Source organism: Columba livia, chromosome 5 (assembly GCF_036013475.1).
Source record: "Columba livia isolate bColLiv1 breed racing homer chromosome 5, bColLiv1.pat.W.v2, whole genome shotgun sequence".
Taxonomy (NCBI): Eukaryota; Metazoa; Chordata; class Aves; order Columbiformes; family Columbidae; genus Columba; species Columba livia.
In genome coordinates this window covers 45,147,499-45,291,677 of record NC_088606.1, presented here as the reverse complement: position 1 = coordinate 45,291,677, position 144,179 = coordinate 45,147,499, and the positions used below count along the sequence as shown (strand labels likewise).

The window sequence follows — 144,179 nt, the reverse complement described above, 5'->3', positions numbered from 1 at the left end:
TGAGTGAATCAAAATCCCCTTCCTTTGAAGCATCCAGTGGTGGATTTTGCCAGGCACAGGTTTACCTGAGAGGATAGACTATACAGAAGTTACTGTCCCATCTGTAAGCAGTGGTACAACAGATGCTCACATGTGTGATGCTGTCTCAGCTCTGTATCCCCCTAATGAAATCAGAGCCCATGTGTGTTAGCAAGAAAATGTGATGGATAGAAGCCTGAATGGATTAGATAAAGGCTGTCCTAGTTCAACCTCTTTTACTGCAGAATCTCTTGAAAAACTAATTAGCACCAATTTCCACCCTCGTTATGAATATCCTAATGAAGATTCTTCAGGAAAATATCTATGTACAAAGATGATATTAAAGCTTCAAATCAGTTGTTCTTGTGTGTAGGAACCCATGAGATCTCCCTTGCAATCCAAAGCATACTATGATTAGAAATCTCTGTAGTCTTATTTGGCTTGTGTATGACTGAGCCCCTTTAATCTTTTCCCCTAGATGAGTGCCCTGCAGCTGGAAGCTTATCTATCCCTCTGTTTCAGTAAACACAGAATTAACCTCATGGCCAGAAAGTGCCAAGCACTGCACATTTAGTGCAAAGGTCATGAAAGGCACACTAATGCTGTCTACAATGGATATTTAACTAACACTGTCAAAATTCATCTGTCTTTTGTCATGTTTTCTCCCACATACTTACAATTGTGATGTTGTTCCTACTTCCAGCACTGAACCTATGTTTAGCCATTGTGGCTACATCCAGAATTATATTGGTACCTTGGCTGACTCTTCATGTTGCTGTGTTGTAGCACTTTATAGTAGGCCACTTCTGAGTATTTGGGCAAACAGTCTGGCATGTCCCTGCATTCCAGCTGTTTCTACCACTGCTCTTCTCCATTGTATCTTCATCCTAATGGTTGCATTGGCATTTTAGAATAGGGTGCTATATGGTCCCTGTGTCCAGACAAAGGATCTTGTTGGAGTACATTGAAGACCCTTCCCAGTTTCCCTGCAAGGTGACAGGGTGAGCTGGAGTGAATCAAGGCTCATATGCAACTCCATGCATGCTTTGGAGGTAGCTCAGTCTCTCCTGGTACATGTATCTCCTGGGAGCCACTGCACATCTTTACAAAGCGTCTCTTCAAGACTTTTATGTCCTTTTTCTGTCACAGTCCTCTTGTCACATGTTCAGTCCTGCAAATGCACACCTAACTGAGATGTAAGGATGTGTGAGTTGCTCTGATCAGGTTTTCATCTTCATTTCTGTGAAGATTTGAACAGCTGAATTTTGTTTGTTCTGTTAGAAACTTACATTTTTCCAAATACAGATTTTTTTTAATAAAAAAAACTTGTCAAAAGCTGCAGATGCGTAAAAATGTGTTGTTCTGGACAACTTGTAGAAAACAGAAACCATAGTAAGTAACTCAGCCACCCAGTCAGGCAATGGCACTACAGTTCTCCGTAGTGATTACTCTAAGGAATGTTTGTTATGAACAACCTGAGTAGCTCACCAGCTGAATTATGTCTATTAAGACAACTCCTCCTCAAAAAATAATAGCTGGGGAAAAAAAAATAAAATAAAAAAGCTAATAAGTGAAGAAAAAACATCAGACAATCTGCATTAAAAAAAAAAAAAAAAAGAAAGAAAAATGAAGAACAAAACTAGTATCTCATTTCCCCACTTCCTTCCTAGACAGACTGATTCTCCCTGACTTTCACCTTCTGCCAGTGAAAGCCTGTTCAAAACATAGCTAATGGACTTCATTCCTTGAGGTTGTCTTGCTGATCTGGGCTGCAGCTAAGCAGAAAACATGTATACAATACATGCAAATAAACAAGCATTATCATTATTATTATCGTTAATGTTATTATTATCATCATCTTCATTATCATTACCACTATTAGCAGCAATATAATTATTATTAAACAAATTATTATTTATTTTTATCACCATAGCTTTTAGGAGTTGCAACCATGGATTAAGGACTACACTGTACTAGTTTTAACCAGTCAAGCAAAGTCCAAAGTTATCATCTCCCATGTTTGTGGTGGTATTTACACCTGTACCCACCTCTGCAGCAGTGGTATGTCAGTGGATGCCTGCCTTCCGCACCTGGTTCCCTGGAGAAACAATAATTTTGTATTTGATCAAAAAGTCAGAAGGCTTCTAAATATTGGTGAATGGACCTGGAATGATTTTCACATGAAAATCTCACTGTAAATCCTTCACAGTGATGAACAGATCAGTATTTTTAAATGTCCAGACTAATAGCAAGCCTTAATAAATTACAAAAACAGCTGAACCATCCAGAGCTGCCACTGCCAACCTGCACACTTACAGCAGAAAGTGTTTTATTGCCAGATAAATGTGATTGTATTTATGTGAGGAGACCACAGCACCCTGTGAGAAGTAAATCACCCATGTCTATACCACTCCCTTTTCCATCTTCTCTGAAAAGAAGTCTCATGGCACCAAGCACAGTGTCAGCCTCTGTCAAACTAAGAAGTGTTTGGGGTTACCCAGCACCAAAATTAAATAGAATAAGCCATGTTATATGAGAAAACTATGAAGATGAAGCCTCTTCCAAGAGGTCCTTCACCTCATGCTGTCAGTTGCAGTCTATATTCAAGCACAAGTCTTTTGCTGAGGTCTAAGGTTTCACTGTTACACAAGGGAGGAAGTTACTATTAGTCTCCTTAGCACTGCCCTTCACATATCTCTTGGTGGACTATATTTTCACTGCTGATGATTACCCAGCAAACAGAGACTGTTGAACCCAGGAACCCAGCAGTGAAACCACCTACATTCAATTTCTTTGTGATTACAGCGATGTTTCCTATTGCAAATACCAGATCCTTGGGATCAGCAAATTAAAATGTGAGCTTTCTGGCCCATGTTTCCTGAATTTGCCTCAGCCAGTCTGCTCAATTTTAAACCAAAGGACATGAGCAAATGAAGCAGTTAGCACACAACAGACTGTGGCATAGACCTACAGTTAGTAATACATTAAAGGGTAAGTAACTTCAAAGTACTGCATATCTACTTCAGACCTATGCAAACGTGGATAGTTTCTGGAGAAAAGCTTACAAGCTTCCATAAATTGTGAATCTGTGTCTATAAACTATAGACTGATAGGGTAGTTTAGGTTAGAAGGGACTTCTGGAGCTCTCTAGACCAGCCACCTGCTCAAAGGAGGGTTGGTCATGGGGCTAGGCACCACTGAAAAGAGCCTGGTCTCATCCTCTTGACACCCATGCTTGAGATTGTCTGATGCAGATTGTCTGATGTTTTTTCTTCAGCATAAGTAAGATCCCCTCTCAGACTTCTCCAGGCTGAACAGACCCAGCTCTCTCAGTCTTTTCTCAAAAGAAAGATGCTCCAGACCCCTAGTCATCTTTGTAGCCCACCGCTGGACTCTCCAGTAATTCCTTGTCCTTCTTAAATTGGGGAGCCCAGAACTGGACACAGTACTCCAGATGTGGCCTCACCAGGGCAGAGTAGAGTGGATAACCTCCCTTGACCTGCAGGTCACACTCTTCCTAATACACCCCATGATGCCATTGGCCTTCATGGCCAATGGCACTGATACACTCTAAGGCAAAGACTAATTTCATTATGAAATAAAAATACAGTCATAATACCAAGAAAAACCTGACAGAGAACAGAGACGGAAACAGACACATTTTTCTACCTTGGTGGCCTGTCCTGTCTTCATGCACAAGCCACATAACTTAGGTGTTTGAGTCCACTTACAGGATATGCACTAGCAATAAAATAGTTTTCTTTATTAAATGATGAAAATTTATGTTTCTACAAAATGCTTCAATAACATAAACCGTCAACTCAGGGAATATGTGAGCAGGATACCTATCCTCTTTCATCTTTATAATAACTTTAAGGCTCCCTCCTGCAGCTCTTAACAAAGTAAAAGAGGACCATATGCTTTCTCCTAATTTCTTTAACATTTCTCCGTGGATATTTATGAAGATTACGAATAGATCCCTGGGAGGCAGCTGGCATATTTGTAACATGCCACACTTTTCCAGCACAAGAGAGAAACAGGCAGGGTATACAGATAAAAAGCCTTTCTTTCTCTTCTTTCTGTGTTCAGACCATTAGGCATGTAGCCTGATATGTGTCAGTAAAAACAACTGGGCAGCAGTGAGTGTTTGCAACAGTCAACTAGTGATAAAGTGCGCCTACTTTACACAAGAAAGTCTACCTTGAGAATACATCTAATTCTTTTCTTTTCAGTGGTCCTCCTGCACATTTTCAAGTATCAGTGCTTTAGTTTTTATTATGTTGTTCATCAAAAAGATCTTCAAAGGCACATCCAGTTGCATGAATATCTTCATCTTTGCTTGGTATGAGGTTCTTCAACTATTAAATGATCTGTACAAATGATGTGACTGCTCAAGGCAGGAAATGGTATCCCGTAATAATTAGTACCAGAATTTGATCAGGCAGCTTAATTTTTCTTCAGAAGTTTAGATACTCTTTTTACAGTGTCTTCAAAGGAAGCTTTTGACTGTTGCCCTATTAGCAGAGTAACCTATCAAACTCCTTCTGATTTTGACTTTAACAGGTTTGAAACAGGTCCCAGGTGGACAGTGAACATGGATATGTCTTCTTACTAATGTAGATTTCTTTAACTGAGTCAAACAGCTTGTCAGACAAAAAGGCATCATGTTCTGTATTTATGAAACCATACAGGCTTATTTTGTGGAAGAACCCAGTTTCTGTCTGAATCTCTCTTCAGGGACCTCAATGACTTTCCGTTCAGGTGGATTAGACTGCTCAGAGTACAGAAATGGTAGTTAATAGACTTCTTCAGTATCTGTGAGATAAGTCACCTGGGCATCTCATATCCTATTATTTAAAGAGTTGATACCTTTATGATCAAGCTCTATACTACTGTTTGGGATGTAGCATTTTTCTTCTAGTAACTCAGTAATCAAACATTTTCTGATTGCATGCACATATGTGTTTTTTATGTGTCTGTTAAAATCGTTTTCATAAAATTGTGCTCTTTCTAAAAGTCCCAGCTAGCCCTCCTGTACATCTTTGGTTAACTAAAGATATTTAAACCAGCACACTGAGATACAAAAAAAAAAAAAAAAAAAAAAAAAAAAAAACAGGTAGAAATGATTTAAGTGTTCCTAAACCTTATTCAAAATTGCATTTTTTTCAAACTGATAATCAGAACTTTTGCTGTCATTATGTAAACAGTATAATGCATATACATTGACATGCAAATTATGGTAGACATCATTTGCATTAGAGTTCTACATTTTGCTGATTTTGCAAACTGAAACTGCTTGTTACATTTTATTCTTGGTAATCATGCAGGACTAAAAAGTTTGTGAGGAAGCTAGCGCATAGATCATCAATAATGGTGGTGTAGTTAGTAGCATGCAGGCAATCACCAGCCTATCAGATCCAAGACTTAGTTTTAAAGCAAAGCATTTTTCTGTATTTGTCAGAAGAGCAGATTTAATTTGAAAATACAGAAAAGCAATAAATATAGAACTCCAAGACATTTTATGATGTTTATTCATGAATGTATGCTGAAAGGGAATATTTTTCAAGCACCTAATATATCACAATATTTCTCATTTTACTGATTTACAGACAAATGGCAAATGTTTTACTGTTTAGAAAAGTACTAGTCCTGAGCACCTCTAGCAACTTTTTCTTAATTTGATTTAAGCAGAGTTCCTACACTCAATGTCACTCATAGGTTCTGAGTTGCAATTCCCAAAACAGTATACAAACCAGAGCCAGAAATACCAAATGTTACCCTGTGAACCCACAGGTCACTGGTTTTCACCCAAAGCACTCAAAAGTCTAGCTTTTCTGTTCTGTTCTGTTACAGAGTATGAAGTAAAGAAGTGAGTCGGCAACAAAGGCCAGAAGTCTTTGCAATAGAGTCCCCAAAACATGGGTGATTTTGTTAGGAACATAATTATTCTTTTAAAGATTATAAAGTAATTACATCTCTAATTTTGTTTGAACATAGATTAATTCACTCTGCTGAGATCCATGAGGAGAGATCCCTGGAGTTCCTTAAAGAACTGTTGGAAGAATTTTAATTGCAAAATATCATGTGGAGATGTTTATTCCTAGAGAATAAACAAAATAATGAAAAGTTACTAGAAATTTCCATGCTTATTTAGTAGGATATCAACTGTTTGCCCCAAAAGAGTCACTTCAGTTTCTATAAATGCAAAAAGATACAAGTTTTTCTAAGCAGGTTGTACTGGTTGCATGGAAATCCAAAAATACCATTCTCAAATATCCTAATAAACAAGAAGAGAAACTACAGGGGGAGGGGAGGGTGTGGACAGGGGATTGAAACCTGTTTTCATGAGCAGTACAAGACAAACATGCATGCTTGAGAAGTTAAAATAATAATCCAGGTGAGGCAGTCCCACCTTTAAATTGACTATGACCCATAATTACCAGTTCTCTCGGTATTTCAGTAAACTATAATAAATATTTAATCATAGATACATCTGTCTCTAGCCATGAAGTCATTAACTTTTGACCATGAAAAATCAGAATAAAGTTTAAAAAAAATAACAATTTCCAGTTACACAGTTAGCCTCCAGTGTACATTTTAAGGATTTTCACAGAGCCAGCAAATATTGTAAGGAAATAAAACTACTCAACAAATATTTAATTTCTTAAATTAAATGAATGGTTTTCATTCTTAAATAGATACAGGAAATCCTCTGAAAGAGAAATCAGACACTTTGACAGCACATTTTTAAAGACCTGAGTTATTTCGTCTGAAGACCAGTGTGTTGCAAATAGTCACATCTCCAGTGTATAGGGTGCAGGTTGAGCAGCAAAGGAATTTCCAGAGCTTCGTACAGAATGTTAACTTGTCGTGAGTTAAGTGAGAGAAATTTTGTCTTTTGATCAGTTTAGTTAGTTGCTTTCTCCTTGTGATTTTTTTTTTTATTATAGATGGCCTGGTAGGACAATGATCACACAAAGCTATTTCTGTCTTGGAAAGGGGTAGAATGACAGGTAGGTCTTTTCTGTTATGTAAGAAGAAAATGGCTTCCCTCTGTGGTGGCAAGTACATTACTTTCCCCTTAAAAAAAAAAAAAAAAAAAAAAAAAAAGGAGTTGGTTGGGTTTTCCCATGCATAAGAGTGTATAAAAAAGGGGTCACTCTTTCTAAAATAGTTCAAATAGTTCTTCAGACATTCAAGTAACAAAAAAAGATGTTCAGTCTTTTAATAATCTTGTTCTAACTGGATACTTGACTTGCAACACTGGAGTTGCACAAAACATGAATAAATGAAACAGCAATTAACCTTTAGTTCTGAGCATTTTTTTTCTTCTACCCAACATGGGTCAGTTACCATGGAGATTATACCTATGTGATCTGCAGATGTGACTCAAAAACAACTGGAGTCTCCATCTCAGCCACATCTCAGTATGGCACCAAGATAATTAAAAATCTGCTAAAAAATGAAAGAAAGTTCATCTGAAACTATAAGTTTAAAAAAAAAAAAAAAAAAAATTCTGTGGGGGAAAGGACTTTGAAGGTCTGGGAAAAAAGATTCCTTTCATCAAGACAAGATGTCCTGGCCAGACCCTGAGAGTCTCCTCTGGAGGTCAACAAGCTGCGAATGTTTGTTTGGTGTCTCACATGATTCAGAGCCCAGGACAGAGCAGGGTCAGGCCCGTTCACCAGCTGAACTCCAAAGTGTTCAGTGTTTTATAGCTGAACCATGCACCGATGCCATACACTTGTACCATATAGCAATTGATTCCAGCTGCCTCCGCATACAGCTCTCTGTAACTGTCCAGGAAGTACACTGAAACACCAAAATAACTGTCCTGGTCAATGCCTTATGAAGAATATATTAAAATTAGTTGGCAGGAGACATCATCCTTTTCTGATGAGATTTTCTCAAGGTCTTTCCACCAGTTTTCAGAAAAGCCTGAGAAAGAGCAAAAACATTTGTGGGAGTGTGCTGTATGGAACCAAAGAGAAAGGAGGCTTCATGGTTTTGATTAGTCTCCTAATTTTAGGTAGGATTGCATTTTGGTTACCCTTCCAAAATTATCTATATAAGCATTCATATGATACACTTGCCACAGAATTTGTACAACACCTTCTGAATGGAATAGCTTTCTGTGCAGTTTCTTGTAGGCATCATCTGAGAGACTTTGTTAAAAGATCTTTCTGCAATGTGTTCAAAAGGAAACTTGGCTGTACAGTGTTCGCCTTTATGGCATAAATATTTTATTGAGATAAGTAACCTGGGCTTCAGAGAGACTGAAGAGTGCATAGAGTGCTTGGAAAATACACATGGTCTTTTGTTCTGCAACAGAAAGGAAGTGAAAAGAAGTGTTTGTGTCCCACAGACTGGACCAGGCAGTGCATTGCCACATTTTTGTTGAAATCTTTGTCATAAACTTCATGCAGCAGCACTCACATTAATGTATCACAAAAAGCTTTACAGAAGAGATCTAGAGAACTAAACAAATCATGCTAACAGTAACAGAATCAAGTCAAATGAACATTCATGGAGCCCTGCAGAAGAGCTGTATGGGTGTATAATGATACTCTGTATGTACACAGTATCTTTTGCCTGACAACTGCAACTTTGTATGCACTGGAAAACGGAGGCAAGGGTGCCTTATTCCTTTCAATCCAAAATAACTCGGAAATACAATCTACATTACCTGATAAAGCCAGTGCTTCTAACCAATGCATCGCATCGCCTTGAAGTTAAACCAGAAGAGGGGAGGAAAAAGAGCTGAACAGATAAAAGTATAGAAAAAGCAGAAGATTTCAATCTGAAACATGAACAAAGATATTGAATATATTAGGTAGAGGGGTACAAAGCAGAATCTTGTAGAAAAAGCCTGATTCATTTGTCTTTCTTGGGAGATGATGAGAAAACTGTACCAGAATCCCGGAACTCCAGAAATGTTTATTGCTGTCTTGAGGAGCAGGAGCCAGTGGGACATCCCTGCAACAACCTGTAACTCCTTGGATTATTTCCTTTGAATCAATAGTTGCAGACACGCAGAAAGCAGTATGGGAAGGATTGATTACATGGACCCTAATACATCCTTCCTGGGTTGTATTTCTGAGATTATGATGATACAAATCATTATGAATTACTGTTAGTACAGTACTTCAGCGGTGTGATTCACTGTTTCTTTAGAAGTCCCACGCATTATTAATGGCATCTTCCTCATGAAACTAAACTTCTTTTTTATACTGGGCAATGTGTGTAGAAATTAATAACCAAAATAGAGTAGCATTTCTATTAACAGAACAACACAGCTCTTCTTCTTTTTGAAATGAGGCCAGGAAGTAATCCCAGATGGAGCTGAAGTACATGACATGGGAGGCTGAATATCGCTTACGCTACCATGCTACGCCTGTGTGCAAGAGAGACAGAAAGTGCCATTACCTCCGTTTGTGCATGAAATCCTATTCAGAATGTTTCAGTGATATGGAAGGGAAGTGTAAACCTGCCACCTGGGATTGTTTAATGATAATTGTAATTAGCAGCACCAATTAACTAACTGTAACCTGTCAGGAGATAGTGCAGAAGCAGTCAGCCTGCCTGCCTGTGTTGTCCTGAATGGTGCTTTTAAAGCTGCGGACTCTTGCTGCATATTAGACCTCTTTTAATTCATGGTTTGAAACTGATGGCTTGGTATTTTTCCTAATACATCTATCTTAAATGGAGTACCACCAGTGCCTTGAAAGACTCCCAATATAGCAACTGGAATCTACCAGTTTGCTAATCCTGACAACACTTCTGATCCAGGTAGAGCTTTTTTTTTCTTCCCCTCAGTGCCTCACTGGGACACACACACACACACACACACGCACACACAAAAACTTGAAGGAAATTGAGGTTCTCAGGGTCAAAGCTTTAGGTGAGGAGTGAATTTTAGAAGTAGTCCAGGTGGATGTTCAGAGAAACCCTCTACCATAAAAGTGATGATGGCTTTTAGAAGAACAGAATGAAAGACAGTTCCAAATCATGAAACCAGCTGTTACGAAATTTTAATCCTGCCCTAGGTGCACAGGAGGAAGCACTGATCCACAGGTCACCCATGAAACCTGTAGAAGAGGTTGCAGTCTCTGACTCCACTGGTCACAGACAAACTGCAGGATGAGACCAAGCACCCACTGCTGCCCCAACACGGAGCCCAGCCTGCTCCTGGGGACCTGCTGCAGCCCTTCACATCCTGGGAAATCTCCTACACCCTCTGATCTTTGTTGCTTCTTAGACCAAAGTCCAAATATTATAAATGCATTGCAAATGTTTGTCAGTATTCTTGGAACAGATGGGTTTACTTTAACTGTAGCTAAGCACAAGCAAATTTTGCAGTAGCAACTGCCATAATATGTAGTAATCTGGACCTTAGCCATAAAGGAATTAAAAGAAACAGCACTTTATGAGAAAATCATTGGGACTTCCACCTTATTGCCTTCAGATTTTTAGCAATACTCAGATTTATTTCTGAATGAATAAATCGTAATGCTAGTTGAAATAAGGAAACACAGTGATGCTAGCTAGAATCAAATACTTTCTCATTTTTATGTAGTCTCTAAACATTTCTTCCTTAAATTTTACTCAGGCACACACAAGTCAATCAATGAGTGGAACTGTGCTACTCAACTACTTGGCTTTTATTCCACAGCCACCCCCACTGCTCTACTAATCTGGTCACAGCAGCCTCTGGTACTCCAGACATCACATCCCTCCCAGAGTGCTGTCAGCTTTAACAGTCCGGATGGCTCTGTCTGAAAGTGTTGTTTTGTTTAAATGACAGTAGTCCCTCAGCACTTCCATGAGGTATTCCAATGGTTTTGGAATCCCTGTATTCATGTCACACAAAAAAATGCAACTTCTCTCCAAAAACACTTGCAAGCAGGAAGATATATAACATTGAGAAGAAAAGAAAAAGAAAGAAAATTTAAAATGCAGTCTATATGTTAATTACAGTCTCTCAACCAGCTTATTTAGATTATTTCTAGCTTACTAACACTATGCAATGCAACGGACTAACATTGTTTAAATTTGGCAGACATTCAGTGGTACAGAGGACTAAAATCACCATTCCAGAATGTTCAACATATTTTGATATGCTGAATCTAGTTCTAATTACAAGGCAGCGTTATTGTAGTCTGCAGAATTCAGTGGAGCATACAGAAACCTGAGCTGGCTTTAAAAAAACTACCTTACAGACCAAAAATAGCTTAGCTATGACAACACAGGTCTCCATTTAGCTTAATTTACACTTTATTCAGGCAATCCTTGCTGCAGTAGAATCACTTTAATGCAACAAACCTGAAATTTGCAGTCACAGAAACGAGGAACACAGGGCCAGAAAGAGCTAGAGTAAAATGCACGTGGGAGAGTCCTGACTAGGTAGGTTTTTGTCTCTAAAGGACAACAATGGGGAGTCACCCTTTATTTCCCTCAACAGCATGAGCCAACTGCTCCAGCCCAGCTCCGGCAGCGGCAGGCTGCCAGCTTCCCAGGGTGCTTTGCCAGACAATAACGGGACACGGCCAATGCCACTGCCCTTCTGGCTCACCTTACCCTCTGGTTCCTGATCCATCTCCTGCATCTATTTAAAACTATTCCGGGTTCTTTCTACTACAACATAGTCTGACCATCATGTAGTCTTATCCAAAGTTTGTCTTGGTGTTCTTCTGGTTCATTCAGCACCACACATTCCTGTTGTTACTGCCAACAAGCCTCACTCTGAACATATATGATGTTTGCACTGGGTCTGCAAAACAAGCTGACAATAGCCAGTTCCCTTGCTGTCAGTTACACTGGAGATTTCTACTTTTGAGGGGACCATATGGCACACGTAGCCCCCCTCCTTTGGCAAAGGCTCCCCTAGACACCTTGACAGGCTGCTTCCTCTGATTGCTTCAAGCTCCTCTGTACCTGCACTGATAAACTGAGAACCTGAGTCTTCAGGGATATCAAAAAAGCTAGCACCTTCAATTAGCATCAAATTTTATCAAAGCACTATATATAGATGCCTTTTGTTTGACTTGTTCTTAGGGGTAAGATGACATCAATGACTTTCACAGAGTTTAGAATTCTCTTATCTAACCTTCAGTATCGCTATATGTCCTATATTCAAAATTTCTACTAAGGAATGCACATCATGATGTTATCTGGTTTTTACCCCACAATAACAATAAAACAAAAATCCAGACCACCTGTGTGCCAAGAGCACATCATTACTTATCTTTTCTATTTTTCAGTGTACGACTGAGGTTCTTTCATTGCCTAAAGTACTTTTTGCAGCTTATCTAGCTTCAAATGTCCTTTGAAATACAAACCTACGGTTTCACAATAATGACTATTTCACATCTTCTGATCACTTTTGGGAAATCAAAACTGAAAAGCATATTTGAATGGCAATTTCAGCTCATGTGCCCTTGCAGTGGAATTCTTAGCTGAGGCTTCAGGAGGTATGAACAGCACAGGAAAGACAGAGAAGCTGTCCCATGTTGTAAGATGTATTTGGAGGACAAGGAAGTAGGAAATGGCATAACACAATTAGTCAAGGGTAAATGATTTTATGAGAAAAAGGCTGTAGGAAGGAGAAGCAGCAGAGTTTAATACAAAAGGTTGTGAAGGGACAGAATTTTTAAGAAGTTTTTCTTTGCATTTTGAGCATCTCAGATCAGCAGATCACAAACTATCTCAGACAAGAGAAATCTTAATTCTTCATTCATACTTAGAAAAGACAAGGAGACACATTTCATTTGTGTAGGATTGCACAACTAATCAAAGGCAGAAGAAGAAGCCATCAAAGAATCCATAGCAAAGTCAGCACATGTGAGGGAGCTAGGGGCAGAATTTCCTGTCTCCACATCTGCTGTTATATTCACAAGGTCTTTCTCCATTTCTTGCAAAACTTATTCCATTTCCTGAAAACATCAGCTGCTGGTTGGGAAGCAGCAAAAAGTAAACTTGAACTGATTGAGATGTGTTTCCCAGGACCATTTTGTAGGGTTCACACAATTAGAGTGGGATTCTTCTGAAAATATTTCCAGATATTCTAAGTGCATGTTGTCATAGCTCATGTAATAGATGATGAGTGTTGGTTAAATAAAATGGATATGTAAGTTCTGAACAACTTCAGGTATCCAGCCCTTAAACCTTCACTCATGGCTTGAATGCAAAAAAAATTTCTCATTTTTAAGTGGAAAAATGAATGGCACTTTTTGTAACTAACCTCCTCATTAAGTTTTTCTCTTTCTTCCTTTGGGCTTTCCAGTACACTAGATTTCACTAAGTTAAGCTTACAGTGCAGCATAGTTGAACAGTTTGTATTTTCATCTTCTTCCCTGGGAACTGTCAAGGTCAATCTACTAATCAGTTCATTTTTCTCAGAGATCCACAAGGGTTGATTACCCCAAGAGCATCACTAATTAATATTCAGGGTTGAAACAGAAGACATTTAAGCTTGATGCTAATTAAAGCTGGAGACTTTAATCCATAGAAGTCCACAATGAAGTCAGTCTTAGCGTTAGAATGTGTTTTACACCACCTATTTTTTCTCTTTTACCATTTCACAAGTTTCTTCTGGAATCAAATGTACCAGACTTTCTCTCTGTCCAGTTTAGTGGTCTGAAACCTTTAAATATTTCTGCTATTATTTCAAAGGTCATCAGACACCTTACACACCATTTTCTTAATACAATCAGGAGGGACATTTGTGAACATCCAGAAAACTGTACATCTTAAAGCATTCACAACACGCAGTCTGCTTCCTCTTGCACCTTCATCCCTCACAGGAGATCTTAGTGGGCATGAATGAGTTTGGAGGATCAGAAAACTTTTCTTTGGCCTCACCCAAGCAAAGCTGGTTATAATATCCCTGACACATATACAACATTCACAGAAGACCTCTTCTAAACCATGTAAAATCAACAGGAGGCTTGCCACCTATTTAAATGGACTTCAGATCTCACCTTAAAAATACATGAAAAATGGAAGTTTTGTATGTCCCTAATGTATATTCATATTTTCAGATATCTTTACCTTATGGAGTTCCTGTCATTCCTCATTTACCCCCAGATACGTAGAATAATTACTCTCTATACACTTCAGGAACTATCAATAGCCTATTAACTTGTCATTTCTGGATCTATACACAGGGCACTGCATCACCCTTTGTGTCACTGACATTTTATGTCCTGCTATTTGCTTTTTCTTGATAGGGCCAGGGTCTCTGAGGGACAAAGGATTGGAAGTAATGTGCTGCACCCATTAAAATTAATTGCATGCAAACATTAGAAACCAGCCACCCATTTCAGTCATGAAATATGGATAAGGATTTGCTGAAAGCCATTTATATTAAATTACTTCTATGATAATATTTAGCTTTTTGGTATTAAATATTTAGTGTCCTTTTGCTTCCCCACTATGACAAACCTTCCCGCTCCCATATTTTTGACAGAACTGCAAGAAGCGGCTTCTTAGTACCTTCAACACTTGTCTTTGAACCTACAAGGTGATAGTTAAGACCAAGGATAGACAACTAAGCCAGAGCAATGAGCACTTGCATGATGCATCATGATGCAGGTGCCAACCAGTTAGGATTAGGATAGGCCATACATTCTTTGTATGCACTGCATCCTTCCTCAGAAGATCCCAAAGGACATCACTAACTTGTACTAAGTTACCTCCACAGCCTACATAAAAGTGATTTATATCTCCCATATCTGTGATGGTAAGCCTTTGTCACCAGATGAACCCTTTCCTGATAGTGAGCCAGCAATAGACAGGCACAGTGCCCAGTGCTGCCCATCCCAGATCCACTCTCAGTCCCAGGACAAGGCTGCAGTCCATGACTGTACTTGTGTGTCTGTAGTGGTACATCCACAGTCACCCCCAGTCCAGGGGTCTTACAAGAGCTCACTGAGAGGATTTGCTGTCCCTTGGGCCATCAGAGAAATCTGTGACCAAATGCAAAACGTCAAACGTCAGAGACCAGCTCCAGTCCTACTTCCATACTACAGCCGAGATGAAGCCAAGAAAAATCTCGGTGCTACAGCAGCAGCAGCTCTTAGCTCAACTGGCAGCTCTTACTATAGCAGGGTCAAGATTGAGTCCCCCCACTTAGAAAAAAATCCTTTTTCCTCATTGCTTTTTTTTCCTTCATGTGTCACAATTACTCAAAGGGGAGGGGAAAAAAAAAAAAAAAGGGCAATTCTGTATCCAAATTTAAGCAAATTTGGTGTTGACTTAAACTTCCTGGTTAGTTAGCATGGGAGATCTGTGTGTACCAACTGCCTCTGCTGATATGATGATCAAAAGCAATAGCTCAGATTATGTTTTAGTAACAGCAAAAGAGATGCTTCATTTGCTCATAAGGGAAAGACTAGAGTGGGATCAGCATTTATGGTGTTGAAATATTTGCCTCTGTACAGCCTGGAGTGATAATATGATAAGCAGAAAGGCAGCCAGCTGCTGGTTGTGAACAGAATTTCAAGTGAAAGACCATTCAGATAAACCCCATCTTACCACTGACAGTGCCAAAGATTATAGAAGGCACATTCACTGTGCTACACAAAGCTGCTCAGTCATAGGGACAGAGAGGAATTAACCACAGGAATATTAACTGACTGGGGAAGCTGTTGAATCTTGCCCTCTTCGTAAAGAATTTTATTTGACTAGGTGGTTGAAAAGGTGGCCTGAGCAGTTTAATCATGCCTATGGCAAATATTTCATTCCATTCATAGATATCTATGTTTAGTTCACATTTAATTTCACTTACATGAGAAACTACTGTACAGTGGTGAAATACTAAATTAGTATTTATAGGTGTTTACTTAGCGTTAACAGCAACCAACTGTGTGGAGTAGATGTTTTGCAAGTATAATCTGAATAATTAGAAAATAATAATCTGTATAATTAGAAATTAAACTGGACTCAACCTGGGTAAAGCCAGCTCAGAGCAGGGTCCATCTATTTTATGTCTTTGAGTCAAATAAAGACACAACACCTCCAGCTATATAGCACAAGCAGGCTGAAAGCTCCCCTTCGGTCTCAAAGAGAAGCCAGCTCCATTGCTTGAATCAGAATAATTAGTTCCTTCCCAGCCACTCACACTAAAATGAACTGTCAGGTTTCTTCCTGTTCTCTCCAAAGATAAGGAAAAGCTGGATATAGCTCTAATGAGTGCTGCAGCACCTTGTTGGAAGTATCTAGCATGTTTCTTCATTTGCTCAAGTGCTTCAAGGAGAGTTTAGACTACACATAAAGATCAGTCACTGTCAGCAATAATCAGAGGAGCAACTCTGTTTCTCTTTGCCTTATTCAACCAAAGCTCATGGATGAAAAACAGGTGCCTGAAGTTTAATTCAAGCAAGTTGGGCCAACTGCCAGAGTGCGCTGCTCATGGAGTTCGCAATTACGGTGCAGGCACCTCAGGCTACTCATATAAAAGCCCGTTTGGTCAATGCTATGCATAGAGAGAGTTCCTCAGTCTCCGATGGCAAACTCTGACAGTGCTTTGTAGGAAAATCCAGCTAGTGAAGAAAGCTACAGTACATTAGCTCAGCTACAGGGGTTATTTACTATGCACCTACCAGTCTTCAGCTCTGTACACAAGCTTCCCAGAGGACATGGAATTAAGTTCTTAGGTTTGGTCTCTATCCTCAACATGTTCAATGGCTTGAGGCCAAAATACGCTAGGAGCTAGGCACCCAGAAAATGAGAAACACACACATGCTGTGTTTGAAAAAACTGGTTTAAATGACTTGCCAACTTCATAATAGAATCTCTTACAAATAATTTTTTCCCAATAGATGAAGAAATGGAGAAGCAAGCATAACAGCTACTTCTGTAATATGTCAGGCAGCTCTTAAGTCATAAGAACTTCCTTTTCTTCCTGACACTCCTTGTCTTATTGGTTGCACATCAACATCTCCAACTCACAGAAAGGTCACCTCACATGTAGTGATTTCATGCCCTAAGACTGATGCAGTCCACCAGCAGGGCCCATGCTGTGCTGTGAATGAGACTCAGTAAGAAAAGGTATGACATTGCATCATCAAAGAGTACACTGTGAAGTGTAAAAACGACAGCTAAGATTTCAAGGGCAAGTTTGGTCACATCTACCTTTCTTGCTGGAGCTAAGACTCCATTATCCAAGCTGTCCTACTTACATTGCTAGGTGGTGTAATGACTTAGAGTGAAAAGGTGAGCAAACACAACACAACACAGAAATCAACCAGTCTGGGCTCGAGTGCCATCTGGGCCCTGAGTTAACCTTTCTTAATACGTCATTTATTGTGCTTCGGCTAGTGGAATCCACAGGCTTGATGTTCTTCCTGTTTTGTGTAGTCTCAAGCTTTTCTTAAAAAATATTAGCCAAGAGTGTCAGCTGAAAAGCAAGTTCTCACTGATTTCTGTGGAGACAAGGCCAGATCCTATGTGAGAATGATAATCCATCAGGCCTGCCGATCTGCTCCTAAGGATCATGACCCAATCCATAAAATCATTACTCTCTTCTCCTGCTTGAAGAAGTACCTCTTCAAGTACTACTATGCACAAGAGCACACAAACTCTGCATGCTACTGGTGGACAAGATCTGAGGCTCCTATTGCTCCTGTCCTTTACCCCCTGTGTTTTCCTTTGTAACTTCTCTGGGGTATGTCAGTGCATTCATAGAACAGAGACCAGAAAATAGCATAGGACCTTAGAAGTGTACAAATTCTTATCACAGAAATAGCAGGTAATAATTATGCCTCTGCACCGACTGGGGCAACTGAGTCCAAGGGGATTTATCTGTAGAGGGAAAAGAAAGAACTTTGCCTGGCCATGTAACGAGCTTTGTATTATAGTGACAGCAAACTATAAATATTTAGGAGAGGCTGTTTGTACAAATTCAAAGTGTATCATGATCATTTTCTTTCCATCCAGTGGTGTGAGCCTGGCTGTTGACCTGCCTTTCAGTTTCCTGCTGGTAAGACATAGCAATCCTCATGCCCTAGACCTCATCCTCAGAACCTTTCATTTATAACCAGCTGTTCTGACCAGACTCTGCCAGATCCTGGCAGCTTCTTAACTCTGCTACTGTACATCATTTCCTCACTGTGTAAGTGCAAGGTTGCTGTAATTCCCCGGTCCTGGGCTACTAACATCCAGAGTCACAGTATCACAGTATCACAGTATGTTTGGAATTGGAAGGGACCTCAGAAGATCATCTAGTCCAATCCCCCTGCGAGAGCAGGAACGCCTAGATGAGGTCACACAGGAACATGTCCAGGTGGGTTTTGAATGTCTCCAGAGAAGGAGACTCCACAACCCCCCTGGGCAGCCTGTTCCAGTGCTCCGTCACCCTCACTGAGAAGTTTCTTCTCCAATTTAAGTGGAACCTCTTGTGTTCCAGCTTGATCCCATTACCCCTTGTCCTATCACTGTTTGCCACTGAGAAAAGCCTGGGTCCATCCTTATGGCACTCGCCTTTTATATACTTATAGACATTAATAAGGTCACCCCTTAGTCTCCTCTTCTCCAAACTAAAGAGACCAAGCTCCCTCAGCCTTTCTTCATAAGGGAGATGCTCCACTCCCTTAATCATCTTTGTTGCCCTACGCTGGACTCTCTCCAGCAGTTCCCTGTCCTTCTTGAACTGAGGGGCCCAGAACTGGACACAATATTCCAGATGTGGTCTCACCAGGGCAGAGTAGAGGGGAAGGAGAACCTCTCTCGATCTACTAACCACACCCCTTCTAATACACCTCAGGATGCCACTGGCCTTCCTGGCCACAAGGGCACAGTGCTGGCTCATGGTCATCCTGTTGTCCACCAGGACCCCCAGGTCCCTTTCCCCTATACTACTTTCTAATAGGTCATTCCCCAGCCTACACTGGAACCTGGGGTTATTCCTGCCCAGATGCAGGACTCTACACTTTCCCTTGTTAAATTTCATTAGGTTATTCCCCACCCAACTCTCCAGCCTGTCCAGGTCCCACTGGATGGCAGCACAGCCTTCTGGCGTGTCAGCCACTCCTCCCAGCTTAGTGTCATCAGCAAACCTGTTGATAGTACACTCAATTCCCTCGTCTAAATCATTAATGAATATATTGAATAATATTCACCCCAGTACTGACCCCTGAGGCACTCCACTAGATACTGGCCTCCAACTAGACTTCACACCATTGACTACCACTCTCTGACTTCTCTCCTTAAGCCAGTTTGCAATCCAGCTCACTACTCTATTGTCCAGACCACACCTCCTCAACTTAGCAACAAGGACACTATGGGACACTGTGTCAAATGCTTTGCTGAAGTCAAGGTAGACCACATCCACCACTCTGCCATCACCCATCCACTTTGTTACATTCTCATAAAAGAGAGCAAATGATGCAGTGTGTGCCCAGCACTCGCAAAAGCACACCTTTGGCTTGTAATGTAGCAAGTAACTTTTGCTGTAAGTGGCATGTCTTGGCAGAGTAAGCACCACTCATTGGAGGCTAGTGACATTTTGCCTGACACTATGTACAGATGCTCACTTGTTACAAGTACATGTTGCACTTGTCTTCGCTTTTTAGCAATCAGCCCTCTGCTTGGATTTAGGTGAAATGGTCTGAAAAGGCACAAAGGTTGATGGTGTGGGAGCAACAGCCCAAGAAGTGGTTTTGATGTCTGCCCAAACAGCCATCAGAGGCAAAAGAAATGCCAACTTGGAGCTGGCAGAGTGTTTTGAGTGCTTTGAGTGCACACAACCGCTTGATGGAAGTGACAATCAGGTGGTGCCCCAATCATCTTTTTTCTTTGGAAAAAGTTTAAATGCACAATCATTCTCTAGGAGATAAAACTATTCTAGGAAAGAAAGGTTTTGTTTGTGGGCCTGAGGGGGGTACTGAACAAGCCAAAACATATTTTAAAGAAATTGTTCATAACTAGTGCTTGTATTATAATTTTTTTTTTAAACACATTAGGAAAGTGGAAGTCATAAAAAGCATAGACATGAGTTTAAACTTCTACTGGGAGAATTAAACAAACATTTAAAGAGTTTTATACCTGATATAATTCCATCTTTTCATTAAATCCAACCCCTAGATCATTTTGGTTACCCAGGTCTCCAGAAACAGTTGTTAAAGAAAGAATTTTAATTCTCAAAATAAAACTATGCTTTCTAATTAGCTTACAAAACTTTCAGACTCTAATGTTCTCAATACTGCCATTTTAATTTTTCTAGAATTCATAATTGATAATTGATTATTCTGAAAGACTATTTCTTGAGATAAGCTCATCAAACCAGGGCCTTCTAAAACTATTTTAGTTCTTCTGTTCACTTTGGCAAGGTTCCTGGGACTGCTGCCATCTCCACAGCGCTTGTCCAGTTGTCACTGTGAGGCTCTCTCCAATGTATGGCAAAGGAATAGATACCCACGCACATCCTTTATCTGTCTGAGGGAAGAGCTATGCTGCTACTGGCACAGCTGTGGATAGTGCATACAGCAGGGATGGGCACATTCTGACTTTATTTAATACTGCATTTTGCTGGGCAGGGAAATATCCCAGTGTAAAAATGTCTTTGGCAGAACATCACCCTGTAATGTCAATTCTCCCTTCCATCCCCCTGCATCGCAAACAGCTGTGGTGCTCTCTCCAATGTTACCCTGGTGCCAAAATGTTTGCTCACATCAGAGATTTTAGGGATACAAACAAGTGTGTGTGTCTGTGCTGATTTTTGGAATATCTCCCCCACTGTCAGTGGAAGGGCACCAGGACAGAAAGGATCCAGAATGTCTGCAAGAACTGGTGAATTAGTCACCTTTAGAGGAAAAGTACCTGCCAGAAATTCTCTTCTTTAACGTTCCATGGATCTCTCCTTCCCATCCCATGTCAGCAAAATGTGCTTAATGGATCGTACTGAAACTTTGCACAATAGCAGATGCTCATTTTACAGATTTAATAAATTAAAGGCCAGATTTAATGGGCTATGGCTGTGCTAGTGCCAGACATGAATTGCTCCAAAAGCACATGCTAGATCTGGGCTGTTCCATGATCTTCATTTTGTGAGACCACAGGCCAAGAACTCAAGTTAAATGGCCAGCCGTGGATGTAGTGAAATAAGAGTTTGTCACAATCACTAGAGAAGGTGCTAGACTTGCAAGCTGAACTCAATAACATACATTTTATTGTCCCAAGCACTAGCCCAGTTTAAAAATAAAAAAATAAAAAAAATAAAAAAATAATAAAATAAAATAAAATAAAAATAAACTCTGGATTTATTTGACAAAGGACTTGTAGTTGTATTAATGTTAGTGGATTTTGAAAAAATAAACATATTGTCGAAGAATTGCCTGAAACTCTCCAGTTATCCACTGCTGAGCTGGGTTCTTAGCCATATAAGTCAAGGCAAAGTATTAATGATTGTCCAAAGAAGCACTCAATCACATCCTTATCTTTAGTATTATAACTAGTCCCACTGGAATCTACTGCACAGCTCTAACACTTAACAGGAGACGCGTCTGAGTTCTTTCCTGTCTAAATCCTTCAAATGAAGGGCTAGTATGTATAAACAGTAGACAAGCTGTGTAAAAACAGAAAGTGATCCAGACCAGGCAAAACTGGAGATGAGTAAATGCAATTGTTAAGTGTTTCAAATTGAGGGAAAAGGCAGAGAAAGACTAAAGGGGTGCAAGACAAAGCTCTAGATGTAGACGTTAGATGTTGTACATGAATTGCAGTACTGAGTAACAATGCAGCAAAAGGACAGCTTTCTCCAAATGCCTGGACACAGTATTGCTGCTGAGAAAATTAATTTAATTAGATTAATATGAATATGAAAATGTCCTTTACAATCACAACTGCTCACATACACACAAATGCAATTATTTTGTGTTTAACTGACAGGAGAAATTTGTGTGTGAAATTAGCAAGGAGGAGAACTATTGCAGAACAAACAAATAGCATGGGAAAGTGCTAACTGCACAGTCAATGCGGCAAAGATCCTGTGTTCTGCCTATGGCTCAAGGAATGAAATAGAAAAGTTAAGAGCTCACACCATGAGCTCCCAGAAGTGTGACTGTTTATGTGCAACAAAAGAACTAAATAAATACACGGAAATGGGGAGAAAAAAGTTCCATCAAAAATTTTTAACCATATGCTCTCCGAAGAAATAACCTCTCATGGAGCTTTAGCTCCACTTACTGGCTGTAAATTAAAGTCCTTATATATACTTAAAGGACAGCTCTCAAATAATTTTTACTGCCTTCAGTCTGATTTCCATCACTGTCCAGCTGAGCTTCCCTGACTGACCTTGGTGCAGCGTAAATCAGAGGCACAGCAGTCAGCAGAAGTTGATGAGGTCCACATGACCAGCCACACCAGTGTTCACCACATCCATGGTGCTCTGAGCTCCCCTAGGCTACCTGCTGCTACCAAGTGGGCCCATACCTGGCAAGGCAAAAGGGCTTACCTGGGTATGGAACATAGCAAAGGCAATGCAGGGTGAATGCAACTGTGATTCTTGAAGCAGAGAGATCATGTACCAGTCCTCATACAGCTGCAAGACATGAGTATTTATCTACTTCAGAGTGTCACTGCCACCTCTGTACAACCAACGTTTTTTTAAATGTACTATAAAGGGTGCATGCTTCACATCAAGGAGCGATGGAGACACTGCTGTGCTTAACTGGCTTGGCTCCTCTTCTGCATCACAGCCAGATTTGCAGTCTGAATTACCTTTATCCTCCTCAGTCTTACCATGGAGCACCTAGGTAGCACGTCAGCATAGACACTTAGGAAGAAACAGAAATGCCGGACATAAGATAAGCTACAGTGGCCAAAAGTGGGTAAGGAAACAGCTGGAAGCCAGAGTTACCCAGGCCAATGGCAGACCCTTAGTAGGAATAGGTGCAACAGTACCATAGCTGTAATGGCTGATCTGAGAAGAACAAGGTAGCCTGAACTTATGGAATGCCCTATGAAGAGTAGTTACGGAGTTTGTGCTTGTCTAATTTGGAGAGAGGGAGGCTGAGGGGTGGCCTCATTGCTCTCTACAGCTTCCTGAGGAGGGGAAATGGGGAGGGAGGTGCTGATTTCTTCCCCCTGATATTCATCCAGTCATAGGACACATGGGAATGATTCAAAGCTGCACCAGGGGAGCTTTAGACCGGACTTTAGGAAGGATTTATATACCAAAAGGGTGGTCAAACACTGGAACTTTTAGTCAGTCCTGAACTGGTCAGGCAGTTGTGGCAGATGATCACTGTACATCCCTTCCAACTAGAATTCTATTCCTATTCTATTCTATTCTATTCTATTCTATTCTATTCTATTCTATTCTATTCTATTCTATTCTATTCTATTCTATTCTATTCTATTCTATTCCAGCGATATTCAAGAGATCCCAGCAGTTACCCCTTCAGGCACAGGGAAGCACACATGATTCAAAGAGCTAGAGAGGAGCTCACCAGCGGAAAGAAGACAAATCCCTCCTAAACTAGGGAGAACAGCACATGCTTGTCAGTGGTCCATGTAAGGGCACTGCACTACCCTAATTAAGCCTGAACAGCAAATGGCAAAAATTCTCTTACAGAGCCAGAAAGCAATAAAAGATGGACTCGGAAAGCCATGAGACAACTGTCTGCCAAAAAAAACACACCCTCATGATAGCTGTAACTTCAGACCATCCTTGAGAATAGAAACAATGCGTTCAGTCAACCTCCTGTTCTTCAGTAATGTATATTCTGGACACGTGTGTAGCTTTACAGTTGCTAATTTTCACAAACTTTTCAGACATTCAGTGAGGTGAAACAGGTTGGGGATTTCCCTTCAGATTTCCCAGCCATGCCACAGTTCTTGAGGGAGGAATCTAGTGTGAATTAATCACTTACAGTTCCTGCTCACAGTCACATACTTCACCCAAGTACCTGATATTCATTGTGATCTGTCAGGCTGTGGTACGTGAAGGCAGTAAGGCAGAAGCACAGGTGGTATAAAATACTGTTGCTGTGATCACTGAGTTTTCAGGGGGTCAAGGCTACCTCTTGACCTGCTCATTTGAGGTAGAAAACGTTGCAGCACTAGACTAGCAAAGCAGTCATCTTTAGTTCAGCATTAACTGAACACAACATGACCTTGCTTCTGCTCATTTTTCTAGTGTAGAAAAGCCCAAAGGCATAATGCAAAGTCACATGTATTAAGAGGGACTACCTTAGAAAGGTTACCTCTTCATTTAATCATACCTTTCAGTTATTGCTCAATTAACATACCTCGTGCATTTTCATCCCTCTATTACAGCTGCAGTATCTTTAGACCTGGAGCTGTACGGCTCTGTGCCAGGCATTTACTGTTATCTGCTCAGACAGGTAAATCATTTTCTTTAGTGCAGACTGTCAGCATGTATTCTTTCAAAGCAGAGGATAATTTGTGTCGTCTTTCATGAGGAAGTATGCCAAGCGTTTCATACACTGAGAGCACCCTTGTTTCTCCTCACCTCCCTATCTGCACTGGGGTTGGAGGCATGCCAGAGTGTGTGCAGGTTCAGGACCCAAAATGACAGCACAGGACCCCCATCTCTAAAGTCCCCTGCTCATCAGTAGCTTTGACCTCTATACACCTAACTTCTCTGTCATGTTCATGAATGAGACATCCAGTAGAACACTTCAGAAGTTTGGACAGTGTCATCCATTCTCAAGGACACTGTCTCTATTAAAGATCAAATTATCTCTGAGCACAGAGTGAAAGATTTTATTAATTTATACAACTTGTCCTCATGACCGTATTGCACCATACATTAGAGCACACACATGCTTTGCTACTCTGCCCTTACATTCCAGCACAGGTCCAGAGAGAATTAGCTAAACTCATATGGAGCTTCTTGCTAAGCTGATCGTGCTGCTTTCAAGACAAAAGTAAATATTGCCAGGCAAATATATATGTACATACCTATATGTATAATACCAGCCCACATAGTGGTCATGCAGACCTCACTCCCATGTTTCACTGCAGTGTAGCTGAGCTTTCTGTTGCTCCTTATTTCAATGAAAAGCATTTGTAAGCATGGCAAGTGAGTCACAGTTTTTATCCAAAGTGAACTGTGGAAGCATACACTGTATTTACTGCATCTTTCTTTTGCTTCTCCATATGAAGCCCCTCCATCACTTCACATGCAAACTTTACTAGTTTATATACAAAGTACAGATACTGTCCTAGCTGCTTGTCTCTGTAAGTGTCTGAATCTTAAAAGTGGTGGTGCTATAGAAAAGATTAACTGGGTCAAAACAGGAATACTGTGTGTCCATCCTTTGGGACATGACCTTCCCAATCCATAGGGAAAAATCTGCATATTAAATAATGGATGCACTGTGGTGTAAAACTACTTTGCACAAGCAACTCCCACTTCGAGGCTTAAAAGGCTATTTGACTTGGTAAAGCTGAGATGTTGCTGTTCTGGTGAATGGCAGAGTTCATGCTCCCGTGGCTCCATATGCAGAGCTCAAGGTCTATGTCTTACTTCATTTTCCGGTATGGAGCACAGAGGTTTTACGCTAGCTGTCTCCACAGGGAAGAATCATTCCAAACAGAAACCAGGAGAAAAACACAGTCACAAAAGCCCTTCTAACAGAAATATATAGCCCTAAAGGACAGGGAGAAAAAAAACTTTTAAACTGAAAAAGGCTTTGCTTGCCCAGAAACGTATATCCATTTAATATAAAGCCTCAGGAAGGAAATGTAATAATCTACATAATTATCACTGAACTTCTACATTATCTAAAGTATACATTAAAAAGTCACCCCGCTGCAAGACAAAATATCATTAACTTCCTGATCTTCAGAGCATCCAAGTCCTTCAAGGGATACTTAATATCAAAGCATAGCATATCTCACTTCTTTCAGCTGAAATGACTCAGTGCAAAAAATAAAAGAAACACAGGCCTTCTATTAAGCATGAAAGCTGAAGACTACAATAGGAATTTTCAATCCTCCCACACTTCTGAAATGGAATAATTACACAGAAAGAGAACAACTTCATCGACAAATTGTCTATCAGTTTTCAGTTGAAATATTATTTTTATTTCTCCTTTTTCCACCTTTCTTCTCTAAACATTCCTTCTGGTGTTTCAGATAAAGCTAACAGTGATGAAAACACACCTACTAGCCAGAAAATCCTAAGCAATAACTGGATATGGGTTTCCCTAGGTGAAAATGAGTGGAATAGTTTGAGGAATACATAGTTCACAACTTGTGTGAAATTATTTAAAATAGAATTCTTGTTCAGAAACTGCGCTCAAAGTCCCTGTATTTCTTAAGTCCTACAAGGAGTATTAAAATGGCATAGAGGCCCTCAGCTAGCCAAGTGTACAGTTGTTCATACTAAGCAGTGACCCTTGTCTAAAATCAAATGATACTTATGGTAAGTTCAGATGAGACTGGTAAAGATTAAGAGATTAAAAATCAAGATAATATCTAAATGCAGGTTTGAAAGTAATTCTTGCTAGGTCCTGAGTGTGATATTCTTGAAAGACAGTGGTAGAATATTTGATACACTATCAGGAGTCACAATATGTTTCTACTTGCTGAACATAGAAACAAAGATGGCTACTGCAAAATAATGGCAGCACTATTGGACTGTCTCTTCGAGAACAGGTAGAGATCGAAAGACCACCTTCTCTCAAAAGACATATTTCCTTACAGTACATATGAATGAAGGGGACAGACTTCTGGGTCCAACTTCTCCTCACTGTGGAACTTACTACCTGCCTCCCCACCTGAGCATCGTGGGCGGTACCAGTGCTTTACCCACCAGACACACATCTCCCTTGAAAGAAGGTGCTGCACATAAATAGAAGGGAGGAAACAGAATTTAGTATGAATTTGGGGGTCACTGTTACACAGGAATTGCTCCAAAATGTCGTGATTTATGAAAGGATACTGGTTTTGTCTTGGTTATTATTACTAATGTGGAAAAGATAGTGGGATGTAGAGAAAATGGTGTGTAACAGGGAAAGGAGAAGTCTGGGCATGTAACTTCATTATTCCTTTAAAAAAAGGTTTTTAAAAACTCTAGTTGTGTAGATAATTCAGATTTTCAATAAATGAAATGCCAGTGTAAGCTGCTGTTGTACTTTGTCTCATTTTAAGCTCTAGGTAGCTGTATATGCCCCCTCATGTTTAAGGGAGCTTAACTAACACAATATTTAGACACCTGAGAGGTCCATAAATCGAAAGCACATAAGGTAATCCCCTAGCATGCATGTCAGGTGGTCTGTGTTATAAACTGAATGAAACCTTAGATCAAATTTGCAAACATATCACTGTTTTCACAGACTACCCCTTTCCAACATGATATTAAGCAATATTCATTAAAACCAGTTGTGCAGTTTGAGTAAAGGGAATAATACAGAAGTGGTTCAAAAGGAGGGCTCAGCTCAGAAGCTGGCATAAAGCATGAGTGGACGGTCTCTGTGTCCCACCTGACAATGCAGCTTGCGGCAGCCTTGTCACAGCCACACTGCAGCACCAGGAGTGGTGTCAGCTAAATGCGAAGGCTCTTTTCTTTCTCGATTCTTAGTCATGCTTACAGCTACTGTGGAGCTCTCACTCCTGCAGGCTGAGATCTGACAGCCAAAAAAGGGCTATTGGACAATTTTAACTTTTCTCTCTGCTTAAGTCTCAGCTAATTCTTCAACTGTGTCAATTGGGACCTGAGTGGTACATAAAGCTTGCAGTGGCTCTCTGCAAAAGAATAGATTTCATTTTTTGGTATTATATAGTTTACAGTGGCTGATTTTACCATTCAGCTGAGAAATCTTTAACAGAAATGTTAGTATCAGAAATAAAAATATTGATATGAATGAGATATGAATGGAAATGTGGGTACATGAAAGCACCAGGCAAAAATATCAGAAAAAGGGTCAAAGAGCTGGTGTGCATTAATTGCTATGGAACACCATATCTGTGATTTTATATAAATGACCAAAAAAAGTAAGAAAAAAATAGCTTAAATATGAGGTTAAGGTGGAGAGCAGTGCTGTAGCCAAAAAATACTCAGATAAGGAAAAAGAGAAATTCAGGAGGTTTACCTAAAACCTACATGGAGCAAGAAAAAATATGTGGCAATAGGTCCAAACATCATGAACTCCACATAAAGGCATGTCTACTTCTCACATACCTCCCTTTAACTACAATAACATACCACTGCAGAAAAACTGCAGAATGAGTCTGTATATATTTACTTCCTTCTTCATAAATAAGTCATTTTCTCTATCCCTTTATTGTCTGGTCTCATTCGAGTTTATCAGCATTCTCTCTTTCTGGGATGTCAAACAGTGAAAGAAATATTTCAAGTTCCTTCTGTGCACAGTTCCTTCAAAACTGTGCCTTCTGATTTACTTGAATAGTTGCTGGTTTTTGTGTGTGTCTCATAACGAGCATGTAAGCAGCTCACAGCACACAGGGCTGAGGGCTTTGTTTGCAGATCTGATGGTTTGGGGTTCTTTTTTTTTTTTAAAAAAAAAAAAGGTATTAAAAGAAGAGTCAATAGGTCCTTGCAGCTGCTTAAAGCACATTGCATAGCTTATGGAATGGTGGACAGTCTTCACTAGAAATATTTCAACACCAGAGACAGATCTAGAACCACTACTGCTCTTTGCAGCATTTGCTCCAATAGCAGGAGCAGGAGCAGGAGACCTTGGCTCCTCCTATGGGAGGATTTATGGGTGCTCTTCCTAGCCCTGCCACAACTCAGTGTAGGTTTTAGGTGAGCTGGTGACAGTGTCAAAGCACAGAGCAGACACCTGTCCTAAGGACAGACTCTGATAGCCAGACTGCACTCCCTGCGATAACACCCAGCTCAATCTTGTCAGAATAAAAGATGTGATGTACAACTTCTACCTGTGGCAAATTTGGAATAACCACTGTTGGTCCAAGATGACCGAGTCTTCCTTTCGTTCACACAGCAGTACATATGTTACAAGTTACAGCTGAGTGAGAGAGGAAGAATTACACATGATAGGTGGGTTATGCTGAGTAGCTGGCAGTGACAGTTTGTTATCGTGCCTCTTGTGACTCCAGTAACAGCAAACGGGTCATTCTCACTTCAGCCAGCTGACAGGAAGGTGGAAGCAGAAACGCTCTGTTTCCCAGTGTCATGCTTGCTAGAAGAAGAAACAGTTGAAGTATGCAGGAACAAACGCATACACATTGCACATGGGCAATCCTCAGCCCATCCCTTTGCTGCCTCTGTCTAGCTCTGGCGCAGTTAAAGAATTAGGTCCCCTTAAAACAATCAAGTAACAGAAGACGTTCTGTAAGTTCTGCTTAAAGTTGTAATAGGAAGATAGAATGGGTTTGGCTGCCACATGAAACAAGATTCATGTAGGAAAGGAACTACTTACCCCATGAAATGTCCCCTCATTCTGTCCCATGAAGGAGGCCACTTACCAACTTAACGAAAGAATGGGAGGAAAGCAATGGGCTAGGAGCAAGATGGAGCAGGAAAGGAGGAGCAAGAGAGACTAAATAAAATGAGACAGTACAACTGTGCTCTCTTAAGTCCACTCCAACATAACATACTCATACTGATCGCCTGAAGACAACGCCAAAATGCTAATTGCAGAAACAAGAGAGGCAACTTGACCATTTCACTATCTGCAGCTACTGCAGTTAATCAAGTTTTGACATTGTGATTTTTTTTCCTTTTTTTTCTGTCCCAGACTAAATCAATGCAGAGACATGATGTTCCTACAAGGCAGCAGGGGCCAAAGAAGCAGATGGGGACAGGCCTGTTCCTGACTAGTCCCAGTACGCTCTTCACAACATCATTGCCTATGCTTTGCCTTGTGCTGTTAAAATTCCTGCAGGCAAGGGAGAGCGGATGGCTTGTAACACAAGCACAGCATGTGAGCTGTGATTTTGTCTTTATTTCTAGTCCAGGCCCCTGAGTCACAGAATATGTGTTATTTCTCAAAGCAATAAGATGTTCCTCAACTGCTTCAACAGTCACATTTTTAAAAAATAAATCCTCTGCTTCTTCCATCACCTCACAACTTCATTCTGTCTTTAGATTTCTGTATTAGTCTTATTATTGTTCAAATCAAGACAGCAGATTTACTGGCACCATAAACTGGAAGACTGACAGAGACACTCGCACGGAGTATACATTTCATATGTTCCACCATGCCTGGGCTGGACTGACTGCATCCTCCCAGAAGTAACAGCTGTTTTCATTGCTTTTGTCAGACCTTTTTCAGTGCAAGGTTATACAAAGAAATACACACCATGCCATTGGAGCAGCTGTCTTGAGGAAAGCCCATACTGAATACCATGGCATGCTCTCTGCAGCAACTACCCAGCTGGTGCTGTTTCCCTAACTCAGCAGATTTTTTATGACATTTACAGAACGGTAAATCAAACAGAGCTACCTTCATTTCTGATGCATTAGAAACAGGGTCATTGTGCAGCCTAAGCTCACTCTTTTTGTACACTTGAAGACAGCTTCTCCTATTTTATTCTGGGATATGCAACAGAAAGGAGAACACCAGATGATTTGCCAAATGGATAAAAATAAAACGGTGCCAAGTGCTATCTGGAATTTACTCCCAGACACATACGCCCATATCAAAAACTGTCTCACTGCAATATTTTTCCACTAAAACTAAAAATGGTGCAAGATGCATTATTGTACATTTCTTCATGGATTCAAGCTTTCCATGTATGCCAACGCCTTTGTATTGGCAATATGTGCCCTGCTGGTTTTGAAATTCAGGTTGGTACATCAGAACCTGGCTGCTATCTGTCAGAAGTGAAAGTGTTAATGCATCAAATACAATAAAGCTTCATGAAAAATAGCACCCCCACCAAGTAAGGCTTATTCCTTGGGACCCAGATAATGGGTTTTTTTTATCATTTTGACTAAACTTCTCTGAGTTCTCTTAGAGTTCTAATTATGTTTTACACCACACCCCAGCACCAGCTGTTCACATGCAGTGGGTGCTCCTGTGTCCTGCAAATGAAGAGTATTTTCATGTCTTTAAGTATATTAGAGATGGCTGGGCTTTCAAAGCTGGGCTTGTTCAAATACATAGTCCATTTTGTAATTGACTGTCAGTTTGATTTACAATGGCAGTTGTGATGGGTTTGAAGATTTCAATCCAAAAGGCTCTCTGAAATAAATGAGGGGAAAAGTCAATCCAGTGAGGCAACTCGGTTTGTAAATATCATCAAAGAACGGGGAATAGTTTAGGCAACACATCAGCCCCAAACAAAATGCTTTCAGAACAGAAGCAGCCCAGACAGAGGCAGTTTACTAAACCAATCACAGAAGCTGTACAAATCATAGAAGCAGATGGAGGAATAAAGGTCAGAAAAAGGAAATTAAAAAATCAGTCTATTCAGAAGTAAAGCAAGGAATGAGCAGCAAGATTTAAGTTCTGAAGATTTTGACCTTTCAAATGCTTTATGCCATTTGTGAAAAAAAGCTTCATAAGAATACAAATCATATGTTATGGGCTTGAATTGGTGTCACTGTGAATCTTCAAGTCAAACACAATTTGCTCCAGAAACATCATGCCCAATCATTTAATTTTTGTAAAATCCTAAAACTGTGGTTAAATATTAGGAAAGGAGGTAAACAGAAAGAGAAGAAGATGCTGATGGAGACCTCCATGTTCCTTGGTTGGTCTCGGAAGCAACAGACCCTCGTCTTCACTCCCAAGGCTCTGAACACCTTGCATTTTGCAGCCATTGCCTTTCGATTTCTAAGGTGAATAGAGACACTTCAAAAGCAGTAAGTTTACCCAAAACTGAGAGGACTAAGACAAAACCTATTTTCACCTATTGTAAGAGTTTGTCAGCAGGTGGACAATGGCAACAGCTTGTTTTCCAGCCCCAAGTTTGTCGATTCTCACTCCTGTGTTTAAGCTAATTTTCTTTCTTTAGACTAACACACATGAGATTTTCTCTGAACTAGGATCATTCATGGACATTTTTGGCTCTGTTCAGATGTAATAAACAGCAATAAAAAGTAAAGCAAAGCTGACTTCAATATCTATCACATATTTTATACAGAAGCTTATAAATTAAAATACAACAGTTTTTGAAAGAGACCAAACAAACTAATACATTAATTAAAATCTTGATTCTTCATGTAGACCCAAATGACAGATTTGAGTAGTTTATTTCTTTGCCTCCCATCTCCTGCTTCTGATTACTGTGCTTTGCTGTTAGACCACAAGAACTCAATAAGCCAAACAATTATCCACATCAGCAAGCAACTGTTTGGAAATAATAATTTATGCATGTAAGTTTTGAATTTGACATTGCAAACTGAAACTGCTGTGGTCTGTCTTTAGGTGCACCAATATTCTTCGTCAGGTGGGTTAGCTCTATCGGTAACAAATGCATGCGCAGACAGACATTTGGTTCAAAATGAAAAGTTTATCCAAGTGAACTACAGAATAAGTTTATGTCTATTAGCACTGCAACAACGCCACCTTTGACCTCTTGCCACTGAAGAACAAGGACTTCAGAATTCCTAATCCAGTCAGCAAGGAGACCATATACATATGCTCAATATCCAGTCCAAAGTCCCATTCCTAGTGCTCCAATTTCTGTCTTCCCTTGTGCAGCTAAGGCTTCACTTCTTAACTTCTTGAGAAGGCTTAATTATCTCTGCAATTAAAACCCTTTTTCTCCCCCGGAAAAATATGTCCATATTGTTTGCAGTGACAATATTTACAAAAAAAGTTCTTTTTTTCAGCTAAAAGACTATATTTTTAAAATAGTATCATTCTGTTCCAATTTCTGTTGAAAAATATTTCACCTTAGAAAATGAGAGGAAAACATAAACCAAAAACTGTGTGAAAATATGTTTCAAATAAACTGATATATGAAAAAACAGATGGTGCTTTTCTTCCACCTTAATTCTTCTTCTTTACATCAACTTCACTCCTATTTTCCTCATCTTCAGAGCTTAGTACAAGTTCGTTCAAGATGCATCACCATTCTCCTTCCACGACTTCCTATCTTCTTGGTTTTGTGATTGAAAACTCTTACCTTTCCATTCACATGCATTTCCTAATGTCATATTGATAGTTCTTTCCCTTTTCCCTCTATTGCCAGAGTGCCTTTCAATTCAAACAAAAAGTGTTCTAACTTTAAGGCTCTAACATAGTTTCTCCAAATATATTCAGCTATAACTCTGCTCCCTGTTACATAAAACCAGATCCATTAACCGGACATTTTCTTATGATTCCCTTGACTTAATTCATCGAATTTTGGGTTTGGATATTATCACTTACCTGACAAAAACCTATGGGATCTCATTAAAATTGCTTTCTTCTGCCCTTCTCCCAGAAGAGAATGTAGGACAATCATATTAATTAAAATACAGGTAGATCCCAAAGTCTCAACAGCATTCCTCTTGAGGAACATGCTCATAAAATTCCATCCATTAACATTCTCCAGGATCTGGGTTTATTATTTTGGCTGTCTGTCAGCCTCTTGGGATTGTTGGCTGGGGACGCTGTCTGGGGGAAGGGAAGAACTGCTGCAGCTGCATAATGCTACTGAGATAAATCATTTAGCACATTTCCATATACGAATGGCTTTAATAAAGTCATTTAAATAGTGCCAGAGATGCTGAGGTTCAAAATTTCCAGAGAAGTTAAGAATAAAACCAAGATGAATATGCGATTTGACAAAAGCAGTCTTCAGGGCACTATTATAGAAAGGGACAACGCAAAGGAGATTCAAACATGGCATTTTGGAATGGTAGAGAAACAACAGAACTAAACGATAAATGAAAATAATAAAAAAGAAGATATGGCTAAAACATAAGTTTCTCAAAATATTAGAAGTCTTTGAAAACAATCCAAAACGAGCATACACCAAACATGGTATCATCAGTGTGTTGTGATCAAGGAGTTGACTTAAACTAGATCAAAATATGAAGTAGATGCTTCCTCCAAAGCACTTATTCTCGGGAAGGGAAGGGAAGGGAAGGGAAGGGAAGGGAAGGGAAGGGAAGGGAAGGGAAGGGAAGGGAAGGGAAGGGAAGGGAAGGGAAGGGAAGGGAAGGGAAGGGAAGGGAAGGGAAGGAAGGGAAGGGAAGGGAAGGGAAGGGAAGGAAGGGAAGGGAAGGGAAGGGAAGAGAAGAGAAGAGAAGGGAAGAGAAGAGAGAGAAGAGAAGAGAAGAGAAGAGAAGAGAAGAGAAGAGAAGAGAAGAGAAGAGAAGAGAAGAGAAGAGAAGAGAAGAGAAGAGAAGAGAAGAGAAGAGAAGAGAAGAGAAGAGAGAGAAGAGAAGAGAAGAGAAGAGAAGAGAAGAGAAGAGAAGAGAAGAGAAGAGAAGAGAAGAGAAGAGAAGAGAAGAGAAGAGAAGAGAAGAGAAGAGAAGAGAAGAGAAGAGAAGAGAAGAAAAGAAAAGAAAAGAAAAGAAAAGAAAAGAAAAGAAAAGAAAACAAAAGAAAAGAAAAGAAAAGAAAAGAAAAGAAAAGAAAAGAAAAGAAAAGAAAAGAAAAGAAAAGAAAAGAAAAGAAAAGAAAAGAAAAGAAAAGAAAAGAAAAGAAAAGAAAAGAAAAGAAAAGAAAAGAAAAGAAAAGAAAAGAAAAGAAAAGAAAAGAAAAGAAAAGAAAAGAAAAGAAAAGAGCTGGAGTTCCCTGAAAGATGAGATGCAGCAAGTGAAAGACTCTGGGAAAGCTTTCTTTCCAGGTTTCTGAAGAGTCAGTGCTTTTTAACACAGAACTTCGCTCCCCAGGAAACTCCACTCCTCGGGACTATCAAACCCTTATCCTGCCTGGCTAAGTGCAGTTGCTTGGAAAGTAAGTTTCACTCTGATTCTGAAAGATGAAGTGGCAATTGTTTCTGTCTTGTCTGTGCTCTGTTCAAAAATGCAAGGACGATGTCTTAGGCAGAGAAAAGCTCCTGTGAAACAGTGGAGGGTGTCAAAAGAGAAGACATGTAAAAACAGAGGCATGGCTAAAGCCAGCTTTCTGCGAAGTATCAGAAGCCTTTGAAATAAACTTGGAAAGGACATTCACCAAGTTTGGTAACATTTGTATGCTGAGCTCTATATAGATTAAATCAGCCTTTGAGTTCTATATGTCCTTTGAATCCATCTGCTTCTTGACTGCTACATCCGAGTTCTACTTCGAAGCTGGTATTTTACATGCTGAAAGAAAGATGATAAGAGAGATACAAACTAATGCATATGCTCAGTATAAGGTTCCTGTGCACATAAAGGAGGGAGAACTGAGGGCCAGAACTGCCTATTCCAGTTTTTGCTCCTGTAATTGAGAGCAGAATCCAGCTTTATTTAGCACTGGACAAAATTTCTTCATTGTAAATGTGTAGGATAATTCTTGGTGGTCCAAGGTCTTCAGAGAGTTTCTGCCTGCACCGTGGGATTCCTGTTCTTTGGACAGAAAAATAAAAATAATCTGAGGTTTCTGAAGCGACTATTTTCATACATTATCCCTAGCAGGATATTGCTCTCCAGATGAGGTCAGACTTCCTGTTTCACAAATACATATGAGCCAGCAACCTTTTTTCTTAGCTTTTGCTCAACCTTCCTTCTGCTAATCTGTGCAAGTACGGTAGGAAATGCAAAATGAGAAGGCAATGCTAGAAACAGACTAACAAAGCAAAGTTCTCCTGTGGAGGCTTTGAAAGTAAGCACCAGGAACTGAGCAAATAATAAATGCTACAAGGTTATGTTTCCAGCAAGGGAAGGAACATGGCCAGGATACACTGGACACCTCACTCCGCTCTAAAATATCTGAGAGAATTTGCAGTTGCACAGGATCTGCAATGCTCCCCAGCCAGATGTCCCATAGCACAGTCCCTACCTTGTCAGTGTGTGCGTCCTGCTCTGCCACCCTGTGGCGGATGCACTCGACCCCCCGCCCAGACAAACCAGCAGCAGTTTGGTCCAGGCTCCAGAGGAGGGAAGGGCCTGAGCTGCAGCCAGGCCAAGAACTCTTTCCAGACCCACAGGGAAGCAGAACGGCAACTGAACACCGGTGGCTTGGGGGCACAAGGAGCCTCATGCATACTTTTCATACTGTATGCAATTAGACTATGAGTCAACCACTTCATTCTATAAATATGGCAGCCTAGATGAGCCTACTTGAGCTCTCCCTGCTAAATAAGTGAGCTGTATGGCAATGGTTTTACTATTCAGAGGTCAGTGGATGAGCCCAATTCAAGTTCAATATCAGTCATTTAGCTTAAGTAGATGCATACTGAATGTAACAGATTATTTAGAAATATAAGGTTGTATGATTTTTAGTGTACTCTCTGATTCATGTTACTTGGCAGACTAGATTTGCTAAAATTTTACCAAGGGCAACTGCAGACTACACGAAACGCTTGCAAGATGATTCTAGCTTCCATTTTGCTGAGAAGAATGGAACTGACTGGGAAAACAATGATCCAAGGCTAACACAGAGACGTCACAGACATCTGCAAAGCGAGGCCTATTTTGCACTTTGCTGAGAAGAGAGGATTTATCCAGACAAAATGGCACCTTCAAGGTTATGGACCAAAAACAATGTCTACAACTGAACAAAACAAAGGCCCATGTGGAGTCAGGGAAAAAGGGTCCACTGGGGAGCAAAGGACCTGGTGGTGAAATATTGCTATTGGACCAACTCCTGGTGTGAATGGCCTGTAAATATATAAAACTTGGTAGTTTTCTACGGTTGGGTGGACCTCTGAGCAGGTACCCAGCTTGAGCCAGCCCTTCTGCTATTCTACTCCATTAAATTTTTTATTTTCTGATAATTTTGTTTCCTGAAAGTCTGCTTTGCATGCAATTAAGGGCCTCACATGAAAGTTTGCCACTGGAGCTTTAAAAATAAGCTCCATAGCAAACAGTTATCAGAGAGAGAAGACGCTTGAATGTTTGCACCACAATGGACATAGGCCTCACCTGAGAGTTTGCCTCCAGAGCTCCAAGACACAGCCTCTGGAGCAAACGGTTATGAGGGAGGGAAGACACCTGAAAGTTTGCTTCGTGAATGGATACAGGCACCTGGAGAGAAGGTAAGCAGCATTCAGCTTGGCTTATTTCCCCCATGCAGTAAATAATAGAGTGAACCTGACACCGAATTCTTTGATGTTGCACTTCTCTTTAAGAAATCTAAACATTGTTCTGCAGCAAGCAGAACCCAAAAATCACTTCCCCGATACACACTCCCTTGTCTACCATGAGAGGATTGCTGTGACATATGGTAGTTGCATACCTGGAGCATCCTCTGAGTAGGAAGCTGTTGGAGTTGGAGAAAACAGGGGAAAGACACTTGTATCTGCCACTCAGAAGCAATTACTGAGTGTTTGTTTGATTTCAGAGCTAGCATAAGATCCTTTTTTTTTTTTGCCTAGCTGCTAAAAACATTCTTATTCCTCTTATAAAAGAGAGTAGAGCTTATTCTGCTCTTGCGAAAATCCATTGACTCATGCTAGAGATAAACTTGCCCCTCAGGACTCAAATTAAGCAGTAAAAGCATTCTGGCATGCAAGGAATTAAGCCTGCTTCTCAAATCCTTCCTAGGGTAGAGCATATTCTCACCCACGCAACTACCAAGCTCTGCTAGCTGGTAGAGTAGGAAGCAGAACAATATCTCTGGATCTTCTCCCACTCACCTTGCTTTTTTCCAGTCTTTATGCCACCTGACTGTATGAGAGCTGCCTGCTGAGTGCTGAGCCCTTCCCAGACACGGAAAAAGGGAAGACCTTTTCCCCCCCAACGCTTACCCCAGCCCCAGTCACTTGCCTAAATACCACCAGACTGAAATTTACCTGTAGAATGTAAAACCTTAGAGGTCCTGCCAGCTGACAGGGGTTGTGGAAACATAAAGTGAATCCTAATGGCATCCTATTGGAAGTATCTGGAATGGTCTTTGCCTGACTGCAAGTGTTTATTCAGGTCAGTAAAACCACTCTGACATTTATGGGGTGTTTGCAGAGGAGGGGGGTGGGTAAAAGACTTACATTGGAGGCTGAGTTTCCATTGTTTCAGGAGCTATTTGAAGAGTCAGACTAGATTTGGCAAGGCGGTCCATGAGGGATCAGTGGAGCTTTGTTTCATATAGTCCCAACTAGAGGAGCAGGATTGCTTTACCTGAAATTGCTCTGAAGCTGTTTCTGAGTGGAATACATGTGGATTTTATGTAACTTGCCACCATCTTCTCTCCTTGAAACCCTTTAGCTGATGTCTTAAAATTTCAGCCTTTGAGGATTCATTATTTGATTTTTACAAGATGATCTCTTTGATGCATCGGGGCGCACAGAGAAACAGTATTAAGTAAGCACAAAAGCAAGAGTTGTATTTGATATATATAAATAAAAACTACAAAATTTCCAGGGAGAAGACCCCACCTTTATTTTTCTCCCAAGTAGTCTAGGCAATGGCAGCCTTGATCAAATCACCAATACTGGGGTTAATACTGCCATTTTGGACCATCACTGGAGAGTAGTTCTATCAGGTCAGCAGACAAGAGCACCTGCTTCAATCACGCCAGCAGCAGCTCTCCTGGGCTGCTCTGCAGCTCGCCAAGGCCTAAGTGCCTCGCAGAATAAGCCCCCTCCAGACTCTTCTGTTTGTCATTTCAAACATGTCAGAGGGGCTATGCCAAACCAGCCTGGCCTTCTCATCTCATTGGTGAGGTCCAGCAGCTTTCCTTAGCTCAAAACAAGAAAAAGGAGGCAAATAAGTTGGCTGCTGAGAAGTCACATTTGTTTCATTCCTCCTCCTCAAAGCCCCAGAGTGCAGGAACTGAGATCTAAGACCTAGGTCCTCTGCTCTGGTGCTCACAAGTTCTCTGAAAGTGACAGCTGGGTTTTTACCAACGACCTATAAAAATCTTTTAACTAACATGAGGCTTAGAAGATTAAGTCATTGCTGGGACGGCACTGTGATTCTCCTGATTCAGCAGTACTCACTCAAAATTTCATCACTCAGAGCCTACGTGGATGACAGATGGAGACAAAGTGGTGATAGCAGGAGTGGAGGGTGCAGTATTTCCTTTCCTTTTTTGTTTCTGAGGCAAACAAATGGCAGTCAGATAGCACCCTCCAAACACCTCCATCTCTGTAAATTAATGGCAACTACAAGATGTAACATTCATTGGTTCAATGGCTTGCATAGAACTCAAGGCTCAGCTGGGATTTTTCATGTGGAACAAGGCAAGAAAATATAATTGGAAGGCTTGGTGGCTGCATGATGCTTATTTCTTATTTCTCTGATTGCACCTGAGAGTTAAGTGTGAAATTTTGCATTAAAAAATCCTGTCACAGTAACAACCCAATAAACTTTGAATAAACTTCTTTAAAAGAAACAGAAAGCAATGAACTCTTAGTATTCACTTGTAGGAGTGTTTCAAGTAATCCTTTTAATTAGCTTTTATTCTTGACCGCTTTTTTCCAATAAATTAATTTTGTACTGGTAAAAAACAACAGAGCAAGACTCTTAGAACCTAAAGTCCGCTAACCAAAGAATAACTGTATCACATGCAGCAGCAATACAGTCTCTCCATCTTTCATTATTATTGCTGTCTTTCTTCTCTTGGTGCTAGAGAAGCAGCAAAGCAACCTGTACCCTTTCTTTGGGCCATATATATCTTCATCCAGGTCTTTAGGTGTGGAGCAAGAAATGCCAGGCTTGCTTCTCGGTTATCTCTCTTCAATGCACTAGTTTTAATCCATGGCTCAGCTCTGCTGGCCTGTTGTCTCCTTTTTATTCTCTGTGACAAAAACTCTTGCTGTAGGTGCCCAAAATAGCTCCATATGCCTCTTTTTCCTATTCTTCTTGGTTGTTACATTCTCCCAGCTTCTTCCTCTGGATCTACACATATATTATCATTGACCCAGTCATTTTCTACATTTCATTCACTGTGAACACATCCATCATACAGTTATGGCAATTGTGTCTCTTCATATCCAACAGCTGCATCTCACCCCAGCAATATCTGCATTTTGCAATCTGCATCTATGAAAAAAACAATAGTAATGGACTATAATAAAAATTCTGTTGCTACCCGTAGTGGTTCTCATTTTTTGTCCTTCAATGGGTTTTCTGCTTCTGAAAAAATTACTTTCTTTGCCAACTTGGCAGCTAAAACTTTGCTATTTTTTATTGTGGTTTTCTGCTTAGCTCAGTAATGGTCTGTTGTTATTGTCCAGAAGGGAGCCCCAGGTGGGATCTAGGCCTGAGACATCAACTGTTTAAACAAGTGGAACGGCTGTCATTAATCTTTGCTTCTGGAGCTCATAACAGGCAAATGGAGCAAGCAGGGAACTGGTTCTCAATAAAAGAAGAGTCCTTCAGCCTTGCACAGTTTCATGTCCAGCTACTAATCAATATATATTGTTCCCATAGATCACAGTAGTGGCAGGTGAGAAATTGCTTGGACTAGAAGCTTGTATAGAGTGGACATGTGAGGATTTCCCATGCACACTACAGACAAATCAATCTTCTAGAATAAGACTTGAAAGAAGTATCAGGAAAAAGCAAAGAGATTATGCCGAAGATGTTTGGGAACAGACCCTTTGGGGTGAATATTTAAGACAGGAAGATAGTCTGGTTGTTGTCATAAGGGTTTTCTTGTACTTCAAAGATCAATACAAATATGTCAGAAGATATGTCTTTGCAAAATACTGGTAGCTGAAAGCTAACTGAAAAGTGTAATCTGCCTTGACACCGGGCCCTCTTTGTCTTAATCCCTCATTCTTGCTGGTGTCTCAAACACTTGCATCCTCAGGTCCACACAGGTCAGATTCCTCTATAGTGCTTCTTTGATCTGACTTCCTCACCCTTGCCCCTTTCTCCTCTCTCCACTAAATCTCTCTTTGCCACACCAGGGCTGTATTCATCAGTAAGAAGTTATTCTTCTCATACAGGAAAATTCCTGAGTGCTATAAGCTGATCTCACCTCCCTTCTGCATTCTTGAACAGGCAAAGTAGTTGCTACAAGTATGATTTACAACAGGCCATGAGAGTAGCTCCAAGATGCAAGAGGCCCACACTGCTCAGATATTGGAATGTAAACTTCAGATTATTGCTCTCCGAGTCCGCAGAGCTGAGTTCAGTCTGGCGGAGACATCACACTGAAATTTAATGGCAAGCCAGAAGTTCCCATCCTGCTCCTGGTTCTTTTTTCACAGCAACCAAAACTCACAGTTTCAGAACTACAATTCTTACTAGGGACTTTGGCTATGAGTAAATCAGTTTTTCTGCAGGAACAAAGTAAAATATCAGCAACATTCAACTGGCTCTGGTGATCAAACTCTGTGCAAAGGCTGCTATTTTGTGGCTTGTCACAACCTTATCTCTTTCTGCTGCTAGACAGTGGGGCATGTTAGTTCTGGCATACAGTGGATTGAGCATGTCTGAAGGAATGATTTAATGGGCCTGACATCTGTCTTTTCTGTTAAGAACAGAGAGTACCTTAAAGTAGGCCATGGTGGAGAATAGAATTTGCTAAGAATTTGCCCAGTAGGTAATGCAGGCCCTGTGTTTTCAGCTGCTGTGCAGGAGGGGTTTACAGCAAGAGGCATTTCAATTCCCAGAAGGAAAAAAGCACTTCTGGTTATATTATCAAGACAAATAGTGCAGTGAAATCAGTTCTGAGAGACAAGAATTGGTCCCGAAAGATTGACTGAGTAAATTTTCAATACAATTCAATTCATATGCTCTTTCAGTACTTTCTATTTTTTCCTCATAAGCAGGTGGTAGGCAGAGAAGAATGTGGCAAGCTATTTTATATGATTGATGGTTTAGACTCTTCAATTAAAAGCATGTTTGCAGGTTGGTGATGAGGGAGAAGGAAGAGCTCTGAGTGTGCAAAGAACGAAGTATAATTTTGTGAGCCTATTAGCACCTCCACTCCTGTTTTAATTCTGTCATTATTTGACCAAGGGGATGAGGCACTCCAGCACGCTGCTGTTGGCTGAAAGTGCGATACCCAGCTCCTCTCCAGTGCAGTGTCCACAACACCCTGCCAAGGACATGGGGCAATCAAGCGTGAGCTGGGAGTTTTGCCATTGCTGATTGAGACTGGCTGCTGTAATCACACAAGGACTGAACACTCTGTTGTTCTTGATGCCTTCTGTCACCCATCTTATCATTCTCCAGCGACCTGGCTAGAGAGGGATAAACAGAGAAGCTGTGTATCACTACAGGTCTGAGCAATTTCAAAAAGTGGAGAAAAAAAAAAAATCTGCTCTGGGACATTATCATCCAGTTCCTTTTTTCTCCTTGAGAACACTGGAAATGCCCACTGCTGATGTATCTCCTCTTCCATGCTGAGGAATGCCCTGCTTTGGTTTGGCAGATCTGGGGTCCCAGTCCACGTCCCCATGTCCCTGCTGGCAGCCAGGGCTGCATGTGTGTGCTGCGCGGATGTTGCTGGGCTGCTTCTGAGCTCTGGGACTTCATGCACAGGCTGGGTCTCTTTTGCAGACTTTCTAGCAGGTACTGAGAACAGACGCCTTGGATTGCTGTGCTGCTAAAGAGAGCCTGGCTCCTGACGGTGGTTTTGGAAAAGACATTTCACCTTTTTTTGGCTGAATGAAAAAGACTCATTAAGGATAGCATGCAGTGAATACACAGATTCCACACAATTCGTAAGATATCCAAACTTGTTTATCCTATAAATGGCAGCCTGTAACATGTCCTTAGCACATGGGTTTTTACAGGATTCAGTTTCTTTGGTACTTGGATATGTATTTTACCCTCTCAGAAATGAGATTTTCATTTATTCATTTTATAAATGGCATTTAATTATGGTCATGATTGCTGAGAGTGATCATAAGCAAGTTTTTTCTTTTGTTTTCCCTAATTTATTCCAAATTACACAAAGGAGCATCCCATTGAATTGCTAATATCTCCACTGCCTAAACAGTCCTGGCATGAAAAACGCCTGTTGTCTGCTGTCTGTGAGAAAAGCAGACTTTTGTAACCATGTAGCTATTAGCTATTTTCTGGGCTGGGAATTCACTGACAGTTATTTGCAAGGTACCAAAACAACATTGTAAATTGGCCTGGCTCCAGCTGCATTTTGGAAGGAGTGCATAAACAATATATATCATTCAAACCCGCCACATTTAAGAGATGTGCTTTAGTTGTAAATTTGGGATACAAAGCCATGTTAATGCATCTGTATGGCTTCTGGACTACAGGTGTTACTTCAGTTAGCTGTCATGTTCTGTTAATCTAAAGGATGTTCCTACAAAACTGCATCTCACTAGCTAAATCTGAGTTATCCTCTGGAGGTGCCTCTCTTTCTTTCTCTTGATTATAGGTATCTTGGTATATCTTGATCCCCAGTAGAAGTACCTGACTTAAACTTTTCAGACTAGATGGAATGAAGCCAGCTGCGTTCAGCCCCACCGACAGCTCTGGGAATCAATACAATCCTGATGTGGTCAGAGAGATTAAGACTACGCAATTTTTAGCAAGAGTGCTAAAGTAGGAAGCACACATCAGGCTGGATCCACAGTTTGGGATGCCGAAAATGTTCCCATTGACACAAACATTATCTCTGGTTCAGAAGTGGTTTGGCCCTCCTGTATTAACTTTAAACATATTTAGAGAACAAATCAAGTGACCAGTCCTTTGTATGGACTTCTGTGGTAGTTGGGGCAGAAAGCTGTTTTAATCAACAGAGGCTATCATGAAATAAAAGCCGCATTGTTGTATCATCTCTACCACTCCTGGCCCCCTGCAGGTTGATAGATTCCTTCTCAGAAAGGTTTCTTGTGGCCACAGGCTGTGTTGTGGGGTGATAAGCCTGGCCTTGCCCTCTTCTGTTGTCTGCCCTGACTTAGGTCTGAAATGTACATGCCCAAGCCTTACCTGAGTTTCCTTTTATGACAGCAAAGACGAAACCTGAAACATGCAGCAAGGATGTAGCATTAAATTACTTTGACAGAGCTAAGATTACTTGCCCAAAGTGCCAATCAGGAGAAAGAAAGAAGACAGCATGAGAAAGTACACTGATAAGGCAGCCAAGACTGGAGTCCAGAGAAGCATCTTTTGAGGTGGAAATGCAGCAGCCTTGGCATAGAGCTTTTTAGAAAAGGCAGACCTGGTAGCATCTGTAGTACTATGCCTTGAATCCTGCAAGACTCTGAGAGCTCTGCCCTTTGAATGTCCATGGCTGTTGATGATAAGCAAGGACATCAGCAATGGTAATTAGTGTCTCCCTATCTCTTGTATACAGTTGCTCAGTTCCCAGTACTATGGTACATACATCCTAAAACATTACTGTTTGAGAGTGACTAAATCAGCTTTTATCTGTATTTCCATATGTTTGTGAGAAATATTCATGGATTCAGTTTCAAAACACAGCTATAAGGTACAGAAGTATTATTTCCTTGTTGTGAATGAGGAACAGTTCAGGAGATGCAATTTTATGCCTACAGTTTAGACCACATAGATGCCTAACTTCCTTATTGTTCCTTCAAATCAGGGATTTAAGCACCTAAATTACCTCAACTGCCAGCACAAAGTTTTACTCTTCTGAAAGGACATGCTAATGCTCCAAAATCTCACCTTGAGTGACCATCTACATCAACTCAGATGTGTAGCATGGAAAAGGGGGCTTGCATGATCTTAACTTCTTGTGCCATTTCTTAAGCAAAAGACCATATTTTCTGTGTGTTGTTCCAGTGTAAACTATGAGACAGTATCTTACTTTTTTTGACAGAAATAAGTCTTAAAGGAGAGCAGTGAAGTAGCAAGTGAAAAAGTTCTACTTAGTATGTATGGTTTAAGCTCTACCTTCATAATTTCATTACATCTTTTCCATAAAGGGGGATGTGGGACAGTTATTTTGGTTTTATACAAATAATCTCACCAAGTGGAGCGTTCTTACTGCAGCCTGTGAAATTATTAGCTGCTCACAACACTTATAACTCCAGGAATAGCACCATAGCGAGCTGTGGCTTCTGACTGTTCACTTGCAAAATCTTTGTCATGCCTTCAGTGCCTTGATGATCAGTAGTTTATTTGCCCTTCCCTGAATGGTCGAAGGTGTGGAACTAAGTGGCTATGAATGTTTTTCACCTGTTCATAAAGTTAAAATTCCCATTCATAGCATTGCCACTAGAATAATTACTTACTAGATTTGTCATTAATTCTAGTTCTTTTTAATGCATTAGCATAGAGTATGTAAGAACCAAGGGAACAGAAACATTGGAAGATACTTCTCACACACCAGTGAAATAATAAAACACTATAGACTAAGAGAGGAACATGAGCTTAAAAGAACAAATTGCATCTGGAAAATTTATTTATGTATCAAAACTAATTATTGTAAGTTCCACCTCAGTAGCACTTGAGGATTTCATTACAAGATCTAATTGGTCTTATATGTGCTGTAAAAGTTTTTTATCTTTTAATTGGTAGCAGAAATCAAAGCAAGGAGAATGTGAGACAAACTTGGTATTTTTTCCATAAGCTCATCTTCTGGCTTCATTTGCATTTACATGGTTCTTGGAGCCGCTCTGAGCACAGGCTTGCATAGCATGCCAAAAGAGAATCTGCTCCTGGTCCATCAGTTCAGTGCTTCAGAAATTCATCAGAGTTGTTCAGCCAGTCTGATCCTAATTACCAAAGGCTGCTACTTCAAGACAGCTGAGTATCCTGCCCCTCTTCAAGCCTTTCTGGAACACATTTTGAAAAAAACACAAGTAGCAGCTGTTGTATCATTTTACTGCACTGTCCATGTTGGAGGTACAAGCCTACTTTCCAAAGGGTGAGTGAGTCCTTGGAACACCTTAACTGAATTAGGTTTGTCGGTCTGAACCATAGCCCTTTTAAACATCACCCAATCTGGTAGCATGAACGTTTTTGACTGATTCTGCCTTAAATGTAGACAAGCTGAAACAGCTACTTGAGGGGTCATGTATGTTAGGAATGAGATTGAATGAGTTCTGTCTGAACTGCCCAGTGCTGTTTTGTGCATTGACCCTCACTAATGCCCACACAGCAGGCACCAAAACCAGAAGCACTACAGCTGTTATGTCTAATTAGCCTAATTTAGAAATGAAAGATATATACAAAAAAGAAAAGCCTGTAAGAATCTTGTCCCCACCACCACTTTTCACAGTACCATCCAACAGTCACGGGAGCTGAAGCTCCTATGAATGAGGGTAAAGGAAATATCTCTCAAACTGGTATGGAGACACTTCTAAAGTCAGTGATGAGGAAGTGGATCCCTCCAGTTCAGTGAATCAGTGATAGCTGAATTCATTAACACTGAGGTGGCAGTAACAGTAGCAGCAACGGGGGATATAACTTGTCACCACCTTAGGACTGTGATGTGCAAAAGCTGGCTAGATGTTAGTGCTACTGACACACAGCACAGCAAGACAGTGGGTAGGTATGGCCTACATGGTAACAGCTCCAAAACTAGAGGTAGTAATGAAATGGTGAGCACCTTTATGGCCCCAGTGGTGAGACCAGCAAGATATCACACATTGGTTATACCAAAATATCTCCTCATAAAAGTCAGGAAGCATTCTTCTTCTGAGCTCAAGGTGAACTAGCCCAGATGCATCCCTTGACCTTACGTTATAATATCTGATGTTAAGCTATAAGTGGACACAGCAGCAGGAAAGTGAAAAAAGGTATAAAAGGACCTCTTGAGAGGTGAGCGTTTATGCCGAAAAGTTGGGAGGCTGAATGGAAAACAGCTGCCAAAGAGACTGAAGAGTTTGTATTGTACTTATTCACGTGTTCTTAACCCATTTTGTTATATTTACCAAAGACTAGATGTGTTCTTTCTCCCTTTATGCTTCTATTTTATATGCAAACTCAATGATTACGAGGAGAGTATTGCCTGTTGAAGTTTCCGTTGGGAGGTATTTAATCTTCTCAATTTTCTCTGTGTTTGAGCCATGTGTGTTACATCTGCAAGACACCTGCACCAGTAACAGCCACCCAGCCTGGGAGAAAGGTTATATGTGTCAGAAGTGTAACACCTTCCAGCCTGTCCATTTGGAACTGTGAAAGTTGCCAGTCCAACTTTCAGGTTCTCCAGGAAAAATAGGGTACATTTTTTCTACAGTTCCAAATACAAATAACTGGCAAGCTGCATTCACATCACAGATGGAAGCAGAGAGGGTACAGGAACATTGTTTTCAGAGGCTGTTTACTTCCTTGCTATCACCTTGCTCTGTCACCTTGCAATGCTTCACTTTGCCAGGTATAAAAAGGAGACATAACATTTATGCATGGATTTCCAGAGCACAAAAGACCAAACTGTCATTGTTCAGTTGCTTTGGGAGCCTCCAGACAAAGTGATTGAGGAAAGACAAAAGGTGACGTTGACTCAAATGACACCATCATTGGTGTGGTGGCCCTGGGATGTGTCCTCCACCAAAAAAACCATCCTGCTTCCTGCAGTGTTTGGACATAAAATGAGTATGAAGGAGGAAGGCTTTCAGGAAACTGCTTTATTTATTTTTTCTCCAGCTCATTCTAACTCTCACCCTCTCCTTGAAATGGCACAAGGGCTTAAATAGTAGATCCTTCAATTTCTTTTTCAGATATTAACTAAAGACCTCAATCTTCAACGCATTTGTTACAATAAAATAGCCATGCAGTGTAAAGAAATCTAATTTTCCCTACTCCACAGAGGCCAACAAATTGCCCACTTCTTTGGGGCCTTAATACAATGAAAGACCTGAAGAGTTATTAAGAGACAGGGTGAAGATTCATGTGCTTGAGTGGGTCACGGGTGCTTTATTACACCTTCATCCAAAAAAAAAAAAAAAAAACAGATTATTCTGTGATGAGTTCCAGAGTAACAGAAAGCAGGCAGTGCTTTATAAAAGCACTTCTAAGAGCAGCCAGCATCTCATTAAAAGTACATGCAGTCCTGTCTCTAAATTATTAGCTTCTCCCAGCTAAACAGCTGCAGAAATATTATATTATAGTTGTGGCCCGTGATACAGATGGGCTACATAGCAGCACATTTTTTCCTGAATCAAATGTTCATGCACAGTACCAGGGCATATAAATGGAAAGATGGGAGGAAGGGTTACAGCTTCTTTCTCATGGTTAGCGTGCCCCAGTGACAATGCTGAAAAGTAAGTTTTGCTCTTACCTGGTATTTACCCTATCTGAGAAAATTAGAATTTCTGAGATAGAACCATCCTGACTCAACATTAGATAATACACATGAAGAAAGCTGTCAGAAATGCCTCATATGCAGTCTGTACGTTACCAGATAATAGACAATCCAACCACAATACACAAAGCCATAGGAAACCAGACTTCATTAGTTTGTTTGCTCTCAGAACTATATGTTTATTTACAATGGTAATTCTCTTGCAAAGAAGCTCTTCATTGCATGAAAGTTCTCCTGCATTCATAATCCTCTTCCTGTAACATCCTAATCCTCTGTTTACACAGGGGTGTCAATACTTTGAAGTGTTAAATCACTGAAAGAGGACACTTCACAGACCAATGGCCCAGAAATGTTTTTGGAGCTTTGGTGTATCAAAATATACATGGGGGACTGATCTCCCCCTGCCAGGTAATCGTTTTGCATCTGTACAAAATGAACTTTAAGCTTTTCCATCCTGATTCAGTTGAGTTCTGACACCCTTTACGGGTTAGTTTAAATGACAGGATAAGCAGCAAGACAACAGAAAATCAAGCGCTGTGATATGGATATGTCAGCTCAAAATGGATAAAGCAACAATAAAACAGATTAGTATTGTGGTTTTCATGCTAGCAATCCTAATATAATTTACATTCTCTACAGGAATCACAAGGAAATAGGGACATAGGATTGGCAGGGACTGCCTAGGTCATTGAGTCCAGTCCTCTGCTATCGCAGGCAACAATGTCATATAATCCCTTTCATAAACCATTTGACTTGCCAATGAAATGCAGCAAACACAGGGGAGAACACTGCAGCTGTTCAGAAAAGCACAGAAAAACCCACAGCCTGTTTACAATTAAAAATGCAATTGAAGTTATACAGGCTTTTAATAGGGATGAACTAAAAAGTTTGGTTTAGTTCATTTCTGACTCCAAACTTTTCTGGCATCCAGGTGGGAAAGGGTTGCATGCCTGTATGTAATTCAAGGGATTTGCATTCCTCTCACATGCATAGGGGGACTATGAGAACTGAGATCTGATTTGAGCACCAGCATGGTCAAAAAGGGCTCCTGGCTCTTGAATAACCAAGGCTGCTTGAAAATTCACTTTTATATATATCTTAAGGTATATTTGAAATTACACTTGAGTAGGTTGCTGGTTGGCTCCAGGAAAGGCTAAACAAATCCAGAAGAGAGAAGACAGCAGCTTAATTCTCATTTTGCACGGGATATCAGAGGTATTAATCTACGACACAGAGAGTTCTGAGAAAACCACAGGTGTTTCCCAGAAATGTGGAAGTCTCTGTTCAATTTGTGATTCCAACATTAAATTTTGTCTTTCTCCTTTGCAAGCTACATATAAATAACCCCTTGCTAGATGAGTTGGCTGATGGAAGGACCAAATTCAATGGCAAGATAAAGGGATTAGCTGGAACGGTTCACTGGCACCAGTAAGACTCATGAGAAAACAGTCTGTATTGTAAACTTCTCTAGAGTGCATGTTAAGCCATTTAACCTTTTGCTATTTCCTTGCCAATGGCTACTATTTCTGTCTGTATCTTAATAAGGGATGCACAGGTATCTGTTTCAGAGTAGTTCATGCTCCAGACTGTATTATTAGCCAAACTATAAGCAGTAAATAATCAAGACATTTGAACCCGTACCGGAAGAAGAAGACTGTTTCCTAAGATAACAAGGGATGCTCTATGCTTGTTTACCTACAATATGTGATTCTCAGTGCCACATCAAATAATCAAGGAAGAGATCCACAGCTGCAGAGGATCTTCTCATCAAGCTTGTTTAGCCTGGACTAGGAAATGGCTATTTTGGTCAGCAGGCGGCAAAAGCTGATAAGATGTTTCAGCGGCTCCCTGTTGTCACAAACTCAGAGTGGAAAGAGGAGTGAGCTGTTGGGGGGAAAAGTTTAGCCAGTCCACAAATGTTGCCACAAACTTTGCTCACCCTCAGATATCTTCACTAGTCATTGGTTCACACCTTTTGAAAAAGACGAAGTGGCAACTGAGGCCAAGCCACTGTGCCTCTCCCAAACTGTTGTGAGATAACACAATGTGTGTACCATTGCTCTGAAGTGAATACTGCACTTTTACTGTGCATTATAATCAGTTTTCCATAGTATATGTAAGATTGTATCATAATTACAGATTTCCATTATGAAAGGATATGATTATACTAGGAAACCAGTTACTTGGGATTTTCTAAAGGATGCTGAAGCGAAAGAGGCAGTACGTTCAGGAGTTGGTGCTTGTTCGGAATATGTTACAGAGGAGATGTTGAGGAAGAGAGGAAAATGGCCAGTTTATGGAGCTGAGGTATCATTCTGTCAGAGATGTAAAAGATAACAAGAAGGTGTACCTAATGAGCTCCTCTGGCCTCTGAGCTTTGGAAAAGAGATGAGAGAAACGAAGAAGGCATGTAAGAAGCAAATTAAGAGGTAAAGCATTGGGGGGAAATGGTAAGTGAACAACTTCTAGCCTGGTTTCAGCAGCTTTAACAGGGCAGATATGCCAAGGAAAATGATGGAACTGAAAATCTAGGGGAATAAAAGAGGTAAGAAAAGTGAAGTTTAACGCTAAATTTATCTGGAATGTTCCAGTAACAGTCTGACTTACCAGGAAATTCCTCTTATACTTTGCTCAAATGCTGATATTTCTATATGTGTATGGCAACAATTTCTCAATATTTATACTCAAGTAGATTAACCTTTCTGCAACATTCCTGTCTACTTCTGAAAGTTAAATTTTAGTGTATTTTCTCATATGAAGGAACTGGACAGGTAGGCAACAGTCCCCTTGTTTGTTTCCACGGCCCACACAAACTTGACCCGAATTAGTTCTGCAGAGAAAGTGTATGCTTTTAAGGGAGGTCAAGAAATTTAGAGGTGAAAAGCACACAGGGAAGTATTTCTAAAGCAAAATAACCTGGTTTTTGTCAAACTGGCTGCAGAAAGAATACCCAAATGCAAATGCACACAGCAAACTTAGGAAAGGCTTTGTCAGCAGGCAAGCCTATTAAATACACACATTTCTTTAAGAAATCCTTGAAACATACCTTCTCTCCTTCTTAAAAAGTTTTTTAAAGTTTTAGAAAGTACTTTCTTTAAAACTTTTCATTGTAAGGTTCTTTTATTCTCTCTTCCACTATTAAAAATTAAGGCATCCCCTTTTCTTCACCGAAGTGTTTTCAGCACATATCCCAAAAAAGTCCTTTCACTTCCTGATAAGCTTTATATGTATATTCCCTGCATTTCCCTGTCATTTGCTTATGTCCATATTTTAATTAGGTTTTTTTTCCCTTTGAAAAAGCAGGGAAACTCAACCACGTACAGTGTTCATAACAGTGTCACGAAATCTTCACACTTTCAGCACAGCGGGTGTAACTAGTAAATAAGTGTCCTATAACTTCCATGTCTTGACAGAAAAACCTTGGAAATACCGGATGCTAGCTGGCCTTCACTTTACTAAAGGAATTTTTAGACAACTTATTCCAATAAGTGCTGTGATGATTGTCCTAATCATTACAAATGCCATCAATGTCTCACTCTCTGATGCCAGAACAGAAGATTAAGGTGAAGAAATAAGTGCTATGGACCTGAGGCAGCTGCCTCACCTCAGGGGCAGGCTATGGTGAGGTAAGCAAGGACTGAGCAGCTGGCCCGGTGAGTTTCTGTGGTCCCAGGGATACACAGACAGATGTGAAAGAGCATCTCAAGCATAGTGCCTTAAAATGCAACAGAGAGGGCAGACAATTTACACAACATGTACAAATGGATACAGGGATGGGCTGCTCCATATCATGGCACATCCCTGCCAAGAGGTGGCAAGGCTGGTATTTCTTGAGATTAAAGGCAGGGAAGACATAATTTTGAACATGAGGAACAACAAGTAACAAAACAAAATATGTGAGAAGGGAAAGAAAAAATGAAATAAGGCAAGGAGGTCTTCTGAAAGAGGTTCAAGCTAAAGTAACGTAAGTAAGAAAACCAAAGGGGAGAGAGAAAGACTCTTATTCATAAAACCAGGAAAAACACTCAATGCTGCCATATCTTGGAGTGCAGAAAGAATAAAAGAATAAGGGGTAAAAGAAACAGTAGCTAATTATTATGTACTTCATGCCACTCCTTCTAGTAGTTATAGCTGCAGCAGCAACTAACTTGCTCCTCTTCCTCTGTTAGGAGAAAAGAATACTGACCAAATGCATTCAGGCAGTGAAGGATCTCCAGTGCCTTTCCTGCAGACTTAGCCCTGTCTGCCCATGGGAAAACCACGTCCCACATCAGTCATACCAAAGACACACTCTGCTGTTCTGGAGGAAATATCACTTCGGTCTCTGACCATTCAGTCATCAGTTTCCCTGTTCAGTGTTCTCAGAAAGGTGCTGGTTGATATTAACAGGGATGGGCTGAGGAGTGAAATTACTTATTTCTTTCCCAGCCTTCAGCCTGTGCAGCAATGCTCACCTGTGTACATGACACATAAATGCAGTCTGCTGATGGTTGTCTCAAGTCTACCTCCTGCTGAGCAGTTCATTGGTATCTGAAGTATAAGGGCAGAGCAGATTGCAACTGTGGAAAAGTCACCAAATTACAGCAAGGTGAACATTTGCAAGGGAAAAAAGGCATGCTAGCCAAAAAGCATTTTTAAAGCATGTTAACAAATCCAGCTTATCTCACATGCCAGCTCTCCCCCTCCCCATTCCCATTCCTACTGAATAGACACTAATTGAAAATTATGTTTTCAATGTGAAGCCTTTTTCTAATTTGGTCTTGTTTAGAAGCACTTAGGGATCCTATGGTTTGTTGTATTTCAAAGTGATTTGCATGAACTCCCTGAGGAAGCCAACAAAGGGCACTGTCAACATTTTGCTGGCAGACAGCAAGGGTTTCTACTCAGCACAGAATATTCATGTGCTCCAAGGCACAGAGATTCTTGGGGTAGAGGAAACAGCTGCAGAGCTCCAGTGCAAAACAACTAGGAAAATGCTGTAATATCTGTTCCTCTCCAGGGCTTTTTGCAGTCTTTTACCAATCCTAACTTTCCTGGTAGGTGTAGAAGAAGCCTATTTTGTATTTAAATAATTTTAAAATATTTTTAATGAGAAAGGTAGAATTGCTAGTGCAATATAGTTAGATGTGCTCACAAAGATGTTTTCTTGGCTTTAAGTTGCATGTAAGCATCACATCAAATACTCTAAAATATTTTCATGGATTTCTACAGCCTTCCACACATTTGTGAGAAATGCGTATACAAAGTACGAAACATTTTGTATTTACCTGACAAAATACGTAATCATGTACTCACACATGCACTACACACATGCCTATATATTTGGCATACACAAGATGTCAGACACTTTGTATATGCACATATGGGTGCATTATGTTATACCTGAGTGTCTTTGCAAATCATACAAAGCACAGGAACAACCTGCACCTTACAACACACACCTGCAGGATCTGCAAACAGTCAGCTATGCCAATAAAGTTCAGATTGCTCATACCCGTGTGCATTAACAAAGTCCACGTGGTTTACTACATCTTCTAATTTGTATGCATGAGATACAAGCCTGTACATTCATTTACTTAATACAGTATGGTACGGAGGAGAAAAACATTAAGGAGTACAATGGGGTCTTCAGAAGACAAATGATTAAACAGAAAGCCAAGTTTGTATTTTTATGAGTTTTCAGATTAGTAAGACCAGGTCCACATGGAAAAGTTTAGCTGTCACAGCTAGGTTAAGAACGTAACAAACTGCCCCATTAATTGACATCCCCAGAGCAACAAAAGTCTTAGAGCTATGCTAGAAAAAAACCCTCTTTGGCTGTCTGATTTCTCTAGTTCAAGAAATTGGAGAAAGAAAAACAGTATTTTGCTTCTTTTTTAGGATAATTGGAGATAGAAATTACCATCAAACTTTTTCCAATGTAATAAAGACCTGAATCTACTTTGGATTCTTTTTCTCCTTAGAGTGGCTCAGAGGTATACTATTCAATTTAAATCTATTCAAGTTCCAAGCAGAAAGGGATCAACTACTCAGAGATCCCATTTCAAACTATGATTTGGGGCACAGTGAGTGCTGCAGACCGTGGTTTCCATAGCCATGTTTACACAGGCTGCTACAGCCCACAGTATTTAATCCAGCTGGCAGGGACCTTTTATTGTTAAGTGCTACTTTGAACTTATATTCCAAGTATTCCAGGCATTCCACCCCCATTGCTAGGATTTTTCTGAAGTACCTCTGGAGAACAATGCCAAAACCAACAGAAACAAACGTCAGAACTTCATGATTCTTCTCCCTTTTGTCACTGTCTAGCTCCTTCTGCCTAGCCAGTGTCATTTTCACACTCATCAGCCAGCATAGATGAAAACAGTGCTCCATGCCATTGCAAATGCCACTGCAAATACACAAAAGCTGTGGAGTTTTCACAGCTTGCTGCCATGTGGCTTTAGCACTGCCAATCTGCCACTGTGCTGCAGAGCAGCTCTCACATGGTTTTGGAAGCAGTGGCAACAGCTGTCTCACCAGCAGCAGCCTCAGGATCCCTGGAAGGCACAGGATGTCAGGCTGCTCAGCATGGGAGCTGGGTCAGCATCTGTGGCTGAAATGATGGTTCTGAATTTATCAACCAAGAGGCAAGTGGTGGGGACAGTCCTGGGACAACCATCAGCGTCTACTGAGTTTCCGGGTAAGACAGACAAAATCTTTGGATGTCTGTGCAGGGTTCAGCTCAGAGTCACTGCTGCCTGCCCAAGCACCAGAGCTCCTGCGGATACGTGTGTCATCCTTGTTTGCTCCAGCTCAGTGTGGTACAGACAGATGGGACTTCTGTGCTGGAGGTGGGCAGTGGCATTGAAAGGGTAGTGTCAGCAGACGTTACAAGGTTGGCCAATATTCAGAGCTTGTTGAGGGCTTTGTACACACATAGTTGGGAGTCTGAAAAAATAAATGTTGGATGTCTATTCCCTCTTTCTCCCGCACAAGGCGGCAGAGGATGTTAGTGGAAACAGGTGTCATTGCCCAGGGCTGCAATACCTGGATGAGCACGATGGCAGACTTGCTAATATGAATGCAGATGGTCTAGGAACAGTCCTGACTCTGATAATGCCAGGGACTCTCAAACTCATATTCAACAAAACTGCTGATTTATTCCTATCAACATAACAGACATTAATGTTCTTGGTATTCTCCCTGTAATTCTGGAAAGACTGCTCATCCTTTATGTGTGATTAAATCTTTTACTTGATAACATGCATGCTAGAAAGAAGTTGTTTAATTATTTGTAGCTAAAGAATAATATTAGAAAGCATAGGAGTGTCAAAAGGGGAAATGTTGCTGCCTTTTAGTAAGTGGAAATGCCATGGCACTACCTGCTGTTGTTGGAAGCATCAAGTTTTGTCTAATGCTTGTGAGAACAACGTGTAAGGTGGAGGTTCTCTGTGAATGCTGGGAGGTAGCAGTGCACAATTCCTTCTCCAAAGTGACAGTTGCTTGGGATGTGTACTGAAGGGTGCCTTATGTTTCTGCTTTTGGTGATTTTATACTTATATTTGATTAAACTTGTGGCTGTGATGCTTTTTTTGGGAAACATTCTATGAATATCCCCAAGAATTTCAAGACTTTAACAAGGTGTTCAGAGTGCATACTTCACGGATGGTAGCACAAATATTTTATGTTATCTGAAATATTTCACAAAATATTAGACAATTATTTTATATGGTCTGATTTGTGTGATTCCAGAGTTATTTCTTATTCAAGTTGTGGAAATACTTGATCAGAATGGCAGGGAATATTTCTTGAAATATGCCACAAACGCCACAAATATTCATACGAAATCATGTTAGAAGTTTCACATCTAGCCACATTCAAATGCTTGGAAAATATTTTTCATTGAACTTTGCTTTAGAAAGTTTCTTAAAAATACTACTACCACTTTCCAATTATGTTCATGTTTGAAACATGTTTGAAAACAGTAACTTTATATTTTAATGATTGTGTAGAAGTGAAAGTGTTTTTCAACAGCTATGAAAAGCCAACGCAGTCATACCTTTAGTGACATACAAGCTAGAACGGCATGACATAAAATCCCATAGTGAATCACAGTAGTTAATGGCACTGATTTATAATCACATGAACGGCAACAATTAAAAGAAAGATGTACAGAAAGGGGTTTCCTCCCTGGCACTTGTAAGGGAGCACTTCAGCATTGCAAGCAAACTCCCGCTTACATCTCTAGCTCTTGTGCCTGGATGACCAAGACCTCTTCTAGGACTGTAGGTCCTAGAGCTGCTGGTGTTTCATTGCCCTTTCAGGTGGTTTCCTATAAATTGTTTCAGTTTCCATATCCTTACTCTGCAACCTCACCTTGCCCATTTCATTGCAACTTTCTAAACATCCTTCTCCCTGTCTGTCTTCTCAAGGGCTTCTGAAGCTCCTCCTTGCCACAAGTCTAGAAACTGGCCAAAAGTAAACACCAGGCACAGCTGTGCTCCTGCTGTCCTGCTCCCGTACACTGACCCTAAACTGGCAGCATGGTAATGCAGATGCTTGGAAAGAATTCAGGGAGAAAACCTGCCCTGAGTGAGCCCAGAGAAGCAGCTGGCTCATGTTTCAGCGTCCCAGGAGGTAGAAGGGATCGTGGCATTGCAAGTCAATGATGACCATGCTAGTAGCATCTGAACTTCAGGCTGAAGAAAATTAACATCCCAATCATTTTGTGTCTTTCCAAGAGGAAGATGGAGTACTCAGTAGCTGTACCATTGATTTGCATTTTAAACTCGTGGAACTTTTTCACAAAAGCAGAATAAACTCAGTATAAACCAGTCATCTGTCCCCCTTCCCTAGATGCTCTTTTAGCCGAACAATTTGTAGACGCTACTCCCATTTTAAGTCTTCTTGCCAAATATTATATTTCACAGTCACATTTTTCTACCATTCAAGATGTTTCTTCTCTATTGCTGTGTGAATGTTCCAGACATACAAGAGAATCAAATTGACTCTGGCAAGGGCTGAGTTTTCAGTCTTTACACAACTTTGCCTGTGTGGAAAGGCACACAGCATGCTGGGCTCCCAATAATAGTGCCAATTAACTATAGTTAACATGCAAGGCACAAATGCTTTGTCAGGGCTGTAGTAGCCTTCTGAGCTATAGAACAGAGAATTACTCACAGGTTCAAAAATCATTTCAAAGGGTACTCTAAAATTCCTATGCATAGTCACAGGGTAAACAGTAAGATGGGTACAATCAGACTGCTGTTATATGCTCAAAGGCAGCAACCTAAAAAAAAAAAGCTTTATTTCTCTAATATAATTTCTAATTTTCCGGCTGAATTTGGAGATGTCATGTGGAACAGCCTAGGTGTAACGTTCTTTCCGACAGCAGTGCAGCGCGGTTCTCAGTACTGCACGGAAATCGTTTGATAAGGGCTGGGCATTGTTCCGTTTACAGGAACAGATATCGCTGTGTCAGACACCGGCTCGGCAGGGCGGGAACCTGCCGGCGCCGGCGCGAGCCGCCCGGGGGGCGACGCTCTGCTTCTGCGGGCGCACAGCGCCGCCTGCTGTCGCGGGGGAAGCGAGGGCTGCGGGGCCCGGGCTGCGGGGTTCAGGGAAAAAGCAGCAGACAGCCTTGCCAGGGAGACTTTCTGCAAGAAAGTCAGATTGCACTCGAAGGAGGACAGGGAACTGCTTGAGAGAGTCCAGCGCAGAGCCACAAAGATGATTAAGGGAGTGGAGCGCCTCTCTTATGAGGAAAGGCTGAGGGAGCTGGGTCTCTTTAGCCTGGAGAAGAGGAGACCGAGGGGTGACCTCATTAATGCTTACAAATACATAAAGGGTGAATGTCACGAGGATGGAGCCAGGCTCCTCTTGATGACAACCAATGATAGGACAAGGCATAATGGGTACAAACTTGGGCACAGGAGGTTCCACTTAAATATGAGAACAAACTTCTTCACAGTGAGGGTGACAGAACACTGGAACAGGCTGCCCAGGGAGGTTGTGGAATATCCTTGTCTGGAGACATTCAAAACGCTCCTGGACACATTCCTGTGTAACCTTATCTGGGTGTTCCTGCCCCGGCAGGGGGATTGGGCTAGATGATTTTTCAAGGTCGCTTCCAATCCCTAACATTTTGTGAGTCTGGGGGAAATCTCTGCGTGGCTGAAGGCAGCAGTTAGATGCTTATAACTTGTACAAGATACCTTTAATGTCTGCCAATAAAAGGCTTTACATCTCTGAGCATTTTTATGCTTTCACTGGATTCCTCCATGATATCTGGACACCTTTCTTTGAAAAACAGCAAGAAATTTGGGGGTGGGGGGGAGAGGGGTAATTGCTATATCACTTCATTTGTTAAACTGAGCTCTACTATTGACTCAAGCCCAGTTCTACAGAGTGAGAAAAAGAAAATAAGAATAATTCAGAATCAATTGGTCATCTGGTATAAACCAACAAATGGACTTGATTTCAGATCCTTTATTATCCACTGGGTATCTGGCCTACAGAAACCTCCCAGTGTTAGCAATCAGGACGCATAACCACAGACGTAGTTATATGCGGTGCTTTTATTTCAGCGCTGGGAAACCAGGGGTTCGCACCCAAAGCTGGCTTCGACCACTGATTCGAACTCCACTACATTTATACAATTTGGTTACATACATATTCATTAGGGTTACAACGTATGTATTGCATATTCATCAGATTACATCATTATTTCACAATATCAGTTGCAACCCCTTGGAACTACTCTAAGCATGCGCAGTGTCCTCTGGTGGTCGTTCAGGGGGTCATCAGGATGAAGTAAGGAGTCTTCTTCACTTGTGAACTTTTCGCCTTTTGTCACTGCACATGCGCACTATTCCTATACTCATTATAAAATCATGTAAAATACTCAGGTTTCTTAGATGCACATCCTCAGCACATTCTATCCGTTCAAGATAAGATAAGGATTTACTGAGAACTAACAGAACTAATTTTCAGTTCTCTACTCTCAAACTAAGAGATAAAAAACTTGTATACCACCTATGAAATTTCAAGATAAGGTGAGAATCTTGGATACAGTTTACAAAAGCAAAATACAGCTAACTATAACACCAGGGTTGGTACCTGAGGATTCCTGTTGCAGTGTGAAATTTTCATTAAGCGTGTCTTCCCCTGTCATGGTCATAGTAGAAGTCCATTATTGCCCTTGTTTGTGGCTTTGTCTGAAATCTGTCCTCCACAAAAGAACAGAGCAGTTGTGGGACAAGCATAATGACATTTTTCGTCTGAGGAGAGGAAAAAAAAAAGAGGAAAATTTCATTGATTTCACAAGTAAAGTATTTTTGCTCTGGAGAACCTGCTGAAAACTGCAGAGATCTGCACTGGTTCCAGTGTACAAGGATTAGTGGGCAGAGTGCAGGAATGGAAGTCTAATGAGTCTGTAACTTACCACAGGGTGATGAGTAACTTGCGATAGGGTTATCTCCACATGCATTGATGTGAGGAGCTTGAGAAGAAAGAAGAGAGGAAAATCCTGACTGATGGCCAGACTAATCATATTTCACGAAACCAGGAGGCTTGCACTTCAGAGTCTGAAAAAGCTATGTGTCATTCTCAAATGTGCATTTCGAGTTTTTGAATTTCTGAAGGTACATTTCCAAAAATATCTCAACTTAAACCAAGAGATCCCTAACTTTGAAAACTCATTTCAGACCATGTCTCCTAAACTTCTAACACCAACAGCTCTTCATTCATGTTCTTTCTGTACTAATGTTAAAGGCTAAAGTGGATTAATTTTAAACAGGCTCATTATAAAAAATATTTCATACACTTTCATATATATTTCATGTATAAGTGAAAACTAGAGACTGGAAAATGGAAATTGTTGTAACAAGAGCAAAAATGAAGTGAAGAGTGATGTAAAGCAGCAAGGAAGTAGGTGAAGGAAAAGAAAAAAAAAAAGTCAATCTATGGAAGATCAAAGGATGGAAATAGAAGAACCTAGGAGAAAACATTTCCTTAATGTGACTCTGGATACCCCTTTTCATTTTGCATGTTCTCTCTTAGAAAGGTGATCAGCACAGCCAAATGTATCATTGCCAGAGAAAGTAAAAAAGTACGACTCCAAGGCAAATCACGTGTGTTATGATACAATGTATATAAATGTGATTAATACATATATACTTAGGTATAACAACATATATAATATTATAGTATTTGGGAATTGCTTCCCATCCCACCCCACCCATTAATCTCCCTGTAGTGCAGCCAAAGTCCAACAGTGGAGTTCCCCTCCCCTGCCCAGCACACTCCAGTATCTCAAGCGCCTGTCCTGCTCCACCACAGAGCACCAGCCTTTCCCAGAAGGCACACAACCCCTCTCACATCCTTTTTCCTTTGTGCCTATTTCTTCTCTTTTTTTCTCCACAGCTCTAATACATAGAGTAATGTCTAAATGCCACATATTTATCTGATTATCAATGTTTGCTACAGAATGTAATCACACTTTAATAGTGTGCTGTTGAGGAAACAAGCAAGAAAGGGAGATAATGGAGTCCTCCATCTATGTAAACATTTCAAGTGGGCTAAAAAGTAATTAAATGGGAGGTTCATCTTTCCTCCTTTCTGACAAGTTGTAGAAGCTTGCCATGACAGTGCTGATAAAGATGATTACAGAGCGTTTTAAAATCTGCATTCAGATGCAATGCTGCCTGGATGATGCCGGAGGGCAAGAGATTGACATCTCTTAATATCCGCCAGGCTACCAGAGGAAGCTTACCCTTCCTGGAAAATGAAAGGTTCAGGTAAGCTAGTCATGGACATAGCCCTTTTGATGCATTAAAAATATTTTTTGTCTTGTGTTACGTTTTATTAACCAATATATTCTTTTAAGAAGATTACTTTAGGTAAATGCAATGGTCACAAGCACACCAAGGGTCAGGCCATGGTTAGTGCTCTCCTGGATCTGAGAGCAGCCACAAACTCGCACCATCAGACCCTGTCAATTGTGCAGGAACCACATCATTCCATCTGCAGACAGGTAAAGGCACTGGGCCTCAGTTCAAACAGAGGGCGAAAGGTGACTGATGTGGTCACTGCAGCCACCTGCTGAAACACTGACAGCAGAGGAAAAATGAAAGGAAGGTAAACGATTGATGCCCCTGTATGACCCTGCTGTGTGCATTCTGCCTGTGCCGGCTCTGGAGAGAGACCGGGGCTTTGAATGCCTCCGAAATCACCCTTCATCCTACTGGAGAGGATATGGAGAAAAGGTCAAGTGTTTTGCTTAGCTTGGCCTCAGGCTGACGTGAGGGGAATCCTCTTTCATTTTAAGTGCCTGTGAAATCAGCAGGATGCTAAAGCATCTTGAGAATAGGGGAAGACACTGCTGCAGCCTTTTAACTTTTGCCACAATTTAGGTCATTTGAATCTACTGCATTAGTTGCAGATATTTCAGCTCCTATATGCTGGAATTAGAGGGTATTTTCCTCTTCAGGAAAATGCGAAAGTCACCAAATCACATGAAACCAGCTGCTTTCTTGCACCAGGAGCTCAATGCACCACAGGCACTTCTGTGTATCTTTCACATTTTTTGTATATGAGACACAAAATGGGATACAGAAACGAGTAACTGGGGGAAGAGAGCAATCAGGGAAAGGAGGAGTGCGAAAGAAAGCCCAGGAGAAGGAAAAAAAAAAAAAAAAAAGGCCTCAAAAGCGCATCCCTGAGCAACCGCGTCCCGCTGCCCCAGCAGCAGGAGGCGCCGCTGCCAAGCGCCAGGTGCACAAATCCCGGCTCATGGTGAAACCCTTGTAACAGCAGCACTTGTGAAAGTGCCTTGTGCTTTGTGCTACGATGACTAAAATCCAGACACGAGGAGCCACGCAGAAGCCGGAGCACTCCCGTTTACACTGAATACCTGTTTAATATCACTTCAGCTCCGCTGGCGTACAACACGTACAGCACATTGCGGGGAACTCCCCCCTGCCCCGCCCCTTTAACCCGGCCCTCAGTTCCACCGCCAGCCGCCTGGGGGCGCTGCGCAGGGGCCGGCAAACAGCTGCTCTGGGACTTCCGCCTCGTTGGTGCTGACGGCGGCGGCCTGAGCGGTAGCGGCGGCCTGAGCGGCGGCGGCGGCGTCAGTGGCGGCCTCGGTTCCAGCGGCGGTTTCTGGCCCTTCCCCGCCGCACCATGCCCACCGTGGAGGAGCTCTACCGGAACTACGGGATCCTGGCGGACGCCACTGAGACGGCGGGCCAGGTGCGGCGTGGCTGCGGCCTGCAAGGCCTCGCGAGGCCTCGGGCTTGAGTAGCGCAGTGGCGTCGCCGCCGGGGGGAGTTACGGCCTGGGCCGGCTGAGACGGGGCGAGCGGGAGGGGGTGCCGCCGGAAGGGCTGTTCGCCCTGCCGGACAAGCAGCTAGCCCCCGGGGCTGTTCTCGGTGTAGGTTTTTTCACGACCCGGGCAGGGGGAGGGAAGAGGCGGGTAGAGATGAATTCGCGGCTGCGGTTCTGCAAGGACGGAAGTAGCTCTGGCCGCTTTTGCAGCATCCCCGTCCTGTCGGCTGCTCTCTTTTAAAATGTGGTGTCGCAGCTATTAACTAGTTATTAGCTAGAGTCAGACTGTTTTTTGCATTGGGCGCCGGGAGTTTCATCTGGCGAATTCAGGCCTTAAAGATTACACCACTAGTCATCCAGATGTGATCCACTGCACTGCAGTTCTAGAGAGCTTCTGGCAGGCTGTCTTGCTAAAAAGCTTGTTGGGGGAAGGTGAAATCTGTTATGGTTCGATAATTGCCCGTAGCCCGCACCCCGCACCCCCTTTTTTTTTTTTTTTTCCTTAGGGTAAAAATGGAAATTCGATCCTCATGGCTAAAGGAGATTTTTACTTGTAGAATCCTGGCAAGATGTGCCATTTGTTTATACCGTTACTGATTATTCGAAAGGAGAGGATGACGTAGTATATTGCCAGTATAAAATATTATGGTTAATTAAAACCATAGTTTTTGAATTGTATTAGGCTCTCATTTTACTGAACAGCTACCTGAAAAAGCAACGGACTTTTTTTTTTTGGTCATTACACACATGAGTAGGAAAGTAGCTTTGCATATACCTAGCAGTGGATTTTAAACTAGGTACTACTATACAAGGTCATTTGGAAAGTTCTTTAAGAGAACAAATAATATGGTGTGTGTTGTTTTTGAATTTTTTTTTTTCTTTCTAATTCAAGTCTATTCACTTTGTTTGTGTAATTATGCTCTAGTGAAACAAAGCATCCCTGTAGACAGTTCAACAAAAACATAATCTCAGAGCCAAGCAAAAAATGCAGCTAAAGTCTTGGGAACTATATGGAGAGATACAGAATAAACCAGACTCTGTTACTGTGTTAGTTTCCAAATTAGTGGTCCATCATAATTTTTACTGTTGTTGGTAGCTTTTGCAAAACAGGAATGACCATCTTTGGTAGAACAGATTCCAGCATAGTTCAGAAATGAAGCCTGGGACAGGAATCAATAGCAGATGTCTAAGAACCTCCAAGGGTAACTACAGAATTATGATTCCTGATACGCTTTTCCAGCTTTGCTTCTCTATAGCTTGTGGGCTTCCAGAGCCAGAGATAGTGTCTTTGTAATTAGTATATCTCACTAGATTGTTCTTCAGTGTACTTTCGTGATACTTTTTTTAACTGATTATATTTCTGGCATACAAACGTTTCGTGACAAAATGTTCCGTTACTTCATTAACCTTTGTGAAGGAGTGATCTCTTCTGAACTTGACATTTCATAATCTTACTTGATGTCTCCAATTTCTGCATTCCGAGAAGCTATGAGTAATTGTTCCTTATTCATCAGTTTTATCCTACTTATTACTTTATTATCTCTTACCAACCTTATGAACATGATCTCTCACTTACAAAAAGTCACCCTGTCTCAAAAGAAGAAACTTTGAACATGAGGAGAACCGTAAGGGAACAACCAGAAGTATGACATGAAGAGGGGTAATTTAAAAGCCTGGAAGTATTGAACTTGTAAAAGAGTGTTTCAGTTGATAAAGAGGCTCAGATATTATGAGTCTACCTTGTGAGTGAATTTAAGGTGAGAACTTGAAAAAAGCTATTAGGAAGTAGGCTTAAAATGAAGAGGAAGACAAGATTTTCTTCATAACACATTGCAGAACTTGTCATAGGACATAACAGAGTATGTACTGGTTCAAGAATTAATCTAGATAAATCAATGAATAATTGGTCACTCAACAGTTATTAAAAATAACTGTCTGGACAATGCCTCTGGCTTAGGACGTTCTTGTGTTACAGACTGGGAGGAAATGTGCAAAACTGAAGGCTCACACTGCTGCCGCAGTTGCCTGCTTTTTTTTTTTGAGCTTTTGGTGATGCCAGGTACAGGGTAAAATAAACTCCTGCCTGAACTGTATTTTGTGTAAATGAGGAAGTAGTTAGTATGCAGTAATACAAATCCATGGAATACAAGCTACTCTCTTTCATTGCTGTATGAATGCTTTTTTAATATGTATTAAGTTTAAGTAATTTGTTCCACAAAAAAAGTTGTCCTTAATGTGCAGTCTGAAAACCTGTGACTATAATAATGTTTATTTCACTATTAGTTTTTGTTGGCTCACTCTTGCCTTTGCTGTTGAGTGGACTGTGTTGGCACAGCTGCAGACCAAACCGGATGGGGATATGAAGTGGCTGAAAAACAACCATTTTTTTCCCTTGGTTATTCTTCTTCCAGACCGGTGTCCCAATCCAGTTCAGAATCCGGGAGCACGGAGTTGTCAACAAGGTGTAGGGAGCGTTTAAGGAGCATTGGTAGTTAATGTTAAAATACAGCTTATGTTAGAGGAAATTAGTGCAGTGTACTGTTTTGTGAATTAGTATCTCTGTTTGTTATGGGTGAACTTCTGTGTAGAGTTGGGCTCTGGGAAATTTAATGTAAATAAAGCAAAGTGTCCTTTGCTGTTCAAAGTAGGATAAGTTGTCTAAAACACTCTTTTCACAACCATGAGGAAAATTAATCATATATGGTTCTGATTTCTGCTAGCATACTAACAATGCTGACTTTTACTTTGCACACACGTAGCTAACCACAACAAAGACTTCATTTTATTCTAAAGTTTGACTTCTGCGGGCACACAGAAACACCTGTGTGATTCTAGTTGGAGCAGCTAGAGAATATTCAGCAACTCTGTTGCTGAAGTGTTTATTTCTATATTTCACCTGGAGATTTCTTTTTTTAGACCTAGTTTCTGTGAACAGATCTTTGAAGAACTATGCTTTATCTCAGATTAAGTTAACTGCTTGAGTAGGTGCCAAAGATGCTTTAGCACAATATACATTAAAAATCATTTATGATCCATTCCAGTGGCACAGTTGTTGGGACAGGTAACCTCTACTTGAGAGACAATAAACAAGCAGACAGAAGGCCTTGAAAAACTGCCCAAGTTCAGTAAAGGAGATCATGTCATTCCTTGAGTCTGCACTAATCTAATCTCAAGTGGTATGCAAGAGCTGTTAGCCTTCAGGCTGCCAGTTTGAACAATGAGCACTTGAACAGACAGAGGAAACTGAATAACAGTAAAAACCAGTCAATAGAGGCAAATTTTACTGAAGTGGGATGGTTATATTGGTCTACGAGCTAAATTTATTTCTTTGTATGAAGCTCATGTATAGTTAAGTAGCTGAAGTGAGTGGGACAGAAAAAAAATCCTTTCCTTGTCTTGAGAATACTCCAAGATTTTTCTGTTTATGTATGCTGGTTTTCCTCTTTCAGCATAAGGATGCATACCAGGCGATCTTGGATGGCGTGAAAGGAGGTGCCAAGGAGAAGAGACTTGCAGCCCAGTTTATTCCTAAATTCTTCAAGCATTTTCCTGAGCTAGCTGACTCAGCTATCAATGCCCAGTTGGACCTCTGTGAGGATGAAGATGTTTCAGTAAGAATAAGAATGTTGTAGCAAGTTGATATGTTTGGGTTTTTTAATTCTGTTTCTAATAGACTGTGTCTTTCGGGTGGGGAGGGTTGGTCTTTGGAAAACTTAAGAATACTTAGATGTATTCCTGCGATAGAACTGTTGTGACAGTATGGGAAGATATATCAGTTCACATTTGTCTTCTTTACTACCATCATTTATCAAAGGAATAGCTCTGTGTAAAGAAACTTACATATGGTTTATTTTAATATCTGTTACATTTTTTTGCCTTTCAAAAAATACAGTGTGGTATTTGATTCTAATGAAGCCTTTTGGGAGGCAAGAAAATTTTGTTTGCACCTGAGAACCATGAGAATGTGATTCACAATGTAGTATTCTTTCAGAAGTCTTGAGATGCTTTGTGCTGCTTCTGTGGTATTGATAGAAGCTGTACCTTTGAAGCATCTTTGATTATCAGATCTTAAATGATTTGGGCAGATCATTCAAGGATTTTTGTGAGTGCTGGGACCAAAACCTAGAGTTTATCTCTGCAATATGTCCAACTATAAAATTATCCTTCCTGTTAGCAAATAAGACTCCATAATACAGATTCCAGCCCTTTATTTTGTTGATCAAAATAGTGATTTTGTGAACAGAGGTGCTGTTCAAATTTGTTTTTTCTTCAGAGCTGCTTAAATCAAAGAAAAATATATTATTTTCTTCATAGATATTTCATAATAGTTTTATAGTAAAAATGATGTTTGGACTGCCATTGAAGTCTGAGACTTGAATATCGCTTTCTGAATACAGTACTCATGTTAAAAGGATATGTGGTCACTTACTCGATTTTGGCTGATATTTCTGCCAGACTTTCATAGTTTAATTGCCTGATTATTTTTTTTTTTTTAATTTCTTTAATTTTTGAAATTTTTTGTTTCCAAAATACTGACAATTTTGACAGATCCGGCGACAAGCAATCAAGGAATTGCCTCAGTTTGCCACTGGAGATAATCTTCCTCGGGTAGCAGACATCCTGACTCAGCTTCTACAGTCAGGTAGGAGACGTTGGTAGTTTCCTGGCTGCTTTCCCGTGGCATGCTTAAAAATGTATTATAGTTTTGTTCTGTAAAATGTTTTCTGCTGATCCATAATTGGTTACAAAGCAGTCTGTCCTGGTGCCATTCGTGTCCTGTTTCTGCTCTTCCCCCCATTCCCTTTATATTTGCTGTAAAGTTATGTTGCTACTTCTCATGAAAGGTTGCTAATTACCCTAATCTAAACTGAAAATCTGTCTTTTTAATATAACATTTCTTTCAAGTTCTCTGAAAACACCTGTAGAAAAAAGGGCGGGGAGGTGGAACAAAAAAACCCCACCCTCCAGTTATGGACTGCAGCAAATTACCCTCTGAAAGAGTTATTGGATTTCTAATACAAGTACTTAGGAACTCAAAAAATCCTGAAGGCATTTTCTTCCATACAATGCATTTTTGATACAAAATATTTGATTAATAATTTAATATACAGTATGTATTTTTTTAATTTCAGTAAGTTATGTAGTGCTAAATATTAGATATTCAAATTTGTATTAAAAATGCATGATTAAGTCTCTAGGCTTCTCATAAGATACTTTTTTTTTGAGACTTACACGTTTCTCCATTTCGTTCAAGAGGAAAATTGTTTCTGCTTGCTAGAAATACCATAGATTACTGGAGAGTTTAAGAAGAAATAACTGTTTATTTTACCTTAATTTAGTAAACATCAGCTTGTTTATTCAACTGTTCCTTAAAATTACTAAATATATTGATTAATACATTCCCTTCAATTTTTTGGTCCTATTGAGTTTATAATGTTATACTTTGGCAGGGAGGCTGAAGTGGCAAATAGCTTTTTTTTTTACTTCCAGCTTTCATAATTGTGGCTTTCTACTTCCTCAGTCTAGTAGTCGTCAAAAATACAAGTTATGTTGTTTATAATTAAATGCTGAGGATAGTATACTTTTTGTGTGGTGTGAGAAATCCTTCTTTGTTTTTCTGCTTTTATGTTTGCATTTCAAGGATATGCATATCAGGGTTTTTTTCTCTCTTCAGATGATTCTGCAGAATTCAATTTGGTGAACAATGCTTTGCTCAGTATATTTAAGATGGATGCTAAAGGTAAAGGACATATTTTTCTATAAATGTCTTTTATTGTTTCCCAGTTTCTAGTAAGATGAGAACAGGACTCAATTTTGTATCTTCCTGTTACAATGCAAAAGTTAGAGGCACACTCTTTGTTTGGTTTTACAAACAATACTGAACTTTTCAATAATTGTGTATCTGAATTATACAGACCAATAAAAGAAAGTGGATTCTTATGTCAAGCTATGTGAAAAATGTGGTTTTTCTTAAAAGTTAGCATAGCAGTTATTTTAAAATGTGTCATGGATTCTTACATGAGGAAACTTCTTTCTTCTGCATAGACAGTTCAGCTCTTAACTTCTAAAATAATCTGCTTTATCTGATTTATTGTCCGTTCAGGGACTTTGGGAGGGTTATTCAGTCAAATTCTTCAGGGAGAGGATATTGTGAGAGAGAGAGCCATCAAGTTCCTGTCTACAAAACTGAAAACCCTGCCTGAAGAAGTGATGACAAAGGAGGTAGAAGAGTTCATATTGACTGAATCAAAGAAGGTGAGTGTCTTATTTCAGTACAAACTTACGTATAATTAAACCATCCCTTATCACTGGCTTTGCTTTGGAGGTCTGTTTGTTTAAACCACATGTGGAGTTAAAACATTGTACAAATGTGGTCTTGTAGTTATCCTGTTCTGTTATAATCCAAACTTTGCAGCACTTTTTTTGTGCTAAAATAATGCTAGGTTCTTCTCGTCTTGTTAGAGTGCATTTTACTAGAATCATAGAATTATTCACATTGGAAAGGGACTTTGGGAGATTGATCACCTTAGTGAATCATGGTCAGCTGAATTCAGATCAGGTTTATGATTTTTCTCCTTAAGGCTGAAAAAATCCCAGTTATTTTAGGTTCTCCTCACAGGTCATGTGCTGTAAACACTGATCACCTTGTTGACTGGGCTTTCTAAAGCTTCTCACAACTTCCTCATACAGGAGGGCCTGACACTAGGTGCAGTATTCCAGGTTTGATCTAGTGAGGGCATAGCAAAGGAGAAACCTCGATACCTTTTCTTCCCTCAGTCTACTGGCTATACTCGTCATAGCCTGGGACACTACATCACCCAGGGAATGCTGCAGTTACTTAGGTTTAGCCTGCTGTTCCCCAAAACCCTCAGGGTCTTTGCCGCAGAGCAGTTCCCCAGACGGTCAGTCCCCAACATGTGCTGATGCAGGGAAGTTAAGTTAGTTCATCCCAGGTGCAGGACTTTCTATTTGTCTTTGTTGAATTTTATGGGATTCCTGTGCATTCCCCAAGCTGAGAAAGGTATAAAAAGTATTAATCAATAATGAATAGCTTTTCATTTAATATTTATTCTGCCTCTCAATAATGAGTAAATATTGATTTAAGATTTATTCTACCTGAAGCATACCATTTTGTTAAATAAGAAATTTCTTCGTAAGGTTAGAGTTCAATAAAAATAAAGTTTCCTACGCACAACTTGATGGCAGCTACTTTAAATTGGAGGTGCACACAATGCATGTTTTCATGTGTTCATTTAAACTGGTGTTTTTAAACAACTAGTGGCTAAATTTAAATGCTAAATATTTGCATATTTTACCTTTTCAAATCAGGTAGGTTTGACTTGGAGGTTTGCTAACTACCACCATAGAAATATGTTTTCTGGTGTTCTATTAAGGTGCTGGAAGATGTGACAGGCGAGGAATTTGTTCTGTTCATGAAAATATTGTCAGGATTAAAAAGCTTACAGACAGTAAGTGGGAGGCAACAACTGGTGGAACTGGTAGCCGAACAAGCTGACCTGGAACAAACGTTCAATCCATCTGATCCAGACTGTGTGGACAGACTTCTACAGTGTACTCGACAGGCAGTGCCGCTTTTCTCGGTATGTATTTATTTGCTTTGCATGAGGAATATTGTGACAAGTTAATGGCTGTAGCTTCTCTTTGGTGTTCTTAGTGGTTGAGTTAGAATGACAGCATATAAGTACTTCTCCACCTTCAGCTTCTAATGTATTAAAATGTTGGAAAACATCCTTAAAGCCTCTGAATACAAAGAGCTTTTTTGTTATTCTCTGCTTTTCAACATATTCTTTCAAATTGAAGATGTCACAGTGAATTATGACAAGATTCTCACAGTAGGTTCATACATGTATGAGTTTGATTATTTCAAGTCTAATGCCAGGCAACTGCAGTGCTTGCTTTTCAGCCTCTGTTGCAGACAACCTCTGAGTTTAAGTTACCTGAAAGGTTCTCTGTATTTTAGGAATTAGAGGGAAGTTCAATAAAGCTTTAAGGTCTAGCTTTATGGTAGGCATTTATAAGGGTGTCAGAGTGATAGGGGGATAACACTTATCTTCTTCAGACTTGTAGCCTGAATGATTTGTGGTGATTTTTTGCAGAAAAATGTTCATTCCACAAAATTTGTTACGTACTTCTGTGAACATGTGCTGCCAAACCTCAGTTCTTTGACTACCCCCGTGGAGGGTCTTGATATCCAGTTAGAGGTAAGCCCAAGCTAAAATGTCTTTCAAGTCATAAAACATCAGCATCTTAGATGAAGACAGCTATTTTTAAAATCACAAACTTTTAAGTGGTTTTCTTGTTCTTGGCTTGTAGGAAAACTAGCTACACTAGGAAAAAACAAGTTTGCTGTGTTGACGCATGACTGAGCATTGCTTTTTAAAGTATGTGTCATTTGTCCTGAGCTTTCAGGGCAAGGCTAGAATAAGTAGATCAGTGTAATCATTTTTATATTACTTTGAATTTTTTTTAAGCACATAGCATTTACTGAAATGATTGCTGCATGGTTTGTGCTGATTTAGCCTCCTAAGGGAGTGGCTTAATGTCTATAATTTTATTTATGTTAAGCAGTGCTGCAGCTTCAGTTAGATCTCTATGAATCTCACTTTGAAGGTGAGCTGTGCTGCAGACATCCTCCATATATTCTTTGCTGATGTTTGGGAGGGGTTTTATTGTAATAGCTGATCTCTAGTGTCCCAGCCATAGTGATATGCTTCTAGGTTGAAAGTTAAGCCTTTGTACTTTTCAGGTAACACACAAAAACTTGGCTATTGTTGTAGGTTTTGAAGCTTCTTGCTGAAATGAGTTCATTTTGTGGCGATATGGAAAAACTTGAATCAAATTTGAAGAAGCTGTTTGATAAATTACTGGTAAGACTAATTCAGTTTTTACTCATGTAAAATTCTTAGTTTGTTTCGACGATTTAAAAAAAAAATTATTTCTCCTTTTTGTTAAGTGGCTTTTTCAAAGATAGGTTTGTCCATGATATAAGGTCAAACATAATTTTGCAATTCAAAGGCTTTATAGATTTGTTAACCTGCACAATGCTTTTAATCCAGTAAAATTATGTGCTTTTGTTCTTTTTAAATTTTATAGTCATGAGAGGCTTATGTTGATGTCAGGAAAGGCTGTATCTGCACTGATAATTTTAGCCAAATTTAGCACTGTTTCAGAAGCATTGGTGCTTGCTGTGGTAGCAGTGCTACTGTATTATTTCCTTAGAGGTGATACGTCACGTAAGTCTAGGCAAACCACCTGTACCAGGACTTCGTGCAGCAGTTCATCATGTTAGTATGGGAATGGGGGGATATTTCTTAAATGGTTGGCATAAATAAACCCTCCAGTTCAAACACTGCAAAAGAATGGTCATTCTCTGTAAATGTGTCTCACACGTTGGTTTTACCTTTCTGTTCATTAGGAATATATGCCACTTCCTCCAGAGGAAGCAGAGAATGGAGAAAATGCTGGCAATGAAGAGCCCAAGTTGCAGTTCAGTTATGTGGAGTGTTTATTGTATAGCTTCCATCAGCTGGGCCGTAAACTTCCAGACTTCCTCACAGCCAAGCTGAATGCAGAGAAATTGAAAGACTTTAAAATCAGGTAATCATTTAGAGGCAGGTGTTACAGTTGTCTTAGAAAATGTGAATTATTATTATCTGGATGCTAAAGAAGCACAGTTCAGATTGGCAGAAGACTTACTTTGAGCATTTTACCTAGAGGGGAAAATTGAGATTACTACTTGCCTTTGCTTATGCTTTTATTTTATGGGACTATGTGAAATTTATTAACGGATTGCTTTTAAATTTTTCAGGTTACAGTATTTTGCTCGAGGGTTGCAGGTGTATATTCGACAGCTTCGTCTAGCACTTCAAGGAAAAACAGGAGATGCCTTGAAAACAGAGGAGGTGAGTATTGTTCAGGAATTCTAATTTTTCTAATTGAGCCTACCGAAATAGCCATTGGCCCATGTTAGTGGGCTGCAGTCTGTTGTAAGTGTGCAGATAGCTTAAGGGACTAGTACTGCTAACATCTGTTGCAACTGCATCTTACCTGATGCTGCATTTTGCAAGCTAAGATGATCTTTTAGTTCTACTGTTAGCTACTCTCTGCATCTATGTGTATTTAGCTTAAGTGTGCTCTGCGTTTTTGAAAGGGAAAATGTTCATATATTGGGGCAAAATTTTAGTGGGAAGTACACTGGAACGTTAAAAGCAGCTAGATAGTGCAAAACAGCAAAAAGCCTAAAAATAGTTATAACAAAAACTCAGAAGTGTACACACCTTTCACTGTTATTACGGCTATAGCAATTCACTAGGAAGAGCAGTGATTTTAATGTTCACGACTTCATAAAATGCAGTTGGCATAATTTAAAGCTAGTAGAATAGGTGTTCAGTGGTGTTTCTTTTTTTACAGAACAAGATTAAAGTGGTTGCCTTGAAAATAACCAATAACATTAATGTTTTAATCAAGGTAAGTCCTGACATGAAGGAGTAAATTCATACAGTAGAGTAACCTATACAGAAAAAAGAAATCGATCTGAACTAAGTTATATTGTGTTATAAGTGTTAGCCAGCTCAGGGTTGCTGTCCACATTACTGTTTCTGAAGAGACATGGATCTGCCATTTATGCCTTTGCTGCTGCTGCTGTTGGGGTAGGGTGTTAAGGCCCTTTTTTGCAGCCCCTAGTTGCCTGCAGGAGCAGAAGAACTTGCTTTAGAGGTCTCTGGATTATGTCCAAGCCTCTGTCCTTATCATTTCCCTTTCTTATGGTAGCAGGGAAGAGTAAGGAATAGTTGGAAGAGGTGCAAGAAATTGAAAGGAGGGAGGAGGCAAAGCAAGCTGCTATACATAATCTTTTTCTCCAAAGAGTCTAGAAGAGATGGGCTGCAGAAAGACACTGCCATCCAAAGTGCTTGAAACCATTCTGATTCCTTCTAACCACGTTTTCCTCTCTTCCCTCACTTCCAGTCTCTCTCCTTCAATCGCTAAGAAACTTTTTTCAAATGAGAACCTTTGGCTACAGTATTGAGAAGCCTTTTACCATCATAGCAGGGATGTCAGATGTCTCCCTGCAGGAGCCATTGTAATCCATTGTAAGATGCTTGATTTACATAGGGAGAGAAAGAAAGAAAGAAAGCAAGCAAGCATATCATGTCAGTATAAGACACTATTTTGTTAATACAAATCTCATTTAGAATCATAGAATAGAATTGTAGAACAGTTTGGGTTGGAAAGGACCTTCAAAGGTCACCTAGTCCAACCCCTCTGCAATGAGCATGGACATCTTCAACTAGATTAGATTGCTCAGAGTCTCATCCAGCCTGGACTTGAATGTCTGCAGGGATGGGGCATCTACCACTTCTCTTGGCAACCTGTGCCAGTTTTTCACCACCCTCATTGTAAAAAGTTTCTTTCTTATTCAAATTCCTATTCTTATTCAAATTTCCTTGTAAAGTGTATGAGCTGAGGCAGCCAGATAAGGTGGTTAGCGACTGACACCTTATCCCTCTGCCATGTGACTTCAAAAACAGTTTAAAATTGTTGGAAAGTAACTGTTATTCTGGAGTCTGAGTAGGTAGCTAAAATTCTGAAGTGCAATCGACATGAATTTAACTGTCTAGTAAACTGTCTGATTTTGTCTCCATAGGATCTCTTCCACATTCCTCCGTCTTATAAAAGTACAGTTACACTGTCCTGGAAACCTGTACAGAAGGCAGATGCAAGGTAAGAGTTTTTCATTTAAAAGAAAACTATGTTAGTTTCTGCCGATTACAAAATAAAGATCCCAAGCTCTGTATGTATTATATACAAGGCACGTGAGCTAAAAGTTTCATAATAAAAAATAATGCCCATCATGGAATAAATTAAGGCTGTGGAGTGATCATCTTAGTCTTGCTTTAGGGATACAGTAGACCACATCAACTGGAGACTAGTTTATTTCCTCTTTTGAAGTGTTTTTCAGGGCATCTTCATTAGTTGCTACTGGCTTCCAGTGGTTGATCTTGGAGGCTGAACTGCTGTTCTGTACTTGTCACTACAGGGGTGTGATAATCTCATTTTGTTTTCTTCTGTCAGTCAAAAAAGAGCAAGTGAAGATACAACCTCAAGTTCACCCCCAAAGAAAGCTTCGGCAGGACCAAAAAGGGATGCCAGGCAAATATATAATCCTCCCAGTGGAAAATACAGCAGTAACCTGGGCAGTTTTTCTTATGGTAAGTTAGGCAGCTTGGAAAAACTTTGTCTATTTACGGTTGTGCTTTAGGGCGGGGAGAACAAACAAATTAAGCAAATTTACTGTCACATTCTATGAAGATCCAATTGTACTGTCACCAATTTTTTTTGTTATGGTCTCTTTCTAGCTGTTGATCTGTCACAGTGTTTTAGTGTTACTAGCCTATAACTATATGTCATTTGCAAGGTAGTTTTAGTAGTGTTTTAACACATATGGTAATTGTATTATTGTGTTCTCTGTTATGGAATACAGACTCACACCCCAAATTTACCATTGGACAAGCCAGTTTTTGCAAGTGGCAGAGCTGGGCCACCATCTGTCACACAACTGGACCTGTGCTGAATTGCTGTTACAGCCACTGCTGATGTTGCAGATCTGATCCAGAACAACTGGGAATTGCCAGGTTCACTGTGCATACACAGTTGTGTCTCCATGCTCCCAGTCACAGTGATTCTGTCCCTCTGCAAATCACATTTTTGGGCAGAACATGAGAGCAGTTGCAGACTGGATTAATAGGCCCAATAATGGCAGCAACCTAAGATCCAACTGGGATCCATCTAAGATTTTTCATTTGGTATAGTTAAGATACCAGCCCAGCAAAAAAGAAATATAAGTTGCAGGTGATAATGTTAAGGATAGAAAAGGACAGGCAGACTGACAAAGTTGTGGTTTTCCATCAATTTGTAAAATCACTAGGAGCAGTCAAACAAACACCTCAAGATTGACACAGTGTTACTGGACAGAAGGATGAGCTAGGTAGCCTGATAAAGTTCTTTACAAACCAATTTTCAATTCTGTGATAATGGATTGGCCCAAATATAGTTCTAAAATAATGGGATAGTTATGTATCATATTATTAAGCCTAGAGAGGCTAGTTCTCCTGACCTTCTTTTACAATCTGTTGTCATCAAAGCGTAACTTGGAGTTCTTATGGTATGTAAGCAGAATTAACCTCAGAGACTTGAGTCAGCCTTCAGTCTCTCTAGTTACTCCTGTTTAATTTTAATCTGTGTACAGTGTAAAGCCCTTATGAAAAGTTTTGACTTTTATTTCAGAGCAAAGAGGTGGTTTCCGGGGTGGACGAGGAAGAGGCTGGGGAGGACGTGGCAATCGTAGCCGAGGAAGAATCTACTGAGTAGACCACCATTTTCATGGCCCTGAAGGGCTAAAGTGAAAGCAAGCTCAGCAAGTTTGGAGTATTGTTTCCTTCAAGGACTGCCTTCCGCTAAGACTGACTTAAATGTTCTTTATACCTTTGTATGTATGATCTACTTTTCTAACGGACTACAACTTGCCCATAGTGAAACTACAGCTGTATTTTTGGATGCTTACAGTCAGCAGGTTTGGGTTCTTATTTTTGAAGTGTCTTCAGGATTTATTCAAGATTGGAAAAGAGCATAAATGTTTTACCAAAAGCTACACTTGACAGTTTGTATATTAACCTAAAAATCAGCTACTGCATAACTGAAACTATATAGTTGAGTTTATGTATTAAGTATTGGACAGGAAAGGCATGATGACAGAGATACATGTCAGATAAGCTTAGCAGCTGAAGTAATCCTTTCCTCATCTGTAACCATATTTTGCAATATGTGGAGAAGAGTACCATTGTTAAATTAGCTTTGATTTACTATTTTAATGGAATTGAATGAGACACGTGGTGGTTTTTTTAAGTTTGCAACATGAGAATTTATTTTGCTTGTAGCATGAAGCAGTCCTTTTACTTAGATGTGGAGAATGTGATGTTTTTTTGGTTTGCACATCTTACTCTTCTCTGTGCATTGTAATGCAAAAGTGCTGTTTTGCAAATGAATTTTTAATGTTTAATATTAATATGTGCATATAGTTATGCCGTGAAATTTCAGTAAATGAACAGGAAAAACAAACCAATAAATGACTAGAATTATTCCAGGAGTGGGTAAAGACTGATTCAGTGATTAAGCTTCATAGGCTTGAGCTGGACCATAGTAGCACCTGGCTCTTTTCTATGTTTTGCAGATTTCTGGATTAGTTAGCACTTGAAGGTTGGTTATTTTCTGGTTTGTGGTTTTTGGGGGGCTTGAGGGTGGGTGGTCAGTTTTGGGTTTTTTTACCAATACAGTTGCATTTAAAAATATATAAATAAGATTGTATTTTGGGTAACATTGAGAAATTCCAGCTACATAGTTCAATTCAGGTGGAAAATTAATAATTCCATGCTATTTTTTTTCTGTAGCAACTTGGGATTCATATTTACTGGTGTACACCCAGAAAAGACAGTGTAAGAGCACAATACGTTTTTTTTTTTTTTTAATTTTTATTCTCACCACTCAAAATTTTTACTTCTCAGGTCATTCAACATTGTAAAGGAAGGAGCAGGTAGTAGAAGGAAGTTGGGAAAGAGGAAAAGTTCAAGGGCATGTTGATGTAAGATAGCTTAGCCTTTAGCAGAATGAAGACTATTTCTTATCTTCCTTTTTTTTGTCCAGCCATTTGATACCCACAGACATATGCCTGAAAGTGTTGTTTCCCTAGCTAGTTCCATTTGTATTTACTTGTGAATCTGACTCAGGTGTCTTCATTAACACTCTTTGACATTTATCACTACAATCAGAAGGCTGGAATACTGATTTGTCGATGCTAAATTAGAAGTCTGGTTTTGCTTAACTCTGGAGCAGTAGGCAGCAAACTTTGGGCATTCCAGGACATGTGAGCTGACTTTGCATTTCTGATTACATGCCAGCTGCTAAACTCAGATTTGTCACTAAAACCAACAACCTTGGCAAAGAGCCTCCAAGGACAAATTTGTGAGATCAAAATGTCACTGTGGAAGTAGGCACTAGATGGGTAATAAGCTTCCACCGGGGGGAAAAAAAATAGATATTTTGCACTTCTGGCTATAATTTGTGTTTTGGGAGGATTTAAAAATGTGATCTCAAAGCCTAAATAGAGTTTCTATTTAGACTAATAACTAGGTACTAGCAGCTCCTTTTCTCACTGAATTTTGAGTGAGCTTTCTTTACAGGAGTCCTGATTTTCAGAGGTGATGCGCAAAGTTCTCGTGGCCTCAGAAGTAGTTAGATTTCACCCCCCTTCCACCCCAGTTTCATATTTAATTTTAATGCAGTGAGTTCTTGTGGAGACAGCTGTTCACCATCTTGTTGAATTGTAAATGTTCCCTTACACTTTTGGAATAAATTCATTTTGTAATTTTGTTTGGCTCATTGTTTCACAGTTACTCTGCAACATTTTGTGTTGACTTAGTAAAAAGGTGCTGCGGTATTTTTTTGGTTTAGTGACTTACTCCTTAGATTGCTATAGATGTATTGAGCTGTTTGCCAATAAGGAGTAGATTTTAGTAAGACTGCACTAGCTGTTTTGACTTGTAATTCAATTTTTAAATGCAAAATTTTGGCTAGGAATTTAAATTTTCAGCAAAAGCTGTATGTCATACATCTTTGGGAATTATCATACAAAGAGGAATCATTCATTGTCTTCTTCCACCTCCTAAATGTTGAAAGCACAATAAAATTTTAGTATCTTACATCAGAGTGGCTTGGACTAGCATCCTGGTTTTTATGGTGTAATCTGTAATATGGCTGATGTGAAAGCTCTGGCAGCAGTGGGAATATGTTCTCTCTCCTGCGAGAAACTGAATCCCTGGCATTAGTTTAACCACTGTGACAACATTTTAAAACATTTTGTCTTGTTACTTACTACTTCCTGGGTTTGAGTTACCAGAAAATTTTCGTATTTAACAGGCTCTGTGAAGGCTGGTGTCCCACCAGACCTGTCTGCAGCTTGCTCACAAGTGTAGGTCAAAAAGACCCAAGTTTGGCTTCGGCAGCTTTTGGATCTCACCGAGGACTGGGGACCGAGGCGGCGGGGTTGGAATTTACCCTTAACTGGGAAAGGACAGGTTTAGATTTTTCCCTGTCACTGCAAAGCATTAGAAGGAAAAACGAGTTACTTGTTTCTCAGAGCTACCTTCGAGCAGCTCCTCAGTGAACTTCGCAAACGTTTCAGGGTGCACTACACAGACTTTTTTCTTCTTTTTTTTTACTGAAAGCGTTCCGCTCCGCGCCGCGTGTTGCTTGTTGCGTTTGAAGCCAGCCCCGAGCTCCGAAGAGCGGCTCTGCCGCTACGGGTGGCTGCTGGAAGTCCAAAAAGCTCCGTTAACCGGCCCCGCCTCCTCAGCGGGGTCGGTGCAGCAACACAGCCCCGCCGCGGCTCCCGGGGCGGGCAGTGCCGCCGCGATCCTTCGCCTTGGGGCTGCCCTGGCTGCTGCCGCAGGGCGGGGCGGGCGCGCAACTCCGGCTGGCAGACTCCCGGCGCCGCCTGAGGTAGCGACTTGGGGCCACCCGGTTTGCCGGCACGAAAGGCGGCGCTGCCCCAGGGCCTGTCCCTGCCCCATCTCCCGAACAGGCCGCACCGCCCCGCAGCGGAAGCCACCACCCGCTCGGTCCTCCCCTCCCAAAATGGCGGCGGTGGCGATTCCGGTTCCGGGTTGTGCGGGCAGGCCGGGATTGGGGAAGATGGCGGCGGCAGGAGCGTCCGGGCGGGGCGGGCTGTGTCGGGCGTGGGTCTTGTCTGGCTGGGCCCTGGGCCTATGCTCGCTGCTGGCCTCGGGGACGCGGCCCGCTTCTGCCACCACCCACTGGGTGGTCACCGAGGATGGGAAGATCCAGCAGCAGGTGAGGGGCCCGGCAGGCGCCGGGAACTGCCCACCGCCGCCTGTCCCGGCGGGTGCGGCCCGCTGCGGCGGCAGGGAGAGCCCGCCTCGCCGTTCGCCCGCAGCCCCTGCCCGCCCCGAGCTGTGCGGCGTGGAGGCGGTTGGCGCGGTGCGAAGCCCCGCCCGGCCGAAAGCCGCCACAGCCGGGCGGCGGGCGTTGCTGAGGGTCTCCTGCGCCTAGCTGGCGTCGCTCGCGAAACGGGGCTTGAAGTCGCCCGAAGCCGGGAGTGAGGCGGGGAGGAGCGGTCTGTGGGTCTTAGCGAGCCGAACATCAACTTGAACTGGAACCGCGTTCCGAGCAGCGGCGGCTCGAGCTCACCTGCAGCCTCGCCGAAAGCTGCTGAGTCAGCACGGGCCGGGGTCCTGCTGCGGCTGCCTGAGCAGTGGGACCGCGACCCCGGCCCGCAGCGGTTCTGGCCTCCCCGCGGAGCACGGAGCCCGCCCAGCGCCGGCGGTGCCTTTGCCGTGCGGCCGGGCCGCCCCGGAGCGCCCGCGGCTGGCGCAGCCGGAGGGTGCGGGAGTTTGCGGTACTGCCCGGCCCCGCTGCACTCGCCCCGGCTGCTTTTCGTTCCTTCGGGAAGTACGAAGGAAACGGTGGCATGTTTTCTTGGTGCAGAAGCGTACGCGCGTCCTGTTGTGCAGGAATTTTGTGGGTTTAGTCAGAGCGTTGTGTATTGATACCGGTCTACACTTCATGTTCACTGAGCGTCTGAAAGAGTCGATAACTTATTTCATGCTTGAGCCTTTTCTTACTTGCTTTGCTTCCTCTTTGTTGGAAGGAGAGCAGCACCATAAATCCACTTTCATGTCGGATCTGCTTTGGTCTTAAGCAGAACTGCCAGATAAGTTTCCCTCTGGAGTGGAAGAGTTAATCACTGTAGGAAGCAGGAGTGTGGAGAGATGAGTGTACTGTCGCCTTCCTTTTGTGAGAATTTTCAGTCAGATCTCCTGTCAGAAAGCACCTCTGAGAGGTGGAACTGGCTTTCTCGAGGGTTAGCCCCTGCTTGCTTTATGGTTCCCAGGCACTTCAGCTGTCTGCGTGGATCCAGGCACTCTCTCACCCTAGTTAATTGTAAATTAATGAATGACAACACTTCAGTGCTAGCTCACCTCCTTTTCCCACTTTACGTTGTGAGGAAGTGATGCAAGTATATGATAATGGTCTGGAAGCATCTGTGTGTGTATATTAATTGTATATTATCAAATTTGGTTCAAGTGTTGATTTTGATTATTGCATGAAAAGCAGCTGTGGCTTGAAAGAATGTAATTAGGTGAAATGACTTGAAAATCTGATTAGCTGAATTCAACACTGATTTTAAGAAATGGCTTTTTATGGTGCCAGTTAACTGATGGTATAGGTGGAAGCTTCCGTTGTACCGTTGCTATGCAGTAAGCTATTCTATTAGAGTTACCAATGCTTTCAAAGGAGGGACATTCCCGTGTTCCATGTATTAAGTTCTAATGGTCTATAAATGGGATGACAAAATATTATTTTACCTGCACAGTCAAAATTAATTCGTCAATTTCCAGCAAGGAAACTGAAATTATAAATACGGTATTACTTGCAATATGAGGAGCTCGATTCTTCAGTAGCAGGGAGGTAGTGCTGCTAATTATCAAGTGAGGTTTTTTTGTAATAATATGTAATTCAGCATCTGTTACTGTCATCTCCCTGGCTCTTGTGAAAATGGTACATAAATTTGTGGTTATTGCCATTGCCATCCCTGCAAAGCACCTCTGAATTTCATTTTTTCCACTTATTTATAGTTTGGGAAATGAGAAAAGTGGGCATTTTCTAGAGTGAACTTGAATGTTTTAAATGCCAAAATGTAATTGCGGTTCAATAGTTAGCGGGAAAACCAGCAGATCATCTCCCTTGTTCAGCAGTAGGAAGGAATTGTCGTTTTCCCCACTCTGCACTACACTGGTGTGTCAGGTACTGTGTGCAGTTTTGGGTGCCCCAGTATAAGAAGGACACCAAGCTGTCGGAGTGTGTCCAGAGGAAGGTGACCAATATGGTGAAAGGTCTTGAGGGCAAGACTTATGAGGAGCAGAGGTCACTTGGTTTGTTCAGCTAGGAGAAGAAAAGGCTGAGGGGTGACTTCATTGCAGTCTACAGCTTTATCAAGGGGGGCAGTGGAGAGGGAGGTGCTGATCTGTGGTCACCAGTGGCAGGGCATAAGGAAATGGTATGAAGCTGTGTCAGGGGAAGTTCACATTAAACATTAGGAAAAGGTTCTTCACTGAGAGCATGGTCAGTCACTGGAACAGGCTCCCCAGGGTAGCACTAAGCTTGTCAGAGTTCAAGGAGCATCTGGACAATGTCCTTAGCCATAGGATTTAGTTTTAGGTAGTCCTGCAAGGAGCAGGGAGTTGCACTTATTGATCCTTATAGGTCCCTTCTAACTTGAGGTATTCTGTGATTCATTGACAATGGGATGCTTCGTAATTGATTTATCAATTCATTGGTAGAACCACAATGTTTCAAAATATTTGAGCTATACTCCTAATACCAAGACCTTACTTATAATACTTATTAACAGGACATAGGCCTAAAATTTCCGTGAAGAGCATCCCTTTGCTCTTTCTTGAATATCCTTTGTTAAGTTGATATTTATCCTGAGAACTTGTATTTTACCAGTACATTTAGCCATTCCATCCTTCTCTGCAGCTATTTTTACTTTGGGCATTTTCAGTGGGCTTTTGTTCACATTCATCTCAAACTCTTAGGCTGTGCAGCTTCTTAGGCTCTGCAGTGTGGTGTTTCAGCTTCTCAGTGTATGAGTGTGCTGTGGATGAGGAGCTGAAAGCAGAAGTTATAGATCACAGTCCATATACAAAATATAATAGCTGGAATCTGTTTGAGGGAAGAAGGGTGAGAATATTTTATATTATTGCCCTAAAATCTGTACTAGCTATTTCTCATTATAGTGCAGAAAGGGTGTAGGCCTTTAATATGAGACTGCATTCAAGTGAGGTTGATTTTCCTGTGATGTAAGACAGCTAGTAGTACCCTGACTGAGACTTGAGCTAGAGTTCTTAGTGGTATAACAACTTGGCAGGGGTGGCAAAATTAAGGCATACTGAACAATTTTCTGTATATCAGCAAGATTTCATCCAGTAAATGGGAGTGCTTGCTAAGTAGGCCCTGCTGTTCCAGTTTCTAGTGAGCATTTTTGAATGATGAAACAAATTAATTCCCAGCAGTGCATGTAACATTTTGTTGTCCAGTAAGCCATCAAGAGAAAAGCCATCAAGCTATATCTGTTGCTCTGGTAGCCTGTTTTCAGGTCAAATACATCATTCTCTAGATCAGTTCATGTTCTTCTTTTGGTCTGAGTCCACCTTCAGATGTCTGTTCCTGCAAAGCCAGGGACTGAGTAATTGTCTCTCTTTTAATGAGATTGTATCTGCTCAGCGCACATGTTTATAAGCCGTCTCATTTCACAACTCACAGTATAAAGTTCAGGCTAATATATAACTGATTTTAGACAGTCTTGTCTGCCGCTAGGGAAGCTAGTCACTCTACAGAAATACTAGTGTACTTCAGGAGAAGATAGAAACTTGGCCTAAAGAGAGTTCAAACAAATGTCAGAGCAAATGCAATGCAGGAAGCAGTTTCAGTACTCATGCATGGCTTTACTGGTGGGGCAACCAGTTGCTGTCATCTCAGAGACCTGACATATCTGAGCTGAGGTAGAGTCTTTCTAAAGATCCCTTGATGGAGGCAATTAAATCTGAGCAAGCTGGTAGGGCCTCAACATTGAAAAAACTAGTTCTGAGTAACTAAACTAAAAGTAGCTAAAAAAAACTTCCCAGGCAGATGGTCCAGAGCAGGACTGGGGAAGTGTTGCCGGGAGCAGAGAACTTCTGGCAAGGGATCCAAGTTGGCAAAAAGTTGTTTTGTTTTTGATGTGCTGTTGTGTGTTTTGAAGTTTGTTAGAGGTGACCTGGAGAAGAGACTGCACAGGCAACACTGATCAGCCTGTTTGGGGCTAAGAAGACTAGCTGCTCAATAAACATGACATCTGAACTTCATGCAGTGCAGGACTGTACTTAATTATGGCTTAGTACAAGTAAAGAGGGGAGACTTTACCTAACAGTGCTCGTTTGGTTGTGGATTTGAATGCGAGTGTGCCTCAAATTGCAGCAAGGCAAAATGATTCATGGGTGGCATTAGAGTTGGTTAACGCGTTACTGATGTCTGCCATCTGACTGCACGCGATGCTGGCACGTTGAGATGAGAACAGTGGTCCGTAGACTCAAGACTAGAGGAAATGGAGCCATCCAGAATCAAGGAAAGCTGACAGTCTAGTGCAGCCAAATAAAAAGCTACTTGCTGCTTACCAAAGCATCTTCTGCAGAACATTAAGCAGTCACTCAGTCCTGTCTGGAAAATGACAGGTAGATACTTGCTTTGCTCTTTCTCTAAAGGTTAGTTTGCTTGGCTGTATGACCTCTTTCTTGAGGGAATTTGTTATCCTTCCAAGTCTGTTGTATGCTAAAAAAAAAAAATTAAGTTTGTTCTTACTGATGTGTCTAACGTAGCATACCTTCCCCAAAACAGTTGCCAGTAAATGTGCCTTTTGTGAGTGTGTGCAAAGAGCAAAGAGGACTAGGTTGCAGGTTGATGTGAGTCTACCACAGTTCATTAGACGTCCTAGATGTCCTCCAACCCCAGGGTGACAAGCTGAAGCATGATGATTTTGAAGCATGTCAGCTTATCCTTGGGAAAAGGGAAACTTGCTCTGTTTTAAAACTTCTTTCCTCATCACCAAAAGACTGTTGGATTTAGGCCTTCCTCTGGTGTGAAAAATAACAATTTTTAAAAATAACAACTTTATTTGAAATGTTCTGCCTTATCATAAGTATATTTGAGAAGTTTGAACCTGAACACTTCAGTGTAGTGAATGGCTGAGATGCTTAATATCCTTGTCAACAATGGGGTACTGCTGACCTAGAATCACAGTTTTCCAGCACTGCTTGCTTGCAGAGGAGTGCAGTGTTGTCTTTCTGCATCACTGTGAAGGTCACAGCTAGATCCAAATTTGATAAAAATAGGCCTTGGGGCAGCCTGAGTGTAGAGTGCAGTCAGAAATGCAAATGTTGTGTTCTTTAGGGTAGTGGTAGAGAAGTGGTTTTAACTATTCTCAGCTCAGCAGTTAAAGATTTGCATCTGAGGTGGAGGAGCTGAGAGGCTGGTACAAAGGGCTGTCAGTGCCCATGCCCCTCGTGCCTCCTGAAGTGTAGCAGGTAACCTTTTGCCAGGTTTTGACTGCTGACAGTAAAGTTTTAATATAAAAATGTGTATATTAAGCCCAGCCTGGTAATATAGGCCAAGGTGGTTCAGTTTGTAAGTCTAGAAAGGTCCAGAGATGGCTCCAACCGTGCATAGGTAGCATATCCTGCTTGTTCCTTCACCCATAGTGTTTCTGTACAGCCTTTGTCATCTGAGCACAGGGCAGCTCCCAGGTCCCAGTTCTCTCAGCATCCTCACACTTGGATTTCCTGGCCTGTCATCCTGTTTGCTGTCACTTTTAAAACAAGGGTAGGACAAACTGACAAGATGACATGAAAAAACTATTCAAAACCGATTATTCTGTGGTGAAAGCTGTACTTGTTGTCTGGCATGCCTTCTCTATATCGTGAGCTTCCCAGCAAAAGGGTAGCCTGGAAGTGGCCCAAGCACGTTTGCATGAGGGCCCCAACAAAACCCAAGTGAGCAAAGCCATCAAGACTCTGAAGTCTACTGTAATTTCATGTAGCTGAACTCTTTTTTTGTGTTGTTTTATTGGGGGTTTTTTGCATTTAAAACTGAATTCCTACCTGTCACTAACCAGTTAGGAAATAAGAACCGTGTTATAAAGTGCCGTCCTAAAAATACATCTCCAAATAAAGTAATTTCCCTTCAAATTTATCCAGAAAAAACTAATTACTTATCTGCTGTTCATTTGCTGAAGACATTACTGCTCAGGGTTAGCATTTCTCACGTATCTTGTGAGCCTAATTAGTATTTTTCCTGTTTTGTAGTTTTAGTATTACAACATGTAATATTTTTAGGAGTTGGCAGTGAGCAGGCAGCAGGAACCCCTCTGCTTTAATGAAAACAAATACTTGTTCATTGCAGATGTGTGAGTGATCTCTCCACCTCTTGTTTTGATTCAGCTGAGTGTATGGCTGGCATCTGGTTTGCTACTGTAGAAAATAAACCTTAGCTAGAATGCACACATTAGAAATTTGGTTTTTTACCATTAAGTATGACTAACAACACATTACAGACAAGTGGTATTACAAATAGTTTTGTTTTTGTGTTTAGATCTGTTATCTAAAATATTAATAGCTGGTGTGCTCTCTGGAAGTAATCTCAGTTGAGCAAACCTATTTAGTAATACCGAAACTTCGTTAGATCTTATGTTTGAAGTGCCACAGATGTTTATAATTTCTGTTTTCTCTATAGCACAACTAATCTTAATAATGTCCAAACACCTAATGCTGTTTGTTAACAGATTCTGCAGCTGTAAGCTTTTAAGTGCCTCAATACTCATTATAAAAACTCGATTTAGTGTTGTTTTTCTGTGTGAATTCTTCAGTGACATTCCTTGGAACAACTGTCTTCTGACACTCCCTGCTTGTCATTTGGATAAGACAAAGCATATATTTTCCAGTTTTGTAGCTTGTCCTGCATTGAAACCTATACAGAATTTTTGTGGCTTTTTCAGAAATGCCATGGTAGCATCATGTTGGAGTATCTGAAGACAGCAAGAATATACCAAAAGATGAGCACCAGTTTTAAGATTCTTCACTCCCACTTGGGACCGCGATGAGTTCTGACCTGTTTGAGTAGAAATTGCGTTCATTTTGCAAGTACAGTTAGAAAAGATCCACAATCTGTAGAACAATTCTATAAGACAAGTACAAGGAGCTCATTTTGCTCTATGCTATCATTTGATGGAGTATCGTTTCCAGCTTCTTTCTGTCAAAATCTGCCTTCCACATGTAGTAGAAAGCTTTCAGGACATGTAGAGGCACTAACAGCTGTTCTGATTTTGGTGTTCCTGTCCCTCAGTTAACACTGTTAGTGGGATTTCCACATTACTTTAAAAGAAGCCTTACCTAAAAGTAGTTGACTGAGGCATTTGTTGACCCTCATCTTAAAAATCTGCTTCCTGGTGCACTGTAACTGCATTGTAGGGAAAAAATACACCAGAACATTTGGCAAAACTTACACATCTCGTTATTCAGAGACTTTGATATATGCAGGCAACACAGGAGACTCACTAAAACTTCAGGGTTTGATTTAACTCTGATGGTGCTTTTGTTGTTGTTATACAAATTCTGTGTGTTTCTTGCTCAGTCAGGTTCTTGGCATGCTTTGTGACAGTGAATAAATTTGAACTGTGCTTTATAAAGAAACTTTCACCTTTGGGCAAAGTTGAACAGAGAACACTTACTCTAAAAGTGGTTTACTGGCAGACTTTCTGTAGTGTAGCTAGAGTAGCCATCAGAGTTTCAAGGAAAGCTTTTCAGCACTATTTTTTTCTTATTTACTGTGTTTGAATTGAAGTCAGATTCTTCCATTTCAAGTACTTCATCTTGAGTGTCACAGTTTCAGCACTTTGGGGGGAAAAGTAAATGAATGTGGTGCTCTGCTATCAGGCTAAATGCTTTGAGTTTAAAATTAGTAAGTTGCAACAAGCATCTGTTCTGTGCAGGAGTCTCCACTCTCCTCACCAGCAGGCTGTAGGTGCTCTGCAGGTTAGCATCTGTTCTGTTTCATCCTGGCAGAGTTGCTTACATTTTGCAAAAGATGAACTAAATCACAATATCCATCTGTTTTTCACCCTTCTGAGTCACCTAATCAGATGATGAGGCACAACAGGCTTTGCATGCAAGAGTGAAGGATCACCCAGTATAGCATCCCACTGTCCTATATTGCATAAAAGTTAAGCTACCATTTGTATTGCAATTTGAATTTATGGTAATATTCTCAGCTTCTGTCTTAAATGTGACAGGAAGCGTCACATCTGAAGTGGTTTTTAGTGCTGGGTATGGGGATATCAGCAATTTTCTGTGTAATGCACTAAAGTGAGACCATGTACTGCCTGGCAGTAGATTCAATCCTAAGGTGAAAAGAAGCACCTGAGAACACCTGACTATTTCATTACAGCTTTTACAGAGTTGTAATAAAACATGATAGTTTTTGGAATAACACCTGCCCTCTGATAAGGTTTTAACTCTTGAAGTCAGACCTATGCCAGTTTGCAGAACAAAGTTGTATTCTGTTTTCACTACTAGTTAATTGTTTAAAAACCTGACATTAAATACACTGTACCACATGCATTTTCATTAGTGGCCAGAAAAAAATACACAGTGGTCCCAGGGCTGTATCATCAGCAGGTCTGGTAAAGCTTAGTAAGATGGAGCCCTTTGTTTCAGAGCAGGAGGCTTTCAATATACAATCATTTGCAAATATGTGAGCTGTTATAAAACGGGGGGCTATGACTAGTAAATACATACCATATGCAGTTGTGTATATAATGTGCTCTTTCCTCAAAATGATCCAGTACCGTTCATGTTGCCTACTCTTTTCTGTCTAAAGAAACATTTTCTCTAATGCTGTGAAGATTTAGTTCAACTGTGCAAAGGCAACAGACATAGATAAAAGAAAAATAAGTTGATATTTTATGCAGAACTTCTCTGTTGGAACCAGCCTCTTCTTGTTTAGTTTTAGATACTTTCTTAAAACTGCATATGTTTCCACAACTGAATCAGTCTCTGGGTGACTCTAAAATAGACATGGCGAGCGTCTGTAAGAGCACAAGCATGATGTGAGACTGAATGAAACCAGTATCTTCTAGTACTTGAGAGTATTTTTCTTGTGGCAAGAAAGGGGTTTAATCCAGAACAGTCTTCAGGTATCTGTAAAATACATTTCATTTTAACTATTGTATTCTGACTAAAGAATTATTTGACAGGTGAGTGAAGCTCTGAGGGCTTTTCAAAATCTTTGAGGTGTGTTGTTCTCTTCGAATTTTTCTAGGCAGCAGCACACAGGAAGGTTCTGGCATGTCTGATGTTTTTATTCAGGTTATAATTTCCTGGGTTTGGGGATGTGCTTGCACTGGAAAGCTGGAAGATGCTCAGTGGCAGTCAGGCATGGGCAGCATCTGCAGCAAGGATGGGGCAAAGCCTGAGCACCCAGATGGCGAGCCCTGCAGGACTCCAAGTGTGCATTCTCGATTTCAGCATGTGCTCCTGCTACCATTACCTCTGCTGTGTAGATTATGCAGAATTTATATCTGTCTTTGCTACCTTCTCACTGTGCTAAATTCTTCATGGGGTGGCATTACTGCCCTTGATGGCAAATGCAGTATTGGTGCTCTTCACAGCTGAAGAGGTCAGCTTTGTCTTTCTCCAGCTGTAGAAACCTCTGGCACTGTAAAAGAGAATGTGTTTGATATCGGGAGTAATGTTGTAAAAAGGTGGATAATGAACCAGAAGTCTTGACAGTATTGGTGGCTGGATCTGAAAGGAACAGGTTGTAGTTCAAGAGACACGTGGCTGTTGCTATGGAGAGGGGAAAGATGAAGTGCTCACCTGAGGCCAATTCAGACTAGCCCACTGATATGGCTGAAAACTAATTGTTTAATCTCTTGTGTTATTTTTCAGCTGAATTGGCTGGCCTGTTTCTCAGTGGAACTATAAGATTACAGGTAGCAAGTAAATGAAGGATTCTTCTACTCGGTAGCAGGGTGATTTTTAGGATCAGTCTAAGCAGATCAGGAAATTGCACTTCAAATTCTATGAAATTCTTAAGTTTGAGCACCATCATCCTCCAAACTGGTGCCTGTTGAATGCCAGGTTGGCATTATTTTCCTCATTTGCAAACATGATATCACACAATCTCCTGTGGTTTTCAATTAAGAGTCTGTTTTACTTTGTGGCAGATTTTTGTAGATCTGAATGCTTTTTATTTCCTCATAATGCCTTTATGCTATAAATGTATAAACTGAAGAGTGTAAGAACTGATATGGTATATTCAGCTCACTTTTACAAGCTGCCAAAAGTGCTCTGAACACATTGGATGTGCTGTTTCAAGTTTCCTCTGCAAACTTGCATGATTGCCCAGTGTGGCTGCTTAATTTTTCCATTCAAATTCTTTTTCAGAAGTTAATTCACCTAAATTGGATTTTTATTTTTGAGAGCTAATAATAGTTGTTACTCTCACAATTTCTTGTAACAGAAGTCTTGAACTTTCAGAGTCAGAAATTATCAAATGTAAATAAATATAAGGTTGGACTTACTACTAAAGTTTGGGTTTTAGAGCTTTTTCTTTTAATGCGCTGCATTGGTCTTAAAGATATAATGACTGCTAAGGTTATTAAATAATACTCACTTTCTACGAGGTTGAAGGGTTTTGCTATTATTGAAAGGTTTTTGTTTGCTGGTGACGAACTGAGGTCAGATCTAGAAGTGAAAATCTGAAGACTAAAGAAAAATATCATGCATGCTACTTAACTTGAGATTATTTTCTGATGGATTGACATAACTTTATTAATTAATTCAGCAACACTACTGTTGGATTGTTGTTGTCATTTTGATTTCTGCTGCTGGATAATAGTTGATAGGAATTTGGTGCTTGTTGCATTGCTTTTCAGTCAGCCCATGCACTGCATTGGTAACATACCATTCCACATTCCCGAACACTAAATTCAGGCCTAACTCTCATGAGTCTGTTTTATCAAAAATTAAAACCAGAAGCTGTCCCTGAACATCATTCTGTTTCTGAATGAATTATAAGACAGGATCCTTCATCTTTCAGAATAAGGGTTTCTAAATGGTGGTGCCTCCATAACTTTCTGCAAAAAATCACTCCCCAGATGCAGTTTGTCATTTAAAGTGGAGCTGATAGTTGACTTTGCTCTCAGGAACAGTGTAGTATCATGCAAGCAACCTTTAGTTGTCAGAGGAACAGTGCTATTTTGGAACGGGCTTTAAACACAGTAAAACTTTCCCTTATTTTCTTTGCAAATAATTCTCTCATTCGCACATACCACAGTAGTTTCTTTACCAAGTGAGTCATGAAACAAGTGCTACCTTCGCTACATAACTCATTTTGTGTGCAACTATGATAGTTCAAAGTGAGGTGGGGCCCATAGGAGGCAATAAGAAATATGACTGTAAGTAAAGTGCTGTAGAGTTTTAATACTTCAACTAACATTGTGGGGGGTTTTTGATACAGTATTTCTTGTGGTTCTCTGGATCATTGTGGATACTTGGTCATCATTTATTGGCAACAGTTACATCCATCGTCTCCAAATTCATAGTGTAAAAATTAACAGGTGTAAGCACCTATTTTCTGTTCATCTGGTGATGTAAGAGAATTAATTTGGGAAGGCAGAAAATGAGTTATGTGTTAAGTATTTGGACTGTGTAGGTACCCTTCTGCCAAAGTGGCTCCATTCTAAAAGAAGCAGTTCAGCTTTTGACTTTGAAAAGAATACTTAGCCAAATTTAGCCCAAAACACTGTTAGTTTGTTTTGATTTGTGTTTTGGTTTGGTTTTTTTGAGGGGAATAAAAGGAACAAATGTTTTCATCTTAGAGGATAGGATTCTTACTCAGTAAGGAGGCTTGCCAGGATTCTAGACTTCACAGTCAGTAGTCCAAAGAAAGTAGATTTGAGCTTCTTATGTGACTCACAGCCAGGCTAACATGGCCCATGGCTTAAACTGTTGACAGGACACATTAAAATGACCAGGAAAGTTGCTTTTGTCCTACTGGAGATGCAGTTCTATGCACTAAGAGAGAGTTCCAGAAACATGTCCAGGTTGTTTGGCAAGTTGACTAAAAATTAAGAGCTGGAGTTCAGGAGATTCTCCTGCACTTGTATATATTGCAGACTTTTCCAGTAAATGATAGTCACACAGTTTGGACAGATGTCATGGGTGTACACGGTCCATGTAGAAGTATCAGAGCTAACACGCAGGTACTGCTTACATCCGTATGCAGTAGCTAGTTCCATACCCTGAAAGTTTCAATGCAAACTGAGCAGATCCAGAAATATCTTGGTGTAGATTGTCTACCATAACAGTCGTTACATTAAAAATGGGAGATCTTGCTGTCTTTGTCACTCCTCTTCCTCTTGTCCTGTCATCACATACTCCTGTCTATTTCTTTGCTTCTTTTCTCACACTCATTGAATCCTCCGTGACCTAATTTAATTTACTATTTCAGATAAAGCAGCTGATAGGGATTGATGTCCTGTTCAAGTATTGAGTTTGGGCCAGCTCACAAGAGAGCCTGGTGTGCACCAGAGCTGGCACGCAGGACCAACTAGTATTGCGCTGACAGAGTGGAGGCAATAGGGCTCGAATCCTGCAGGTGAGCCTTGGGGTCAGCTCAGCTGCTCGTATGCCACCTTTTTGACTGTAGTGACTTTCTGCCACCCAGTCAGACAGCAGAATTGATTTGGCATGAGGACAAGACTGGGGTACTTCAGCTGTGGACTGAAGTGCCATAGTTTACTGGGCCCAGTTAGCAACCAGTAAAGGCCTGGTGTCTAACTGCTCTTGCCTGTGACTTAGCCATAATGACATTCTTCACTGAGCTGCTAGCTCCTGTGCATAGGCTGTGGAAGCTGTAGCACAGTCTTCTGTAACAGTTTTCAGTCTTTGTCTGCTTACCTCTTGATTTTGTTCATTTACTTAATCTAGAAAGCAATAGATCTTAATGCTAGGCTGTTGTGTTAAATTGATTGCATGGAGAAGTCAAGTTGAAGCTGAGGTGCTTTATGCCTATTGAGGGACATGATGGGGGAATTATAAAGCTATAAAAGAAAATAGGTTTTTGCTATTGCAATTTAAGGTATCTTGTATTTCGGCAGTAGGTACTCTTAGTAGATTTTTTTTTGAGAAATTTACTTGCCTCTTGTGCTTAGAATTTGTGTGCCTGAATAAACTAAAATAGGTTTAAAATTAAAGCAAGGTTTGAATTGGATTCTCAAATCACAATGTTGTTGGAAGTAGATTTAAAATGTGGACATATTATGAATGCTAAGTGGACAGAAAACCTCTGAACAAACAAACTGTAGTTGAATAAACGTAACTTCTTACCTGTTAAAATTGCTTTAATTAGGATAATGTCTTACCTTATGGACTGTTGAAATGTCTTGCAGGTGGATTCACCAATGAACTTGAGGAACCCACATGATTTGGTAGTACTAATGAGACAAGAAACAACAGTTAACTACCTCAAAGAACTGGAGGTAAAGCATAGCATTAAGTACTAATTTCTGAAAACAAAGACTTTTTTTTTTTTTTTTTAATAAGCTTTTTAGTGATAGATTTAGCTTGGGAACAAAAGTCATTATTGTCATATTTATGCTTCACTGAAAGGATGAAGGACCTCAAGAATTTTGTCTCCAGCTGCCTTATTCCATTTTTATCCATAAATCCTAACATTTTTAAGGAAAGTCATTTAGGTACTGGATTCTGTAGCTGGCTACTACAGGGTGTTTCAAAAAGATGGACCAAACATGCTACAATTAGGCAAAAATTTACTAACTGTTTAATGAGTTATCAAGTTTTAGTAAGCTCTTTATAAATGCTCTTTGTTCCTTCCACCTGCTGTATGGATTGTAGGAGTTTTATTCATGAGCAGTTCATGGTTGCAGAGATACAGTGATTTCAAATTGGGTCCATCTTTTTGAAACACCCTGTATATTCAAGAACACTTTGTGGAAGTGTTGTCTTAGATTTGTTATAGCTATTTAGAGTACAGCCTGTAGGCAATGACTTTGCCTGTGCTCCTCTCTGTGTTTGTCAGACCGTTCTTTCCATTGCTCTTTCTAGGACACATCAGGGAGCAGGTCACCTCTGTTTTAGTTCAGTCCCGTTTATTATTGAATATGGGTCTGAAAACACCCTTATGAAAAGGGCTTTAATGTATTTTGAATGGATAACTTAAGCTAAAGTTTAAATATGATGTGGGCTGGTCAAGCTAACAGTTCACAGCCTTTCTTCTCGCCAGGCACTTCTTTCTCTTGTGCCAGCTTTGGTTTTGTCAGATTTGCATAACTAGTTAACTGAGAAGTTAGGTGAGCACCAGAGGTAGCTTTAGGTGAATGGGAGAAGTGGTAGGGACAGACCCTTATGTGACTGTTTTCAGCCAGCCTTTCTCATCAAGATATACTCATTTTTATGGTAATGGACATTTTAGCTACGGATGGAACAACAGTTGTAAGCTTTTCAGAACACAGGTTCTGGGTTTGGAAATGACTAATGTACAATTTGTGGCATGCAAATGGCTTCAAGCAGAAGTTACCTATTGTAAGATCTTGTACAAGTTGCTACCACTGTATGTATCTCTAGTATTACATAGTAGTGTGTTATCAAATGTGTATGGTTTTAATTAAAATTCACATTTTCTTCTCAATTCACATATACAAATCCTTATGACATTTAATGGGTTTTCAATTGCAGATCTAGATGAAAATTAACTACAGTTTTCTTTGCTGGGACAGATCATTAGTAGTCAATACCTATGAGCTTTATAGTATGAAAGGTAGCCTCTAAAGCACATTGTAAGCTGATCTATAGAAATTAGTCTCTATTCTTGCATTAGCCTGCCAGCTCAGTTGTACTTAGTACTCTGTATGGATCAGGAGGTCATTTTATTTGCAATCTCTGATATTATTTCTATGACGTCTTGAAGTGGAAGAAAAGGGTCCAAATATAGAAAAGCTGACATACTGTTCACAACTATTTCTTCTTTTTCTGTATGACCTACCGTGAATTTGAAATGCTATTAGCACTCTTTTTAGGTACAGCAGGAGAAATAAGGGCCTGTTCAAGTCATACTATCTCTAATGAAAGTATTTGTATTCCATGTAAGTTAAAAATGACCTACAAACATTATATAGGGAAGTGTTCCCAAATTTGAAGAAAGTGGTTTAGATTTTCTTGAAATTGACTTTGTTTTAAAGGGAAGGTTGGACTATTCAACTCTTAGCAACCATAGAATTTGCTTTCATCAGTGTACCTTCTGTTTCCTTTTTTTTTATTCCTACAGAAACAGTTAGTTGCTCAAAAGATTCATATAGAGGAAAACGAGGACAGAGACACAGGGCTGGAACAAAGGCATAATAAAGAGGATCCGGACTGCATTAAAGCAAAGGTGCCCTTGGGGGACCTAGATCTATACGATGGCACATACATCACCTTAGAGAGCAAAGATATCCGGTAATAAGATGTTTTATATTTTAAGATTTTTACAGAATGGAAAAAGTCAACAAAACCTCTAAATGAAATTGAAAAGAAAAATACTATCACTAACTGCTCTTTATGTGACAGTTGTTTTATTTTGTGTTAGTGTGAAAGAAAATTGAAACAACTTCTGCCACTAATTACGAAAGGGCACAGCACAGAAATACCGCCTTCCCCAAACTGTCTGTGTTAGCCCCACCCTGAAACTTCTCCATTCTGTTCCCAGCCTCCCAGTCAGTTCTACCATTGTAAATCAGTTCTGATATGAACAGACGTGAATTAAACTGAAGTGCATCGTGTAGAAGGGGGTCAAATTTACTTGAGTGTGCTTTGGGTATTTTGAGCTAGATACACTTCTTGTAGTAGGAACTGTCTTAAATTTAAATGAAATTCTGTTGATTACCAAGCTGTTGAACCTTCTGGTCATACTCATATTGCTGTGTTTAGCAAATAAAGGATGTGTGGACAGTCTGCTTTACATTCAGCTTCATTGGTAATTCATCTTCAGGGCTGACTGTTTTGTTTTTCCAGTTTTGTTTTGTTTTTTTTTAACATAATCAGATGAGTATTTGAAGTGGGAAAAGATTAATTTTATCCTCAGGTACCTTCATTTGGTCTTCTTCCTACTATTTGGGATTTGTTTGTTTGTTTCAGTTGAAGAGACTTCTAATCTGCATGCGTTGCCATTTGCCTGGCAGATAGATCATTAATCATTGTAGGGGTACACTAGGCTGACACTGATACATTTTGGAGGCTATCCAGATATTAATGTTTTCTCTAAAGCAGACAGAAAGCTATTTACTTTATCCTACAGTGTATCCTTCTACAGCTGATATCTGGTAAGATGTCAGAAATGGTCTAATGTGCTCGAACAGAGGATTTTTCTAACAGTCAAATCAGAATACTGTTTCTATTAACTACAATACTACTTCCCCTCTACTCTGCCCTGGTGAGACCCCATCTAGAATATTGTGTCCAGTTCTGGGCCGCTCAGTTCAAGAAGGACAGGGAACTGCTGGAGCAGGTCCCGCGTAGGGCAACAAAGATGGTTAAGGGAGTGGAGCACCTCCCTTATGAAGAAAGGCTGAGGGAGCTGGGTCTCTTTAGTTTGGAGAAGAGGAGACTGAAGGGTGACCTTATTAATGTTTATAAATATATAAAGGGTGAGTGCCACGAGGATGGAGCCAGGCTCTTCTCGGTGGCAAACAGTGATAGGACAAGGGGTAATGGGATCAAGCTGGAATATAAGAGGTTCCACTTAAATTTGAGAAGAAACTTCTTCTCAGTGAGGGTGACAGAACACTGGAACAGGCTGCCCAGGGAGGTTGTGGAGTCTCCTTCCCTGGAGACATTCAAAACCCGCCTGGACATGTTCCTGTGTGACCTCGCCTAGGCGTTCCTGCTCCAGCAGGGGGATTGGACTAGATGATCTCTTGAGGTCCCTTCCAATCCCAAACATACTGTGATACTGTTAAAGTTCATAAGAGACAGTATTTTAATCTGATGTCTGCTGTATTATGCTGTTATATCCTCAGCCCTGAAGACTATATAGACACAAAGTCGCCAGTGCCTCCAGATCTGCAGCAGCCAGACTGTACAAAAGTTCTAGATCTTCCGTACAGCATTCATGCTTTTCAGCACTTACGGGTGAGTGAGCAAATGCATGTATGTTTTTTTCCCATCAGGAGGAGAAATAGAAAACTTTTACTGGCAGTTCTCAATCAAGGATGAAAGGTGTTTTAATCTTTCAAGACTGTTTCAGACTTATTTTTTTAAACCACAGTTGTGCCTTGATTAAAGTACATGCTTATTGGAGGATGGTTTCATGAGTTACACAAATCCTGTTTCTCTTTTCTTATTGTTTGCCTTGTTTTAGGAAAATAGTGTGTTTTGTTTTCATAACATGCTTTTCATTGGTAAAATTGTAGCTTTCATTGGAAATGCTTATAATTTGTGAATTGTTGCGGTTGAAAATTAGAGAGTGCTGAACAGGATCATTAAACTGTGTGAAGATTCATGTTCAGAAAATTGTTTGCAGGCTTGTCAGTAGCTCCTAACATACTTGACTGTCTCATTGGTATCTGAATGCCGTGCCCCAACCCAGAGGATGAGATAACCATTCTTTACTAGTACAAAATTCATCTGCTTTAGAAAGGTTACAGTGGAAGTGTGGTGCAAAAATTGGTTTTGCCAACAGTATTATATGACCAAATTTTCTAAAGCTGATGCAGCTTTAGTGCTTGTATCTTGACATTTATTTTATTACAAGTCTTTAAAATAACTTTTCATTTACAAATAAGGATTTTCTTACAAACAAAACAAAAACTCAAGTTTTCTAACTTTGTTCATGGATCTGGAGGTACTTTTGAAACTAGTACATTTGTTGTTGGGGAAGGAAGGCAGAGAAGAAGAGATGTAAGGATACTTTCATAGTGTGCATGTAGCCTGACAAACATGAGGTAAGCGCTTCAGTGGTCATTAGTGAAATCAATATCTGCCAGATATACAGTGCTACCAGAAAAGAACATTTCTCCTGTAGCTTTCACAAGCAGAAGCAGCTTTTGGCTGCTTCTAGTGTTTGCCTGTCTGTAATAATATATATATTATTCATGTGCCAAAGGTGAAATTATGCTGTCAAGTCCCTAAGATCTTGATACAAAAGGATGGTAGGAATGTAGAGTAACCAAGCTCTAAATTTTCCCAGGAGTCATGCTCTTGTGTATATTTCTCTGCTTTTAGTTAAAAGTGTCAGCAAATACTATATTCACTTTTCATTTTAGGGTGTCCAAGAAAGAGTTAATCTTTCCGCTCCCTTGTTACCTAAAGAAGATCCAATCTTCACATACTTATCACGGAGGCTGGGAAGAAGTATAGAGGAAATAGGTCATCGTATTTATGAAGGGCTAATGAAGGTATGAAACTGTAATCTTACTGCACACAGAAAAAAGAGTGCTAGAAAGGCCTCACAAGACTGGATACACCTGCTACATGCAATCAGATCCAGTACTAGTTTTGCACATACAATTTGGTTTACATTTCATTTACAAAAGACAGACTAAAGACATTTTCTGCTAGGCAAGCAGAGGTAGGAGAAAGCATCAGCAAAGCCAGTAAATAGATACTGTCGTCTTTAATGACTCATATTTGTGTGGTCTGGCAAGCCACATTCATTGCTCTGTCAAGGTAATAAGAACTTTTAAACAAAAATGCAGGTACTTCAAGAACAAAGAAGAAACAGTAAGACTGAAATGTGTATGCTTTTGTTAAATGCCTTCCTGCAAAATATAGGAAATCTCATTGAACTCCAGCTATGCTGCTGATGTTTAAACTGCTATCATTTTTCATTTCATCTAATTTTGAATTTTTACCTGTCTGAAAGGCAGAAGTTCTGTGTCTTTAATACATGTATATGCTAGTTCATTCTTCCTGAACATTCACAGCTATTGCCAAATGGCAGCCTTCCAGAGAAAGAGGATAACTTAGAGCAGCTTTGGTGCTCAGCTTTCCATCCTATAGTAATTAAAACCTAATTAACCTTTTAGAACATGTCTTAGTAGTTAGTACAGTTCATTTGTTTCCACTGCAGAACTCTTCTTCCTGGGTACTCTATAATATGGCTTCTTTTTACTGGCGAATAAAGAATGAGCCATACCAAGTAGTAGAATGTGCCATGCGTGCCCTTCATTTCTCTTCAAGGTAAGAATTGCGAATAAAGATTTCTTTTCAGATTGCTTTTCTAGTTATCCTAATTAGTAAACAGGTTTTAGTTTTTAAGATTGTATAATAAGGAATAATCCACTTGTTCTTTACATGCTCTACTAGGCATATATATCATTTAGACATTTTCCTATTGAATTGCATATTCAATATGTGACTGAAGGATGGATGTATGCTTACATATTGTTACATAGTCTGACCTCCTTTTTACTCTCTAGAACTACCTGAAAGGAGGTTGTAGCATGGAAGGTGTTGGTCTCTTCTCCCAAGTAGCACATGGTAGGACAAGAGGAAACAGCCTCAAGTTGCATCTGGGAAGGTTCGCATTGGATATTAGGAAAAATTTCTTCACAGAAGGGGTTGTGAAACAGTGGAACAGTCTGCCCAGGGAAGTGGTTGAGTCACCATCCCTGGAGGTGTTTAAAAGACTTATAGATGAGGTTCTTAGGGACATGATTTAGTGCCAGAGTTACGTTAATGGTTGGACTCGACGATCTTAAGGGTCTTTTCCGAAATAATTCTATTATTCTAATGTCTGTTTTTTCTTTTATTTTATTTTCTTTTTTTTTTTATTTAATTTTCATTTTTGTCTTTCAGGCAAAATAAAGATATTGCACTGGTGAATTTGGCAAATATTCTGCACCGGGCACACTTCTCCGCAGATGCAGCTATTGTAGTCCATGCAGCTCTGGATTACAGTGACTTCTTTACCAGCTATTACACTTTGGGAAATATATACGCAGTAAATACTGTCTTTATTTTTGAAGGCTTGTAGAAAACCAAGTATTTAATCTTTCTGGCTTGACCTGTAATGCTTTTTTACAATGTATCTGTGTTACATGTGCATTTCACACTTGGATGAGAGTATCTTGACAATCTTAAACATTAAAAGTCTGTCTTTCAGAAAATATTTTTATCTGTGCTTTGGAAATAAATCCTAGGGAAATTCTCCTGCAGCCTCTCTTTAGCAGATATAGTGGCTTGAGTTTCAGAAACAGCAGGCTGCTTGTTACCACAAATTAAAATCTGGGTTAATGACTTATTTTAAAATAGTATAATTTTAATATTAAATATTACTAAACAATGGCTAATTCTCTATCTCGGTCATTCTTCAGATGCTTGGAGAGTACAACCACTCAGTTCTGTGTTATGATCATGCTCTACAGGCCAAACCAGGGTTTGAGCAAGCTGTAAAAAGGAAGCATGCTGTCCTGTGTCAGCAAAAACTTGAGCAAAAATTGGAAGCCCAGCACAGGTAACTAAAGAAGCATTCTAGTGGCAATTCATACAATCTGATGTCTATTGTTCTGTTTCAGCAATTATTTACGTTTCAAATAGAATAATGATTTTCAACTTTCTATACTTATTATACTTAACTTTATTCATAAGAATGCCTTGAGAAACTCGAAGTTGAAAATGTGCATCACTGTAGGAAAAGTTGATTTGAAGTCAATCTTTTCTACTGTTGAATTTTTAAGATCACTTCAGCGAACATTAAATGAGTTGAAGGAATATCAGAAGCAGCATGACCATTACCTTAGGCAACAAGATGTCTTAGACAAGTACAAGCTCATCCAGGAGGAACAAATCTTGAGGAACATCATTCACGAGACACAGATGGCAAAAGAAGCTCAACTAGGTACAGCTTTTTAGAGTTCATGTTCATTATAGCCATTACATATATTCAGATTAAAGTCAGTACATAACTTCTTTATATATTAAAATGGCCCTGAGTGGCTATTGTGTTTTGCTTATTAAAACAAGGGTTTGCAATATATTCTTGAAGAGGGGTGGGTTTTTTGAGTCTTTCAAGGACAGAGTTTCCTCTGATCTGATGAAATAAATAAATAGGAAGGATTGACCAGATTGGGGGTGGAGGTGTTGAGTGTATGCTGTCATTGTTTCCTCAGAAACCTCGCTTATGTAGTAGAAAAAAATGGTTTGTGCTCTGCAGGGAACCATCAGATTTGTAGACTGGCCAACCAGCAGCATAGCTTGCACTGCCAGTGGGACCAGCCTGTTCGTTATCACCGTGGAGACATTTTTGAAAATGTGGAATATGTTCAGGTTTGTCTGTGAATTCATATTAATGCTTTAAGTTGCATCCCATTTGCCTTATTAGCAAAACAGTTCAATTTTTTTGAGTCTTGACAAAGGGGATACATTTTAGGTATGGCAGTTTTAGTGAGAAATCATTTGGTCTGTTTTCCAGAGTGTGAAGTGGAATCATAAAATCACAGAGTAGTTTGGATTGGAAGAGACATTTTAAAGTCATCTAGTCCAACCCCCAGCAATGAGCAGGGACATCTTCAACTAGATCAGATTTCTCAGAGCGCCATCCAGCCTGGCCTTGAACACCTCCAGGGATGAGGCATCTACCACATCACTGGGCAATCTGTGCCAGTGTTCTGCCACCCTCATTGTAAAAATTTTTTTCCTCATGTTTAGCCTGAATCTCCCTTCCTTTAGTTTCAAGTCTGTTGTACGACACCCTTCTAAAAAGTCTGTCCCTGTCCTTCTTAAAGGCTCATTTTAAGTGCTGAAAGGCCGCAATAAGGTCTCCCCGAGCTTTTTCTTCTCCAAGCTGAATAACCCCAACTCTCTCAGCCTGTCCTCATAGGAGAGATGTTGCATCTCTCTCATCGTTTTTTGGTGGCCTCCTCTGGCCCCTCTCCAACAGGTCTGTGTCTTTCCTATACTGAGGGCTCCAGAGCTGGACACAGAACTCCAGGTGGGGGTCTCACCAGAGTGGAGTAGAGGGTCAGAATCACCTCCCCCAACCTGCTGGCCACACTCCTTTTGATGCAGCCTAAGATACAATTTGCCTCTGGGCTGCAGGTGTACATTACTGGCTCATGTCCAATCTTTCATCCACCAGTATCCCCAAGTCCTTCTCCACAGGGCTGCTCTCAATCCCTTCATCCCCCAGCCTGTATTGACTTCAGGGATTGACCCAACCCAGGTGCAGGATCTTGCACTTGGCCTTGTTGAACCTCATGAGGTTCATATGGGTCCACTTCTCAAGCTTGTCGAGGTTTCTCTGGATGGCCTTCCACCCCTCAGGTGTGTCAGCTGCACCATTCAGCTTGGTGTTATTCGCAAGCTTGATGAGAGTGCACTCGATCCCACTGTCTATGTAATTGATTAAGATATTAAACAGTGCTGGTCCCAGTAAAGACCCCTGAGGGATACCACTTGTTACTGGTGTCCATCTAGATGTTGTGCCATTGACTGCTACTCTCTGCATATTTAATGCTAGTTTCTTCTTCTAGTAGTACAAGCTGTGATCAGCTGTGGATTATAGAACTTCAGAGGGTTTATTGAATAAGACTTCATTTAACTTGGCAAAGAGAACTATTAGAATTATTCAAATTTTTTAAAATTATATTATTCCAAAGTCTTTGTTTCTTATGAGATACCAGCCACTTCTATATTGACTCCTTTGCTTTTTCAACCTGCATAGAGCAGCCAAGTATTTCTAGGAAGTACAAAAATCCTCACTTGAGGAATTACAGTTTTATCTTGCATAAATGTACTACATTTCAGGTGTGCTAACAGGAGCATAATATGTCTAATTTTCCAATTTAGTTTCCTTCAGAGAAGACAAGAAAAAGCATTAGATGGCTAATGTTAATGAAGAGACAAAGGTTTTTTTTAAGGAGTTAGTTTTCTAATGTACATGTGGTATATGGGATAAGAATTATTCTTTCGTGGAAAGAATATTCTAATATAACAGCTTAAAAGTGCATTTAAAATAATATTGTATCAGTCATTTATCTCTACAGCCTTAAAGTCAGTCGTAATTTCTCTTGTTTGTTACACTGTCATATGATTCAAATTGTACAATTTTTGCATGCCCCTTCTGATTTAATCTTTTTTTTCTAACCAGAAGCAGCACAAAACTGCTATAAGCAATTAGAAAATGGAAACCGAGAGCTCGGTGGTGTTGAATCTAGAGAGTGCTTTTACAGCCCAAAATAAGGTGTTAGCCTGGTTTTGTGGGTATTTGCGGATTGTATATTGTGAGTTATTGCACCAAGGAAATCCGATGCAGCAGTATTGAGAAGCTCTGGAAGCAGGGTGTATGCTAATACTGAAAATCCAGAATGAAATACCCTACCAACACCACTGCTGTGTTAGAACTACAGATAAAGATTACAGTTCCATTTATTTTGCAATGTGGAATGTGTTCTGGAGTATCCCCTTAACTAGTTCAAGAAACAGGAATCATTATTTTTAATTATGCTGTGTTTTTTTTCTTGGATGTTCTTACTGTTATAATAATCATAAATTCAGGTTATTGAGATAATTTTGCAAGCCATGAATCTTAGTGACTCTGACTTGAACTAGATTACACAGTCTAGATGTGTAGGCTTTGTGGTCTATTAGAAATGTTTGCTTGGTACCTTTTAGCATTTTTTAGTGAGTTGCACTTGCATTTTCACTGTTGACTTATTTACAGCATGAATATTACTTTTCCGTGGTGTGGGTGGAGCAAGAGGCTTAAATTCCCTTTTTTTTTTCTGCTACCCAAATTTCAGCTCATCAGTGAGGCTTAACCACATAAATGGTTGGGGAAAAAATAACGTACAGAAATTCAGCCAATAATATACCATCTCTTTTCCTTATTAAATATTTGTTTTCTGTTGGTTCTAGTTTGGTGAAGACTCTTCAACCTCTAGTATGACATCTGTGAATTTGAATCTTCATGCAAACCAAAGTGACTACAGCCAGTCTTTGCAGTCTTCCCCTGTTGCTCGTTCTATCGTTTCAGTGTGGAGCGTAGAATCCAACGGAGTGAGTGAAAAGGATAAGCTTTGTCCTTTCAAAGAGGAGTTGTGGAAGAGTGAATCTTGTTCTTGTTTATGGGAAACTTTTAGCATTTGGGCTACAGTTTTGATGTGTGGCAGCACTGGAGAGTGTAGCATTCTGAATTTCTTCAACATATAAGCGTCTCTGTTTCTCTGATGTTTCTCATCATTTGAAACTCTACTACAGCACAGAAGGGGGTTGTTCTTAGCTACTTTTGCAAACATGTGCTGCAAATAAAGGAGTACAGCTGAGTAAAAATAGAAAGCGGAATTGCTGTTATTTCAAAAAATATGGGAAAATAATAGTTCTAAAGATCTCTGCTCTTTTTTTCCTCCAGACTGCTCCTTATGTTCTTATCAGCTTCTTAATTGGAATATTTAAAATGTTGAGAAAATAATAAAAGATATTTACTTTTCCTCTTAGGACAAACAGCATATTCTTTGGCCTCAGCGATCAGAGTGCATGAAATCTTTCCCCAAAATTCCTGATCCAGAAGAACTGCCAACTTATTTCCTGCCTCCAGAAAATAGGGGGCTCAGGCAAGTGATGATTTATGAAAATTGTATTTGTAAATTTTCACACTAACGTATTAATGAGCATTTTCTTTCTGGAGAGGATGGATGCAATTAGTAATCAACAGCACAGATGTGTTCGGACGTCTTTCTCTGGCAGCTCCACAGAAGGAAGGTATTTTCCTTTAGTGTCATCTTTGCTGTAACTGTAACAGATCCAATTTCATGGTGATTCTTCCCTGACTGTTAGTGCAAGGTGAACACATGAAATATCTACAGTAATACTAAGAGAATGAGAATTAAAGCACAAGTCTGAATGACTTTAGAGTATCGTTTAAAAAAAAAAAAGGACCGAGAGTGAGCGAGAATGAGGTGAGTAGGTATTTAATAACTACAATTAACTGTAGCTTTAGTTACGGTAACAGAAAATTGTGAAGACCAGAAAATACTAAAAAAGGATTATGAATGGAAAGCCCTGGCTTATTCCTTTGGGACAAAGGTAAAAAAAGAGCTTAGTTGTGGAATAGTCAGTAATGTTTGTTCTTACGTAGCATAAAATAAATGTGTCTATGCTGCGATAGCTACCTTACATAGATCAATGCAATTTCATAATATCATACTCACTTAACATTATAATAGTGATGGTAAGAAAGCTTTCTTCTCCTAATCAGTATAATGCTAGTACTGAGCATGTGTTAAAGCAAAGTTCCCATCCACAAATGTTCTGAAACTTCCTTTGAAGGTGTAGAACGTTCTCAAATTATTTTGCTACCTCCTGATGTTTTTGAAACGAAATTTTTGTTTAAAAAACTTCAGCATTTTCTTTTTCACTTATCTTTTTAGTCCTGAACAATCCTTATTAGTATAATATGAGAGCCTTCTGTGTCTTATCTCTACTGCATTGTCTGTTATTAACAGATAGTCTATGCTTAAAAATTGAAAGTAAAGACCTTATTTATTAATAACTTTTCAAGGGAAGGGTGGCCCTTGGATGCTTCTGGTTTGCAGCCTATGTCAGTCTACAGTATGAGACTTGTTGGTTGATATGTAGCTGATCTGATGTTTATATATCAGTGGCATGCAGCATATGCTATTAATTTGTTTTGATTCTCCCTATTGCTAGAATACAGCCAATACTGAGTATCCCAAGAGATATGGTCAGGCATGGAGAAACCCAGGCACCAGACTGTTCTTCCATTACTGATGCTCGTAACAACGAATCTCTAAACATACTGGTCAAGGAACTAGACAGTAAACTAGATTTGAAATTCAAGATGCCAGATGATCAAGCAAGACAAGTAAGAGACATTTTCTCGTTGGTTCTCTTTTGCCTTAAAGTTTCACTCTTTATTACCTTAAAAATCTTACTCAGAACAGGAAGGATTCTGATATTTAAAAGATTACTTAATATCACAAGCCAATCAGTATTACTAAAACAAGGAGCAATTGCTTTCTAATAGGGCTGGAGAAAGGAAAAACTTGTCATTCAGCAAAAGATTTGTTGTCTGACTTCTTTCAAATGCTGACCAGAAGCACACAGAATCGGAACTTTAATTTACTATTTAAAATTACTGCTTTATTTTAAAACAGTCACTTGACATGATTAATCTTCTTGGGTTTTCCAATAACTACTGTATTTTACTAAGTTGGTAACTTTGGGCTGAGATTAGTCCTTCATGTTGCGTTCTGGGGATTGGCTGCTTTAATCGTTACATGTTCACATCATCTGTTTAGAACAATTTTTCTCTTTTTTTTCTTCTTTATTTCCTCTCGTTTTAGTAAAGGGCAGATTTAGGGGAGTGAGGCTTGAATGATCCATATAGATATATACTGTAATTTTTTTTCAGTTGTTTAAAAAAAAAATTAAAATCTTTGTTGTCCAGGTCTTGCATTCTCGTATCAACAATCAAACTATTACACAGGCGAAGATAGGAGAATTTCTAGGTCATGCCATAAAAAAGGTATGTCAAAAACTGTAGCATGAGATAAATTCAGAATTCTTATTTGAAGCTTGTTTCTGTAATTCTAAAAACATAAGTAAGTGATGTGCAAGAAATAAGCTTATGCGCTGCCCATAACTGAGATGAAACTAACTTAAAAATCCATGTTTACAAGTAAAGCACAAACATGTAGAGAAACATTCATTGGATTTAGCTTAGTGTGGACCAAACAGCCCTGTAGTTCCCTGTTGTGACTGCAGGACCTGGAGCAATACATAGCTAATCTTGGCAGCTGTTCTCTTAGCTAAGAGAAGTAGCTTGGAACTGCTCCATCTTTAACACCTATCTACGTTCCAGCCTTTTGCTCTTCCTTCTCCTCCCCACTACCCCACGTTCCCCTCCAAAGAAATCAACGCCCTCTCAATCTTCCTTCGAGACTATTAGCACTCTGGGGCAAAGAATATACATTTGTATAATACGCTGTGGAATGCCACCTCCGTCTTGCATGGGGCCTTTGAGAGTCATCACGAGTCGAGTAGCAGAAAGCACTGAGATAGGGTTGACTCTTTTTGACATGTCAAGCTGATATTTCTCAAATTAACTCTCATGTACAAGTTTTGTCAAGGCAATGTATGTCTGTATTGTTTTTAGTCTAAAATCACTGCATTTAATATGTGCATCTGTCTTACCTGGAATAAAGAAAAAATAACAGTAGGAGTTGATTCCTGTTACAGTGGTGTTCAGAACAGTCCTATATATGTCTAACATCTTAACTGTTGCAGTGCAGGGGTATTTTGTTTTTAACTGTAGTATTCTGTTGGGTTCATGCTAAAAGTCTGAACTTTTCGGTCGTTTAGATGCTGATGTAAAAACACTTTGATGTCATGCCTGTTCAGCTAATGGTAAACTTTCTAGAGCAGAAGTGCCACAGTTGGTATCTTTGTACTGGGAAAAAGTGCCAGTAAGTTGCTGAGGATTTAGTTAGACAAAGATGGTTGAGACCTGGGTATGGAGTTTAACTCAGTGAGGAGTTTGGCATGAATAACATGCAAGTAACGTTATGTATGTGCATTGCATAATACGGGTGATAAATACTCTCAACGATTACAGATTATGTAAGGTACTCCAAACCAAGAGGCAATATATCCTATTGATATCTTCCAGTTCATCTTGAACCATAGATAGAACCTGTGTGAGGCTGTTTCTAAAATCTGGAAGAAAATCTATGGACTGATTAACTTCTTCAACACAGTATTACTGTAATGCCAGTTGTATTGTGTTAATACAACACTACTGTAAAGATCCTTATCTGTTTTGTTTCTATAATCCTAGCTGCATGTTTCCTACTCGTGCATGTGTTCGGGCTTCAGACATATAGGTTGGATTTGGCATTAATCTCAATTGTTGCTTTTATACTTTAAACTCTTTGTAGAATTGGGTAACATAGAATGCTGAAAATATTAAAAAACAGAATTTAAGTGTTTCTAAACCATTTCAAACTTCTCCATCTGAAAGTGGATGTTGTATGTAGCCCTGTCTGCCTGTCAAAGTTTTGTTACTTCTCCTCTAGGATGAGTGGTTTGTTTTTTCCGTTGTAGGTGAAGGAGAAGGAAGGAACGTTCAAAGTGTATTTCATGCTTCCTCCATTCTTCCACCTGCCCTCAGTTGTCGCTTGCTGGTTTATAATCTTTAAACTGTATCTAATGCATGTCACTTGTCAACTTTCATAAGACACGTGGATAACTAAATCTAAGAAAAAAAATTCCGAAACCTCCAACTGACAGGAAATCTTGATGTTGGATACAGGACCTGGAAGCACATCTAACTACAACATAGAAGCTTCCTGACCTTCAAGTTGTAACATTTCTACATAGATCTGTATTAGTGTAATTTTAAGCCTCTGAAGTGGCTCAAAATTGTTGCTTCCTGAAGCAAGTTATCCATTATCACTTGTATATTTTAAGGGATTTTGTGGTCATGATATAACAGAGTCATATGAGTGGAGTGCAAGCATCAGCTGCTACTAAATTACAGTTCAGACTGTTAAGTCACATCAGTTTGAGTGAGGTAGAGCAGACTGAATAATCTACTAGTAGTCACAGCAAACTGTAATTTGTATCTGCTTAACAAAGAGTAGTATGCAATGGTGGGGTTTGTTTGTTTGTTTTCTTACGAAACAGCAAGTAATTCTGTCTTCCTGAGACACCCCTTTGTGGGTGTTTTCATCCTTTTCCCTGACTCTCCCATAGCCGGAAGATCCTCTGTGGCTTGTGCTTAATGAAGCTGGATTGTACTGGCGTGCAGTTGGAAATAGCACCTTTGCTATCACCTGTTTACAAAAAGCATTTAATTTGGCTCCACATGAATATCAGGACATCCCTCTGGTCAATCTTGCTAACCTCCTGATTCATTATGGTCTTCATTTGGATGCCAGCAGGCTCCTGCTGAAGGCTTTGGCCATCAATGCCTCTGAGGTAAGATTTTTTTTGTTCAGTGGTGAATGTCCTTCATTATTTTCTAACTACATATGACTGTCTTGTCATTACTTACCTGTTCATGCAATTTAACTTCCAGCTTGTGATTTGTAACAGATGTTAATTTCCATTTAAATTCTTGATGGCACTGGGAGTTGATGCTGGTTGCTGAGAATATAAACATTTAAAGCAGAAATTCTTCTAAAATAGGTGATAAGCATTTTTTGCCTCCTGAAACCTATTTTATCAGCAGTGGCTCCAAGGAATCTAATACTGGAGTTTTGGCAGTATTTTAATTAAAATAGAGATCCATAATGCTGTCAGCATTGTATCTTGATTTTTAAAACCCTTAAAGTAGCACATGTGTCACTAAGATCTTTGGCTGTTAAGACATCTTTCTGTGCCACTTGACTTTTTATAGTGTTGTATTTGTCCCTAGATTTCATCTATATACCTAGAGGGAAAGCTGTGTTCAAGTTGTTTTGATGACTGCCAGTCATAGATTGAAAACAGTATATTGTATTTCTGAATAGTAACAGTATAAGTATTTTGTAAGTGGCCACTTATGTAAGGTAAAAAATTACTGTATAAGCTGCTTAAACTACTGAACTGGCCAGAACAATTTGAAAAGGAAGCAGGGGACAGAGGGATTGGTGCAGCCAGTAATTTTAAATTCTAAATGCTTAAATGAGAAGTTCAAGTGACTTTTTCCTGTGCTTCTACCTCTGTAGTTAGATAAACAGAGAGCTTAAGCCTGCTAGGCCACCAGTCATTTAGCATGTAAAAAAGCTAAAAATTGAATAAACTTTTTCAATATACCATCTGGGAGCAATTTTGCAATCGTTGGAAAGGAATTTAGCCCATTTGGTTGGCAGGTAAAAGTGCAAAAAGGAACTATAGACAGAACTGTGACAGAATGATGTGCCTTAAGAAGAGCATGTGAAGGCACAGCCTTGGAGCAGGGAGAAGCATAGGGATCCTTAGGACCATGGTGTGAGAGTACAGCTTTTCTTCATAAACATCAGTGAGACCTGTCTTGTTACAATAATGCCTATTCCTATTTTTTCAGGCATTCTCAGTCCTGTAATACCTTTTGTATCAAAAATCTGGCAGGAGAATTTGTACTTGAATAATATTTCCTGGAATTAAAATTAACCATGGCTACAGGGAGTGAAGGATGTGCTATATTAGCAAAAGCTTTTAAAAAAATTCCTGTTGCTCAGTTTGCACCTTTTTCTGAGTGGTGTTTAATAACACAAGCTAAGATGAACTTGAAAACTCTTAAGCTACTGATCAGTCTCCACATTTTCAGATAATGAATGTAAAATTATTTCAGTGGGTAAATGACTGCTCAGTTACAATATTATAGTCATTATCCTAGGGTTATACTGTTAATTGCAGCAAATTACTTGGCATAAGTGAAAGACTTTTCAGTCAACAAACAAAATGCAATGCTTTACTATGTGCCTGTATTAAAATGCTTATTAAATTTTGCCCAGTGAAAAAGGTGTTTATAATTTGTACTTTAAAAAAAAAAAAAGCATATTTCAAGGATATTAGCCAAAAGCAGTGGACAAAAATATTAAGTTTTATAAATAATTGAAAGTAAACCTAAATGGATACCCTTAAGCTAGTGTGACATCGGTGTTTTCAGTAAACTAGTTCTACTCGAGTGCTGACAAATGAAATGCATCTGTCCTGCTAGAACTCTAGGGATATTTTTATGTTTTTGCTGACTTCTAATCATTCTAAAATGCCTTCAAGCATTTCAGTGTAGTTCTTTGCTACTCTGCAGTAAGCATTACATTTATGATGTGTTATAAGTATTTAATGCTTCATTTCAGCTTGTGTGTATTTAACAGCTGGTTTTCATCATAGGAAGGTGGAATCCTGAACACAACCTTACGTCAAAACAGCTTTTGTTTAGCACCAATGCATCAAGCTGTTAGTTCTCCATCTAAGAATGGGCAGTCCCTATTTAAGAAGTTTTCTAAATTCTTTACAGCCAAATTTGGGAGGGTGTGGATTGACAGAAGTTTTTCGTAGTTGGCTTCAGTTTTAAACACTGAACACACTTATGCTGGGGTATGTGTTTTTTCTTTTTACAGCCCCTGACGTTTTTGAGCCTCGGAAATGCCTATCTGGCTCTGAACAACATCAGTGGAGCCCTGCAGGCCTTCAGACACGCACTGGATTTGACGACCAAGTGCTTGGAGTGTGAAAGCAGCCTGAAGATGATCCGCTGTTTGCAGTTTTATCCTTTTCTGTACAACATCACCTCTTCTGTGTGCAGTGGTAAGCAGCTGCTGAAAGATGGACCACAAGTGAAATAGTGTCTGTTTGCCTTGGGTGTTGCACCTGAAATTCATGATTACTTTTTTTCCAAAGATGCTTCCTTTTGCTTTGTAGTGCTTTCTCCCTATAAGGACCAAGGTTGAGGCACTGCTTTTAATGGAAAAGTTACAGTCCATTAAGAAGCACTTGAGGGTGACTTCTTAAATACCAAGAGGTCTGCCACTGAGTGCAAAATACTTCTTGAGTGTGTCAGTAATACCTTAACAACCTCACCAATATCTCTTACTGGTAAATGAGAAATGCTGGATTCAGTATTTATGGATGTGCAGGCTACTACTGCTAGACTACTCAACAGCCCCTTTTTACATCCCTTCAAATTTTACAGTCAGATGGATATGTTTTCTTAAAGCTGAATAATTTGGCGAAAAGTGGTTTAGCTTTAATACATATCTTTTCAGTGGGCTCAGTACTTTGGATGTCTTTTTCTCGTGTTCAGTCTTTACAGAACAGACTATATTGTGTTAACATTATTTTGTTTATGTGGATCTGTGGTCACTGCTTTTAACCCTCCAAAAGTCTGTGAGAAGAATGACTTTCAAGCCAATCTCTCCCAAAAAAATACTTCAAAAATTTGAGACAGGGTGATTTTTTTGCCTTGTTGGCTACTTGTCTAAAAAACAGTAATAGCTTTTGAAGATGGATTATTTCATTTCAGTGGATTACACTGGAATATTTCAGGTATTTGGTCTGTACTCACACATGGCCAATACACTGCATATGGAATACTTCGTGATCCTTTCTCTTTCAAATTGTTACTAAGATATCTTTCCATCTAATATTTCCTTTGTTTTAAATGAAAACCTCACATGAGAGAAATGCTTTTGATGTTTAGTATTGGTAGGACTTCCTCCGAATTGTTTTTTTTAATTCCCTCTCCAGTGGAAAAACATGGAGAAACCTCCTCTGATTTAGCATCTATAATTACCCTGTGTAGACATAGACTGGAGGCCACCATATCTCCTGTCACAATGTGAATGATACAGTTGTAGGTGAAATTCCAGAACTGTGCCATTAGAATAATACTATATTTTATGGCCATATGTGTTTTTGCTCTGAGTGACAGTACATCAGTTGTGCAGAGAAATGAATGCTCTTTGGCTAAATGTGATGTGGTAAGTGGTACTGTGGCCCAACTCGCGGGTCTCTTACTGACTTCCATACCATCAAGTCTGGTACCTTTCGTTGAATCTCTTAACATCAGATTGCCTTTCTCTTAAAAATCCCTACAGATACTGTAAGCAGTAGTGGGACTTGTACATTTCATCACAAGAGACACTTTCACTGTTCTGGAAAAAAAATTCAATGTTTGTTTTTTAAGATCTTTAAAAATGGCTGTAACTAACAAGGTTAAAGTTGTTCCAGTCATACCTTAATGATAACCACTCAATTTTGAAGTTAAGCAGAAGGTAATTTAAAAGTATATTCACAGAACTAAGATGTTAACAAGCAATGGCTGTATTTGAACCCCAAAGTGATCATTTACGTCTTTCTTTTTGTTTGCTTTTTCTTAAACTTGTCATAATATATAAAAATATACTCCTAAATTGTCTAATTCTTGGCTGCTGTTTGCGTTGATTCCTGATCTAGGATGTTCATTTTGAGGCCAACGGTTACTGCATATGCTGTTCAGGAAGTTTGTGTTTCTTCGATGTGAGGAAACACCCATGCCAAAAGTGCTTATGAGAAGAGTGTTATTTTTCCTTTTTTGCTAGCTTGGCCACGGGTTAATGAAGTGAGCATCAATATGTTCATCTGGTACATTTGGGTTGGTTTTGTTTGTTAAGGAGTCTGTGAAGCTGCTAAATTAAGAGAGAGATGAATATGCCTTAGCATGTTAATTTGCTCATTAAATTTCAGTATTTAACTCTATATTTACATTTTTGCCTTTTTCTGGGACTCTTCCTGTCTTAATATTTCTTTCTTTTTCGTTTCTATTTATAATATCCTTTAGGTCGTCTTTTATCTGAGTGCAAGAAATATGAAAATATAAACCAGACAGATAGTGTAAATGTTCCTTGTACATTCTTGTGCAGAGTGTAAAATAAACATACTGGTTAATTCAACCTTGATAATGATTTGTGGTTTGACTCAAAACTTAGAGTTCAAAAATGGGAAGATAGACTTGCGTAATTTATTTTCATAAGGTTTGGGGAAATATTTTTTTCCCACTGTAAACTTCAACTGACTCAAGAGGAACCTTGACAGGCTGTATGAAAGTGACGTTAAGGCTCCAAAACCAGAATTATTTCAAGAATGCATGCCCAGAATTCGACTTCGAACTTACAAGTATCCTGAATTTTTGGGAGTCTTCTGTACATCCTTCAGTCCAAAGAAAACGATTGAAAAGACATTGTAAGTTTGAATTTTGACCTTACATATGTAATGCAGTAGGATATACAAATATTCAACCACTACATAGAACGTAAAAAAATGCAAACTGTATTTAGCTGCTAATATTTAACACTACTTGCTGCACCTACAGCATTTGTGAAAACATTATTATCATGTAGACTTACAAGACTCATAGAGCAACATAATCCGCTCATGTTTGGCTCCGTGACAGCCTGGAAAGCACATTTTGATGACAAGATGCAAAGGGAACAATGCTTTCACACACCTTTCTGAATGAGACTTTAGGTACAGAGCTAATGCAGCACATGTGTAAATACGTGAATCAAACGTATGCTTGACAATCCCAGTATCACTGAATTGTTACTTCAGGAGATTTTCACAGCCTTTCAAATCATTTGTTGCTGCTTGGGGACATCTGATACTAAAATTTAGCTTGTCCTCTTGTTATTATGCACTTGTTGGCATGTCATAACTATTTATATCCATCTCCTTTGAGATGGATATGTTATGCTGAATAACTTAGCAAGAAATTGGGATGTCACATGTTGTCTCTGGTTTAGTATCTTGTTTTTATAAGCATTCATTCAGTATTACTGAACGGAAGAGCAGTAGGGCTGCCTGTGCTTTGGGTGGGATGCCCATGTGATAGCTGTGGTTTTGCTTCGCCTGCCAAAAGCTTCTGTTCACGAGATCTGAACTAACTACTGGGACAGAGTTCCTTGCTCTGCTGCTGTGAGCCATCGGCAGAATCCAACAAATGGCCAGTGAGAGTTATATGCTAACATGTGATGGAATACGGGATCAAAAATCTGAATTTGTAGTGTGATTTTTGATGACAGTATGTGTCTGGTGTATATTTCAAGTAGGTAAAATGGGAATTTTCTCAAGCATGTTGGGACATTTGCTGTTAGCACAGGACTTCGCAAGTGTGGTACACTCATGCTGACTTGAATGCTTCTTTGAATGCTCCTGTCTGTACTGCTGCATGGTACTTTTTTTTTTTCTAACTTACCTCTGTTCTAGGTGGAAGTTTATATTTCAAGCCCAAGTCACTTCATGCATGTGAGAAGAGGAATTAAAAACCTCAGACCAACACTTTGCTATTTAACTTTTACCTCCTATATTGTCGTTCACATAAATTTTTGTTTTCGTTGTAAAAGGATTTCTAAATCTGCAAAGGTTTATGGTGGGTTTTTTGTTATGGAGTGGGGTATATGAAGTGTCCAAAATATGGTACAACTGTATCATGTATGACATGTATTTTACACAACTGCAGGTGTTAATTGCAACTAATACGGATACTATACAGCAACAGTCCTGCAGAGCTATATATGCCTTAATTACTTGGACCAATGTGGCGACTAGAAACAACGCACACCAGGACGCAGACAGAGACACGCAGGCACAGAGTTCTTGTTAGCAGCGAGAGCAGAGCCAGGCAGAGCTGAGCTCTCTTTTATTAACAGTTCTCAATTTATATGCTTACAGATACAGGGCTGGACCAAGAGGTTAGACAGTTTTTTCAAAAAACGTTATTCTAAACACACCACGCTCATGTTGTGACTGTTTTCAGTCACGTTCCCATGCATATCTTGTGGGCAGCGTTCCGACCCACTCATTCCCAGGCCCAGGCCCAACATTCACACATCATACATATGGGGGTGGTTTTCTGACCTGAGATATCATTCTCACTGGCCTGGGCTATCACTATCACTTCTTACACTCATAAAAGGCATACTTCTGTATAATCTGTCCAAGGCCCTTTAGCTGGAACTGCTGTTCCCACAGACCAACAGCTCACATACTGCCCTGTTCCCAAATAACTGAGAAAATGGCTGGAAGATTTAATTGTTGTGGGAGAATTCTGTTGTTCTTCCAGAGGAGACTTGGCAGCGTTAAGGGTGTTGCTACTGAATGATCAACTGTTCTGTTACTGGCAAATTTGGGTCCTGAAACATATTAAGTAGCAGAAACTTTATGTTGCTTGACAGATACCTAAGCAGCCATATCCAGCACGTAAATAACAGGACCAAGAGACTTGCATAACAAGTGTAAAAAAAAATTAATGTGGAAAACCTGGTCAACTCTCAGAGCTGCAGAAATAAGATACTTAGGCTTTGTGCTGCTCATTAAGCCAGTAGAGAAAGCCAGCATTATTTTTGTCTTGACATTGAAGTGGTGCATTGTCAAGATTTGTTTCGCACACCTTTATGACTTATAAAATTGCAAGTAGCTTTAATCATGTGATAAGGTTTGTAGAGGAATATCCAACTAACACCTAAGGGATTGTTCATGTGGCACTTTATTGGCTGATGTGAACATTCAGATGTTGTCAAACCTTATGAAAAAGGTTACAATATACTAGAAGTGTATTTTCAGTGTGATGATCAGGTGGCCATTGAAACATGCTAATTTGTTAATTGCTGTTGCATAGGGCTTTTCATCATGTGTGTAAACCAGAATTGGTGCTTGGACAAGCAGAAGTCATTTGTACCCAAAATATTTTTATCTGACTGTAAGCATCTGCCTCTGGCTGACAGTTCTAATTCATTATGAGCTCATGCCCTTCACATTCTTTTAGACAACATCAAAAGTCAAAATTTAGTAATGAACTGATGGTATCCAAAACATGAAGCTCAACTTGTTTCAAGCTTCAAGTTTCTATAGTCTCACTATCTTTTATTACTTGGCAGAATAGCACTTTAACAAAAAGCTTTGTGCTGCTCTGTTGGCAGTAGAGGCAGTGTGAGTACATTACAAATGTGTGTGCATGCCATTGACAGAATGCTTTTATGTAGTGAGTATGTTTGTGAAAGCAATGCATACTTCTCTACTTTATGACTTAGTTCTGCAAGGTATGTAGCAATAACTTAGTGATCTGCTTTTAAGTATGGCTTTAGTGCCCTCTTGTGGTACAAGTACCGTGTAGCACGTGAAATAGGAAGTTTGTTTTATTTTATCTCCTTCTTAAAGTAAAACATGGAGAAAAGGTATTTGATCTTTTAAGTGTACAGATTTTTCCTTTGTCCCCCAACAGATAAGTTCTTACAAAGTTAATAAGCTTAGACCTTTATGCAGATTGACCTGAAGAGGGGCGGTTGGCCTGAAAGGAGGAACTCTGCTTGAAACTCTGATAGTAAGTTTATGGACAGATTAAATAAGTTGCTTAAATGCACATCACCATTCAAGCAGCTGACTCTAACTTAACAGTTGCAATCAGTTTGAGTTCCCTGTAGCAATTTCAGATAGGGTTTTTAAACAAGCAGAATTCTATGAAGCACATAACAGCCTATCAGAGCAATCAAAACACATCTTTGCAAATATTTGCATTGTCACTTAATACTAACATAGAGAAAGTGGGTTCTGTCTTAAACAGCAGCTCTAGAATCGATGTTATCAGTTGAAGTTAAATACTCAGTTGCTTATTTCTAGCCCCTACATGCACGTATCCACGTGCCTACTGTTCACCCTGCAGGTTCCACCTGGGATCTGAAAATCAGTATGGATTCTTTTTCCCTTGAGCATCTCTGGCAACAGAGATCATACAGTGACAGTCCAGCTGAAAGATCTGATGGAGCTGCAAAAGTGGAATCTAGGTCATCGTATCTGGGCTCTGCAGTGCTAAAGGAGTAAGAGGAGGTTAAATTGTACTTAGGTAGAATGAAAACATCTTCCTGAATGCAGGCAGGTGGGAGATAGGGAGAATGAGGACTGCTTTTTGTCCTACTAGAGGCAGACATCCCAAAGGGATGGGTGTGTCAGGAAATGTCAGACAGTCCTCTGACTGGGAGATAGTGGAGAATCTTATGTGAGAATTTAATCTGTGGGAGTAATATGACCCAATTATTCTTTCAGTTTTGTGCTGTTGTTTCTGCACCAATAGTCCAGCAAGGGAAGAGGCAGTTTCCTATCATGCACCTTTGCTGCAATAATCATGGCATTCCTAGAATTTTAGTGCTATGATCTGGAAGATATTTGACCAGAATTGTAGGAAAGTTCAGTGAGAATTTACTGATGCAAAACTTAATATGAAGGAAAAGCAGTACAGTATTAAACTAAATATAATATGACATTTTCCATTTTTGTCTGTGTTTATAGTGAAAATTATTCTTCCTGATACTTTATCTAGATCCTTCAGTTACATCGTCTTAACTACATGCTTATGTAGGAGGATTTTCAGGGGTTAGAGTGTCAGAGAAAAGGTTTTCTTTCCAACTAATTTTTTCAAAATCGGATACCTTCATTTATCAGATGTATTAACGTTTATCTGTAATGGTTTTTGTTCTTTTTTGTGATAGGAATGTGGAGAAAATGAGACATACTGCTGCTGTCTTCATCTTCTTTTAGGAAGCTGCTTTTGCCAGTGGTGGTTTCTTAAACATGGCTGCTAAAAGTTCTTACTGTACCTGAATAATATGGACTGCTTAGAGCTGGACCTTTTTAAAAAGGTCCGGCAACTTCATATGTCCAATAACCGTTTTAGGAGGAATACTGTTTTTTTATTATTCTTATTATTTTTAAATTTTATTTAGAGCAGCAACTGTGCTTCTTCATGGAATTGTGTAGAATGTGGCCTGTCAGAGTGCTAAACACTTAAAAGCTATCTTAGAATCTAATAGGGAGTGTACTCCTACCTGACCAGTTAACACATTGTTTTACTATATGAGTGGGTCAGTGTCTCTGCTTTGATCTCCAGTTAGGAGCAGGATTGCATGGATATCTGTCCCAAACAAAAAACTATAAATTGTCATGAATCAAGTCTGACTATTAATCTGTTTTTGTTGGGTAGTATAACCTGGTGAAGAGATACACAGGTAAACATAAACACAGCAAAGATATTTTCTTTAAATAAAAAACGTGAAGTCAGGTCCCTGTGGAATACTGCATGGTTCCAACATATGGTGTAAATTTTACAGACAGAGTGATAGTCAAAAGATACACACATAAGGCCATTACTTGGCTTTGTAGTGTCCACCCCATATGTTGAGAGAAGTGAAGAGCTAACAGTAACTCATTATGGGGTCAGTTAGCTGTTACAGACTCTGACTACATTATGCTACTTCTCTTATACTTAGAGTCCCTTTTAAACTTGAGTTCGTAGGCACCACAGGATGTAACAAAATATTTAGTGTTTAGCATCAGAAGAGGTGTGTGGCTTATGATGAAGGAAAGATTGGAAAGAGAGCAAAACAAATGGAGGCCACTGTTACCTTTGCTTATGCTAGTGATCCTTAAACTAAGAATTTCTGTGGCTTAATTAGAAACAGATTTCAGAAGTGTGTTGTATGCAGTGAACTAAATATTAGTCACTCAATGTTCATAGCATGCATTATACTGTGATCTAATGTGGGTGAGTGTATATTGTTAAGGAATTAATAAGGAACTATTTTTGTATCTGACAGTTAAAAAAAAACTGTGGTACATAGGAGAAGTCACTGAGGACAAGCCTTTGTCTTCAGAACTTATATGTGCTTGTTTTTCTTGAGGCACAGGCTGAAATTCAGCCTGGAGTGCTGCTTACCTTTCTACTCTGTATGTAGGACCAGGGTCCCCTGAAATATACATTTTCTAGTCTTACCCTGAGTTGGAAGGGACCCACAAGGATCATTGAGTCCAACTCCTGTCCCTGCATGTGACAACCCCACAGATCACACCATGTGTCTGAGGGTGTTGTCCAGTCTCTTCTTGAATACTGTCAGGGTTGAGGCCCTGACTGCCTCCCTGGGCAGCCTGTTCCAGTGCTGCACCACCCTCTGGGTGAAGAACCTTTTGCTAATGTCCAACCTAAACCTCCCTGGAACATCTTCCTGCCATTCCCTCGGGTTCTGTCATTGGTCACTAAAGAGAAGAGTGCAACACCTGTCCCTCCTCCTCCCCTTGTGAGGAAGCTGTGGACTGTGATGAGGTCTCCTCTCAGTCTCTTCTTCTCCAGGTTGAACAAACCAAGTGACTTTAGACGCTCCTCATACAGCTTCTCCTCCAAAACCCTTCACAAGGTCCATAGCCCTCTTACGGGTACTATCCAGTAGCTTTACACCCTTTTTATCCTGTGGCGCCCAGAACTGCACACAGTGCTCCAGGTGAGGCTGCACCAGTGCAGAGCAGAGTGGGACCTCCCTCGCCTGGCTAGCAATGCTGTGCTTGATGCACCCCAGGACACAGTTTTCCTCTTGGCTGTCAGGGCACTGTTGACTCATGTTCAAATTATCATCAGACAGAAACCCCAGATCCTTCTCTGCAGAGCTGCTCGTTTATCTACTGACAGGACTGGAGAATTTAAATGTAGATGTTTAGGTGTTTCTATGTTTTGGGCCCTGTTCTCAGGTGTCATAGAGCAAGTTATTGCTTCTAGATGTGGGTCATAAAAAAAAACAAGTTCCTGTTGTAGCAGGTGGTGAGGAAGGAGGAGGGTGAAGGCTTTATGTAGTCAACCTTTTTGATTTTCCCCTACTTGTTTTTTACTATGTAACAAGTGTTTGGGGGTTGGGGCAGAGGACTGGTGTTTTCTACTCTGATATAAAGTAGCCTACTGAGTTTTTCAAGATGTTTTGCATGTATGCACCTTATTAAAATGCATTGCGTTCTAATTTAAATAGGTTTGTCTTCCTCTTTTATTTTTTTTCCATGCTTTATCACTTCTTTATATTTCACAAGGAGAATTTGTGTGTCTTTTCACCAGGAACTGTGTCTGTTATGCAATGGTGAGGTATTTCTCTCATTTGATGTGAACAAGAAATCTGATTATGTGTTGTTGGCATTTGTATGTTTTGGAAGGTTTAATCAGAAATGCTGTAATGAGACAAATAGGTAATCTTTAAATCTATTGCTAAGCCAATTTAGAGGCATCTTTTGGCTACAAATCAGATTTTGAAACTATTTCCCTGTGACTGAGAACAGTTGTTTAACTATATAATCCTCTTAATCAAAACCTTGTTGTTGGAATAAATAATAAAAAAGAACTTTGGTATGCTTCGTTTTTTGGGCTTGAGTCTAAATTTTGACCACGTAAATCATCATCTTGTTGTTGGCTATGCATCAAACCAAAGCTTGTTACATAGCGCACTCCTCCTGGCTACTCAATTTTTGAACATGCATCTTACCGTCTTTTGAAGGGCCACTGACTGCTTGTCTAAAAGATAAATGTAGAGATGAGATAGGAATTTATGAAAATTAACTTTTAACATACTTCATTGTGCTTTTCATTATTTGTTCTCTATACTTAGCTTTTATTTTTCAGTTAACAGTATGTCCTGTCCTTTGAAAATGTTTATTTTAGTCCTGTAACTTCAGTTTTGCAAAGGAGGGTTTCTAGTCAAGGAAAAAGCTAAAAAGAAACACTGTTTCTGTGTCCGGAGAGAACAGAGGGAAAGCTTTGTCTAGATTTTGGACGCTACAGTCCTCATTCTCTACCAGTACCCATACTGATACTTAACTTGAAATAAGTGACCAGAGAGGGAATTTATACAATCTGTTCTTGGTTATTCCAAAATAATAGCTATGGGGACTTGTGGGTAGTAGATGCATTGCTTTTAGTGATTTTTGCAGTGTTACAGCTGTGACAGGTGCTGGCGGAAGGCTGGTGTTACTGTTATGCCGCCTGCCACTTTCCAGTTTGCAACAAGGATTCCCACAGTTCCATGCTCCTGCGGATGCAGGTTGCCTGTGTCTCTTTCTGGGGTCCCACAGACTGCAGTGAATACGTAGCAGACTTGTGTGTTTCTCTTCAGTTACGTATAGACCTATCAAACATTCACAGGTCAGTATGGCATAGCCAGGTAATTAAGAACTTTTCTTCTTCCTTTACTTTCCTGCTCCATTTGTCACTTTGATCATTTTTCACTAAAAATAAACTGAGAACTCTTTGGGTTTTGTTTTTTAATGCTTACGTGTGTAGAAAGCACCAAATTTTCTTTGGTATTGCTTTTGGAGCACAGTACTGTCTTGCAGTTATGGCTCGTGACCTTTTTATAATGTTTTTAATGACAATCCTGTTTAGTCATAAGTGGCTTGCAGTTTTTGCTTTCAAGCTCAATCATGGGATTTATTTTGAAGTGTAAATATGTATTTTTTTCAGGAAAACAGTAAGAAAAGGAATGCATGAATTTTAGAGCAACTTAATAGAACCATGTTAATTTAGAAGGTGAGCAATAGCTACTAAAGATAGATATCTTCTTTAGTTATTGCTCATCCTATTGCTTTTAAAACTCGTCTCAAAAAAACTGGCATGGATTTTTTTTCCATTAACAAATGTTCTGCAGTCAAATATCTGTTCATATACATTTGCAATAACATGGTTGCTGTTAATAGCTCACAGGATCTTTAGGAAATAATCATGTTCACCTTGAAACATAAAGGTAATTTGGGTATGCAGTGTGTCAATCATCGGTGAAAGTCAAAGCTCCTGTTTTATGTGTTGTCTGAAGGACAGTCTCTCAAACAGAGCTTCCCCATAATACTGCCCTGGCTTGTTAAAGTAATATTGCAGTAAAGTTATGGATACAGAAAGACAGCTCTTCACATGCTAGTTCGTCCCAAATCTTGATGACTGAGATCCCAGTAGTTTTAAATGTGCTAAAGGGTTCTGTAAGGTGAGTTCATTCATTGCAGATTATTTTTGCAAACTCGGGTAAATTATAGTGCCTGTGACATGAAGCACTGAACATGACTTGTTCTGTAAAAGCGGTGGGTGACAACAGGCTGGTTTTCAGTTTAATTTCTGTAATGGATATATATCAGTCTAATATGCAGTGTCCTCCAAGCAGTGACCACCCCTAAAGTTTTCATATGACCTAAGAACGGCATTGTTACACATTGTCATGTGTAAAGTAGTAACGTACCACCCCCTCTGACTCGTGTCTCTCTGTATCTGTGTAAGCTGTGACTAGCAAAAGTAAAAAGAAGGCTGCTTTTTGATGCGCTGCTCCTGAAATGTCTGCAGGTGAGACTATTCATCTATGTACCTGTTGCCACTAAGCTCAGTGAGATGTCATTCCTGTTATATAAAGAAGAGAACTATGTTTACTAAATTTCAATGTGAGAAATACTAGTTTTGAGCACGCATCAAAAAGCAAGTATGGAGTTGTTGAGTCCTGTTAGCGTGGTTTCAGTTTGTTCTGTACTCAATAGCTCAAGTATTAGGCTGACTTACATCATTATTAGGTTCAGTTCTCTCTTTGCACTGTTTAACCATGAAGCGGCGCATCATTTACGTGACACTTATCTCCAGATAACTTGCATTATGTGTAATCTAATGTAAGTCACTGACTACAGCAATAGTCACTTGACTCTTGTAATAGTTCAAGAGATAATCCAGCTCTGTTTGTTGCAAGGAAGCAGGGAAAAAAAATCAATACCTAAAATTTTAAATGCCTTTTCATTTTGAAACATTATTCTGCCATCATATCTTCTAAATATGGACCAGAAATTTAAAGAAATGAATTTGTCATGTGAAGTTAGGACCCAATAATTTTTTAAACCTAGTCTGGAACATAGATGGTGGAGTTTAGGAACACTATATTTAACAAACTCTACACTGACAATCAAACAAAAAATAAACAGTCAGTAAAAACTCTGTGTTGACCAAAGATGCCTGGAGATAATTTTACTTTTTATTTCTAATGCTGTTGATGGCACCAAATAATGTCTTGAGATGGTGTAACTATTTAGTGAGGCCCTGTTCTCTCTGCCAGTTGTACCACAAGACACGAACAGCTACAGTGGCAATTAATTTAGATTTTAACAAAAATCAGTGTGCTCTTTAATGTCGAAGTTTGATTACTTTCAAGACCTTTCTCAAGGTACAGCACTTCCATGTGATACACTGAGGGCATTGTTTGTTTTTGTTTCCTATTTTCCCTACTTTCCACATTTCTTTCCTTGTTCTTTAGGCTCAGTGGCTTCCACTCTGAGGGTCTGGAGTCACCTAAATTGACAGAAGTTTGCTTTTAAACAAAAAAACCCACATAGTACCAGAAAGGCTTATATGTAATATGGGAAGTTCATAATTGTTTCCAAGTGTGACTTTTCTGAGAGATGTGGCAATATGAAGTATGTTTCTGAATAAGTATTTGCTATCCCTTTATAGGTAGGGCAAGTTTTCAATGTCAGCTACTGTGTCACTTCTCCGTCCTACTATTTCTCTTTCCTTGCTACAGATGTCAGTACTCTGGGTGTTGGTTTTGTTTTTTTTTCCTTTTGCTAAGTGGTTTTCAACCTGAAAGTTTGGAATCATCCAATTCCTAACCAAGAACTTAAGCCTGACTTTTGGATTGGGCTTTTTTTAGCCCTACTGACTGTAGTAGGTACCACAGCTTTGGTGGGCATTCAAGAAGGGTCCTGAAAATCAAAAAGGTGGTTAATATTCAATAGGATGAATGATCTAGCAAATCTTTTCTGTATTTGAAATGTGTGCTGTTCTAGCTCTCTACAAGTGCATTCACGTTAGTCCCAAAAATTTACAAACTAGAACTATATGAGGAAGAGACCTTTAATATATAATACCGTGTGCTGCTTTTAATCTCCAAGGTCTCCATGCTTCAGTTTAGAGTTTGTTTTTGCTTTTTCTAGCAAATTAATTTGTTTTGTAATTTAGGAACTATTCTTTTTTTTTTTATTTCCTCCCAGTTTCTACATTAACCTGGCACAATCAGATTCTTTATTTGTATTATTTCCATCGCTTAAATAACGGCCCAGACACTTACTTTGTGACATCTCTATAGCATTTTTGTTTCACTGCTAGAACACAGTAACCAGGTCTCATAATATGTAAGGTATGACAGACTCTGATCCGCTTTCCTCTGTGCTTTCTTAGTTCTGAAGAATCAATAGGAAAAGTGGCAGCAGCTGCTCTCAAATGAGCAAGAAAGCGATACTTTTCTAGTAAGTTTTCAGGATGGAGTAAGCTGAATTGATAAAGTACTACAAACTAGTCTTAGACTTCCAAGTTTTATAGCTGTGTCAGGACTTTACACCTGAAATTCATGTGCATATTTGGACAAGAATATATATGAAATGTTAATAAATAATACATAGACGAGCATTTGTAGGGTGGCAGTCGGTCTTGTCCATCACACAGCAACGGTGTTGTACATATTGCAGTGGTACAAGTCACATTCTGCGTGTTCTGTTGTTGACTTGCTGGGCTCACGCTCTTCCCCGCTGGGCTTCAGGCATCCCACTGATACGAGCTGTAAAGGTCTGACTTGCAGACTTTCAGTACCATCAGCTTCATATTACACTCATCAGAGATCTTGAACTTCACTTGGTTTTTCAACCAGAACTTTTTTCTTCTGTGATGTCAGAAAACTGAAAGCAGCAATCTGAAAAATGTATTCCACTCAGGTATCTATATATAGCAGTTCTCAGATCCCAAGAAAACCAGTACTTTTATCCAGTCTATTTTTAGCTGTCAGTGTTTGTAAATTAATATTAATAGTCAGTCTGAAGTAGAATTTTGATAATTTCATGTTGTTTTTCCTTCTGGTTGCTATTTCCAACTTTTTTTTCCTCTTTTTGGCATTTTTATTTCAATTTAAAACAGTCATCTGTTTTACAACCACTTCGCCTTTTCTCTTATCCTAATGATAAGTTGAACTTCAGGAAAGGGAATTGTGGTCATCGCATTACTGAGAAGCACCTGGCTTGCATCAAAATCAAGCTGGTTTGATGTCAAGCAGAGGGACTAGTTTCAGCTTTAGGGTTCTGTGCACACCATTTCTCATAGATTAAACATGAGGATCCCCATATATTGAAGTGATTGTATTATTTTGGTTTTAATTAAGCCAATTTTTTTTTTTATTGACAGCATGGGAGAGGTGAGGAGGGGATTAGAGAGTCAATGACTGATAGAAGTAGGAAAGGTACAGTGTAACTGTATGACATGTTAGAAGAGTTTATGAAGCTAACTGCTTCCGGTTTATATATTTACTCATAAAATAGCATTGCTTGCCTTCTTTTATATACAGCAGAAAAGGTAGGGTAAGAAATAGTTTTCACAGGGAGTTTATGAATATAGTTTTATTTTATTTTGGTGACAGCCCCCACCCCCTGGAAAATACTGTTCTGTTTCTCCTCCAAAGATACCGCCTGAATGTTCACAGATGCAGAAGTTGAGAGTGTGCAGCAAAAAGCTATAGTTTCACTTTGCTGAGAAGTGGTGGTTACCCTTATATGAGAGTTACAACCATCCTCTCATCCTGCGGGCCTGATAAAAGAGTGAGACCTAAAAAAATTCCTTTGTAACACAGGATCATTGTGTGGAGAAGAAAGGAGTCACTGATTTACTTTAATCACATTATTCATATTTTATGCTGCTGGTTGAAAAACATAATGCTTTCTGTACGCATGGAGCAATACAATTTGCATTCATGAGGGTAGAATGGGGAGCAGTTTGAGAGCAGCAGCTTGGTACACAGAATGTGTTTTTCTCCCTGGTGACAGGGTTCCCCTGTGATGAGCGGCCGCTGCCCCACTCCGTGTCTCAGCCCAGGGCAGGGCAGCAGGGTTCAGGGCAGCCCCCAGCCTCTCACATGCCTGGAGAACCCTGTCTCTCTACCCGTGCAGCTCAGGGGGTTCGGCCAAGGGAGCAACTGTTGTGAACACCTCTTGCCCTGGAAGACTGGCAAGTAATTATTGTTAGAAAATCCCACATCTTTAGTTAAAATGTATTTGAGCTCAAAAATATTGCTACAAAGCTGCATGTGGCTACCCATTAAACTTTCTGAAAGCTTAGCAGTGTCTCACTGACTGATCCCAAAGGCTAGCGTTGCTGATTTTCACTTTTTTTTTTTTATCTGCACATTACTGGCTCTACATTTGGATTTTTCCAGTGCTATTTCTAGATCTCTGCATTTGGTGGAATGTGAACCCATAAACCTGACCACAGAATTCTAAATGTTTTTAACTGAATAAATTTCTGATTTTTAGCACGGATTAATACTCACAGCTTTTGTCCGTCAGTTTGATAACCTGGTTTAACCTACATACTGTCTGTTGCTGGCATGGAAGGTCAGGGCCTGACAGTCCTATGTCAGTCTGCCTTGGTCCTTTTTTTTCTTGCACATAAGTATGGTGAGCATTATGGTGTCTCAGTGAAGTTCATGTGGCAGGCAACCCCCACATACGGTGGATTTTCACTAAAAATATGTCTTGGGAATGGTGATTAGAGTGGCTACCAGCACACAGCCCTTTCCTATGTACTGTGCAACCCTCCCTCAAAAGATAACTGAATTTTCTTTCATTAGTAGTTCCCAATTTATACCTAATAACATATTTTACTGTAACTATTCTAGGTGATCTGCTTTGTCAAGGGGCAAACCAGTTTTTTAATCGCTGAGTAAAGTCTTCAGTATCTTATAGGATTATTCTGTTAATCTGTGTGTAGAAAAGTAGAAGACTGTAGCTTCCACACTACAGCTTCTGCACTTGTGTCTAGGAGGAGCAGTCTTACATGGTGTATCAGAAAATTCCTCTCTTTCAGGCCACTGTCATGAGAAAAATCCAGATGGCAGTCATGATAAGGAGAAATACTTTGATGACCACCATGAGTCAGTTGCAGCCATGACAGAAGGACATTCTGAGGGAGGTACAGAAGATACAGAAGCCCTTACTCAGAGTTCAACAAGGGATCCCTCCTCCTTGAGACTGGACAGTAAGTCAGCCTTACAAAATGTTCTGGCAAATGAATTGCTTTTGAGATTTTTCAGAAGAACTGTTTTGCTTCCTCCCAGAAGCCATGTTTTCCCCTGCTCTGTCTATAAAGTGACAAGTAACCCTTAAAACCAGTTTCATTCAGTTCACTGTTCTTTTTCTTCAAGTGTAACATCAAAATGCTTTCAAAAAGAAAACAACAAAAAAGAGAGATTGAAGTTTAGACATTTTTCAAGCTGAGGAATGTAGTTTCTTGCAAGAGTCTACAAGCATGCGTTGGTTGTACCTCAGCCTGTAGAAGAGGAGCCTTAGTGGAGACCTCATTGTGGTCCACAGCTTCCTCACAAGGGGAGGAGGAGGGGCAGGCGCTGATCTCTTCTCTCTGGTGACCAATGTCAGAACCCGAAGGAATGACAGGAAGATGTGCCAGGGGAGGTTGGACATTAGCAAAAGGTTCTTCACCCAGAGGGTGGTGGAGCCCTGGAACAGGCTCCCCAGGGAGGTGTCACGGCCCCAAACCTGACAGTGTTCAAGAAGAGACTGGAGAACACGCTCAGACACATGGTGTGATCTGTGGGGTTGTCACATACAGGGATAGGAGTTGGACTCAATGATCTTTGTGGGTGCCTTCCAACTCAGGACATTCTGTGATTCAGTAAATTCTGTACCAGCTGTGCCAGACAAAAGGGAAGAAAAACAGTGTCTATGGTTAAGGTACAGAGAGCTTTATTCCATGTTTATTGCACATATGTAGACAAAAGACACCACCTGTTTACTCTCTCAAGCAGGCAGAATTCTGTTTTGGAAAGGAAACTGATGAAAGTGGTCTAGAATTGTTGATTTTTGAAGCAACAGTTGATGCTTATTTGCAGTGGGAAAGTCTGCATTCTCTAGTCCCCCTCTCCATTTGTAGCACACAGTGATTAGTCAGTGATACTTGGTTTATGCAAGCAGAAAAGTCAGGTCACAGAAAAAAGGTAATATGATTTGCAGAAGCACCAGGAGAAACATTTTTGAAGTTTTTATGGTGTTCCCTTTTAGATGCAGTCACTGCAGAAAGCAATGGTTCAGAGGGAATGGAGAGTTTAGAAGATGATCAGATGTCTGAAGAGATGCTGGCTTTGGTGGATGAGTTTGAAAACTCTTGGCCTCAGGAAGCTTTTGAAGGGGCACTGGAGGTAAAAGGTCGTCGGATGGACTTGCAGGGAATCCGGGTCCTGAAGAAGGGATCTCAGGATGGACTGGCCAGCTCCTGTTTTGGGGACTGTGGTGATGATGATGAAGCTGAATGGGTAAGTTTGGATGAGTTTACATAAGTCTTGTACCAACTTACTATGGTGGAGGAGGGGAGTTGAGGACAATTCAGGGGTTTTAACACTGGAATATAGATAGGAACTTGCCCCTATGGGCCTTAAAAGAGCTGGTTCATGGCTTATGTGAAATGAACAAGTAGTTCCAATCCATCTTCTAAAGGAAAGGCCTCCATGTCACTAAAACTGATACCCTAAGTTTTGACTATCAGCAGCAAGAGCTTAGGTGTTGAATGATGCTGAGTGACTTCAAATTTCTTACAGTTACAAAAGATAAAAGTTTCTAACCGAAAGTTCTGGTTAGCATGAAAACAATGAAATATCTGTTGTCATCATGTTACAAACAAAATATGTAAGGAACAATGTCTTTCAGTTCTCCAGCAGTTGAATTAGTTTTCTCCTAGGTTGGAGGTTGAATTTGTGTACTTTGTTTGCGTGGTGTGATACACTGAAAGTGAGCAGGCTTAGAGAATGGGTTGAGATGGGGAGGGAGAGAGAGATAAAAAGATCTCGTCTATAACGTCTTTGAATCTTTGGGCTAAAACAAGTAGTGTATTGGAACTGGTAACATTCACGGTGTTTCTTACTGTTAACCTTGTTAATGCTGTTCTTTTGGTAGATCACTTTTCAGGTCAAACGTTTAAAGAAACCGAAAGCTGAAAGTTTGGATCTCCAGGAGCCAGTTGGGAGAAATGGAGAAGAAGGGACTACAGGAGAACATGAAAACTTTTACCAAACAGCCCTAGAGATCAGTGGACCAAAGATACCTTCTCCCGGACCAACAGGTAACCTGCTGCTTCTAGAGAAAGCAAGTTGTTTGCAGCTTTTGTGTTACTACAGTTTATTTCCTTTACAGCTTTTATATGACACTGGTTTATTACCATAAATGTGTGTTATGGACTGCATAGTGAAATATGCTTTCTAGAAAAAACGTGGAAAAATTAGAAATCTCTTCCATCTGCATCTTCTTCATGAAGTGCAGCATAACTATCTGCTGAGTGAAAACTTTCTGTTCAATTCCCAGAACTTCTGGGAATGAAGTGGTAAGAGTGGAGAATGGAAGAGGTGTAGATATTGTGAGTAGAAGTAGTAAAAGAGAGAGGAGGTTTTAGTGGTCTTTTTTCTGAAAAACTGGATGGGCAGAGTAGTTTATCAGATGAGACACCCCTTCTGACACAAATGCACAATGAGAGCTTCAACTGCTTACTGACTAAACATAAGAGACACAACTCAAAAAGCAGACAGATTAATCTAGTAAAAATAAAATCAATAAGAAGATTTAAGTGTTCTGCTGAAATTGGTTTGGTGATATTGTATGAGAAAACTTAGAGACTGTCTTCCAGAAGACTGTGGCTATGGAAGAATAGAGTTTTGCACCAACATACATGAGGAGGTTTGGAGAGAGAGGTGGAGTTTTTGCTAGTTGAGTAACAGGAACTGGAGAGTGGTCTATTAATTTGGTGCAAGCTGGTTCCACTGCTGCGTCCAGGTAGACAGAAATCATCAGCACATGATTGCTTACGATGTAAATTTAGAGCTGCTGGAACCTAATGATACCAAAGAAGAGAACCAAAGTAGGTGGCCCCCATACTTTTTATCTTACCTTGATTTCATTGGAGCTAAAATCTTAATGTCATAGGGCTGATGTGTAAGCAAAGATGTGTTCTCCAACACATTTTAGTCCTTGACAATAGGGTGACCTAGAAAGTGATTTCAGATTTTGAAGGCTTTTACATTAAATCTCAAACAAGCTTCTTTTTTAGCAGCTGACAAATGTAAGTTATTGAATGAAATACTTAAGTAGAGGGGAGGGATTACATGAAAACAGACTGTCTTTTGTGGGCACACACCCCTCCTTTCCTCAATGTATCCTCTCTCCCCCCAAGCTACTTTTGTGGCTTTATTACATAGCATCTCTCAATTGTGAAGCAGTTTTCTTCCTAAGGCTCCTGTGGGGCAGGGTCTGCTGACATCCGTTTTGCAAGAACTAAATCACCAAAAGTTTAAGTAACATATTGGAGGTCACTGGCGAGTTCCTGGTAGAACTGGGAAATGACATGAGCTGTCCTGTGTTTAACTAGCTCTCTGCCTACTGAACAGTCTCTGTGTCGTGTTTCCATACCTCTCACTATTTTTGCCATTCGTGGAAATAAGAACTCAAAATTAGATCGCTCACGGTGGCGATAAGAACTGTTCGTTCCCCTATGAAATTTCCCAGTTTTTCTCAAAGTTAATTTTTCTTTAATCAGAGTACTTTACAAAAGGCCTGATGTTTGCAGACTTCATTGTTATTTTGCCAAATGATGGTAAAGTGTTTTACTAGAACTTGGATGGCAAATAGGATTTGCATCCAAATGGGCAAAATTTCAGGTAACTAGAAATAAATACTGAGATACTGCCTACATAGCTGGTGCGATAGACTGGCACGTTGTTCAGCTTGGCTACCCACTGTGCAAGTTTTCGTCTGCAATGAATTTTTTTTATGTTCCAAAGAGTTCAGGTGTTTCTGGCAGAAGAGGAAAATGTTTTCTAACAGTTAACACAAGCTGGATTCCCAGGTCTTGGTGCAGTATCCACCAAATGTAACAGATTTTAGTAGGCTTTGGTTCAAATGTGAAGATCAGGTTCTTGTTTCTCCCCGTGATCTATTTGTTAACATAAAGCAAGTTCCCTGCCTCAGTAAACTCCTCTGCAAAATGGGAGGACATAATAGTTTCAGAAATGTTGCTGTCCTGAGTGTAAGAGTGCAGTAAAAGCTACTGTCTGTCTTAAACAGTGTTGATTGAAAAGAAATGTCAGTATTTTGCACCTGGGATTGTCAGAAGATGGAGCAATCAACTTTTGTTAGTTTTTACTGTAGCTGTAGAATGTAAATGGTGACTCACTTATGAACTTTCTTTAAGGACATTTAAGTAGAGATGTTAGCTGTAAACAAGAGTGGTGATGGTTCTGAATCTGTAGCTATTGAAAAGGTGTAATGAAGCAGGTTTTAACACTCCACTTCCTAATCTGCCTTGCATAGGGTCCAGTTGAGTCCCATAAGTTCCCTTCAGTCCATTTAGGCTCAGGAATGTCCTTAAAGAAATATGCAGGACTGTCACTTTTCAAATGTAGGGAATTATCCACTGGTATAAAGTATGCTGTGAATCATTGTACTGAAGTAGAATGTCTTTCTGCTTTCAGACAGTCTTTCAGACAGATTTTTTTTTCCTTTCTCAAGGAAAGAGGCATGACTATCGTAGCCTTGGCTGGCCAAGTCCTGATGAATGTCTGAAACTCCGTAGGGTAGAGCTTACAACTGTAGCCAGCACGTGGCTTGCTGTTTCTGCTAAAAACATTGAGTAAGTATCTTGTGTATGAACCTGAAGTTTTTCACACAAAGCAAGACAGTTACATGGCCTTCAGTGTGCATAAACTGAAGATTTTAGGATTCTTTGAAGCATGAAGGAACTGCCCAGGATTTCAAAGAAGTTTGAAAACATTATGTGGTATTTCATCAATAGACTTACAAAGAAAAGTGCAAGTGTAGATGGAAGATCAGGTTTCTCTTGCTTCTTGAGCTAGTGAAATGAGATTTTGCGATGTTCTGAGCAGTTTACACTCACTAGAGAACTTTGTAATGTCTTCTGTTTTCTTCTCCTGACTGATTCAACTTGTTTTTGTGACCTTTATAGCATTACAGAACACATTGACTTTGCCACACAGCTGCAAGAACCAGCCATGGAGCCCCTTTGTAACCCAAATCTACCAGCCAGCATGCACACTTTGGACCACCTGCAAGGTGTCTCTAGTCGTGCCAGCTTGCATTACAGTGGAGAAAGTCAACTGAAAGAGGTATGCCAGAGCTGAAGACTGTCACATGAAAATGGCCATACCATGGGAGATTCAAGGCACATCTAGCTCAGTGCCCTGCCTCCAGCAGTGACCTTCAGCGACCAAATGCCTGGATGAAACTATAAGAACAATGCAAGCTGAAAGTGATACTTTGTATCAGAGTGTTTTTCCAGCCATCTGTGATCTGGCCTGAAGGAAATCCTAAAACACTTAGTCTTCGTAATAAATACAGAGCTCTTGATGGATTAATTAATGAAAGAAAAGTCCAACTAAGTGTACATAAAATTCTAGCATTCTTACTATTCAGTGCCATGGAGTTATAAAACTGTATGATGATACAGATAGTATTAACTCAAGATAGACAGTGATGTTTAGGTTGAAACAGGTTACAGCGTTCGTAAAAGGCTGGGGAAAAAATTCAGCCAACAAGAGAGGGACACCTCTTACCAGGGTCCAGCATCTAAGCGCTTGTTCTTCCTCTTCCATAGGTGCTACAGAATCTTGGCAAAGACCAGTACTCACCACAGTCATTAGAACAAGTTGGTACTCGAATAGCCAAAGCTTTGGAAAAGGTATGTGTAAATGAGAAAATGAGAAGCCTGGGCTTGCCGTTCGTGACTAATGTAGTGGTCAATCCGGTCTCAAAACATTTGTCTGAAATCCCAGTCAGGGAGCAGATCACTACTTGGACTAGGGATTTGTGTCTATTCACCATCTATAATGCCCTCACAGGTATTTTTTGAGCTATATCCTGTGTTTACACTAGCAAGTGTCTTGCATATTTCTCTGCTAAAACAAGCTTGTCAAATTTCCCAATATTTCTAGCCCTGTAGTGAGCTGGTGAGTATTGCTGGTTGTTGATATATATATTGAACTATTTCAGCAGTTCTCAGCCCTTTTCTTTGTTTTTATGCTACATTGACTCGGAGCTAACGGAAGGTTGAGTTAAGCCACAGCTCAACCCCCAGTCACGCTTTTGGCATGCGGCAGTCAGACAGCTGACAGGCAGGGGCTTCCTTTTGTATTCTGCAGTGTTGGGCTGGAGTGTTGGATGCATTCAGGCAGAGGTACGGCACCATGTGCAAGGCGGCACTTCTGTTCTCCCCCAAGAAAACCAGGCTTCCTAGCTAGAGTAAGGCTGCAAAGGACCTCAGCTGAGGGCCTTAGGAAGAAATTATTAGAAGCATAGTTTTCCCAGGATCTACAGAGTAGGTAAAGATGCAGGAATTGTTGTTATATGTTTACAGTTAGTGGGGAGGATATCCTAAACTACTACAGAAAAGAGGGCTCAGTCAAAACAATTTGGTGCCCATAGTCCCTTCTACACAAGGCCATCTGAGGAACTTACTTGCTTTGAAACTAAAACGAATATACTTTTGTCATTCCCAGAAAGATGTTACTTAGGTTACAAGACTTAGTTTCTTTTCACTTTAGATGTATACTTTTTTTTTTCTCTGAAACACTACAACTCCCCCTGCAGACATAAGGCTTTATCCAAATAAGCTGAAAATTTAGTGGTGAAACCAGAAACAGAATTCTCAGTAAAGCTAGCTGTGCCAGAAATAAAATGCAATTCTTCCATCTACCAGTCTCATTCAGTATTCACAAGAGCTAATCAAACAAATCAAGATGGCTACTTATCTAATTGCTTATGTGAGTGTAAACATTAATTTACTGTATCTGAGTCCACAGAATTCAAGCACGTAGTATTTTCTGTTCTAACACGTGACATGGAAGTCAGCCAGCTAGAGGCAACAAACTTAATCAGCTAGGCTTGTGACGCTTCGGCTCGGAGCTGCATCCCAGACCATGCTTTTTCTTTCCAGTGACTTCAAAGAGCCTATGAGTCCAACCAGCTAACACAGCTAAATTGTTTGCTATATGTTGTGTAATGGGTATACACATCTAGATGCTCAGCATCAGACAGCTGGTTATAGAAGCTGTTGTGGCTGCTGAAACTGTTGTTGCTGTTTAAAGCTGTTTAGCTGTTTTTCCTTTCTTAAGAAAATTATGTTGCATTTAGGATTTGTTTCATTTGGCAATCTCATTTACCTGGCTATTATATATATATTTTGTTAGATAAGAAACTTTTTTCTGCTTTGAAATAGTTTAATGCTATTTTTAAGTGTAACACCTTCTACCTCAATATATCATGTAAATTGCAAGAGTGAAAGACAAGAAGACTGTTCACTACAGGTGTTTACATGACTGGGTTTTTGTGTTCTTCTTTCGCCAGAATCAGACTTCATGGGTCCTCTCTAGCATGGCAGCTCTGTACTGGAGGGTGAAAGGCCAAGGAAAGAAGGCAATTGACTGCTTACGGCAAGCATTGCACTATGCACCCCATCACATGAAGGTGTGTGCACGCATGTGCCCACTACTCAGCTGAAATAATGTTTTGCTTGTTACAATAGTGCTTTCACAGTCTATTATTAAGGCCAGCGCAGTGTATCAAGTATCTGTAATAGCTAGTTGTGAAACCTTTTAGTGTGGACTTTCTCTTTTTAAAAAAATAATAACTAAAAAAAAAAAAAGACAACTGCAAAGGAGGATCAGTGCAATTTCCTGTGTTTCAGTGGGTTTGTCACCTCTCTGGGCAATGTGGGCTTAACTTCCCCCTGTTATGTAGGACTTTGAATCTTCATCAGCCTTTGGCTGGACAAGTCTGCTAACCAAAGATGTGGGGAGTATATTTTCTGGTTATGCTTTCAAGAGGGGATTATATCTTCCGGTTGTGCTTTTAAAGAGAGGAGAAGGTGATATCTAAAGGAATAACTTAAATGGTTAAATCTTAAGTGTTTGGGCTGTGAATCTCAGCTGGACGCTAGTGCCTGACTGTGCAACAGTTCTTTGCTTTACTCCAAAACAAGGCACATCCCCGCTGCACATCCTATGTATCCTATAATTCCATCTCTTTGTACTTAACCTTTTAAAACAAACTTGCAACCAGGATCTGACACAACAGGCTCTTGCTTATTTTCCTGTCTTTCGATGTAACTGGGAGTGGTTCCTCAGAAATTGAGCCTTTAGCTGTGTGACTTATAAGGGACAGAGTATGAATTGGAAACTACAATTTGGCAAGATTATGTTGTAGTAGTGCTGTTTTCTAGAAATGTGGTATAATGTTGCTTGGGACTGGCTAACCCCAGATTTGGGCCTTATTTTTGTCTTCCATACTGAAGCTGCCTCCAGAGAAAACTGTGGGTCTTGTTTGTAAAGATACAGCTGCAACTTGAACTCAGAGTTAGCACTGAATTAACAGCTACTTAGTATTTTGTTTTATCCTCCACTTTGGTTTTATGCACTCTGTCTGCTTTCTTTTGCCTTTTCTCACGTAAATAAAAGGTAACTTAGTTTTCCTGTGGGCTTCTTTTGTGATTCTGACTTCATAGTATCTGCTTTGCGAACATGAGTGACTTATCCACCAAAGGTCTTCCTTGCCTTGTGGAGGTCGAGGAGGCAGGGATCAAATACATCCAGAATTTTTTATTGGCCTGTTGGGGGCACCTAAGTCTTGCTACTAAACAGTATTTTGTCCTTTGAAGGTGTGAAGCCCAGCTCCAAGAGAGTCTCTTATGATTGTCAGGGCTCAACAGTTTTCTCAGTCAGACAAGGAAATCTAGGGAATAAGAAACATACCATTAGTGACTAGCTGAGAAAATTTTATTTATATCTGTTATGCAGCATCATATAGGAGTTCTGTGGCAGAGTCAGGGTAAAAAACAGTGCATCAGTTGCACTAATTGTTAGATCCTTTTTTCAGTTCCTTGCTGCCCCTTTTTGTTCATATTCTTTCTCTTTTTATGCAAAAGCTCAAGAAGGGTGGTCAAACAAAAGAGCTGGTCTTGTCTGAGAATGCATCTCTGGGGAGGAGACTAGTGTAAGAGCATTTAAAAAATAAATGTACATACCAGGACACTTAAGTGAGTTAATTTTTGAGTTGTTTGTCTATGCAACAGTAGTGTTTGTGACTACTGTGAGCAGATGCATGTGTGTGAGGCGGGGGGCAGGGGTTGTTTATAACTCAGGTCCAAATACCCTGTTACAGTAAAACAAGTCTGGCTCATCACTTTCCAAGTCAGCAGATAGTGAAGTGAGTAGTAACCAAGTGAGGGTGGCAAGGTGGTGGAGTCTTCTGTTTAGTTTCCTGATCCTGAGACAGTTTTAATGGAAAAAAAAATGTTGTTTATTGCTTGCTCTTCTCTTCCAGGATGTACCACTAATAAGCCTAGCAAACATCTTCCACAACGCAAAACTCTGGAATGATGCCATCATTGTGGCTACCATGGCAGTGGAAATAGCACCACACTTTGTGGTTAATCATTTCACACTGGCAAATGTCTATGTAGCAATGGTGAGTATGCTGCCACCCAGTTATGTCTGTCTTTGGTACAGTATTTATATGTATATAAAAATAGAATTCTCACAAAGAATTTTGAAGGAGCAGAATTCAAGAAATTGGGGTAGGATCAACAAGAAATAATATTTTTGAATGCCAAAGCTCTTATTACTCATTTTCTTCTTATTACTCATTAAGTACTTGAAGGCAAACATTTCTATAAGCTGGCTTCAGAATGCTGTCTGCAAAGCTTTGTTAAGACAGTAGCAAACAGTTGATAATTTGGGTTAGCTGCCTGTCTAAACCCAGGATATTTTTATAATATGGGAAATTTAATTATAAATTGGGTCTCTATGCAGAATACTCAAGCTTAGCATAATAATTAAAACCCAGTTCACAGTTGTGGTGAACAAACACAAGGGAAGTTTAACTTCAATATCTGGATTATCAACACCCTTTCTTCATACTGTCTACATATTCCAGTCTGCAATTTAGCTTTTGGTGCTTACTCTGAACACAAAATGTTCATTGTTTTTATTAATGCCAGTTTGGTTCTTGTGGCTTCCCTCAATAACTTTAACAGGGCCATTGTATTTCAAGGGTAAAAGAGGCACCAATAAAATGAGACATAGTTGATACGTCACATGTCTGTGTCAAAAGTATCTTCAATTACATGTTACTATGTATCCTTGTCAGTTTTCTTCACTAGTCATAGATTTGCCATTAAAGTTTTGCTCCTGTGGTTGAGGGGATTATGGAGATAACAAGGCAAGTTGAGCAGATAATCATGTATTATGGCAGTCAGGGTTGAGAAGAGTTGAAATGCACAATACTGTCAAACACACAATAGAAACAAACTTAAGAAGGCCATAACTTTGTTCTGTTAAGGTATTATTTTGGACAATTGTTTGAAAGAAATTAAGTAAAAGTTCAATGTTTGGGTTGCCAGTGTCTTTTTAAAGTAGCACAGTGCTTCACGATAACTTCATTCTCCCTGGATCTGAGCGATTTCTCAATGAAACCCCATATTCATTACAAGAAGTGCCTGTAGTAACAGGATAAAATGTATCTTCTGGATCAAATTATACTAACATGAAGACAAGTTAGTTTATTTACATCATCCTTAACCTGCTGTATTTGAGAGCTGACTCTGACCAGCAGGTTGTAGAAGCTATCGTGCTAATTAATAGTATAGCGTTATAGAGGCCAACATTCCGCTATTTGCAAAACTTTTCAGTAAGTTGCCTTACAAAGGGGAAACAGTTGGCCATGTTAAGGACTGAAAACTTTGGATGGGTGCTATAGAAACTATTCATGTAGGAATCTAAAGGAGCATCAAAATAATATCAGATCACAGAAAATGTAAAAGATTACATCTAAAGATGGAAAAAATTTATTCTTGTTTTCATTGCTCTTTGTCGGTGCTCCAGCAAACTAATATGGCATTTTCTATGTAATTCCTGTTGAAACTGTATTTAAAATACACCTTTTTTTTAAACCAAGACTTTACAACTCACATTGATCTGGTTGGTATTTATAATGTGGCTAGAAATTAATATTCTCTCTGTTGTGCAAATAGTTACTGAGAAAAGGAACCTAAGAGAACAAAAAGAGTGGTAGAAGTGACTGAAAAACCTAGACTGTTTGGGGTCTTTCCCCCTCTTGTTTTTCTTTTAATACACTATTGGTTGTTGGCATACGTTCCTAGTTAATAAAAAAGCGGTGTGGCACAGGTAATTGGATATCAGCTGTATAAAAGTAGATGTTATTTCAGCGTGAGTGCTTCTTACTACCATTCTGGAGTCCAGTTTGTCAATTGAAATTGTCTATCTACTATATACTCTAAGTTTTGGGTTTGGTTTGGTTTTGGTTTGCTTTCTTTACTTTGAGTGATCTTTTAAAAATAGTTTCAAGTTGTTTCTAAAAAGATTAGCTTTTCAGCAAAGTTGTTTTTGCATTGTCCAACATTTTAAAGCTTTGATCTATGTAAATTCTGACTGAAATATCTTTTTAAAGTTATTTCTACAGCAATAATTCTGACATCTACTATTTAAAGGAAAAGGCAGGAACATTGTTCAGTAATGTTCAACCATGATTTGACTCCCTTCCATGGATTATGCAGAATTGTGTCATTAGCCTATGAAAGCATCAGAGTTATTTGGGAAGAGAGGGGGGAAAAAACCCTCAGCTTTAGTGCATACCATACTACTCAACTGCTTAGGACAGGAATGACATAGAAAGTGTGTTTAGTGGTTTTAGAATCTGACTCTTTGCAATCTTCTTTCTTTCTTTACAGGAGGAGTTTGAAAAAGCAATGAAATGGTATGAGTCAACACTAAAACTTCAGCCGGAGTTTGCCCCAGCAAAGAATCGAATCCGCACCATTCAGTGTCATTTACTTATGAAAAAAGAGCGTCGATCTCCTTAGAGATCATCATCTTTCTCTTTTTTAAAAAATCTCATTATTCTCTGTTCTGCTTTTAAGTGTGCTAAGATAAATTGATGAATCAAAATTTTTAACAAGACTTTTAAAAAGAGATGGGATTTTGACCAAGGGTTCTTTTTTTTTTCCCTCAGATATAGAAGCATCTTTGGAAAATACATGTCACAGACCATAATTTTAAAACATCCGTGTAAATATTAAACCAAGAAACTTCCATGAGTCCATGACCACCTGTACCAGGACCCAGGCACTGTTAGTTTTTCCCTAATCCTCAGATTGGTATCAGCATCCAAAATAACTTGCTTCCTGCCTTATAATCTAAGTCAATGGAAATGCCAAGCACACATTCATATCAAATACTAAGAAGAGATAATCAGAAATTCATCCATGTAAAATTCATGCTTTGTCCAGTCTTGTTCATTCCATACCATACTACCTGCTTTTTTAGAAGCGGAAGGACAGGATTTTAAATGTTTATTAAAAATATTAGGAACATCAAGCATTTTTGGAATTGTTTCTTTCTGTTGGGGGATAAGGAGAAGGGAACCGCAGGTCACTAAAGTCAAAGTGGTTTTTAATCTTACTTGTGGAAAAATAAATGGTAAATATCCCAATAAGATGTTTTATACTTGTCTGTAAATTCACAGCCCTCTGCCTCCCTGGGTGGTTGATTTACTAATTCTTTGTTCACTGTATTTCTAGCCATTTCAGAATAAGGTGCAAGTTTGTGCTCACTCTGAGCCATACTTTCAGCTGCTGAGGAGGACGAGAGAGGCGGTGTCAAGGTATCATCAGCAAATAAGTCAGGTGGAAAATTTCCAAATCAGTTCTCTTTTTGGTTGGTGGAGGACATGATTCTCCAGATATCATTGTTGAATCAACAAGGGCACATGTTTGAAATAAATTGTTTATGAACAAACCACAACTTCTAAAGTGTGTGTGTTATGTGCCATTTGCAAGAGTGTCGGCTTGGGGAGCTACAGCCTTTCCTCAGGAGCAGACAGAGCTGGGAGGCAGGAAAGCTTTTATCACTCCTGATCAGACAACGATTTTCTGTGTATCCATGGAAAATTCGCTTCATCTCTGTGCCTGACTCCTTTTCCATGGCAGAAGGAAATAAGAGAAAGTTAACTAAATCAGCTGTCTGTCATGTAACCTACCCTCCAGCTTTTAGTGTTAAACACACTGCTTAGTGATTCTTTTTAAAGAACTAACACTGTTTATGAACTTACTCTTTTTTTTTTTATTCCACCTTTTTCCTCTTTCAGTGATGCAAATTAAGAGCAACTGTGGCAGTGGTGGAAACTGACGTCAAAGTAATTTTTTTGGTACTGTAACTTTTTACTTCATAAAAGGATCCCTGAATATTTTTACTTATAATTGATGATGAGCAGTTCTAATGCAAATTTTACCTCTGTTTTATTGCAAGTTATTTTTGTTCATCTAGAAAGACTGGCAGAGGCATGAGCAAGTGCTACTGTTGGGTTCATTTTTATTGAAAATGGGTGAATGTGCTAAATTTTTGTCAACGGAATCAACGGCATGTCAAATTTTATTCCCTTCCCAAGGTACTTGAAGACTGGATATTGCTGACTGGAGGCAGGTGTAGCTGTATCTTTATCAGCTCCAAGAGGAAGATCACTTTCCAGAAGGTCTGATACACTACCACTAGGATCATGGACTGTGATAATGAATTAGAGAGATTTCTCACACAGAGGTGTAGGAGGGGAACCCAGAAAGGCACGTACAAGTAAATGGAAAGAAGCTTCATTTGAGCTATTAAAAAGAGGAAAGGCTTTTCCTTAAACAAAAACATTGAACAGAGAGGCTGCTTTTATTCAGTTTCATTAACTGATCTGCCTTACTTTTACAGTTGTTGATAAATATTTGGGAGTCAAATATATTTGGTAAATCTTCCATTTCATTTGCTAGTTTTAAAATGTAATATGCAAAAATTTCTCTTGGTACAGAGGATCCACCTTACTAGCTTTCCTAATGTATCATATGGTCAAATCAAGTAATTGCCACATGCTGAAGTCTCTGATGGTGGGAGATGCTGGGATTTAAGTGGAGAGTAAGGCTGGTCCTTAAGTATCTGAAGCAGCAATATATGGAGCACAGATGGTCATCTTCGGCTTTGACAAAATATGGAATTAAAATAGACCTTTTCTGGATCACCAAGGATTATGCTCATTGGCAGCACTGATGGGCACTTTGAAAAAGCCATTAATACTCATTTCAGTTTACATCTTGCTTACTGCAATACTTCTTTCTTTTTTTTTTTTTAAGAATTGCAGCAAGGTGCACTGTATGCAGGCATCATACAAAAGGCAGGAACACTAAGTTTTTGTCTGCGTGACCATACTATAAATTGGTATTGCCACCAAGGAGATAGCAGGCTATTGCTCTACTTGCTCTATTTGCATTTCCAGAGAACTTGCAACTTGTAAATGGTTCTTGAAAACTGCAGTAGTCTGACTTAATGTATTTTTTTTCTGAATCTTGGTTAAGTACTTTAAGGGAATGTGTACTGCCTTACTCTCATAAAATTTGTATGTACATCTGCTCATTTCCTACTTGACTGCTGTATCCTGTATCTGCCATACAACTAATTTTAAAATAGCCCATGCTTCCCTCTTAACTGTATTTTCAGAAATTTTAGGTGATTCCTCTAAGCATACTCCATAAGGTGTACATGAAGCTGAAGGAGGGAAGCAAAAAGATCAGCTTGAGAGCATAAACATGACCTAACGCTAGCAATAGTGTGTCTCGAAGATTTCACCCATTGATGAATCTAGTGGGGAATGCTGGCTCCTGCCCTTGGAAGAGCTGAATGGAAGACTCTCTTATCTCCATGCCTTTAGCCCTCCTGTATAAATGCAAAGAATTGTTGTTTTGAGTGGTTTGGTTGTGTTCAAATATTAGTGGAAGAAGTAATTATACTGATCTTAGGAACAGAAGATAAGTTGAGCAGTACGTTGGAAGGGAAGCCTTTGATTTTTACAGAGAAGAGGTGTGACTCTGCAGGATGAGCGAGCTAGGTATTAAAGGATGACATCCATTTCCTTCCATTTGAGCTACTTTAAAATAAGCTAAGGTAGTTGATGAGGCTCTATCTTCAGTAGATGGAAAAGATTATCATTTTGAGAGGGTGATCCACCCTCCCTGTTGTAGAGCATGACAAATTGCCCATTTAATCTGCCTGTTCCTTTCCATTGACTTTTGAGGTACTCTTGACCAACTGAACTTCAATATGATTTCTAATAATGAGACTTAGTAATTCATTTCATATTGACTGGCTCTGCTAAACATACCACCAAAGTAGTCTAATTTAAGGATGACACCACCATAGGCAAATGGCAAAATCCTCTCCAAAAAAAGGGGGTTTTGTCAGCTGTTTTCAGAGCATACTCAGAAATGAAGTATAGGGGCTAGAGGTATGAGGAGCGGGGGCAGAAGTCTCCGTTTGTTTGCATGTAGCACCATGCTCCTGACAACCAGGGGCTTTTGAGGGGAAAAGCTGCAGGAAGAGAATCAGATACTTGTATCTATGGAGTGGGAGTTTTGATTCATTTTTGATGGCATAGTTGTACTGATCAGGGCTGCACTGATGCCATACAAAAGAGAAAACCCAAAAATACTGTGTTGGCACCCAGCGTGATCATAAGCATCACGTTGGAGCAACACATTTTACAATACAATGTAGGCTGGTTTCTTAATTTCCATCACCTGTGGACACCTTGCATCACCTATGATGGGCATTGTTTTCTTTTTCTTAAAAATATTAATCAGAAAAGCTTTTGATGGAGCTTACAACCTTCCTTCTGCACTCTAAACCTTCCTCCTTCCCTCTTACAGGAAAAAAGATTAGAAACAAACAAAAACTCCAAAGCCTCTCCCAATCAACTGTATGATATAGCCAAAGATGCTGTAGCAGCTCTGTTGCAGTATTGCGATGTAATATTTTTGCTTCCTGTGATTTTCAGTAGCTGCCATGAACTTGTCTGGCTGGCAATTTAGGACCTCCTGCATTTAGATCTGCTTTATGAGTAGTAACCTTCCTATTCTCATTGTTGTCCTCCTATAAGACTTTAGGCAAGGCATTTTCCCTCCTCGCTGTACATCTCTTCCTCCCACACGTCTGATGTCTTTTTAGAACACATGGGGTTTTTTGGATCTGAAATCGTTGCTGTTTATGTCTTTGTATGAGAAACGGTTGTAGTGCCAAAGAATACAAATAGTAGCAACACCAATTAAAAACAACTGTGTGGAGACCTATGAAGTGAGGAATAGAAAGAGCTTAATAGTCTCTGTATCAACACTGAAAGAGTGAAAGTGCTTTAGAAGAACTTCCCTTGACATTCAGAAAAATGTGAGCTCTACTCCAGAGCTACTGGATGTTGTGTGGCAGGATCAGGGTGCTCCTTCTGTCTCAAGCATCACTTAGAGGTGTCCTTCTGGAGTGCTGCAGGTTGCCTTGATTTCTTAGAGGACCAGCTGGCCATGTTTGGGTCAACAAGTCTCTCTTGAAAGAAATGTCCTCAAAGAGTAAGATTTGTCACCTGTGGGGTTGCTTTTGCTGACTATTTTCTCTCTTAATTTGCTGAATGTACTCAAGTGTGCTGGTATTGATTCAAACAAAGAAAATGTGTCTATGAACACTGCGCTTATGAAGTTTTCGTTATCAGTTTGTGGTCTTGCTGAAGTCTGATGGCTGGTCACCTGTGAAAGCCAACAGAAGGTTGTCCTAAGAATGACTACCAGGAAAGGACAGGCAGTGAGTGAGCTTAAAGGCAATTTATTTTTATAATTCATTTTAGGGAATCTGCACAAGTGACACAATCTATATTCCGTATGTATAGTGTTAAGAAGGTGTAAGTCTTGTACTTTAAGCTTTTCTTATTTTTAAGTACTGAAAAGCTCGGGACTGGTCAGGAACAGTGTTTTGATACGGCTGACTGCTTCAAAAAAAGCAGCCCCTCAAACTTTTGCAAGTATTTGATTTTTTTTTAACCTTTTAAACCTAGTGATCTGCTTCTGGGTTCCAGAGCAAAAATAACAGTAACTGAGTTCAGTGGTCCCAGAGGAGGTGCAATGACAGTGCCGCAGAAGGAACAGTTTCAAATACCAGTGAGCATGAGTTAGCTTTGTGGTATTTTCAATTCAGACGAATTGGCTTAAGACACATGTTTTGATTTGTTGTGTTTTTTCTCTTTAATGTAATTTCAGGCTGCTCCTTCCATGTTCAGTCCTTCAGAATCGGGTTATTACTAGTCTAACAGAGTTGTGCTATTTCTATTTATTTGTGCCCATGGCATGCCAGGTGTTGCACAAAAGAGCCAGCCTGCTATGAAGGGTGTACAGCCCCAAACATCAGCCCAGAGCAGACTTTCAGTGCTTACAGACTCTGTCTGTGGAGCTCATTCCATGGTGAAGGATCAGGTGGCTGTTCAGTCAAACCTTCCGGCTGCTCTCCTCCCACAGTAACACCACTGTTTAAAAATCCAAGCAATCCACATTCCTCTGAGGAGAAGACGCTACTCTGCCAAATCCAGTGGTCATTGTGCTAGTACAATTTAATGCAAAACTTTCGACCTGAATTTTTGACTGTTTTGCTTTTTGATCTAAATCCAATCTTGTCTTCTCCTGTTCTCCTGTTGTATTTTTTTTAAATAAATTATTTTCCAGAGCTGCAGGAGTTACAAATTACAGTATGATAGCATGAGTTACCACTGTCTTATGAGTGCCTTTTGCTGCACCCTATCTTGTCATCCACGT

The 144,179-nt window shown here is 39.9% G+C and overlaps 2 protein-coding genes across 6 annotated transcripts; both read left to right on the top strand.

Moving 5' to 3' along the window:
* The first annotated feature begins 62,138 nt into the window (after window positions 1-62,138).
* API5 (apoptosis inhibitor 5) lies at window positions 62,139-77,884 on the top strand. Of its 2 annotated transcripts, none has more exons than XM_065064783.1 (14): window positions 62,139-62,366; window positions 65,891-66,052; window positions 66,990-67,083; window positions 68,116-68,181; window positions 68,545-68,696; window positions 69,836-70,042; window positions 70,559-70,663; window positions 71,240-71,329; window positions 71,878-72,059; window positions 72,271-72,364; window positions 72,873-72,929; window positions 74,107-74,183; window positions 74,535-74,671; window positions 74,944-75,187. In XM_065064783.1, the coding sequence occupies exons 1-14, from the start codon at window positions 62,298-62,300 to the stop codon at window positions 75,054-75,056; spliced, it is 1,605 nt and encodes a 534-aa protein (XP_064920855.1). In that variant the 5' UTR covers window positions 62,139-62,297; the 3' UTR covers window positions 75,057-75,187. The 2 variants fall into 2 exon arrangements, with proteins under 2 accessions (XP_064920855.1, XP_064920856.1); XM_065064784.1 differs by lacking the exon at window positions 74,944-75,187 and adding an exon at window positions 75,747-77,884 and having other exon boundaries at window positions 62,140-62,366.
* Window positions 77,885-79,133: 1,249 nt separating this feature from the next.
* Window positions 79,134-139,326, top strand: TTC17 (tetratricopeptide repeat domain 17). Of its 4 annotated transcripts, none has more exons than XM_065064780.1 (25): window positions 79,134-79,364; window positions 92,578-92,667; window positions 94,473-94,642; window positions 96,202-96,313; window positions 97,447-97,578; window positions 98,253-98,362; window positions 98,981-99,125; window positions 99,550-99,638; window positions 99,862-100,022; window positions 100,338-100,450; window positions 103,040-103,180; window positions 103,619-103,734; window positions 104,831-105,005; window positions 105,591-105,668; window positions 107,897-108,121; window positions 110,230-110,416; window positions 126,306-126,476; window positions 127,517-127,767; window positions 128,405-128,570; window positions 131,006-131,126; window positions 131,460-131,619; window positions 132,108-132,191; window positions 133,856-133,975; window positions 135,830-135,973; window positions 138,255-139,326. In XM_065064780.1, the coding sequence occupies exons 1-25, from the start codon at window positions 79,149-79,151 to the stop codon at window positions 138,384-138,386; spliced, it is 3,609 nt and encodes a 1,202-aa protein (XP_064920852.1). In that variant the 5' UTR covers window positions 79,134-79,148; the 3' UTR covers window positions 138,387-139,326. The 4 variants fall into 4 exon arrangements, with proteins under 4 accessions (XP_064920852.1, XP_064920851.1, XP_064920853.1 ...); XM_065064779.1 differs by having other exon boundaries at window positions 99,499-99,638; XM_065064781.1 differs by lacking the exons at window positions 92,578-92,667; window positions 94,473-94,642 and having other exon boundaries at window positions 79,186-79,364; window positions 99,499-99,638.
* Window positions 139,327-144,179: the final 4,853 nt, after the last annotated feature.

Bases quoted from the DNA above. Each gene is read 5' to 3' on its own strand.
- API5 (XM_065064783.1), top strand. From the start codon at position 62,298: ATGCCCACCGTGGAGGAGCTCTACCGGAACTACGGGATCCTGGCGGAC. The intron at 70,664-71,239 runs GTAAGCCCAAGC...CTATTGTTGTAG, and splicing joins GTCTTGATATCCAGTTAGAG to GTTTTGAAGCTTCTTGCTGA. The intron at 72,365-72,872 runs GTGAGTATTGTT...CTTTTTTTACAG, and splicing joins ATGCCTTGAAAACAGAGGAG to AACAAGATTAAAGTGGTTGC.
- TTC17 (XM_065064779.1), top strand. From the start codon at position 79,149: ATGGCGGCGGTGGCGATTCCGGTTCCGGGTTGTGCGGGCAGGCCGGGA. The intron at 96,314-97,446 runs GTGAGTGAGCAA...TTTTCATTTTAG, and splicing joins ATGCTTTTCAGCACTTACGG to GGTGTCCAAGAAAGAGTTAA. The intron at 127,768-128,404 runs GTAAGTTTGGAT...TTCTTTTGGTAG, and splicing joins ATGATGATGAAGCTGAATGG to ATCACTTTTCAGGTCAAACG.